General features: G+C 33.2%; 1 protein-coding gene across 1 annotated transcript; it reads left to right on the top strand.

Annotated features, from left to right (window-relative positions):
• The first annotated feature begins 775 nt into the window (after positions 1-775).
• On the top strand, positions 776-99511 carry LOC143236961 (uncharacterized). The gene is given in 42 exon segments (XM_076475699.1): positions 776-1521; positions 19230-19386; positions 23286-23313; positions 30590-30695; positions 31303-31332; positions 36338-36355; positions 37435-37527; positions 37809-37872; positions 39575-39673; positions 40144-40287; positions 41393-41607; positions 43962-44114; positions 45570-45740; positions 46081-46245; positions 48373-48487; positions 49786-49967; positions 50089-50210; positions 51712-51781; positions 52183-52343; positions 52738-52846; positions 53045-53176; positions 53617-53837; positions 54690-54804; positions 55733-55888; positions 56134-56282; positions 57432-57576; positions 58042-58254; positions 59052-59258; positions 61397-61501; positions 64518-64670; positions 65152-65319; positions 65910-66203; positions 67405-67617; positions 85867-86028; positions 86592-86809; positions 87426-87549; positions 88023-88106; positions 89611-89638; positions 89641-89734; positions 93001-93109; positions 93975-94147; positions 96766-99511. Coding segments are annotated over 42 exon segments (5967 nt in total). The 5' UTR covers positions 776-1161; the 3' UTR covers positions 96908-99511.
• Positions 99512-118953: the final 19442 nt, after the last annotated feature.

Below are 118953 nucleotides of genomic sequence, written 5' to 3' on the forward strand. Positions count from 1 at the left end.
CGGATCAGACAGCCAAACGATTTCATTAAACAGGTTGATTTAATTTATCGATAAAATATGTTGTACAAAGGTTCGTGTGTACCATGTAGAAATTTATCATCCATTCTGCTGTGAAACTGATGTAACAATTTGCAATGCATTCTATTTTGTCAGTTTTAATGTTTACAAGCTTAAATATACATAAAGTAAATTTTTTTTTATTAGATTCGGCTAGAAGAAAAAAGAATAATTACAGTAAGTATTTAAGACTTATGTACATATATATCAAGGTATATTTCAAGAGACGAGTGAACAAAGTTATAATTTTCTTTTTAATATAATATTAGCTAATCAATAACTTAAGTCTCCAGCAACTCAGTGGTAAGCCTGAAGGCTTATAACGCTAAAACGGAGTTTCGATACCCCTGATGGGCACGACAGCACCAATAATTTATTGTGTGGTGTAGCTTTGCGCTTAACAAGAGCAATTTAAAAATCTGCTCTTGAGAAGTGCCATGGACTCGTAATTGTAAATAAATTTAAGATTATGAGTGATTTAAATATTGAACATATAAAAACAAAAACATAATTCTATAAGTAAGCCCAAAGTTAATAAGTAAAAGCATACATACCCCTTTTTTTCTAAATGAGTAAGTACAACTCAGGTCTAACCTTTATTGTAATATGTGTGTAAATTACAGCGTGACTCATTCAAAGGGAGACGGGAAAAGCTTATGTCAGTGGAGCTTTCTTGTCACGTGACTACAGGAAAATAACAAGCTCGCAGAAAGCTGACAGAACAAGCGTTGGATGTTAGGCGAGGAGACTGCATCTTCGACCGGCTTTGGTTTTGTTCAGCTAGGTAACTGTTGTCGTTGTGGTTTCATTGTTCAAAGAAGATGGCAAGCGCTATTAAATTAGCTAGCAGATTTTAAAACTATTTTTTTCAGTACCGATGGCTTAAATTAATGTCTTTTTAAATACTTGAATTGTTAGTACCGGTGATTAGGCCTAATTTTTAACATCGCTGTGAATTTATAACACTGAACACCACTGACTGATCGAGGCGCATTTCTATTATAATACTACTACTACTTCTAGCAGTAATATAAATTACTTATCGTGTGCAAGGTTTATTATATTTTTTTCTAAGTTCACGCAAAATCTAAAAATTTTGACAAAATGACTGATCATCCTACCACAGACCTGAATAGTGACCCCGAGTTAAGATACTTGGTAGTAGATCGAAACATTGGCGTTAGTGACCCCGCAGCACACGCCCAGTGGTCAGCAAAGAAACTGTTATGGGTACCTCACGAACAACACGGGTTTGTGGCGGCTAGTGTCACGGTGGACCGTGGAGATGAATTGGAAGTAGAAATTATCGAAACGGGCAAAAGATATGTGGTAAACAAGGACGATGTACAAAGAATAAATCCCCCAAAATATAATAAAGTTGAGGACATGGCCGAACTGACATGCTTAAATGAAGCATCTGTCTTGCACAACTTAAAAGATCGATATTTTTCAGGGTTGATCTATGTAAGTATTTTAATTATTTAATATTAGTAGTGCCGTTAATTTGAAAACTTAATAACTTTGATCTGTTTCATGTTTTAATAGATAAGTTTTTATTTGAATAGTCAATTACTGCTTTATTGTAATTTTACATATTTTTCACAAAAAGTTAGACACATAATACACACTGATATTTTTACCTTGTAGTTGCTATAAATGCGGAGTGATTATAAAGAAATATCTGTGTTTAAAATTTCCATGTCTTTAAAACTACCGGTTCTAAGGAGACTAAAATTTGCTAGAGGAACGTTGTGAATCTTAACTTCAAAATAAATTTATTCAAAAAATTCTGCACATAATATAGTTTGCGTGCTTCATCTTCACAAACATATTGGGTTTTTGTTGGTTTTTTTTTAATTGCTGTGTGAAAATAATTCAATATTAAGTCCGGTGACGAGAACAAGTTTAATTAATTTCATCATTAAACGTCTTGAACGTTTGCACCCTGTCATAATGTGTTGCAGGCCTATGTTACAAATGATATTCAAATTTATCTGACAACATCAAAACTTGCGTAAAATCAACTGGTAAAAGTTAACTCAATAAGCGCAACAGCAAACACAGCTACAAATATTTTGTTGTAAAAATTTATAGGGCAAGGTAGAGAGAGATTTAGACATTTTGAAAATAAAGTTAGAAAAACACGACCTTTTCTTTAATACAAACAAGAGTCGCGTACTTTATGAATGCACACTAACTTAACTCTCTATCTTGAGGTTAACTACACTCTCTTAACTATATCCTCGATATCCTTTCAGCTCGCTCTATTCTTGAGACAACTATCCCATATTGATAATCTATCTTCGAATGTACAAGGACACTTGACATTAAATCTTGAGGACTTTCTAGGCCTATATTAACGTAATCATTAAAACTCTCAAGACCATATAGGTTTATGATACAGTTAGCAAATAATTTATAGAATTAGAAATATAGTTTACAACAGTATTTTAATGAATAGCAAAGTACATTACTAGTTTTTGATTTGACTTCTCTTCCCAATTTTTCTATACGGATGTCATGAGATTGATTATCTGAATGATATAAGTGTCAGTGTACAGGATATTGCACGGATTAATATCAGGCTGTCTGGAACAAATGATGCCTGAAACAGCTGCGTTTGGGAATAAATTTCACGTGCTTATTGAGAACAATGGAAATAATATTGAGCAATTTCAATAAGTTATTTGAAACACCCTGTTCAAACTTGTGGGGTGAAATTTATGTTTCTCGAAGTATTTATAGTTTATATACGGTCTATTAAAATTAATTTCCTTAGAGCAGGTAGTTTTTAAGGTATAATTATTTTGAATGTGGAGTTGTCTTTTAAAATCATTTAGTAGTAGTGTAAGTTAAATTGGAAAATGTCTAGAAAACAAAATGAATTTTTGGGAGAAAATATGTTAGTTACTTTTGATTTTTAAGATTAATTTATTCTTAGTAGCAGTATTTCAAATAATACAACATTAAAATAAAACGTAAATTACTGAAACATATGTATGCCATACATGATTGTTTAAATGTACATTGCTATAGATATTATGTAATAACGTTCCATAAGTAACAGTATACAATGGAACGACGTACCCGAAACGGCTGATGTAGTAAATTTATATCCTATGGTAAAAAATGGCAAAGTGGACAATTACCCCATACCATCTCAATAGAACGCTATTTTCACGGGATTGGAAGTTGTTATAACTTGATTTTGTTACTCATATTTATCTCGGTATAAGACATGTCTGATAGTACAAAACATTGTGGAGGGACAGCCTTAAGTGTATAAAACTTGTCTGACAACCAATAAAACCGCTTTAAAATATTATTCAAATATATATATATATATATATATATATATATATAGAGAGAGAGAGAGAGAGAGAATGAATATAAAAAATTGCTGTCGGCAAAATATTGGGTGTCCAATTATTCTTTGTCCCCCTGCTTGATTAATGGCGGGACACCTGCCCAAAGGTTACGTCTACGTGTATATCTGTTACTATAATTATATTTGTTTACGTTTCTGTGGATTCTTATTTTGTTTTCTGATTTTGTATTTGTCATCTGAGTTGCAGATTTTGCACAGTTTTGAAGTTCGAAAAGGACTATTTAAGAAGAATATTTCGAAAAGACGTGATTTTAATCATGATTATTAAGTGAAATTTAGTCAATAAATTGTTATATGAAAATTTCACGCTGTTCCTTTACATAAAAAAAGTTATTTATTATCTTGCCGTTTAAAACATAGATCAGTTTAATTTTGGTAATATACAAAAAAGGGGGTTTGGTTTGTTTTGAATTTCGCGCAAAGCTACACGAGGGCTATCTGTGCCAGCCGTCCCTAATTTAGCAGTGTAAGACTAGAGGGAAGGCAACTAGTTATCATCACCCACCGCCAACTCTTGGGCTACTCTTTTACCAACGAATAGTGGGATTGACCGTAACATTATAACGCCTCCACGGCTGAAAGGGTGAGCATGTTTAGTGTAACGAGGATTCAAACCTCGGATTACGAGTCGAGCGTCTTAATAGTTTGACCACACAAAAGGATGGGATTGGTGAACTTGGATTTCTGCTCATGTGAATGTGTTGTCAGATGTGGTACCAGTAATCCAGGAGATCTGTGTGAACTGGCTCACGAAGTAAATAACAATAACCACCATTAGTTTGTTTTTTTATTTGAAGGCTTTTCGTTGTTTTGTTGTTGTTTTATCAAAATAGCCTACTGAACTGAAATAACAATGATAAATTATTTCCTTGAAATTCATAACGGATCAAGCAGTCTATTGTTTTAATGAATAGTTGATGAAAAACTATGAAAAAGTATTACCGCCAAATCTTCATTAACTTGTGAATTTGAAAAATCTGTAATAAAAATAAAAAGACGGGGGGAGGGTACAAGTACGAAATAAACTACCACGTGAGAAGTTTCAGAACTTAAGTAAATATTCTTGTACTGTAGAAAGTAATTCGGTGAAAGTAGAGAAAACACACTCGGAAATTCGCTAGTTTTATGCAAAGTGTGTTTGTGTCAAGTGGGTATACCTGTCTTACGTTCTGTAGTACTGACTGGTTTTCTACATATCTTGTTCCATGTTTCAGTTTTACCTTATTCATACTTTACCTGTATTGTCTATTTCTTCTATTTTTATACAGTTTATTATATCGTCTCTTGTGGATGTATTTATTTATATATTATCCTTTTTACATTGTCATATTAGTTCAATGTAGCATTCTAGCAATCTAGGTTAGGATAGAACGTAAACAGAACGTAGGCTAATATTATAAATAAAGGCGCTTTAGGCATGGACAAAGTTTCTAGGTGTGTTTAAGTCAAGTTAAACATACTTTTGCATGAAAATCATTCTTACAAATATATTTTTAAATTAAAACTTAAACTGCAGTAAAACAAACAGCAAATAAAAACAAGAATGGCATTTTGAGAAAAAAAGTCAGTTTATTATGTTTCATGTCTTTAAACTGAATAGATAAAATATATGTAAATATTTTTTGCGATATGTTTTAATTTTCAACTATGCCAAATATGATTTTTAGAATTATCATCTATTATTTTAAAACCATACAACTTTTATTACAAAAGTTTACTTAGGTTGACGATAATGCGATGCAATTGGCACTAGCGTTTCGATGAGTTCAAAGGTCCGAGACCTATTTGTTTCGTATTTGGGTCAGTCGTCTTGAAGTCAGGCAAGTTCGAAAAAGTATTTTAATTTTTATCCAGTATTGTGATGAAACAAATACATTATTTGGAGGTCAAACACGTGTGATAACAAAGTCAAGTTAGCCGAAACGTAAGATAAGTTTTCTTGGTCGCATAATTTCATAATTATGTAAAATGTTTCTAATTAATTAAATAAAGGTGATTGACATTATGTCGCGTATGAAACCGCAGAAATCAGTTGATGTTCGCGCCATCTATTAAGCTTCATAAAGCTAAATGGTAATCTTGTGGCATTACGTCACTGAGGTAATCTAATTACTTAGATTAACACTACTATAGATAAAAATACATGATTTTAATCATAGAGGTATGTGAAAAAAATATGAAACTAACACTTCACCTCTAAAAAATAGTCAAATTTATTAAATGTTTCAAATGAAAGGAGTTTAGAATTATTAGACCCAAATTCTACATTGATGAAAACACTTCTGTGTGATATTTTTATGGATCATTTATATTGAAACTATCAATCGCTTACTTTTAAGCCTAGTATTTGTTTTTGGGGGTGGTGGCTAGGTTTACCAGTATATACATTAAATATATGAGCACGTGACAATATGAAACTTAGATTACAGTTTTGCTCCGATGTTTCTTCATTATATTTTTATTTTAACATTTATCGCAATTCTACATGAAATCATGTTGCGAATGTGAAAAAAAAACGTATTTGTTTATATTTTACGCCTTCCGGTAAGAATATGCAGTTGTTACGTCTTCATGGCCCATAGCATCTGTGAGCTACACACTTATAAAACAATTCGCTCGCCTGGACGTTTTCAGAGTTGTCGCATATTTTCACTTTGTACTGTAACACGTTTGAGTAAATTGATTTATTTGGTTTTGAATTAACTACTTATGTGACACTTTAGTTCTTTTTAACCCTCGCACATCAACTTGTTTGTAGACAGTTCACAACCTATATTGTATCATGTTGAGTAATTTTACTGTTTTCTTGTTACAATATTTGATGTGAAAAATATACCACAAAAATGGCAACTTTCTTATTTTCGGGTAGAATACACGGGGTAACCACAGGTTGTTATTAATAAGGTTAGCTGCCATGGTGATGGCAGTTTTGATTTTTTTTTATCACCCATGTTTCTTGGATTGCTTTACCTAACAAAATCGAGACCCACAAACAGTTTCGTGTAAAAATATTCAGAAATATTGTGGTTAAATTGCATTGCTAAAAGATTCTGAATTCTATCGATAATTTTAGGCTTAATGTTTCGCAGTTTGATAGTCTTTTACAGGTTCTGACCAGCGGCGATTAAGTTACCCAATGATGTAAACAAAATTAGCTTACCCTGTAACTTGTACACAAAGAATTCCTTTTTGTTTGTGAAAAATTAATATCTCTAAATAAAGTTTGACTTTCGAACTTGAACGTGTCGAGTTTTGTGAACACTGCTATAAAAATGTCACTGTTGTGTCAACTATTTAGAAAACTACTCACAAATGGATGTGATCAAATGCTGTGCCGACCGTCAGAGTATAAAACTGATTGAAGTAAAACAGAAAACTCTTAGTAAATTAATATATTCTAAATCCTACTGAACTGTTTGTTCTAAAAATACTGTAAGAAAATTAGAAGGAGACACGTTTCAAAAGATGTTGATACAATCACTGAATACACAAGGTTACGTATGTTTGTGTTACAATTTGTTAGAGAGAGAATAGTTTGATTCATTTTAATTGGGTATAACAAAACGAACGTGACCAGGCTACTGGTCATTAAAATGGAACTCTTGTCACAGTACCATTCAACTTACTTCTTTGGCGACATTTTGAGATTTATATTACAAATGTCCATCAGATAAAACAACTTATTTCGTCTAAGGCACTGGCTTCTGTATAAGTTAATTTTTACGTCCGACAAAAAACATGCGATTCTTTTTTACATCTAATTACACATTCTTTCGAAACGAATGTTTCAAAATGTTTATACTGGCGTTTTCTAATTACAAAGTCCACTTTTCACTTACGACTTTTTTTTTATAATAAGTTTGAATTCGGAAACCTCAAAGCATGGGCTTTAAAGAAATGAGCCATTTTTGTGGATGAACGAGCTTGATATAGTTTAGCGGTTAGTGTGTATGGACTGGGAATCCGAAAGTTGAAAACTCGCGTCCCGTTTTCACGAAAGTGCCATCCGCTCTCTGAGACTATGGGAATGAAAAGAGTTATTCAAACACGAGTAATTCAAGACCGACACTGAGTGATGTAGACTAGCTGGATTCCACTTTAGTATATCGTTTTAAAATCTGGAATGGCTATGTGTAGATACCTCTTCTAAAACAAACAAACAAGGATATATGCGGATACAAAATAGCTCACAAATAGCTTTTACGTTTGAAATGCACAGTTAAAGACCAAGTACATTGTTTTTGTTCTTACATGGAAGATATGTTAAGTTGCTTTGCTCATTTTCTAAACTACAACATATGTGTAGCTTGTTACAATATTATTTATATTTTTCAAATGGAATAACGTTTTCTAACACACAGCATCCAGCCTTTGTGTTCGGTCCTACTATAACGCTCGATGGCATAAACAGACCCCTCCAAAGAAAATAAAAAGTAACATGACTCTTTTTTTTTATGTAAGGTGTACAGGCGACCCTATTATTAATTATTGGAATTGGTTGCATTATTCATTATTTGTTGTTTACATGTGGGATTCGTATGCTATTGGGTACCCTGTAACCAACAAAGTTATGGATGAGCTATTTATACAGTCAGTTGTATAAATAGTTTAGATAAAAATCTGTTTAATAGACTGAGGGTTCTAGAGTTAATGTGTAACGCAGTATTTTGTGTAAAGTATTAAGATGATGTTCTAGCTACTTTTCTTGAGGATTTAATATCAGACGTAATAACCGAACCGCTTTGTTCCAAGGCATCATTGTCCCTCAGAAGAACGTTTAAGGTCTAGCTTTCTATATCTCGCTCATATGTCACTGACGAACGTAACAATTTAATAGTAATTAGCAAAATCGGATTTTGAATCCAAGGGTTCATGATTCGTGAACTATTTTCCGCTAAAACAGGCTCTGCGTTTTGGGCCTGTGATTGCGTCATAAGTGTGACTGTAAGATTCTACTATTCAGTAAGATAAGATAAACACGAGGATTGTTGTTTTCTGTCTAGTCTATCAATGCGTAATTAGGGACGACTTTGACCTTTGTGTCGCTTTGCGCGATATTCTAAAATAAACTACTGGCTACTTTTTACTATTAATTTATATTCGTATTAACAGTTGTGAATTGAATTTTGTGAGGGAGAATAAATGACTTTTATTTGCACTAGAAATTCTCGATCAACTACGAAATTAAATACGTTTGATTGTGGCTGTTCCTTTGTTTCGTTTAGATAATTTCGTTAGGTAACCAACAATAAAGTATAGTTTTAAATCAGTTTGTAAAGTAATCAGGTCTATCTGGTTTTAGCGCCTTAGGATTGCAAGATTTATTGTTGTTCAATAAAGTTTAAAAAGCACTTGCATTTCACCACTGCTTAAACTTACCATAGAGGGCCTCATAAAGTATAAAAAAAGAAATAAACAGTGTAATGTAAAATACATATGTATATTTATTTAATCTCAAGTAACGTACTTCTGAGTTGTTGTGTTGAAGGATTTGCAAACGAACGTAAACAACTACGTAAATTAGTTGAAATAGTTAGTAGTAAATTTAAACCAGAACTTGCACCGTGCAGGCCAAAATTGGGTGTAATTCGGAAGAAAATTGGTATTGAAACAAAGTAGAATAAAAGCACTCTTTTTTTTTTTTAATAATGTTTGTGTGTTCTAAAAAAAAAACATTGCCCAGTACTACTAGGATTATGGCATATCTGAATTAGAAAACTTTAAGCTGCATGCAAGGGCGAATAGTTAGAAATCTGTTTGAAAGAACTGGCTCTTTATTTGGAGAAAAAGAGCAATGAGTGGCATTTTCCCCGAGAAAACGTTGCATGCTGACCGCAGCTGAGGCTGTTTTGTTTTTTCATCTCTTAAATGTGGCCTTTGCATATATGGGTGCAGTCCAGAAATTCAGTGGTTTCAGCTGTATTCCCACGTCTGTGTGTGAACTAGGAAGAAAGTGCTGCAAAGTAATACCAGTCTAAAATAAGTGTAGCAAGGTAGCTGCTTTTTTTTTAATTGTTTAAGCGCAAAGTTATCCATTGCATAGGATATCTGAGCTGTGCCTTCCAAGGGAATGGACCCAAACTTTTAGCATTATAAGCCCTAAGGCTTACCTTTGAGCAAGTAGGTAACAAAGGTAATTGATTACGGCTGGTGTTTGATAGCTAGATGTATTTGTTTGTTTGATACATTTTGCACAAGAGATATGTGTTAGCTGTTTCTAATTTGAAGTAATAGACCAGAGGGAGGACAACTAGTTAAAGTAATCCATCTCCGACTCTGTAGTTTAGCTATTCTTGTCAGACCTCTTAGTTGGAATTTACTGTCACTCTTTTATGTTTCTATATATTTATATATGGGAGGGGGTAAAGGGATGCGAACCACAGACCATCGGATACATGTTTGACTTTTTCGAAAGTTTAGAATTAGCTTTATCTTTTATATGCAGTTTTTTAGAATAAAATACGAGAATGTCCATCCTTTTCGTGCGATTCTGTACTAAATGTCATAAAGACCAGAGTTTTATGGTAAACGTGTGTGAAGTTAACATTGTTTTATCTCTTCCTTTCCTCGTCCCAACATTTAAATGGACACAATCCTTACTGGTTCTACCGGAATAATTTTATCTGACTTAGAAGTTAAACCATGTTTTTTTTTTTTTTTTACTTTCCATTATGATAAAGAAAGAGAACCTAGTCTTACACTTGGGTGTTTTCATGTATTGTATATATATATCTTTTTCGTAAGATTAAATGTAAGTAATACCAATTATAGTTATTGTGTTTCTCGGCCATTAATTTCCGTAATTATTTCTTACGTTTAGAGTATTATGTATTAGCATATTGTATGTGCGTATCACCACGTATTTCTGTAATAATATTTAATCCTAGTGGCCAGCAGTGTTAGAATAACTCATTTTTCGTCCAGTGATAAGTTGTGTATAATATACTTAAGTGTTTCTAGTGGTAACAATACTATCACGGCAAACATTAATGTTAATTCACTACTGAACGAAAATACTCAAAAATACAGTGGTCAGTGATTATTTTTATTATACAGACTGTATATTCTATACGTATGAATAACCAACGTACTTGGTAGGCGTTATACAAATATGCACACTATAAAATATCAGTAACAGAGAGTTTTACTTTTAAAAGTTGATTGGCATTCACTTTCTTTTTTTCTTTACAAAACAAGCCTAAAAACAACGTCTTTGGTATCGCTAAGTTACCAAACCAGCAAACGACCAACCAACCACATTCTTCTTTTTTTGTTTGTTTCAGTCGACTTAACTCTACACCTACTTCGTCACTAATATCAGTTTAAACCTAAATCCGTTATGTGTGTTCTGGGCAGTGCAATATGTAATCGCTTAGTAGTATGTTTTGTTTTGTTTTAAATCGTAATTCTGGTGCAAACAATGTTATCATTACCCTTTGAAGTTAGCTTTCTTACAGAAACCCTGCGTTCCTTTAAAAAAAGAACCTGACGATGACCGAAGAAGGTCGAAACGTTGTTCGCTCTTCTATGTAAAATATTTTCTCAACCCAAACGAGCCGTTTTTGCATATATATTAGATGATTATAACGTGTTGAATACTCAATGCTTTGTACCCTATACAGGCGTCTTTAGGAGGCCGCCCCCTATATTATGTAGGAGGTGAAGGTGTGTGTGTGTGTGTGTGTGTAAAACAATACACATCTCACTATCTCACTATGGACGTAACATGTATATATGTATCTATGTACATGACCGAAATAATACAATGTGGCGCCATCTATAAAAATAAAAAATCTATAAAAAATTCATACTTTGGGTATTCAATATTCAAAGAGAAAATAACTACGATATGTGCAATACCATTTCTTTATCACAGAAGACAGTTTTAAATAAAAGTACTCTCATTACAGCAGCACGATTCGAACACTTTTCCCGTGATGTACTTTTCATAAAAAAAATCATTTTAGAAAGTGTTCATTCTGATTTTTTTAAATTGGATATGAATACTACGATTAGTAATTAGTAACACAAATAGCCACCAGAAGTGAAGCATTTCTGCTGGTATAATTAAATCTTATTACACATTCATTGAATAAATTAACTTTTAGTAAGGGGGTAAACATGTCAAAAAAAAGAAGTAATAAAAGCATTTTGTAAATGTGAAAATATCTAAAATGGCGGTGCTATAAGCAATACAAATGAGAAGGTAAGGATGAAACAGCTACACATATATCATCTCTACGTGGCTTTAAAAAATAAATCGACCGAAATGGTAGTAAGATTGTAAAGTCTGTTATAGTTGAAACATTTTTTTACTCGATTCTTCTTGTCGTAAGTCCTAGGCCTACTCTGTCACGACTATGATATTGTGATAAACTGTATACTAATAGTCAGGAATACTTAACTGTCAATTGCACCGATATTAAAATCAAGTATGCATTTTAATAGCTCAACATTAAATTTTAGTCTGAAAGTTATGTTGGGTTGACCTGTTTATAACTGTCATCCCATATTCTTGTTTACATTTTTTTTGACACTGACATCAGTGCATCATTTTACATTTACAAAATATTATTACTTTAAATATTACGGTAGGGCTTCCTATATTTTTTGCAGCAACATGTTTCTGGTTTTAAAACAAAATATTCTACAAGTATGGTATCGTCAGTTAGATATTAATAGTTCTATAAAGCATGTATAAAGAATATGACATTCGTAATAACATTTGTGTAACAGTTAGCTTCTGCAGAGCTATAAAATTATTTTCAAAATGGGTGTTTGTGTCTTTGAATCATAATAAATGTTATATTCGTATTCAAATATCAATTTGCTTATGAAAAAGAGCGATCCTATGGTCACAACCAGCCGATCTCTTACATCATTCGCATTGGGTTCGTTTCAAATGATCACACTTTGGTTCATTTGACTCGATGAATGTAGGGCTAGGCATGGACTGGTTGGGGTGTAGGGCGCTCGAATTTCTATATTATAGTTATTTGAGTTTGAATCCCGTCACTGAGCATTCCCGCGCTTTCAACCGTGACTGCGTTGTAATATGATAGTTAGTCCTACTTTTCCTTAGCAAAGCGTAGATCAAGAGTCGTCGATGTTGGCTAATTGCTCTACCTCTAACCTTTCACTTCTAAGTTAAGGACAGCTAGCGCAGATAGCCCTCGAGTAGCTTTGGACGATGTTCCAAAAACAAACGAGAAGAAAATCAATGAATGCGTTTATTTCTCACGCTTGCCATGTGTATAAACGTGCTAAATTCATTTAGATATGAACTGGAGTTTGTTTTCACGGTAACAACAACAACCTAGAGCTAATTTTAACGGTCCACTTCCTTATTTTGTCAATACTCACCGACATCTTCAAATGCTACAAGCGAACTAAACTCGGTTCTTTTAACAAACGGGCGAAGAATACTTCTTCTGGTGGACTTAGTTCAGTTCGTTTGCTAATCGAACTTGGTTGCTCAGACTGTTCTATGAACAAGCTGCACTAAATAGGGGTTAAAACACTGTGTGAATAGGCCGTTTATGTCTTTCAAATTTAACGATATATACCAATCCTAGCAGTAACGACATGCTCCCAGAAAGAAAATAACAAAGGCAATTGCTTAGTTGTAAGTAAACTCTTACTTTTTAAAGTACCTTTCATCAATGACGATTATGAAAACACAGAAGATGAACGAAAATACCACACGGTGATTCTCGTCCCCAGAATTCATCTGACATTTTTCAGCTGTGAACGATAGTGATATCTGGTGTCATTGTTGCTGCTGGCTCTTCCTATCACACCGTAACGGTTGTTACAACAGTGTTTCAATGACCTAGTCTGGCGAGTCTTAGTATCACGAAAAACCTAATCCGCACTGGAAGCAGATAATGCAGTTATGCATATTGTTCTGCTAAATATTTACTTTCACTCGTAAGATCTTTAGAATATTATCGAATCCAGTGTTATATAGTTGATAATATTTGTATTATTAGCAGTATGTTAAAAATAATGATTAAAACGTCATGCCATGGATTGATGTAATTAACACACAAATACGTGAATTCCATCCAGAAACGCATGAGCAAAAAGCTAAAACCAACAGCTCAAGCAGTAGATGATATATCATAAAGACAGCAAAAACTCCTTTGTTCAAAATGCTTTTTGTAACAATTTCCAAGGTAACAGTGTTAGTAAGCAGGCCCGACATAACCAGATGGTAAAGACGCTCGACTCGTAATCTGACGGTCGCGGGTTCAAACCTCGTCATATCAAACATGGTTGCCCTTTCAGCTGTGAGAACGTTATAATGTGACGGTCAACTCTACTATTCGTTGGTAAAAGGAATAGTGCTCAAGAGTTGTCGGTGAGTGGTGATGATTAGCTGCCTTCCCTCTAATTTTACACTGCTAAATTAGGGACGGCTAATACAAATACCCCTAGTGTAGCTTTGCGCGAAATTTTAAAAACAAAGAATACCACTAAGGAGGACAGTGCTTAGTATGTAAGGATGAGCTAAGAGATGAAATGGTTGCTGCATTAAATCTATTAAGTCTGTGATGCTTAAAAATAACTGCTAAGGTTGAGTTACAGCCTTGTTTAAGCACCTGTTATCGAGTATTTCACAGTTTGAGATCCAAATATCATTGAAAAGTATTGCTAAAGCAAATAACTGAGAACTAGCTAAAGAGTCAGTGTTTTTTTTTACACGATAGCCAAAAAATGTCAAGTTTTGTAATGGCTTTAATACGGCAGTAAAGCATTTTAAGAGTACTTGAGAATATGTTGTCACTAAGCAATGTAGTGCTTAATATAAGCTTTAAAACTCATAATTTTAATATAAACGACTTTATCATTACCCCTTGAAGTTAGCTTTACTTTGTGTTCCTTTAAAAATATTAAGTATAAGGTGAAAAATGAGTTACTAGCCAATAATAGATGAACATTACGTGACTGTATCATGTAGAACACTCAATGCTTTGTACACTAGACAATCGGTGTCTTTAGGGAGCCTATCCCTATATTATGTATGAAGTAAAAAAAATATCAGCAATATATTTCTATAATGCACTAATTTTCATTCTGCAGTAAAAACTTCACAAAACAAGTAATAAAAAAAATTAAACGTAAAATGATGTAGGAATGGCGGTACCGTAAAGAAAGCAAACATGAATATTGGAATGATACAGCTATATATTTTCCGTATATTCTTTCCTTACAGTTGGTTTCTCAACATTAAGTCCGAGTCACGATTATGACTACTGATGATTAATAATCTATTGTAGCCAAGTGTATGGTATAGTATCAATATCTAAGGTGATTCTACAAGTGTTATGAAGAAACTGACAAAACTGATATGATATTAATAATATATATTGTACCATTGAATTATAAGAAAAATTAAAACAAAATAAAATAAAACCATACAAAAATTCCTACGCAAGTAGCCAAATGTTTCCAAGAATAACTTTTATATCCAGTTAAATATTAAATTCCTGTCAGTTGCACGAATATATTTGAATAAAGGAATTTAAACTGAATAGTATTATATAGTCTTAAGGGCTAATAATCATAAGCTTGTTATGAGATTCAATATATACTGGCTACTTATCTGTGGATTTTTGTGTTTATCCTGACTTTGTTTCTATACTTATTACTTGTATCATAAAAGACCAAACGCTGTAATCTGGTCTTATGTCTTAGTCTATTTTTAACGTTTGAAAAGTCTTGTTAGATTTGCCGAGGTTTTTTTTTGTGGTTACGCTATCTACCTTGATATTTTATGATTCAATGACACCAAAAACTAGAGAAACATTCCCCCAATATATGACAAATAGTAGTCTCCAAAGGAGGATCAACTCCACAGCTTTCAACGCTAGTTTCGTATTTTCTATATAGCACTCGGAGAACGATTTGAGTGCATTATTTATTTATTTTATTTGTGGTTGAAACAGGAGTAACCTAGTATCATTTTTATTCAACGTGCAGGATTCTGGGCTTAATGTTTTTGCTGTGTTGTTTACAAATACTCCACCCACCCTTGTGTTGCATTCAAATATCGCCCATATTTCAAATTGTTTATACGTAACTTTAGCAAAGATTTATGATTTTTTTTTTTTTTGGCATTCAAATACATACACCAATAAATCCGATTTTACTCTAAACACATTTTGACCAAACTTGAAGCAGTCAGTGATCTATTAATCTATTGTTAACCTCGTGTATACTTCTCTATTTCACAGAAAATTCAACACGCTATGCTTTACAACTATTTAGAACATACATATCAGCAAATCACACAAAATTCGCAGCCGATAGAAATTCACGATTAAACGGAATTTATAATAACTACATCTTGACATTTGTTTGTTGTTCAAGGTTAGTGTGATATCACAAAGTTGTTCGCTCTTGAGAAGAGCACGTAACAACCCTTTCTAGCGCAAAATATTCATTCAGATCGTAATGCTGCGTTCTCGTCGGGGATTTAACATTTACAACGCGGGAATATCCCTAGTTCTCAGTAGTATTAAAAAATTATGAAGCATGGGTTAAATTTGGGGAACAAAGACCATTGAGAAAGATATCTGCAATCAATCGCATCTCAGCTATCGTAAGCAAAGTCTATGAACACAAATCTGTTAGTTCACGTGACCCAGGCAACAGTATGCAACATAATGAAAAATTATTTCTATGACACATTTCAGTAACAGTCGTATACATCAAGCAGATAGAGAATAAAACGGATATTCATGTCATTCCATACGAAGACATACCAGTCAAGTTACCGGATGTAGTCCCTATAGATTTTTGTGCATTTCAACTATTGAAATGGAGGCTGGATAGACGTCGTTCTCGTGCATTAAAAGCATTGCAGAAAGCAACAGGAAAGATGGGTGTGCTTTGAATGTGACAGCCTTACGACGGAGCATTTTGCAATTAAACTAAGCTCTAGGAATATTGTCACGATTCACGGTCGCCAGAGCATGACCAGGTGTGGCGACATAAAATGTAACAACATGGTGAAACTACAAAATTATTTAATATAATGTACGTAATCTTTATATTTGTTCACATGGTACGAAACCATTATTTCTCTGTTTTAAGCACGTCGTTTATTTGTGATATTAAATACTATAGTAATTTCCTAACATATACAGTGAGATAATAGATCTGTTATTTCACTCTGAGATACTTTACAGAAAAGATTAACATTTGATTCTATAATTTACTATCAATTTAACTCTATCCAGAATAACTTTTCCAGAGAGATACATCATTTAATTCGACAAACTGAATGCGAGGTATCTAGATAATTGATATTTTTATGTACCAAACCAGGACCACTGTTCTTGCAGGTATTATCTAGGAATTCTTCTTAGTACCTCTTAGCGCACTGTTTGTTAGCCGTTTGTTAACATCGGTAAAGTATGTCATTAACAAAAAAAAATGTGGATAGTATCAGAATACGTTACCATTAACAACTGTTAATAAATGTGGACATTTATAGGTCGAAACGTCGTTTGGGCTAGTATCATAGAAGGTACGTTTACCATTCAACAAGTGGGTTTCTCGTCATCACTGATTATTAATGTGGACATTATACCGTTCAGTGAGGTTTTTGCTACTGAACAAAAAGTTACTAATTCATCAGTGAGCAAAAATTGTAACTTAACTACAGGGTGTTCGGAAAGTCATTGTGCAGTTTTGTAATCATATTTTATTCAGTCTATTTCAAGCCAGCAATTGATAGCAGTATTCAGAAACAAAATAAGAAGGATCCAGGCCTGTATTGATGCCAACTTTCAACATTGTTTATAATTGTCATTCGTATTTGCCTCCTGTATTCTGTATTGAAACATTGTTAATAAATATATAAGTGCACAGTGACTTTCCGAACACCCTGTGGTATAAATGTAAATACCAAATACTTAAATTTCATGATATTTTAAAAGAAAAAACAAGTATCACTGAACATGTTTGATACTTTGCGTTTCGTTGCTAAGTGTAGTATATATTATTAAACAACTGTATAAACATTGAAACATTTTTAGTATTGGGTTGAGGAATAATTTGTGAGCGTTTTTTCAAGTTAAAAAAATATATTCATAAATGAAACGCTTTCGCAAAATATTTCATGTCATTTGGTAGATAATTTTTTGCTCTAATAGATGGTATGTTTGATTTTCATATGTCTTTAATTTTTGCTTTCATTTTCAGCTCATTAAATGGAATGTCAAGTGGACAAAATCGAGCATTTTCGACACCAGAAAATTTAATTTCTTGCATTTTCGTTTAAAACAATGCATACTATATACCTAGGTATTACATGAAATAAAGTATCATAATAAATGTTTTGGGTGTAATGTGTTCATGCATTGAAGTATTGTATAGTCTTGCATGTAATGCTTGAATGAAATTATTTAAAAACGCTCACGAATTATTCCTCAACCTAATATTTTGAGTTCATGTTGCAATAAACTGACATTTTTAAGCTGTAAATTTCTCCGAATGGGGGCCGAAGGCTGCATCGCTGGGTGACCTGTTTTAAGTACTTACACCCCTGTATAGTAATGTGTTGTTTGTCAGTCACTTAGTAGACACTAAAATAACGTCTTATAAGGGACGCTTAACGTTGCAATTTGTACTGTGACGTTAACAAAACTTGCGCATGCCGTGAATCACGAGAAGAATTATGCACGCTGTAGTCTTCAACATAATATATGAACTTCAAAACCAAGAAATAAAAATATTTACTAATCAAATGTTTTTTATTTGTTCTTGAAACAGAACACTTTCGAGGACCCTGCGGAAGTACATCTCGTTCAGTTGTTATGAGTGTCTGTTAAGCAGAAAATGTGATGCAAATTAGACAACTGGAATGAAAAAATGTGATTGAATTTTAATATATTCTATTTTAAGAAGGAAATACCCTCTAATTAAAAGAACGTGACGTTCGGTTCCCTTGATTGATTTATAACACCTTTACCGCACCTTATGTGTATATCATCTTGTTGAAAAGGTTTTAAACACTAGCAGCTGCTGATCATAATGGTATAGTAACATATCTTAGAAACTACACCCATAAATTAGCGCCTAACTGCAACAGACCAGTAGCCATGACTTGAAAGTGTTATCAACATAATAAAACAAAAACAGTACAATTTATTTTTTTCAGTACACCAGTACAAGTTTTAATCACTTAAATCTCGTAGCTGCTGTGTGTGTGTACACACACACACACACACACACACACACACACAGGGTGGCCCGTAAGTCTCTTCCCATCCATATATCTTATGTATCCAGTGTATCTGTGTGCTGTCCCTCATTCTCATTGCGCTCATGCACCTACGTACTTGTCACAATACGCTCTTCAAGTGTAAATATGCTTACATCGGCCATATTTCTCTGGAAAAAGAAATTTATAATGCATGCGCAATTGAATATAACTAACATATGGATGGGTAGGGCCTTACGGGCCACCCTGTATGTATGTATGTATGTACGTATATATATAGTAACATATCTTAGAAACTACACCCATAAATAACGTGTTTTTTATTCCTAATAAATATAATAATTTTAATTATTACAGAAGTGTAATAAGTAAACATATACGTTCATATGTATATAGACGCCTATATACATATATATATATATATATATATATATATGTATGTGTGTGTGTGTGTATATTAATCATTCGTTAGGCTTAGACTGTTTTTTTCAAAAGTTAACGTAAGAGTAAATGAATTAGTTACATAACATGTTTGATGTCGTTTTACAGACCTACTCGGGACTGTTCTGCGTTGTCATCAACCCCTACAAGAGACTTCCAATTTACACAGAGAAGGTTATCGAATTATACAAGGGAAAGAAACGCCATGAAGTCCCGCCTCATGTCTTTGCAGTCACAGACGTAGCGTATAGGAGCATGTTGCAAGGTAAAGAAAGCAGACGAGATCTTGGCTGGTCAGAAGTTTACAAAATTCTTCAAGTGTTTACATACGATCGCTTTACGTTTTACTCGTCGTGCACGTTATGTTCACTAATTATAATTTTCATGTCAGATACCGTGGTACAGGGTTCGTTCATAAATATTTTTGCATAAATAAATAATTATTGATCCTTCTTTAAACAACTGATAAGTTGTGACTTTTACAGCAATGACGCAACCGAAATGCGGTAGTATCCTTGTAACAGATATCGTGTTTTATTATTATTATTATTAAATTCATTCACGACCTAGTGTATACTGTATAGTACCTCACGTATAACCAATTTTGTATTTTGTGCTGTTAGAGAGCTATAAAAAAATTAATATAGATATCTATAAAGTACCGGAATTCTGTACAAGGGTTTTCAAATAGCCGTCCCTTTGAACTGAGGCTTACAGGGAGAGAGCAGCTACTCAATAGCACCCAACGTCAGTTGTTAGTCTACTCTCGTCTGCCTGAATAGTTGAATCTAACAGCCCCAGTTATAACGCATCCATGTTCCAATGTGCTGAATGTGTTTTCGCGGCAATAAGACGTGACCCCTAATATTCGGATTTACATTTCGGACACACTGATTACTCTGCCACACCCGGCCCATGTTATAAAGACAAAACGATTGGAGTGTTCGTTAGCCGTATTTTGTATAGAGTTGTTTATAAACACGACTTTACCATTTTGATAAGAAAGAAGGTTTGAGACTATTTTAGCTTTGCAGTTGGGTTGTAGCATTTAGAGTTTGATCGTGTTATGGTAGGTATAGTTTAAGATACAAACATTTTTTTTCATGTTGGACAACTGATCTAGTACTACGGCCAGCTCAGCTGAGAGCTGCAGTTTCGAGCTGTATCCGCTCCTATCAGAGCAGGTGGGTCGATATGAACCAGAATCTTATCCAGACGCTCAAGCCTTACGGGTTATTATGTAAGACAGTTTAAAGTTCATGACCGAACTGTGCATGACCAAAAGTTTAAAGTTGAGAAAAACATTACTTCTACTATAAAATTAACAAACCTGATCAGAGGTGTCCACAGACATTTCTCCAGGGGGGGGAAGCAGTGTGAAATTGTAAAGTGAATAACTTCATACACATTTGCTGAATGAATAAAGAAAGAAATATTTTTATTTTACAGGGAGGTGGGTGTCAATCTCCCTGCTGACCCCTGTATGCATTGTGTATGTCGTAGCACTACATACAGTACTGAGTAAAATAGCGTATTTTTTTAGACGTAATATGTGACTGTTGATTGGAATTCAAGTGAAATCTGTTCTCGACTAGTTGAAAAACTTGACTCATTTTTGAAGTTCAATATGGAACATAAGTAAAATTTACTTTGATTCACTGTGTTCTGTTAAACCTACATTCGTTTGTCTAGACTCGTAGTCCTTACGTGCGTGCCATTTTGCAAGCATTTTCCGTGAGTCATTGACGTTGTCATGGCAACATAACCGATAATCCACTACATAGTTAAGCCGATGCGTCAAAAAAAGTCATCAGAGTTTTAAAAACTATTTTCACTTTTGGACGCCATGAATTATGGACCTGTGAACTAAACTTCATTTTGATACACTAGTTTATTAGCATTTAAACTAATTTGCAATCTCGTGTTATTCCATTTCGTAAGTTTTAACATTTGTTACACTCAACATTCGCATAAGCTTTGTACCCAAACTCTCCTTAACTGATCCCATCGGATCTTCTTAATTCAGTCAGTTATTCTGAGGATAAATGAACAAATACTAATAGGATACGCTTCTCAGTTGTGCGATTCGACAAGTTCCGCTTATACGAAACAAGCTACAGAGCATGATATCAAATAATTTAGACAGGCATACAAAATCTGATGGAACCTCAACGTATTAGTCATGTGATTGTACAGAACTAACGCATGAACCAAAGCTGATATTTATGATACTTTTGAACACTTTTGTTTCACAGTTTACATTTAATTTCAAATATTATGATTTAATACGATGTCAACTAAATTCGTAACAGTACATGTATAACTGATCTTGCTAAATAATAGCGTAGCTGGTATAGAACAGTCGGGGTCTGCCAGCTGTGGGATATGAGAAATAGGGTTCCACAGCATATGGTGCATACGCTGTTAGCTACAGTTCTTAGTCGATCTCGTTTGTAGGTTGGACTAGCATAAAGGGAAGAAAAAAATATGTATTTACACACGTAATCATCAGCGACCTAATTATAATGCTGAACTTTAAAGGTTAACATATAAAATTACCTTTTAACTGGACTGTGATAGTCATTAAGAAATCCAACACAGAAAAATATATATACTAATTTTAACAATTTAAACAAAAACGTTTTTAACCCTAGTTTAATTTGGATGGGATACTTAAAACACACTAATTTCATTCCTCAGCCTTCCACAACAGCCTTTATTAATATTAAGTTATAGTCTACGCACGTCATCTACATCAATGAAAACTAAAAACAAATATCAAGTAATTAACATAGGTAATTAAATATAACAGTCGAACTGTATTACTTGCTGTATGTTGATTTGAAATACAGTTATATCATTGGAGTACCCTCGATGTTTACATCTTCAGAATTAAATACAATAATATCTCACGAAACTAAGTTATCGCTTGCACAATGCAAAAACAAAACATCAAGAAACTGTGTAGCATCAGTTATCGACAATTGTTGAACTATTACGAATTCTGATGTAGTTTGTTTAACGAGTCCCCCGGAGGAACAGCGATAAATTTTAGTGTTTACAACCCTAAAATTCTGGGTACAATTCCCCGCGGTGGGCATAGCAGATGGCCCAACATGACTTTGCTCTAAAACAATCAAGTAAATTATTTAATGATAAAATACGTTACACTTCTTAAAAATTTATCAAAGTTTCTCTTTAAAACAACAGAACTAATTTCTATAAATGTAACCACGTGTTCCCACTATTTCCCTGATTTTTAATGCAACTCTGTTCTTATGTAGAATACGTGCGTGTTTAGAATTTATCATAATCCAAAGTATATGTTGGAGTGATCAGAGTTGAAGGAAGATTTAGTTAAGTTGATCACTTAAAACTTAATATTTGTAATGTCTTCAAGGAAGTAACTTACAGCAGTTACTTAACCAATTAACAAGAGCTATAAAAAGTGCGTTAATTCTAAAGTTAAATGTGTATTTTCTTTCTAATAGTTGATTAAACAAATCAGCTAGTATTACTCTGTCAACGTCTCGGCGCTGCCAGGTGGTTCGAATCCCCGTCACACCAAACATATTCGCCCTTTTAGCCGTGGGGGCGTTATATGATAGTCAATCCCACTATTCGTTGGTAAAATAATTGGCGGTGAGTGGTGATGACTAGCTGCCTTCCCTCTAGTTTTACGCTGCTAAATTAGAAACGGCTAGCACAGATAGCCCTTGTGTAGCTTTGTGCGATATTCAAAACAAACAAACAAACAAAACATCACATTGTCATAATTAAAACATTTAGACCCAGTAAGATGTAAATGCAACACTATGCTGGACTTGTTTTAGATTTTTGCAAATTATGCATTATCTTTCTAAGAATAAATGAACGGGAAAACGAAATAACGTTGATCATTACATTATATTGAAGAAGACGAAGCACTTTAATTAGTACGGGGAAAGAAGGAGGTGGTATTTATTATAACCAATCGGCTTATTGTAAAAACTATTATAATTTATTTAATTTCTTCTTTCAAATTGAATTACTTTTTACATAACCGAAGTTCATTCAACAGTCGTCTGTAAGGACAGAATGTTTGTGGCACACACAAAAATATTTAACTTCAGGTTTATTGCATTACACAATGCTAATCCCTTCTTATTTGTTGTCTCCCTTTAGATCGAGAGGACCAGTCTATTCTTTGCACGTATGTATTCCATCGTATTCTAACAAAAAATTCTCAGTAGATAAGCATAATGGTGTTATTTTGGATAAAATTTTGTTTTAACTCTGTGTTATAGCGCAACAGTAAAAGAGTTTTATAAACAGTAATCAGAATTTAACGTTTAAGAACTTTTGTAATTGCACTGCAAAAATTTGGTATTCTTTTATCTTTACTTAGTTTTAAGTATTACATGTCATTGCAAAAAAAAAAATCAAAATTGCAACAACTTATCTCGTTTTATTTATATAGGGATAACAGAAAGCTACACATGAATCACAGAAGTAGACAAAAATTATAAGTTGTGTGTGTTTCAATAATGGTTCTTCTTTTATCAAGAGTGTATTGGGAAGTAATATATATATCAAGTGCATCTTAGCAAAGTTGTAATGTTATGTGCAACAATTTTCAGAGGATAATATTTTGTTTTAGTGTAACTCACGGTGCCGTAACATTATGTGTAAAAGTTGATCATAAGCAGTGTACAACACAATAGTCAGATGCATGTCTGTTTTAACAGCCTACCAAGGATTAAGTCTTTAAAAGAAATATACGTACCCCTAAATTCCAGTCTTTACAGAAATAAGTTTTATTAGATTGTGAAAATGAGTGGTACATTTACACTCGCAGCTTCTTATTTCCTTAAGACTCTCTTTGTAATCAAAATTTTAGTTTATTACGAAAAAATTCATCTTATTCCATTAAACATAATAATAATTTTACAATTTGCTGGCATAAATACAATTCATTGTTTTTCAAACTGTTTAAACGAGATTTAATCCCTTTAACGTGGATTTTATTTGCTAGTTATTCAAATGAGTTTATTCAATATAGTTTAATATTAAAAAGTTAACATTTGCTATCTTTGATAATATATTTCCAGTAGGTATTTCCTTACTCAAAATTATCTCGATTTTGGTCTGCTCTCTAAGCATTACAAAAACAAACTCTACAGCCACTAACCTTGGTAGCCCATCTGTTTTGAGCCATTTCAGAACATGTGTTGATCATATGATTAATCTGCACCAATCGTACTGCAGCTAGCTCGCTCTACTATTCAGAGTAAGAAAAGGTTAACTTCTCTCACTCAAAGCTATAATCCCACATTGCTAGCGTGGCACATAGTATAATATTAGCAAATGAACTAAAAAACGATACGTGGGTAGGGCTTACGGACCATGAAATGTATTTCAATAGGCCAAATGCAGCCTGTCCATAAAAAAAAAAAAAAAAAACCATCCAGGAGAAGCACCTTGGGTTACGTCAGATTATGCTGAGTGTAGTCCATCGAGGCAAAATCATCCAGTGAAAGCGTCTTGCACAAGAAATATATGATGAAAAAGACATACACGTAGGCGCCTTTGTTACTAAATATTATTGTAGTATTCGTTGTTTGATACTGTAATGATTATAACAACTGTAGCCCTTTTCTCACCAAGTGGATATATATGGATTAGAAAGCTATATTTTGTTTTTCAAACTCCACTCATAAGGAAAAAACTACAGTACACATCTTACCAAAAGTGGTAAGAACGTCTGTGCTCAACTAGAAGAGAGGGGAGAATACACATTGGAGAGTCCAGAGGAATGACACACAGGAGATGATGCAATGAGTGTCTGAAATTTCGTATTTTGAAAAGCAGAATGATCCCAGTTGTAGGAATTTCAAGCTAATATGGATGGACAGAAGTTCCCATCTACTTTACTGATGAGGTACATGAGTGATGGTCCTTTTATAAAATAAATGAAACTTGTAACTTTTAGTAAAAAATATATAGATACGCATACCACCATATAAGCTGCTGGTGTTCTTGTAGAAACATCCCATCTCAACTGTGAGTATCATATAGCTATCCACATCTAGTACAAATATAATACAAAGAATGTTTGACTGGGCAGCCGTCGTCACCAAGTAGGATCATGTAATACAATACGTATCAGCTAAAATATATGGGAAAAGTGATATGTCGACTTCAGTAAATAACAAACAGATGCGTATAGAATCGCCACTAGAGGAAGACGTTACCTACCTGAAGAAGACACTGCCAGGTCGTGCAGGTAATATGTAATGAATGTATAGGGAATTGGCCATATCTCAGCCTGAGTGATATATTCCAAAAGCCGGTAAAGGCGAGCATCTAAAAACGTGGATAATGAAATGAATACAAAAACCTGTGCAGATGGCAACCTTACATGGACAGGTCAGTCAGTCATATGAGTTGATGAACCCCACTAGTGAGTGCAATAGGGGAAAAATCATGGGACACAGTGAGAATCCTTTGAACACATTGTTGGTAACATGAACACGAAAGAAGCTATTATTAGCCACATAACATCTTGGTGAATAAACGGGACAAAGAAGTCTATTTGGAACTGAATATGAGTACAGGGGGAAAAGTAAATAGAAGGCCAAAACTCTTACCTTGGTAGCAGATATCAAGGAAATGAAGGCCTGATAATGATAGAGGATAACATAAGATAAATTGGAAAGGATCCAGGAAGCATCCATGACTCAAATATTGGAAAGACAACAACTGCACTGCAAGCAAAGATGAAGAGGACTTAAGGGAAAGATGATACAAGGATCACTTAGCAATAAGTTCAAATAGAAAACTGGAGAAACATAAAATACAAAATGAGATTTAATATAGCAAAACAAAGAGGTACGACGGATGGAGAAGACAAAAGGAATGGAAAAGGAGAGAAATAATAGGGGGGGGAAAAAAAGCTTTCCAGAAACGGGAAGAATTGGAAGATGTTGACAGGACAGTCTATAACTAGAAAAAGTTGATACAAACTCTGATCAAACAACCAAACAAAACTTGGAAATATGAAGTACCAAACAACAGGAGGAAGGAAGTTATAGTGAACAGACCAAAGTCGGAAGGTATGCCACTGCCTCTGGTGTGCACATAGGGAGGAATGCTGAATGGAACAGGAAATGAAGCACTACACTAGGCGTGAATCCCTGAACTGATACAAGGGACCAGACAAAAGCCATATGTGCAGATGGAATTTGGTGACATCAGAATAAACAATGACTGTTTCTTGACTGTTAGAAGAGAGATTGGGACAGAAGTGACGGAATGGAATGTTGTTCCAGTAAGGATCAAATCAGTGAGAACAATGAGGACACAACAAGAAGTGATATGAACAAGAGAAACAACTCTGAAGAAAGGAGTTTGATCAGTGAGTAGGCATATATATATATGCATTCATAACTGAATGCATTTAATCCAAAAGCTGAAGGGTGAGGAACCATAGGAAAAAAAAAAAAAGAATTTATGGCTGCCAAGTGAGTGACAAGCACATCTATATTGGTGTTTCCAGTTGAAAACATAGCTATTGAAACACCATGTTGGGTTGAAATGAAAGATCAGCCACCAGAGTTATAACGCCAAGAACGTGACACAGGAAGATCATTATGTAACTGCCGTAGGCCAAGTAAAGAAGATCCAGAATCTGAAAACACATAGGTTTGGATTTAGTTCCCCCTTGCTTGGTGATATAGCTGACAACAGGAGAATAGACAGAATGAACCATAACCATTGCTTCTTCAAAAGGATGGAGAAATAATAGAGCCCAATGAACTGCTAAAAGTTCCAGGATGTTGAGAACAGAAAGCATAACCTGTTCAATGGACCATCAACCATAAATCTCTCAAGAATCGAAGAAAGTTTTCAACCCACTAAGGAGGCATTGGTAAACAAATGAGACTATATAAGGTGGAGGAATGAAAACCCCCATCATTGTCAACTCCCTGTTGAGCCACCAAGCAAACTTGGCACTGACTCTGTGGGAGAGGGCAACAGGAGAGCCAAATGGGTTGTATGATAAATTCCTTTGATCAGAAAGGAAGGTAATGCATAGAAGTTCAACCCAAGGGAATGATAGCTATCAAAAAAGCCCATAACCCACACACACCCCAAAAAAAAGAGAACCCTCGTCAGTGAGAAAAGGAAATGGTAAGGCCATTGAGACTGCCAACTCCATATTCCTGAACCAAAGCGGAGAAAATAAGAAATTATGAAAAACTCCAGTTGAATAAGATAATGAGCGGGGTTAAGAATGGACTTCTCCATCTAATTAGAAAATTCTACCTGATTAGTTTCTTGAAGAAGTAAGCAGACCATGATTGACTTACTGAACACAAGAAGAGGCAAGCAGGAGCTAGTTGCCCATGAAAATGAGAGTCCAAAGACACAATGAGGGGCAAAAAAGCTTACTGCTTAACAAAACACACAGACCTAATTAGGGTCAAATGACAACATTTGAAACTAGTAGACATGCCCCTTGTTGATGAACTGGAGAAAATGATATGACAAGATTCCCACAAAAAATTAGAAGCAAGTCTCCATAGCAAAGCAAGGTGGCTACAGATAAGAGTTATGGAGCAGCACAACTTTGAGGCTTCTGGATGAGCTATCAATGAAGAGGCACCACTTGTTCGAGTTATAGGCAATTCCAGTTGCCTTGCACAGACCCGGTACATTGTGGCAGAAGCAGAGCCCATCTTGACGAGCTACGAAGCTTGAAAAATGTCAGTGACGCTTCCTCTGACTTGCAACTTGCATACTTTCATCTAACAAATCCCATTCCTTGAGCCTAGATGTCAAAAGCTTGGCATTTGGCACTGTTAGTCCAAGATCTCTGATCAAGTCATTGATGTCTCTTTGCTTGGGATAGTATGGGTTTCTCTCACCAGCTGCACCTCAGAAATTGTAATTTGGATCTTCAATGTCTACCTCCTCCTCTGATTTACTGCTCTTTTCTGAGGATGGCTGCTTTATCTATGGCATAGTGGATACAGGGAGTTCAGGACAGTGTGGCACTGGGGTGATGGATAATGGAAGGTCCAGATATGTGATTAGTAGATGCATTTTTGCCAGCCCAACGTTTGAAAGGGTCCACCATGCAGAAGAAGCAATTGCTTGAGTGATTAGTGGGTTCACACCAAATTCTTGGAATAGCGAACTTCATGACTCTTTGGAAAGTTCTGGAAAATGGGTAAATTTGAAAATTTCATTACCCAGGTCACAAAAACAAAGATTGAAGAGAAAAATAGGTCTTTTTCCATTTACTTTAGGCATAAGCAATTTGATAAATAACATTTTCTGCTCAGGAACGAGAAAAAATTAAACTTTTGTAACATAGTGTTATTAGAAAGCCTTTCATACATTTGATTTTTATAGACTTTCAGTTGACTTCAATCTGGAGTTAGCTATATGTTACAATTATTAGCAAATCAAATGAGGCTCTGAGCATACAATGAACATTAACAGAACTCACAGTATGGTTGTTACTGCTCTTCATTATATAAGCTACGACTTGGCATGTAAAAACTTTCAATAATATTAGCATAATTTTAAGAATGTTCAAAGTTGACCATAAGTAGGAGGTAGAACCAGGGTTTGCAGTCAGTACTGCTACAAGTTTATAATATATAATGAAAATAATATCTGTAAAAACATGTTCCATCTTTGAGTTTTAATCAAACGCCTCTTTTGGTATTTCATCTTCATTTTGACAGAATTATAAATGTTTGATATAGTAATTTTAAAATCAATACTTCAGTCGATAAGTGACCCTCATCGTGAAAATCAGCAATAGCAAGAAATATGGAAGCTGGTATGTCCTGGACGAGAACATGAATGCGACTACTTATATGTTCGGTAGGTGCATGGGTGATTAACACTTGGCATGCAAACAAGTTAAACTGTATATATTACGACATTTCAGTGAGTTACATTCAAAATGTATTTAAACTACTCATTTATCATATGTGAACAAACTTGACATCAAACTATAAATAATAAACCAAATTTTAGTATTATATAAACATTAAATTCTTACTTGCATTAGAAAATGTTTTTTTTTAACCCTTAAATTCCCTTAGTGTGAGAATTGTGATATTTGATCTTGAGCCCTCTCATCTTATGGATTTTATTACACCCGAAAAAACTATGAAATATAACATGAAATATTCTCTATAATTTGGCCATGGATATTTTGAAGCTATATTTTTATATTATTCAGAACCTTATGAGGCTAAAGAGTAGCGAATAAAAATTCAGAAACCACTTTTCACGTCTTACTTACATGCTAAAATTTACTATTTCCTAATGTATTTTTTCAGAAGAGACTCCCATTAATTTATAGCCAATAGGAAACATAGATTTCAACTGATTAATTGATAGTCGTCATACCACATGAACTGACAGATAATTGACAATCTAGGTTGATGTTTTTAAAAAAAAGTTCTTGCAAAAACACACTGGGAGGAATAATTGAATTTCTGACTGCTCAAGTCACATGCTTAGAAATGGTTGAGTAAAGGTTAATATTAGTTCTACCCACCTTTTGCAATAGTACCAGGTTGCTAGTAATGGTGCCGGTACTAGCAACGTGGTACCATTGCAATACATGGGTAGAACTAATATCTTATTTCTGAAACAATGCATCACCACACAGCTACCTATTTTTTAGATAACATTAACATATCTTTCAGGTATTCATTCGAAGTTTTTAAAGTTTATTTAAGTAAAGATTTGTTTTTAGTTTATGTATGGTAAAAGAATGTTTTGGGAGTTTGTGCGTTAACTGACGTTACTCTTATCGGTAATCACTTTTCTCAGTATGAAATTTCTATTATTTACGTTTCACTACTGATTTAAAAGTGAGGAACCAGTTGATCATTGCTTTTTTATTTCATATGCTGAAGTCTATTAGCGAATAATCAAATGCACATATCGCTCATTATTTGTATACATCATACACAAATCACTTAAATTCTTACCACCTGCCTTATGAGAAAACTTAGCTTCAAAAGCATCAGCCACTAGTACAAAACTCGACATTCAAGTTTTTTTGCTGATGATTAGCTTTATATTGTACAAGAAACAATGTTTGCTTTTGAGATAAATATGTAACACCTGCATATGCTGAAATGTAACGTAATTTTTTAACAACTGAAATATGAAGAAAAGGAGCAATGCCTTTAGGACATCTGTATCTATGTAACACTCTATAGACTTTATCATATAGCTCAACATTAATGGTGGAAGAACAAATCTGCAATAAATGCATTTTACAGGATTAAGATCAATATCCTTTGTCTATGACTGTTGAGTTACGACATCGTATTTTGACTTGTAGTAGTTGATTAGACCTAAGGTAAGTAGTAAGTGCTTATGAGATTTCTATTGTTTAACAGTCCACTAAGCAATAACAAAGTTTAACAAACTTCTCTGTGTTCTTGAAGTGGAGAATCTGGAGCTGGAAAGACGGAAAACACAAAAAAAGTAATCCAGTACTTGGCATACATTGCTTCTTACAAAACAAAAACTAGTACATCTTCTGGACATTCTGTAAGTAGCTTTTATTATATTAATGTTATCCATATTGATAAATCATGTTACATTTAATGTATGCTTTGTTTTATATTCATACTGATCATTTATTATCATAATCCTGAACAGTACAGTTTAATTACACTAATCCATTTCTTTTGATTTGGCTTGTAATTAAACGTGTTATCTAAACTCTCGATTTATGTGTAGTTCATATACGTTTCTGAAATATTTCTCTTATTTAACTTGCAGTATTATAATATTTTTAAGCATTTAAATCTCAATGATTTCATTCAGAAGGTAGAGCTTAATGATGGATAGCTTACAACTGGAAGTTGTTAAATTGTACAACTTTGGAAGTGAATAAAAATGTTTAATTGCTAGTTTGCCAGAAAAATTGGCCATTGTAAGAACTATCACTAACACACTGACCAATATTTAATTGGTAATGCTGATTGTACTTCACTATTGTAAAGTATATGTTCATGTACGACAGTGTTTTAAAAGTATAGTAAATATACGAAATACATTAGCTTTTTTGTTTTGTTTTTGTTTAATGATGCCAAATTGTGTCTTATGTAATAATTAACATGTATTTTTCACTGAGCTGGATATTTCTTTACAGGTCATTCCACCCTCTGAAGGATTTAAACAGGTAACATGAAAGGTTTTGGAACTTGAAGTTTTATGAAGAAAATTAAAAACTTTTATTAACGGTTTGGGGTCACCATTAAATATGAAATTTAAGTCGATAAAAAAAAAAATAGTCTTAACTTGAAAGAGAGTCAGAGAAGGTGATAAGTGTATGATTTTTCAAATTTAGCATGAAGGTGTTTAATAGGTATTTAGAGGAGAATGGTCTTTTGCATGAAAATGAAGATTTCTTTGCATTTTGTCACTTTTCAAGGTTGTATCTTGTTCTTATATTTGTGAAAAATAAGTTGACTGTAATACACTTCTTTTTTGGGGAGGTGGCAGAAGACAGATATGCTAATTTACTTGCTTAATATTGATCCAAGTTCTAATAAAGAAAAAAATAAGTGGTAACTGATAAGTGATATAAACTGCTTTGCACTTTTCTCCCCAGGTTGAAATCAATGATTAAAAAATACTGAATATTTCACACTATTTTTAAAGTAACACTGAATCGTGCTGTAATATTTTATTTAGAATATTTTTCATCTGCAGGTGTGTTTCGTTTTGTTTTACTTGTGTAAAAGCAGTTACTTAAAGGCATGAGCAAGTTCTTTGTTGACATCTTTGTTTGAGTTGTAATAATAAGTTTATTTAAAGAATGCTTATAACTGCTAAGAATTACACCAATGTAAGAGTGTGAAAATTATTATTAAACCTTATTAAATAGTGTAGCATCTTAACTTTATATCATATTGTAATTCACAATAAGTTATTACAATATGTATGAAACTGTGGTATCTGAAATATTCTGTCCCTAATAACATAGTTTTACTCAAACTATCATAACATTATTTTGGGGAAACTGAATGCACTGGTATTTTATTGTATGTTTTTTGTAATACACATTTATTTTTGGCTGTTTGCATGTTTTGTTTTTGCATGGTAACCACTGTTTTCCTGTATTATTCCTTGCACCTGGAAGCATTATCCTTCAACAACAAACCTCATAGTAAGTACAGTAATATTTTAAAACTGTTTTGATATCATATACACAGGAAAAGACACCTAATTTGGAAGATAGGCATTGTAGTGTACCAATCAAGGTCAGGATATACACTGGCAGTCAAGAGACACCAAACCTTGAAATCAGATAGTATATCGTGTTGTTCTTAAAAGTTATTAATTCTTGAAAAGTATAAAATCGTGTCAGAAGGTAAATGTTATTACTTCAAAAACAGCAGTATTGTTGCTATCTATTATTTTATGTACTGACAATGAAAACTTCTTAACAGATTGTAAAAATTACTATCAGTAACCATTTTACTTTTATTAGTTTTAGAAGGATATGTGTTTTTAAGAGAGCACACAATCATTTAAGGAAATTAATCAATGAGATGCCAAATGGACTAACTACAGCTGTAATTTTTAACCTGTTGGTTAGGTTTGAGGATGTAAATGTAAACAAAGCCATTGTTATGCTACTCACTTTTAATGTATGATGTTAGATTATTTGATATTAGGTTATAAAGATAACTCTGCTAAAAGGAAAAGTACTTCTTATACTTTACCCTCAGTATTTAAGATATATAAAAATTTCCACAACAATTTTAAAAATTTATATTGAAGTTACGAATATTGGAATGGTTATAAGGTGCATGTTGATGTTAATATAAGGTTTATGGAAAAACTATCTAGAATGTTCCATCCTCTAGACTAAGTTAAAACTATTAAATAACAAAAATATAGTAATAATAAAAGAATCTCAAAGCCAGCCTTTATCATTCATATAATTATCAAGCTTTCTCCTAATCTCACTTAGATTTACCAATCTTAAAAACCTGTTTGAAAAATAAAACTGGCTTAGCTGAAGATGACTCCTACCTTGCCATAATTTACATTTTTGTTGTTTAGTCCTACCACTCTTACTATTAAGTATGAAGATGATGTATCCCTACTCTCAATTCCCTTAACAATCTTAAACATTCGAGTCGTATCTCATCTAACTCTTCTTATTCAAGAGAAACAAAATTCAGAGATCTTAACCTCTTTTTATATGACAACCATTCCATTCCAGACACCATTCTAACTACCCTTCTGTTAACCCTCTCCAACATTTCAGTGTCCTTCCTAAGGTAAGGCCTCAAAATTGAACACAGTACATAACACAGTTGTAACCTTTTTCAAATTATATTCAGTATTTCTGTAGATGCAACTTAAAATCCTATTTGCCCAGCCACTAGCAACAGTAAACTGCTTGAATGGCTATTGTACTTTGGAGCACTTCACAAAATGCCCTAATAGCAGTGAGTAGAATATAAAAATCTCTTAATGCTATAGTGAATTTATGCAACAGTTGGAGGGTAATTTTTAGCTCAACCAAAACAATAGGAATTATATTTTAGTATAGCCTTAATAAATTTATTTAATAACTTAACTCAATTTAAATGGTACCAAAATGAAGTTATGCCCCACAGCTAAGTTTTGAGGCATAACCTTTACTAGTTACCTTACATGGGCTGAACATTTAAAGTATGTTCAGAAATCCATCAGCAAATATTTTGCACAGTTAAGGTTAATTGCACAAAGAAAAAAAATGTTGTGAAACACAAACAATAGTAATCTACTCAGCTTATATAAAGTATGGGTGCCAAGCCACCTTTATACTTTTATATGTTCAGCAGAATTAATAACAACTTCAATAGAACAGAGTTCTTAAACTAACCTTAAGCCTTTCAAAATTTACCACCATGAGTTACTTACACACAGGCAGTACACAAACAGTAAATAAAAGACTAACACCTCTAACATTGAAATACTCTAATGAAACAGAAAAAAATAAACCCAGTTAACTACCACTCTTCACACAATGACAAATGCATCATACAAAACAGTGTACACATACAACAAATTCTTAGCCACTAAACAAATTTGAAAACACCTCAAAGTTTCCCTATTACATCAAACATGCATGCCCTTTCAGCCATGGAGGTATTATAATGTAATGGTCAAACCCACTATTTGTTGGTAAGAGTAGCACAAGAGTTAATGGTGGGTGGTGATAACTAATTGTATTCCTTCTATCACAGGTAGTTTTTGTGTAACAAATGTTTTGTTTACACTTAATGTACTTAAATTCTGTTAATTCAGCCAACATTTCTTCAGACATCCTTTCTGATGTTCTAATTTCCTATTTGGTGAACTTCCTTTGTTTTCTATAATCTTCTAAATCTCCTGTATTACCAGTTCATTTAAATTTCTTAAATTTGTGATACTATTTTTAATTTTATCCCTTATACCCTTTGTGAGCCAACCTGGGTTTTTACTTGCAACCACCATTTTTTTTTCTGAAAAGAATAAGCTCATTTTGAATATTTAAAATTTTATCTTTAAATATTTTCTACATTTGATTATGGTTTCCAAATAACTGCCCAATTTGCAACAGATAATTCTTGTTACCTCACTTTTGTAGGTTTGTAAAAAAATCTACAAACCACAAAACTAAACACTTATGGAACTAATAAAAAATTATTATATAAACTCCAACTGTAGACTTAAAAAAATGAAGGAAGAAAATGTGGAATAAAAGTGCTTTTTCCTAGCCTTTCAAGCAATTTTTGTCTGAAACCACAAAGTATCTTTACATCAAAACTATAAATGTTTCTATAAAAGTTTTCTATTTTCATATTTCTCTTGCCATTTTTTGTTTTGTTTTTATATGCTAAAGTCAGTTTTGATGCAAGATTATTCTAATAATAATTTGAACTACAAGGAATCAAGTAATAGCTAACTGTATTTTGTAGGTTTGATTGTTCTTATGGGTACCTTGATAGCTCTTTTTTTTATGATTTCGTTTATTTATAACAGGAGGTGTAGAATTCTACAGATTTCATCTTCAGTAACTAAAGCAAAAATGTAAAGAATTGCATCATTCCTAAGTAAATAACTAAAATGCATTGCTATATTAACAATAATTTCTCCAAAAGGGGACTGCAAGTTTTCTGGAGAGTTACTTATTTAAACTACTTGCACTATTATATAGCAATGTGTTGTCTGCCAGTCAATCAGTAATCACTAAAAGGAAGTTACATTTGTATTGTCATATGTCAGTAAAGCACGCACATGCCATGAATCGTGAGGAGAATCTGCATATGTATATCTAGTTTAATCAAAATTAAAACATGAAGATAATAGACACATAACAACAGAAATTAAAGAATGTATGGGATAACTACCTGACTATCAACTGTACCTAAACTCATTGTATACTCTTATCTTCTATACATTGGTAAATGCAGCTTAATTTTAAAAAAGTCAAATTAAATGCATAATTCATCATTACTACTCCAAGTTAAATCCAGATTAGTTTTAAATCCATATCATTCATTTTGGACTTTTTCTGTACTAAAGACCTTCTCCCAATTTCTCTTTGTTAATGACTTGTATCTCTTTACATGTTTGGAGACTGTAAGGCTTCCTGTATTGGTAAAACCAAATGCTATTTAATAGTTAGAATTGATGAACATATGGGACTTTCTATGAAAATGAAAAAAAAAAAAAAAAAGTAACCCATGTACTTCTGCAACATGCCAACATAGTGAAGAAACAGGACAGGAAATCAACATATCAAATTTCAATATTCTTTGCAAGCCCACCAATGAACTGGAATTACTCATTAAAGAAAAACCCTTCACATCAAACAACATTATTCAACCCTGAATAACGTGCAATCTTCGTTTAAATTGCACATTCATTATTATGTACAGCATTTCTGTTGATAATCATATATTTTCTATGCGTTTTATTTTTGATTAAAGTACCACTGATGTAGCAATGTATTTTTACCTACTTACTTAGGAATGTTGTAATTCTTTATATCTTTGTTTAGATACTGAAGATGAAATGTGTAGAATTCTCAGCTTTATGTTTAATATACTTCTTCATTTTACATGCAGTTTTCTTATATATTCATTTATAATTTTCTCCTTAATAACAACCTATGAATGTTTTCCCCTTCATGCTTACAGGCTCATCTAGTTTGTGGGGTAGGTAAACTTGTGTTTTCAGAAAGTATAACATCATAAGTACTACTCTAGTATACCTTTTAAAACACGAGGTATCTTATGTAGCTGTAGTCGTATACATGTGTTTGATTTATAACCATGAGTGTTGATATTTCTATCTCCATATTTTGTTATATAAATTATGACTGTTAAAATCTCAGCATGCTCCCTTAAGTGCTTAACTGTTACCACATATTTTATAAGTTTTCATGACTATGAAACTGTAAGTATCATTGTTATTATGAATTGATTTTATTCTATAAAGTACAATAATTATTGAATTATGTATGGAGCTGGGTAATTAACTAATTTGATAATTAATTAATAGCCAGTTTCATTAATTAGTTGCTTTCACATGAGGCTTGGATAGTTGGAATAATCAAATATACTTATAAATGGAAACACTAATTTTCATTAATTCATTATTTTTATGAGTCATGACACTAACAGTTGAGCTAAAAACCTTGAATTAACAAAAAATAATAGTGAGAAATCATAATGACAATATTTTAATTACTTGGATGGTTTGAATAATAGAAATATTAATTATCAGAAACAAATTATACTCAATTACTTTTTTGGCATTATACTATTTAATAGTAATATTGATTAACTGATTATCTTGCATGGCACAAATGATAAATAGAGCATCTGTATATGAAGTCTGTAACACTTCAGTATATACTTAAAGGTATTACATTAAAACATATAAATAGCCATATTAACTTTTTTTTATTATTTTCTGTCATAATACCGTGACAACTTAGTTGCTTACAATAACTGTTGGTAACCACTGCTAAATATGTGTGAATACAAATGTTATGCTTTTTAGGTAGATATGAAATTAATTGTATTTGTGTCACTTAAATACAAACTTTGAGGTTACAGACTTAATAATTGCACTTGTTCTGTGTATGTGTATCCTAATAATTAAAGCCCTAATTAGGATTAAGCCTTATTTTTCTGAGTTGATAAACAAGTAACCTGTATAGGAAAATGTGTACCTGCTGTCTCTCTCTAGTATTTATAACTGTTTGCATGAATACTATTTTATTCATCAGGGGGAGTTGGAGAAACAACTTTTGCAAGCTAACCCTATTTTAGAAGCTTTTGGAAATGCCAAAACTGTGAAAAATGATAATTCTTCTCGTTTTGTAAGTATCACTTGTAAAACACATATAATGATTTAGTTTTCAAAATCCATATAAGCAAACCTAATGAGAAATAAAAGGTATTAGTTTAAACATTTTGACTGTTTTTACTGTTACATTGAAGAAAAATAACTTCCATTGCAAATGATGATATTCAACATAGATGCTAACTTGAAATAAAATTTTTGTTAATAATATAGAAAACATTTATTTTAAGATTATAAGCACTTGATAAAAAGTTGTTGTTTCTTGTCACTTTTAATGTGTGTATTTGATATTTTCAGGGAAAGTTTATTCGTATCAATTTTGATGCTTCAGGGTTTATTGCTGGTGCCAACATTGAAACCTGTATCCTTTGGGTTTACCCTATTTTTGTTCTTATCAATCATGTACACAAGCCTGCATTGCAATCAGAATTTTGCTTTAATCTGTGGCTAAAGTAATAATGTTCTGGTACTGTATTGTAAATAATTGCATCAAAACTATGGTACTTTTACAAATTCACTAGTCAGGTTACCCCTCTTATATGTCGGAGAGCATTTGGTCATATGGAATAAAATTATGTTCTAATGTATGGTTCTTGCTTATTATTTACTCCTTTTTCTTTCACATTTCTGATAGGGCTCAAAATTAATGATAACAAACAATAACACTGTTGGTTAGTTTTACAAAGCACTAGGTACAATTGCTGGTACACATTTCAAAAGGAAGATTTCCAGATTCTTACTGTTAACCATTTATATTGTAATATTATGAGCACATGGAAGGTTAATTGCTATAACTTGATTGATAATATTGTTTCATTTGCCGGTTCTTCAATTCCTACTTGAGATGGTTAAAATAGCCAGGCTGCTGCCTGGCTATTTTGATTTATTACGAAGGCAAATAACAAGTAAAACAGTCACCTAGACTCACACCATCTGGCCCATGTAATGCACGTTTGCCAGCAGTGTGGTTAAAAATACTGGTATAAGTGGTTACTTATTGTAGGTAATAATGAAATAGAAATTCTGTAAATTTAACTGCAAGTTTTATTTTTCACATTTCTCTTAATTTATTTTTGTTCAGTACAAACAAATTAGACATACTGACTTTAATTCTTTACCAGCTTTTAGTGTTTAAAGAACTTTGAATCGTAATGTACTTTTTTTACTATATGATGTCTGTAAGCATTAGAGTGCTTATAGAGTAGACTGTTGATTTAGACATTTGTGGCCTAGGTACACCAGTTTCTACACAAGCTGAGTAATTTTTTTATTAGTAAGACATGTTGTAAAAGTCACTTAAATATTCAATAGTATTTAAAAAGAAAATACAACACAGAAGATTTATATTTATAAATAGGATGTAGACATTTTTGTTAACATTTAATAATGAAATAATTATGACACAACTGTAGTTACATTTAGAAATAATAATTTTTGCTAGTATCAGTCCAAATTAGGAAAAAATATTAAGTAGTTTAACCATTTGCTAGTGCCTTAAACATTAATTTTGTGTTTCATTTACACTGCTTCTACTACAACTATATTTTGCACTCATTTGGAGTTCACAAGGCACTGGTTGTCATATTTTAAAAGCAGCACCTAAAACAGTTCTACCAGTCTGTGATGATTCGGGTCTGTATACATTCTTCTTTTATTAAGAAATTGAGCCATATTAAATTATGGTGATAATTTCCAGTTGAATTACAATAACTTTATATCTAATATATCTGTTCAACATATTGTAATAGTGCTAACAGATCACAAGAATTTGGATATCTTTTGAGTTTGAAACATGTTTGTTAGAAACATTTTTAAAATCCTAGTCTTCAGCAAAAGTGTATACTCTGCAATTATGAACGATCTGTGTATTAAGGTAATATTTCAAAAGCTGTCAGTTAGCTGTTTTTATTAAACATGGCTGTTCTAAAATAATTTTCAGCAGTACCTTTCTAAGAGTTTAATATCTTTTAACAAATGAGTGTTGTTTTTTTTGTAATTTATAAATATAATATATTTTAGGTAAAACTTGTTGTAAACAAAATTTCCCTAAATGAACTCAACAGATTTATTAGAAAAATCACGTGCAATTCGCCAGGCAACTAATGAACGCTCTTTCCATATTTTCTACCAGTTTGTAACTGGAGCTTCTACAGAACAAAGAAGTAAGCTTATTATAAGTTTTAATATCTTTAGTATTAAGCAACTCATTTTTCAGTGACCCTACCCTAGTGGCACAGCTGTGTGTCTGTGGACTTACAATACTAAAAATGAGGTTTCAATACCTGTTATGGGCAGGCAGAGCACATATAGCTCATTGTGCAGCTTTATATTTAACTTCAAAAATAAATACTCTTGAGTATCATTTAAATTTTAATTCTGAATCTTTGTTATTTTTCATTACTTTTTGTAGTTAACTCCTTTCTTATGGAAAAAAAATTCATTGTTTTGTTCATAAACTTGCAATTTTTTTAGCATATAATTAAATAGCCTGATACATGAATTTTTATAGAGGTTTCTGTATTAAAAAAACATATATATATATATATATATATATATATTTTTCAAAGTAAAATATAACTTTCTTTACCCTGTACATCATACATCCTTTTATGTAAACATTGTGCTTTTTCAGAAGAGTTTCTTCTTGAGGATTTAAAGAGTTACACATTCCTAACACAAGGGAATGTACCTGTAGCTGGTGTTGATGACTTGCAAGAATTTAAAAACACACTAGCAGCTATGGAGATCATGGGGTTCACTCCAGATGATGTCAGTGGTAAGTGTATAACCATTGATCTCTTTACTACGGCAGCTGTGTTTATTCTTTATGTGTAACATTTTCTTTGCAAGTTCTAATATAATGTTACAGTGTAATACCTGTGAAAGCTATTAGTAGTCAAATGGCTTTTGTCATGTGATTTACACAGCATATAACCGTATGAGAGCTTTGTGATACCCTTAGGATGAATTATATGCATAGTGAAGGCAAATACCTGTGCAAGGACATATAAAAATAAAGTTGGTATTTGCCAAATATTCTATGGCAAATTGCACACATAGGAGCTATGGCATAATACAGCAAAAGTTGAAACACAAACCAACAAAGTAAAATTTACATCTGCTTTAAGGGAATAACAAGTTTATATAGCATGTTTTGACCTTTCCTGTCTTCTTTGGTCTACCTTTTGTTTGAACAAAAATGGACAGAATAAGACCCATGCTAGTGTCAAGGGTCCTTGTATTGATCCATATAAACTTTTCTTATAGTGGATTTAAATTTTAGGTTACTTTGTACTCTTCAGTGTACTTGTCTACTGCTATAGTGTAGCTAGTTCTTCTAATGCTTATCTATTTAATGACCAGTGATCCCAAATGAGTGCATAAACATCAAGGAAGAATAAGGGTACTTGCTGTAATGTCTCAAGTGAACAATGTTTTCCTCAGCCTTGCATTCATTTCTTTAAAGTAATTAATTTTTGTTTATATTCTATTTTACTTGGGTCATTTTCTTGTCCCCTGGAGGAAAAGTTTACAAACTTGCAATGCTGAACTTTGGGATTTGATTCTCCTCAGTGGACACGAGAGATAGCTCAATGTGACCTTCAAAACAAACAGTTGGTAGCTTTTTTAAAATTAGTTTACCTTTAGAGTTATTTTCCAAGGCACCTTTAATCAGATAAGCCTCATAAAACATAACACGAAAGGTAAACTAATTTTTCATATAATTTTTGAAAATATATAGAACAAAAATGTCTACTATCATTCAACTAATAATGATCTTCAGAAGGATAAATATTTCTAAAAGTGAAAAAAATGCTACTGCTCCAGAGTTTATCTTTTGGTGTATGATTGATACTAACATTTTTTTGCTTGTACTATAGGCATCTTTCGGTTGGTATCTGCAGTGATGTTATTTGGCAACATGAATTTTCAGCAAGAAAGAAACTCTGATCAAGCCACTCTTCCAGATAATACTGTTGCACAAAAGATAAGTCATCTGCTTGGTCTCAACGTTACAGAAATGACCAAAGCTTTTCTCAAACCTCGTCTCAAGGTTGGAAGAGACTATGTTACCAAAGCTCAGACAAAAGAACAGGTGATTGTGTGTGTAGTTAAAACTCAGGCACACTGAACTGAATATAATAATATTTAAACTAATAAATAAAAGTTAATAGTAATAAAAACTCTCAAACATTTCACTTTTCACTCAACATAAGACAGTATCAAATTTCAAAATCACACAAAAGTCAGATTATTTATGCTTGTGAGAATCTTGATATATCAGATACACTTATCATAATTATGGAGTTCATCCCAGTTTTATACTTATGTCTTTTTTACACTTTGACAAAGTATGAATGAACTTTATGCATCAAAATAACATTAATGATAAGGATTACATTAAAATCATATTCATTCTTGAGAAGTTGTTTGATAAATGTAAATTTAGAGGCAGTTGAGTCTCATTATGAAAGTGATTATTAACATTAAAAATCCTTTACATTTGGTACCTGCAGCATTCATTATCTGCCTTATATCACTAGAGATACTTGAAAAATATCTATAGCATAGATGGCAGTTTTTATGTAGTCAAGCTGTTATCATTTAATGACTGCTTAAAATTTTTCTTGATTTTATGTCATAAAATTAAGAAAAATTTTATTATATAAATTTTTAATTTTAAAATTATTTCAAAATTAACTAGAAATCGACAAAATCACCTTTTTAAAGTATAAAATTGCACTTTTTTTCACCAATGACGTAAGCAAAATATCATATTAAACAACTAACCTCCCATCCTATAAAGAAATAATTTAAAGCTAGCACCTATAATTCAAATACTTATAAAGCTTTTCCCTAAATTAACAGCATCCACCACTTCCAAGGGAAACGCTTTCCATAAGCCAACCACTATATTAGAAAAATTAAGTTGTATTATCTGAAGATGACTTCTTCCCTGCCAAAATTTGTGTCCTTTAATATTACTGTTTTTACCAGACATTTGAAACACATTATGCACCAAAATATAAATTCATTTAATAGTATTAAACACATCAATCAGATTCCTTCTAATTCTTTTTCAAGAGAAAACAAGTTGAGATTTTTAACCTACCCTCATATGATAACATGTTTCTCGTAACCATCATCCAAACTGTTTCAAACAATTCAATGTCCTTTTAGGTAAGGAACCCATGACTGAACACAACACTCCAAATGAAGCCTAACCAATGATCTATAACCATTTTAAACTTGTATTTAGTATTTCTGTAAACAAATATTTCAAGGGAGACAAACTGACATAAGATAATGTAACAAACCTCTGGTGTGAAACAACATATTATCATTTGTAAGGTCTAGCTTTCTCCTCAGGAATAATTGAAGAATATGGGGTATTAAAATAGATATACCAACCATGAATTTAAGACAAAACAGAAACTCCATAATAAGGTGTAATATAAACCCGTGATACAAGAAAATATGTTGAAGAGACTGAAAAAGCAAAGAATAAACTTCTCTAATATAAGATAAGGCATATTTTATATAGTGTTTGGCTGAATAACTGAACCATCCACTATTTTCTGTGTTCTTTATTTTATCCATAACTTTTACACCTTCAAAATTTTGTTTATTCTCTGAAAAACTTAACAAAGAAAATTTCAGGTTACTTCTAAATTATAGATTACTTTATGTGCAAGAATAATCTTGTACCTTAATTCTTAATTTTGTATTTTGTAGAAATTTTATAATGGAGGTAATTTACATTATTTTCAAGATGGTTTTCTTTATTTATTTTCATTTGTATTACACCCAAAACTCTATTGTAGTATTAATTTCGGAAGAACTTAGATCTTCAATTTGACCTTTGGCCCAAACTTTGAATCATATTTTTGATTCATGATAGTTGACTCAAATTTTCTGAAAATATTTATTTACTGTTTGATATACATTAAACACAGATGTTTTTGTTTCTATATGAACTGATGACCAATATGTAATACAGTACAAACAAGTACATGAATTTCCAGTATACTTACAAGAATTGCATTCAACTAAATAGTTTAAAAAGCTTACAATATCTCGTACTTTACAGCACCTTTTTAATTGTTTAGTGACTCAAATAAAAACATGAAAGTTGGCTTTCTGCTTCTTCCTTTAACGTGGTAATAGATAATTTGTTTCTTTCTAATTTTGTTTCATATTTATTTACATGGCATAATAACTCAAAGTAGTGTAAAAACATTAAACTAAGCAACATGCATTAAGTTTTGAGAAAATGTATATGCACAGAGGGCAAATTACCTAATGTATTTTAATGAGTCATATTTTTGTTTCAATAATTAATACTCTTTAAAATGTATGAAAATAAAACCTAAACTAAATTATTTACTTATTTACTAAATTTACTAAATTATTTAATTATTTACAAATAAAACATGTTTTATTTGTAAGGTGGAGTTTGCTGTGGAAGCCATTGCCAAAGCTTGTTATGAAAGAATGTTTCGTTGGATAGTTCATCGTATCAACCGCTCCTTGGATCGATCGAAACGTCAGGGAGCTTCATTCATTGGGATCCTAGATATTGCTGGATTTGAAATCTTTCAGGTGAGCTTTTCTATTATTTTTCTTATTTATATAAACCAAGAGAGCAAATTTATCACCATTATTGTCTTTTCCCTCCAGGCTTCAAGTAGTCCATAGAGCAGCAGTGAAGTCTCTCCATTGTGTTTGGTCGTCTGCCCATTTTTCAACCTATGCTTTCTACATGCCTTTAGTTCTCGTATCCCTCATTATTTTCTGTGCCAAATATATTTCTATCTTTCATATGGCCTCCAGCTCATTGTTTGTCTTGGCAATCTGTTCTCCTTTATTCTTAGAACATGCCCATAGTATTTCCACCTAAACAACTTGAGCTTTTTTGTGAGTGACTGTTGTCTGTTTCTTTCCCTTAATATTCCTTCACTTATGATCAAGTCATATGATCTTTATTATGTTTCATAAACTGTTACTCTCAAAATATCTCCAATTTAGAATCAGTTCGTTCTAATCTTTTTTATGTCTCAAAAATTATATAACAAAACTGAAAAACACAAGATGTTAAACAACTTAAATATTATTTAATAGATAAACCCTCTGTAATTCAATATTCCGTTCTGTTTACTAAAACAACCTTATTTTTTTCCTGATCTTATCCTTACTTCCTTGTGTATATCTCCATCAACACTAACCATATTACTAAGATATGTAAATGTTTTCACATCATCAGTTACCCTTCCATCCACAATAACCTGATCCAATCATTTGTCTTTAACCTCATCAGTTTTCCATGACGACAAGAAAATCCACTTGGATAGAAAATTATATATTTAAAAATGGCTGGTATGGGGCCATACCAGCCATTTTTAAATATATAATCCTCATCATTTTATCTTACCATTGCTAATAGATAAACCAAATTCATGTGCATCAATCATTCTAACCACTGTTTACAAGTCAATGCACAAGTAGCATATATCATCAGCATATTCCAACACAATTCTACTCCAGTTGCTACAAATTAATAAATAATATATATTAATGGAGATTATTTTATTTATACTGAACTGTAATACTGTTTGTTTTAGAATTTTTTTGTGTATGTGTGCATATTCAGGTAAGGTATTTAAGATAAAGGACCTTAAGGTGGTAAATGTTTTATTGTAAAGACTTAATTTTTCTCAAAACAATAAAGAATATTTGTTGTCAGCATTTAAAAGAATTAGCATTTTAGCAAATTATGAAAAAGTGTACAAAGATTTTAATTTATATTAGCTTTTGATATTTTGAGAATAGCACATTAAACAATAAAGATGTCTCAAGTAATTTTTGTAATAACCATACAAAATTCTGTTTTGTCTTGTTGAAAAAACATTTACTCCCAGTTTAAAACATGGTTTTGTAGTTAACTACATAAATTTTTAAAATGTATGTTTAAAGAATTTGGATAATATGTATAAATGTATCTCTCTATAACTATTACTATAAAGTTTTCAAGATTTGAATGATACAATTTTTCAACAGCTTAATTCATTTGAGCAATTGTGTATCAACTTCACCAATGAGAAACTGCAGCAACTGTTTAACCACACCATGTTTATCTTGGAACAAGAAGAATACCAAAGAGAAGGGATTGAATGGAAGTTCATTGATTTTGGTTTGGATCTTCAACCCACAATTGACCTCATTGAAAAGGTAACCATAGAAATAGAATATATTCAGTCTGGGGACATAGCATAAATTTATACTAACAATTTGTGTTTGATAATTTAATGCACGTTTGATTCAGATATTAAGTTTTTAATCTTTTGGCATTTACGTTTTCAAATATCTACTTTTGTAATATTAGAAATATTTATTATAAACTGCCATGCAGTTTTTGAAGATTGGATTTTTATGCTGATATATTGTTACTTACATTTTCTTGGAATTAATATTTAATGTACTTTGGTTTTATTGAGTAATAATGAGTGTATATTGTCTTTAAGTGGTGGCTGTTGTCCTAATAAACCGATAACTTTATTATTCTTTACAGCCAATGGGTATTATAGCACTTCTAGATGAAGAGTGTCTATTTCCTAAAGCAACAGATAAAACCCTTGTGGAGAAACTAACCAATACCCACAATGAACACCCCAAGTTCATCAAATCTGACTTCAGAGAGTCATCAGATTTCAGTATTATACATTATGCTGGAAAGGTGTGAATATACTCGTTACATTTTCAGTATTTTGGTGTTTAGCACTTGGAATTTCTGAAACAAGGAATTGTATTTATTTTATCTTTTAGAAGATATCAATTTAGTTACTTGAAATTGAAACTTGTTAATCAGATAGTCCATTTTGTTTTATTTAACAATTATGTCGAGTTAAACTTCTATATGAATCCATTTAAACACTATGGTTTTATGTTATTTAGTCTTTTTTCTAAAACAAACTTGTATTGTAGGATACTAATCTCACCTTTAAAACTTCATCTGTTAAATTTTGAAATATTTTTACATGAAGCTTCTTTGACAGAATATGTACAGATACAAATTAAATTCTTAAAGTTAAATGTCTTTCCCAAAACAGGCAAAGATACCACTATGCACATTGTATAATTGTTTGTTTTTTTAATTTAATCAGACTAATCATATAACATGCTTCAATAAACGACTGAACAAAGCTCCTTCCTTCATCTCTACTATGTGCAGTTGAGCCTGTGTGAAACATGTTAGACTGCCTGTTCTTAACATTTTCTGTAGCCTGGTTATCATGAAAATATAGATTCTTCACTTCATTTCTTCTGAATTCTTCATATGAATAACTACATATTACACTTTCAACATCACTAGTATTACACTCCTTTATCTAATCATTTTGCACTTAATATTTCTGTGTTGTTCAGTGGCTTTGGTTTTGTGTTTCATTTCTGTAGTAGTAGTAGTTTTCAATTATGTTTATTCCTGAACCATCTGTCCAACTTTAATTGGTGGTTTTAAAGTTCTCATGTTTGTTTTCTTACCAAACTGGGGTAATATTGTTTTGCAAGTGCATTACTTGTTTCTGATACGTTATCAGTGCTACTCACTTCACTAAATCTAGATTCAAAAGAAAGTGTGATTGAGGCAGGTAATGAATATTTGAACCAAAAGAACTTCTTTATAAATGAGCTGCTGATGTCGACCTTAGTTTGTGACTGTGTTTATGAACTTGTGAGGTCATATCAGAAACTGAGGTAGGGGATTATGTATGAATATAATATTTTCATGTTGTATGAATACTTCTTAAGGCTGCTTGATTTAATTTAAGAATCAAACAAATAATGTCTCCAGCAGTTATTTGCTTGATTCTTACATTAAAGTTTCAATAGTTATGGTATTGCATAGATGCTGAAAACATGCAGCTTTAGAATGTAAGAAGGTGAAAAAATAGAATATTTATTCCCATTGCAAGCTATGTTACTTTCATGTTACTACAAGTTTTTTTATTCTTTGATTAACTCATTGAATCTGAGATTTTCAATCTTTTTCACAAATTCTGATCCCATTGTTGATCATGGTGTAAAGTTAGATACATTTCAGACAACATGTTCCACACTTTTCTATTATTTGTTTAATGCATAAAGTTCAAGATTCTTTGATATCTCACAATGTGCAAATTGAGTGTTGACCATTAACAAAGAGAATGTGGCATAAAGTTCACTTTCATACAAGATATCACATTTTTAAGAAATTTAACAATTAGTGATACCTTTTCTGCTAGGAAATTTCTGGGTCTAATAAATGTAATTTTATGGTTGAAGTATTACTACTTGCTTTTATCTCTGAAATAAAATACTAAATGAATAATCAATCTACTAGCATCAAGTGCCAATGCAGTGATCTAGTTAAATCATTTTAATTCCACCTGAAAAAAACTTTGCTTTGTGGAATAACAGAGAGCTCGCATAATTACTGGATTACAATTTCATGATTTTGTTTATAGTAAGTTTCTTGAATTTTAAATTGATCTTTTAGGATGTGTCGATGCATGTTAGTAATTACGTTTTTATCCTCAAACATACTTTTATACAGAAGTGTATGTATTTTTTAAATGAAAGTATAGGAATCAAAAATAACCTCAAATACAATTTTGAGAAAAATTTGCTGAAATAATTTTTTTTAATAAAAAATAAATTCTTTAGTGCAAAAAAAATTTTTTGATTCTTTCTGTCCAGGTTGAATTGCTCTTGTCATGCATGATGTATCATTTTAAAAAATAAGTAATGTATTTTTCTCTGTTGAATTATATGTGTATTATACTTATAAGCTTTATAATTGTGTGTTGTTTCCCTGTACAACCAGGTGGACTACCTTGCTGATCAGTGGCTCATGAAAAACATGGACCCCCTCAATGAAAATGTTGTTTCTTTACTGCAGAGTTCTCAAGACACATTCACCATCCAAATTTGGAAAGATGGTAGGTGAATAAAACTTAGTCATAAATAAATTGGTAATACAAGAAAGATAATTAAACTCGTGTGTCATTAGATAACTTAAAAGTTTTCTGAAATTGTAAGTTTAGTGTGTGATGTAGTTTGGATTTTTAGTAGTTTACAAAATGGGGTATGTCAACTTGTCTGGTAAGTACTTTAACTTAGAATGGTTTTAGTCTGTAGTTTTAAAAATTGTGATTCTATCTAATGTTACTTAAATATAATATATAACACTTCATTATAACTGTAGTGTACAAGAATAAATCAGTTATTGTTGTTTCATGGAGAGTAAGGGTATTATTACTAATTAGATTTATAAGCATGCAGTAATTCACATGAACTTTTAACGAGTGTAAGTAGTATTAGAGAAAATTATGTATTAAAACATCATTTCCATCTAGAGACTTCTTGTCCAAAGTTATCTTTTTCTGTGCTATCTATAGTCTATGTAAGTTTAGAAAATGAGTTATTTAATCTGTTCTGAAGTTTGATTAATTATGTGGTGTGTATGTGAATTCTACATCCTCACTGAAAAGTAAGTTTGGTTGTTAGTAAATGATAAATTGTTTGTTCAATCAATTTGTTTTGTAATCTGTAGTCAAAATCATGTTGTAATTAACACTAGTATAATGTATAATTAGATCTCTCACTGCAGTAAGGCATAATGTCCTATACTATTTTGCTAATTTTATTAAGTAATTTTAACTTTTTACTTGAGTTTTGCACATAAATATTATAAATGTACAAAACTAAAGTCTGCTAAAGGTAATCAAACAATACAGAATCCAGTCATTATCATAACAATAACTGGACTGACTTTCACATCACCATTTCATTTTACATAATATAGTTTATTATGTACATAAATATATAGAGATGAAATACTTCACTGGTGAAGTTGCATTAAACCAGTGTTTTAATATCAGACAAAAACATCAGTTCAGGAAAAGTACTTGTACACTCAGTAATGTATATCACTTGTATCAAAATATACTTCATCTCATAAAATTAGTGATGTTAATGTCTTGATCAAAATTAACCTGTTCTTAACTTTAGTCTTATACATGATGCTTTAATTTCCTATGTGCGAAAGTATGAGTTATCATCCACGTACAAAGAAGAATGTTTGGTTTCACTGTTAGTATTGTCTTTTATTTTGATGAAATTAAATCAGTAGATGAATTTTTTATTGTGTCACTGTGAACATCTGGTACATACTTCATCATGTTACAGAAGTTTATTTCTAGCTTATTAAAAAAACAAAAACTTTGTTTTATTGCAGCCGAGATTGTGGGACTGGGAGCTACTACAATGTGTGATACAGTTTTTGGAGCACGCACAAGAAAGGGAATGTTTCGAACAGTGGGGCAGCTTTACAAGGATCAGTTATCAAAGCTAATGGAGACTTTAAGAAACACTAATCCAAATTTTGTCCGATGTATCATTCCTAATCATGAGAAGAGAGTAAATGTCACCTTTTTTATGAAATTAACAAAATACCTGCATATAACTTTTAAATGTTACAGTATGTGTTATAATAGTAAAATGTTTGTTTTAATGAGTTGCTACTTGTCTTCTTATTTAGGCTGGGAAAATAGATTCACACCTTGTGCTTGATCAGTTACGATGTAATGGAGTACTTGAAGGTATTAGAATCTGTCGGCAAGGTTTTCCTAACAGAATCCCCTTTCAAGAATTTCGCCAAAGGTAAGACTAAACCTAATTTTATGACACTGCTTTTTCTGGTTGTAATATATTTTAAATTTAACACACAATAAACATAAAACTAACACAAGCACCATACTTAACAAAGAAATGCAATATTAAGTTCCACACATGATGTTACCTGCTGATGGTTAATAGCATAATAATTATATTTCTCAAATATGACAAAAACAATGAAAGTGTTTTCATTTATTGTTGTTAGCATTAAGCAGACTGAAATATCAGTTTCAAACAGTGAAACTTCATAGTATTCATATTTTGAAGGACATTTAGAAAGTGTATTCAAGTTGAATTCATTATGATATTATTTCAAGTAAAACAACTTTCATCTGTTTTTTAAATATTTTTATAAAAGATAATTCCTGATTCATTCCATTATTTGTGAAATAATTTATAGTTTAGTTGGAGCATATATATCTCAGTAATTATTTAATTTATATTTTTTTCATAAAGCACTTGTTTGTGTTTATTTTAAAATGAACTGCCAAAATTAAGATTTTTCTTAGCCTTTTATGTAAATTTAAGTACTATGTATAATTAGTGTTTATATTCTAGTATTGTATGAGTGATGTATAATCAATAATGAATGTTGTCATGTAGGATTTTGGTGCATTGTTTATCATTAAACTCCTTCCATGTACTCTTAAGAAAAAAAAAAAAAAACTCAAAGCACTGAAATTAATGTACATAATGTTTAACATGACTTTTATATATATTTTGGTACTGTTTTATATTTTACTATGCTGCATAGTTTTAGAGGGAAAGCATCACTATAGTATTACTATAAGTGCTACATAAATTCTGTGTAAATGAGATTCATTTTAAATAAGGCCATCTAATAAATTCCGTTTTTATCCTTATTTCCAAAAGATAATTTAAACTGTTAATTTATTATCAAATTGAATACTGTAAAAATTAACTATTTTAAACACAGTCTCAAAATGGGCTATGTGCATGCTGCCCACTGCATGAATTAAACCCATATTTGTAGTTATAAGCCCTCATGCTGACTTTTGATCCACCATGAGGTGCAAAAATTAAGATTTTGAAGTAATAGAATTTGTGTATCAGGTATTATGGAAAATAATGCCTGAGATGACACGAATAATGCATCAGTAGATGATGCTGTAAATCTATATTGGTCCTGTATAAAATCATTTAATCAACTTGAATTATGCTTAATTATTTTTCATATATTGTATACTAATTGATAATTTCTAGTAACAAAGGAATCCTGCTGTGTAAGACTTGATGTCTCTTAAACAATTGATATCAAAAGAATTTTATATAAAATTATGTATACAGCATAACCAAATAAACTTAGAGAGTTCTGGTATTCACCAAAAGACCTGATTAGTAATGCCATATAAAAATTAAAAAGAAGTTGTAATACTGGTATACATTTTTCTTTATTGAAACTGCTAGTTGGTCAATAAAGGATGTGTGTGTTGTGGTTGAATCACTATTTCTGTATAACCTCTAGGTATGAACTATTAACACCAAATGTTATTCCAAAAGGCTTTATGGATGGCAAACTAGCATCTGAAAAAATGGTAAGATACCCTTTCTTGGTATGGAATACAAGTGATAAAGTAATAGTGAGGATGGCTTATGAATTTAAGTTTATATGGAAAAATAAAATTTATTTCAATATGAAAAGTATAGTGAATTAAATTTACAAATTAAGATAAACACTTTTGTAATGCATTTTTATTGTAGTTTTGTAAATCTGAGATTTAGATCTTTCATCACTAATCTGCACATTTGAACTTGTTTCATTATTTAGTGTTCCTTCTTTTAAAATTGGCACATTAGTGTAAATAAATTCTTGCATCTTTAAATGTAAAACCTTAATCTCATAGTTTATTTTGCTTCTTAACTACAGATAATTTTGGTTTTCTTTTATACTGAATAAAACATATACTGCCCAGTTATACTCTTTTTCTATTTTTAGATTCATGCACTTGACCTTGACCCAAACCTTTACAGAATTGGTCAAGGTAAGATTTTCTTTCGAGCGGGTGTTCTGGCACATTTAGAAGAAGAACGAGACATGAAGATATCTGATCTTCTGATTCAGTTCCAGTCCTTTTGTCGAGGATACTTAGCAAGAATGTAATTGTGCTTTGTCTTAATTCAAACATTGTTGCATTACTTTCAAGATATTCTTGCATTAAAGAAAAATGGTTTTGCAAAATATATGTTAATTTTTGTGCATTGATTAAATTTAACACCTAATAAAAAAAAATTGATAAAGATAGTATATTTCAGAGCAACATAAAGTTAGAAATAATCTATAAATAAAAGTTTTGTTTGCTTGTTTTTAAAAACTGAGTTTTTGTACAACATTTCATAAAATGTTTAATGGCCACTATGATTATGAAGCATATATTGTGAAACACAATAAATCATGAGAAGCTTCCTACTATTGCAAATATTAAACATTTTGACAACAAAGTTTCTACAAAAATTGATGGTAATGTTTTGATTTTATCTAAAAACTTATCAGAAATTATCAAAAACGATTGCAACAGCTGAATGCTATCAGGATCTTGCAGAGAAATTGTAATTCCTACTTGAAACTGAGGGACTGGTCCTGGTGGAGGTTGTACATCAAGGTTTGTTTTGTTTGCATTATACTTATTACTAACTGGTTAATAAAAAACAAAATGGTCATAGTTTTCGTACCTAATGTAAACTGTTATATCTTCTAAAAGTGAAGCTTAGCCTCACCCATTTTCAGTTCAATTCTAAAGTAATGTTTTTAATCAAGACCTACTTACTCATTCATATTGTTAATTTATTTTATAAATAAGGTAAAACCTCTCCTGCAAGTCACTAAACAAGAAGAAAAGTTAAGTGCAAAGGAAGAGGAACTTCGAACTGTCAAAGAGAGGATGCATAGAGCCGAGCAGCAGGTCGCAGAGCTTGATCAGAAGTTTCAACAAGTGAGTAGCGAGACAGTGTGTAGCCCTTTTGAGATGATTGATTTAAAAACATTTAAAAAAAGGCATGAAACTAATGACTTATAAATGATGTTAGAAAAGTATGGTATTCTAATAAGTGCTAATTTTAATGATTGCACTTCGTTAATGCTAGATTTGAACCTGTGATTGCTGGTATTCAAATGAATGTTCTACAAATCGGCTAAAAGGTTAACCCATACTTTCTTGTAACACTTTGTAACAACTCAAAATGCAACATTCTTCTTGTACACAAGACCCAATCCTTGAGCTACAATATTACCACAGTAATAAACATAAATGCTTAAATATTGCGTGTTTTTACATTTTCCTTATGCAAGTAATTTGTATAATAATTTTTATGTAGAAGAAAGATTTACATAACTTGTACCAGAATCAGTATTAATAACGAGATTATTTTAAAGCTGGTAGTTGATAAGAATATGCTGACTGAGCAACTACAGGCAGAAATTGAACTCTGTGCCGAGGCTGAGGAGAGTCGACTTCGTCTCATGGAAAGGAAACAAGAACTAGAAGAAATTCTACATGAACTTGAAGCACGTATTGAAGAAGAGGAGAATAACAACTTAAACCTAACAGCTGATAAAAAGAAAATGCAGATACTCATTCAAGATCTAGAAGAACAGTAAGATTTTGTGTTTTCTTGAAAATGTTTTATTTTAATTCATTTTATGTGGCTTTCCAAATGTTAGAAATTTTTATCTAATAATACAATTATGTTATGGAACCTGAGTATTTTGAAAAATTTTGATTTTATCACTTCTAAAAGAGATGAATACAAGCCTGAAAAAAGGTAGGGTTTATTTTAAGAACCATGATTAATGTTTTAACATGTTACTTTATAATATCATGTGTAATTTTGGGATCACTGAAAACTGCATAACTAAGCAACAAAAACTAGAAAATAGAAGATACTGAAAAATATTACTTGTTGAATGGGTAGATCTTTTTCATATGTAAGTTATGGTAGACTATTTTCAAACTTTTATGCTACATTTACAAATTTTTTTTGTTTTGTTTTGTTTTCTTTAGTGGTGCTGTTTGTAAACTAACGTAATTTCTTAAAAACCTAGAAAATTAACTTGACAATTATTACAAACCTTAAAGAGGGTAAAAGTTGTGTTTTAAAGAATGTGATACATTGAGGGAAACAAAATATGAAAATCAGTATTAAAGGACCATTACTCAAACACTTAAAAAGAAGCAAAATGATACTCATTACATGTCATAGTTTTGAACTTGTATTAGATACAAATCTAAGGTTACAAATTGCATACAGACCCGTGAAGTTTGCTGATTTAGTTATCTGAATGTTCACTGTTTCTGCTACATGGTTTCTTAGTGGGTGAGCATTGTTCCAGTATTTTTGTTATCAATTAAAAAAAAAAAAACTTTTTTATGTAATTTCTTTCTTCATGAATTATCAAACTTTGTTTTGTAAAATATTGATTTCTTTGTGCATTGCTACAAAAACTAGGTTAGAAGAGGAAGAAGGTGCTCGCCAGAAGATACAACTAGAAAAATCTAGTCTTGAAACCAAGTTAAAGAAGCTTGAAGAAGACTATGCTGTAATGGAGGACACAAACCAGAAGGTTTGTTTCATGTGTTTTTGTATTTATCATGCAGTAAATGAATAATGTAAATTAAGTAATTTAATACCAGAACATGAGAACTGGGGTTCCATCCACATCTCTAGGGAGAAGTGCTGTACCATTGTGACTCATCATTCTTATTAAATTTTTTTTATTATTATTAATATTTTTTTGACAAAATTAATAATGTTGCTTAAATTTATTTATTTCATTTCACGATGTTTTTATTTATAAAACTTGCTTGACTTAGTCTGTGTATATGAATATGAAATATTACAAAAAGTTCACTTTTATATCTGAAAATCATTTTTGATTATATATATCCATAGTTTGAATTCATTCCACTTTCTTTCATTAGAAAGTTTAAGAGTCAATATTGACAGATTGTTCAAACACTTTTTGTACATTGATTTCCAGTGGCACAGCAGTACGTCTGTCAACTTATAACACTGAAAAATGGGTTTCAACACCAGTGGTTGGCACAGCACAGATATACTATTTGCATAGCTTCGTGCTTAACTATAAAGAAATATATATATCCAAATCAGTTTTCTTTCAAGGTAGTTGAACAATTTCATTTTTAGAAAACCATGCCAATTAATCATATCCATATCAGTTCTTTAAATGAATGTTAAAGAAATTCTTATATGAACATACAGTGTAACATATAAATACAATGTCTTTCACAAGTGATAACACATAAAATTAATTGGAATGGGAAAAAGTAAAAAATACAGGGTGTTTAGAAAGTCACTGTGTGCTTGTATGTTTATTAACAGACAAAACTGCACAGTGATTTTCCAAACACCCTGTATAACTTATGATAAACATCATCAGTGATAAAATAAACAATGAATAGTTCATTAAATCCACTCCATTAATAATGTTTTCAGAATTATTTTTTAAACATTTTTGTTGGATATTTCAGCTTGTCAAAGAGAAGAAAATTCTTGAGGAACATAAGGCAGATTTAGCTCAAGTTCTAGTTGAAGAAGAAGAAAAATGTAAACATTTAGGGAAACTGAAAACCAAGTATGAATCCAGCATCTCTGAACTTGAACAACGTCTTCACAAAGAACAACATGTGAGACATCTATTTTTAATAATGTATCTCACATTTATTACACATATACATTCATAGATTGGTACTTGTGTTTGTTTCGTAAGTTTTATTTAAACTGAAGGTGGTTCATATTACATTGATGCTTTAGCTTCTGTATCTTCTTAATTATATATTTAGTTATTTTAAATTTTTGTTTTCCTTTAACAGAATATATACACATCAATTAAATGTTCTTACAAAGCACATACAACTGAAACTTTTATTAGGTAAAACAAGAAATGGAACGAGTTAAAAGAAGATTGGACACAGAGCTCTCTGATGTCAAGGAACAACTGAATGAAAAAAAAATTGAGGTTGAAGAAATACTGAATCAACTTGCCAAGAGAGAGGATGAACTGAATCAGTCTCTTGTTCGGTGTGAAAAATTTAAATTACATACTTTGTTATAAACATAAATTAAAATTTGGTTTATAACTTTCAAAGTAGAAAAACACAAGCTGTGTAATAGTTATTCACTACTACAATCAAAACTAAACAAATTGTCAGTGTTGTAAAACTAGCTTATAATAACAAACAAATCCAGACAATTATTATTATATTAATTCTCCACTACAACAGTCAAAACTAACAATTTGTGCTTAAGCTAAGATTGTAACAAGTAGGTATCAACTTCTTTTATAATTAGTACCTAGTGAGATCATATAGCCTATTAACTATGACAACAAAGACTAACAACTGTCATGGCTCTAGTGCTGATCTATTTCAACAAACAAAGTTGAGTTGAAGAGTTACAATTGCCATTGTGATAATACACAACAATGAACAAACCAGTTACTACAATTGTTAAATTTATCCAAGTAAATAAACCTAAACAATTGTTACTGTTTTGACACTTATCTGTTACAACAAGTATAGCCAATGATCACTGTTCTAGTTCTTTCTTGGCAAGATAATGTAGTCATTTATCACTGTTCTAACACTAAACTCCTACAGCAAGAAATCCTAAATATTTATCACTCTTCCAATTTTATGCATTACAAAACAACTCTATATAGTTTTTACTGTTCAAATAACTACACGACAACAAACAAATTTAAAACCGTTACCATTGTTCAAGTACCTAACCACTATAACAAATAAGGCTAAGCAACTAGATGTACATCACCAAAGTGTTTTTTTTTTTTGGGGGGGGGGTAAATAAAGCCAAAATTAAGAGTAACAAATATTTTTATTTATTGCTTTTGAGGTTCATATTTCATGCTATGTTGTAGCCTACAGAACGCATAATTTTTTTACCTATACCTTTTTTAGGTGATGTATTTTAAAGCTTAATAGTTTAATGGATTTCAGATGTTAAGCATATTTTATATTTAGATGTAACTAATTTACATACATGCAAGGTAGGTTTTGCAGTGTCTAATTTTATACTGTATTGCATATATTGTATCTCTAACTTTTGTTTATTTTTCTGTTAAGTGGGTCTAGCATATGCAAGTTTATATGTTTGTCAATTATGATGAAACATATCATGCATTTAGATATGACATACATTGTTTGTGTGTAGGTGTGATGAAGAAGCCGCAGCCAAGGCTCAATCACAAAAGACTCTTCGTGAGGTTGAGAATCAACTGTTAGAAGTGCAAGAAGATCTGGAAGTTGAGAAGGGAACAAGAGCAAAAGCAGAAAAAGAGAAGAGAGATCTGAATGAGGTATTCATTTTGGTTAACATTTTTTGAAATATTCTTGCTAAATTTTGAAGGGTTATTGAATGAATTTCAAGTATTTTAATTGAAAAACGTTTTTGCAACTACCACATACAATTCTTTCAATTGTATTTATTTAGTACTTAAAATATATGTAATTATCTGTATTCTAAGGATTTCTGTGGTCATAGTAATGGCTGTTCATTGAGTCTTTCATTGTAAAGTGTTTTGATAAATGTTGTAGTAAACTTAACATTGTACAACTTGTAGCTGGTTAAAACAGAATTTATATATTCCATGTTACTATGAACAATAAGTAAAATACAATCCAGGCTTTCAGCAGTAATATTTTCTTGATAAGAGATCACTGCTGTAATAACTACTGCCTAAACAGTTTAACATGTGTTTTTTAACCTTTTGTGTAACATAGCCTTATTCTTACGTTTTGTTTCATTTTCTGTAATTTTTAAGGAACTAGAAGCTTTGAAGAATGAACTGCTAGATTCTCTTGATACAACTGCTGCTCAGCAAGAGCTTCAAACTAAGAGAGATCAAGAGCTAGTAATGCTGAAGAAAACCCTTGAAGAAGAGGGAATTTCTCATGCCAATCAAATTGCTGAACTTCGTCAAAAACATAGCCAAGTGATCCAGGAACTTAGTGACCAGCTAGAGATGGCCAAAAAGGTAAAATATCTGTTATATTGGAACATATCTATCTTGAATGTGTGTGTGTGTTTGTCGTGCACACACACACACACACACACACACACACACAAAATGATAGTCATTCATAGCATTTTGGATCTTCTGCTGTGTAATTTACTTCTAATTAAAGTTTAACAAGTAATCATTATGGGTCTTATCATTTATTAATTATTAGTTTACTCACCTTGAATCATTTTATATGTAATTTACTGTAAGCCATTAGATTTTCTAATATGTACAATGCAACTAACTGTCACCTGAAGCAATGAGTATTTTTTTGAGTTATTGATAATGATCTTGTATGATATAAGAACCTCCTGAATTTTACAGTACAATTATTTACATCAGTAATAAATGTGATCATCCTTGTGTATTTTGTCTTACTAATCATTTGGCATGGATCTTCTGATGTGTAACATACTTGTGACTACACCAGAATAATTCTTGGTCGTCTCATCTTCCTGCATCCTCTGGGGGGTGAGATAGGTCTTATCAAATGTTTTGTGTTAAGAGCCATTTTGGCCTGTGTTATATGAGCCTTTATGGTTCATACAAAAGGTTGCATTTTGATCTTTTCATAGGCTGATATATTTTTGTAGACAACCAGTGATAATTTGTTGTCCTTTAATTTGTTCTCTTTGTGTCTATATGAAGGTGATGTAATTAAGAAAATTGTTTAAAATTTACAATTTACCTCTGAATTATTTATAAGAGAAAGATTAGATAATATATAAAACATTGAAAGCTGAGTATAATTTAACCTGTATTTTTTGTAGACAAAATCTGGTCTGGAAAAGATAAAAGCTAACTTAGAAGTAGAGAACTCAAATATTACTAGTGAGTTAAAAACTTTATCAGCTGCTCGACAAGATTCAGAACGAAAGAAGAAACAACTGGAAAACCATTTGCAAGAAATGATAATGACACTAGCAGATATGGATCAAAGCAAAGCTGATGCTATTGAGCGTGTTCAAAAACTTCAAGTAAGACCACTCCTTAAATCAGTAGCAAAATGGTGTTATTGAAGTACATTCATAAACATCTTAAGACAGTAAAGGTGGCTAAACACAGATTTTAATATTTGTAGGATTGAATTTTATTGAAAATTGCAAGGGTATAAAAACTGCTGCTTTAGAGAATATTGAAAATTATTATTTTTTTCACAATAGTACTAAATTGTGTTTGGTAAAGTTCTACATAAACGAGCTATTTTAATGTGACCTTTTAAAACTATGAAACTTAGTTTTCTTTGCTTATTTATAGAACTGTATCTTTATTTATCTATTAGACATTAGTCCCCCCCATTTTACAACTTATCCATGTAAAAATGTATCAAAATTAAGAAAAATTACTCTCAGGAAAAACAGGAGAATGCATAAAATTTAATCCAAAACTAGGGTTTAAGGTTAACTCTAGACCCTGGCCATAATGGGTGATTTGTGATGCACATATCCTCACTTTGATTCTTGAAATAAACCATGTCCTTTCCAATATTAATTCACCTTCTACATCTCTGAATCTAGAAAGAGAGCTACAAGTTGAAGTCTGTAGTATTTGAGATGTGTTGTGAGATTTGCAGATTACTTTACCTTTATACTTGTTTTTTTTCATGGAATCAAAATTTTAGTTGTTCAAAACAAACAACACGAGCACATGTAAATTTGTCACAAAATCACTTTAGAGTTTATGAGTAAAGGTCAAGCTTTGTTGAACTTGTACATAAAGATCTGAAAAGTTATATATTTATCAGTGTTATTGACAAATTTAAGATATTAAGTTTATAAAGATAAATTCTAAGCATCATTACATCAGCTACTTTATTTGGGTGTGGGTTTATAGAAAACAAACCCAGCATGGTTAGTTATAATTACTGAAGGCTATATTTTATCAAGTAGCATTCATTTATTTGTTAATTCAAAAACCATTGCTGTAGAGTGTCATATGAATAATGTAACCTAGAATCATTGTGGTTATCTAGTAATACATATTCCAATGTGGTACTTCCCTCATCTCACAAGATTAACTTTCCCTGTTTTATGCTGTCCTCTATATGTAAACTTCTTTTACATTGCATGCCACAAGCCTTCTGCACTCTCCTGTTGGAATCAAAGATTCCAGCATGTCTTTCATACATCACCTTTCCACCAGCAAAAGAGCTGTACTATCACATAATGCATGTGATTCCATCCATCCATGCAATAGACTTCCCTCAGTTACAAGCTAGCACATTCCCAGGTCTCTGGCTCAGTGTTAATCCTGTGTCATGCCCCATGATTTTAGAGCTTGAATTGGACCAAGTATAATCCTATTGCTACTCTTTCACTGATGTCTGTACTCAGTGAAGAGGTTTTTGGATTAATTGATTTACCAAGGAAAGTCTGCTGCACCCCAGCTGTTCTGCATCATAGGACACATCTTCCATTACCCACTTCTGTGGGATTGAATTTCCATTTTTATCTGGCTGGAATCATTTTCTAACTTATGTGCTCTCTTCATTTTCTGTCAAGTTTGTTCCTAGGTGGTCATGGTGAGGAGATACCTAGTTCAGAGGTTGTGCAGTGATCCTCTTTCCAATTAACTCATCTGTTTCTTTCCTCTACAGAAGTATCCTTCAGAGGCTTTCTTGGGGTATATATGTTCTTCCCTCATGCTGGTTCCTCCTCCTTTTCAATGTGAGTTTTTAGCTAATCTTATGAGTAAATGGAAGTACTGTATTGGATGTTAGAATTTTTCTATACTGAAAATGTATTTTTAATAGGTACTTCCCTCCACTTGCACTTCTCACCCTGCTCCCTACAGTCTTCCAGTGCTTAGGTCTTCTGCTCGACTTTGAAATGATGGTTCAGTAGTGGCACATAGAGAAAGCAGCATGCATCATGTGATTGTAGTGCTGTCCTATTGATAATGCAGGATGATATGCATGAGAGATAATATTTGAATCTTTGATTCTAATTGGAGGTAACAAAAGGTTCATGGCATGAATTATAAAAAAAAAAATGCATATATAGGGTAGTACAAAATGGGAGAAAATACCTATTTGAAATATATTTTCATACAGGAAAATTAACTTTTATTGTTCATAGTGGCAACATTACTCAAGTAGCATTAAAATGTTTTTCAGTCTGAGCTTGAAGTTTCTAACAGCCAGCTAGAAGAAGTAGAAGCACAAGCTACACAAGCAACCAAAAATACTAGGGCTCTTGAAAATCAGTTGTCTGAAACTCAGGTATCTGAATTTTTTATTTTTATGCTCATGATGTAGAAACTTGAATATTTTCATTCACGTTTCTGAAAAGTAATTTTACAATATAATACTGGCAGTGAACAGTAACTTATCAAATGTTGACAAGTAGTAAAGTTATAACTAATATAATAAATTGAAAAAAAATCTGCATTCACTTGATTTTACCACAAGTGTTGCTAATCCATATCTCAACATAAAGCACAACATATTTCTTTAATTTCAGTCAGGCACAAAAAACGTTTTGATATTTTTATAACAAAATTTTAAAATTTATTAACATGATGTTGAATGAACATTTTAAATCCAATGTCCTCAGTATGTAATTCATATTTGAATACTGTGTTCATATAAATGAAGGTTTGAAAAGCTGTAGAAAAACACAGTAAAAAAACTTAAATTTAATTTTTTAAAGATTTTAGTATTAGCTTTTTTCGAAGGACAAGAGTCATAGTATAAATTAATGAGCAAACTATATTAAATGTGTATCGGATCTATAAAAAATTAAATATGAAATGAATACTTTTTAACAATAAAAGCTTTGTCATTCAATAGTGCTGCTATGTGATTAACCATTTGGATTACACATATATGATACACGTCTTATATATAAACATGCACACATTTTAACTTGTAAAAGAGAAAAAAATGTATATTAAGATTTTGTGAAACATTTGGAACATATTTTATCAGATGTGTAAACAATTATATCAAGTTAATGGGTGATATTTAATATGGATTAATATTTATATTAAGCTTATAACATTTATCTGGCTCTTTTGGATTTGAGTCTAGCAAACTGAGAATGGAGAATTAAACTTGGAATATGCTGTTAGCTTCAGCTTGTTGGAAATCTTTATTAAAGTTAAATATAAGAGTTATGAGGATTAATCACAGGTAATTAAAATATTTAGAATTTTCATGAGCAAAACTAATTCTTTAACTAATATTTTGATTAAATGCCTTTCATTGCTGTATAGGTTTATGTAAGTATATGAAAATTATTTGTTCTTGGTTAGCCAACTATAAAGTAGAGTTGGGTAACAATATATATTACTTAGTACAGATAGTTATTTGGTATTTATATACTAGTTAACTTTAATAGTTGTGTACTTTTGACAGAGTTGAGGTTTTAATTTTGACTTATACTTTCTAATTACTCGTTAGCCTTACATTACTTATATACATACACTACTGACCAAAATCTTAAGGCCAATGAACATAAAGAAAAAATATGCGTTTTGCATTGTTAGACTCAACCACTTACTTGAGTAGAGCTTCAAAAGATAAAAATAAGAAAAGGGAATATAAAAATAAAAATCTTTTTTAGCATTTCATAGGGAAAATGTGAACACTATGAAATTAGTTTAAATACTAGCTGGTCAAAAGTTTTTAAGACCATACTGAAACGAAGCGTTAATTGGTAAACATGTAACGAAATTTAGTCATTTGTGTTCAAGCATTAGCATTGTCAACATCTCCCACTGACATCTGTGTTACATTGGGTAAAAACATGGTAAAGGCTAAAAAGTTGACAGAGTTTGAATGGGGCAGAATTGTCGAGCTGCAAAAGCAAGGTCTCTCTCAACGTGCCATCGCTGGTGAGATTATGTGAAGCAGAACTGCTGTTACAAATTTCTTAAAAGATCCTGAGGGATGCAGAATAAGAATTTCAAGTGGTTAGCCCAAGAAAATTTCCCCAGCTTTGAGCAGGAGGATTCGACGGGTTGTCCAGCAAGACACCAGCTGATCGTTAAACCAGATTAAGGCTCTTACGGACACAGAATGCAGCTCAAAAACAATAAGATGGCATCTATGAGACAAAAGCTTTAAAAACCATAAACATCTTCAAAAGCCATGCCGCCTTCCATTCCTCGAAGCAGCTCAGTTAAACTTTACTGAGAAGCACCAAACATGGGATGTAGAAAAGTAGAAGGTTTTGTTCTCTGAGAAAAAGTTAACCTGGATGGTCCGGATGGCTTCCAATGTTACTGGCACGATATGGATATCCCACTGGAGACATTTTCTACACGACAGTGGAAGAGATTCTACCATGATCTGGGGTGCTTTCTCCTTCCATGGAACAATGGTGCTTCAGATTATACAGGGGCGTCAAACAGCAGCTGGCTACATTGGCATATTGGAAAGAGAATCCTTATTGACTGAAGGCCCTCGCTTATGTGGAAATGACTGGATCTTTTAGCAGAACAATGCTGGAAGGACAAAGGACTTTTTTCATCCCAAATAACATGTTCACTCAAACTGAACCTCGAAAATGTTTAGAAGTGGAAGGCAAGGGAAGTCTATAGAAATGGACGTCAATTCCAAACAGTGCATGATCTTCGTGAAACCATCTTCACCACTTGGAATAACATTCCAACCAGCCTTCTGCAAATGCCTATATTGACCATGCCAAAGTGAATGTTTGCAGTTATTCGCAATGACGGCCATGCAACTCACTACTGAGACCTCTTGTTGAGCATTTCCTAACCTGTTTAGGACTTTTTTTTGGTATGGTCTTAAACTTTTGACCAGCTAGTATTTAGGCTAATTTCATAGTGTTCATATTTTCCCTATTAAATGCTAAAATAGTTTTAATTTTATTTTCCCTTTTCTTATTTTCATCTTTCGAAGCTCTACTCAAATAAGTGGTTGAGTCTAACAATGCAAAATGCATATTTTTGTCTTTATGTTCATTGGCCGTAAGATTTTGGCCAACAGTGTGCATGTGTGTGTGTGTGTTGATCATCAAGTAGTATAGACTACCTACTTGGAAAAATTTGAATAAGCAACAAAATATCAGTTTAATTTCACATTTCATCAGAAGCAACTACTTGCAGAAATTTCACAGACCTGCTGAAAATCTTAGAAAATGAATCCAAATGTTGTTACTTTCCCACATAAGTTAGGCAGTCCATAATACTCATCATCAGTTGAATTCCACATGTACACTTTGTCTCCAAACTGAACTTTTGTACGTTTTAAATGACTTTTGCTTCAGGAAATTCTCCAAGAAGAAACCAGACAAAAGCTGGCCTTTAGTTCAAAACTTCGACAGTTGGAGAATGACTGTGAAAACCTACGTGAGCAACTAGAAAATGAAGAAGAAACCAAAAAGAACTTGGAGAAGCATGTTTTATATTTAACTACTCAAGTATGCTTTCTTTGCTTTTATACATTCTAAAAATGAAATAAATATCAACTTAATTGACTAATATATATGAACTGAAATAAGGGTAAGTATTTAAAGATACTGAATGATAATTCTTAACAATATAGCTGGTAAACAAGAAAGGATGTATTTCCCTGCTTATAAAATATGTTAATTTAAGTAATATTTCAGGGTTACAAAAACTTACGCTTGTAGATAAAACCCATTAGTCAGTGTTATTAAAAAAACAAAATATACAAACATGAAGAGTTAGTTGTAATAAGTTACAAAATTCCATCCACTACAACACACAAATTAGGTGATTATTGACTATAGTATAATTCATGACAACCATTATTTATATCAATGTTTGTTTTATGTCTTCAAGTCATAGCTTTTTTATGGTAAAAAACCAAATGTGTTTAAATTGGTTTATCAAAATAATGGAAGATATCAATGTTTTTTAATTGATCAATCACAATAGATACATGAGTTAAAAAAGAAAGTTGATGAAAGTGATGAACAAAGTGGTGTTTTAGAAGAACAGAAGAAAAAGTTAGTGAGAGATTTGGAATCATTACATCATCAGTTAGAAGAGGTCCAAGCATCTAATGATAAACTCGAGAAATCAAAGAAAAATCTCCAGTCAGAGGTGAGAGCATATTGACTTTCATATATGAAATCTATTATTAATAAATTGAATTTTGAAGATTCTTTCATACAAGCATTTATGCAAAGGCGTATACAAAAATAAAAAGGCTCCATACCCAGAGATATATATATAGTTATAAATTTAATAATGTACACACTAATGACTCGGACAATTTTTTACTTCTGTCAACCGAAACAGTATCTTTTAAGTAATCTAAATTTAAACTAAGAATTGATTTTGCACATTGTTTCAAAATGATAAGTGAAAATAAGTAACTAGAGTAACTTTTAACCACCTATAAATTACAATAATATATTTTTAATAAATTCATTAACCATTAGATATCTTAAAGATGAATAATAAATAAACAAAATATTTAAGAAATCACTTTTAATTGAGAAATGCTGAAAGATATTTAGTTAAATTATTGTAGATATGCTCAGAGCTGTGTAATTTAAACCATCCATAATTTTAAAAAATATATTTCTGAACTTTATGATCTGAAAATTAATCAAATAATGTTCTTGTCTTTATCTTATTGGCAAATAAAACATTTTTTTTTTTTTTGCTCCGTGTTTTACCCTGTTTAGTTGGAAGATTTAAATGTTGAAACAGAAGGTTATCGAGGGAAGGTAGCTGAACTTGAGAAAAAGCAACGCAAGTTTGATCAGTTGCTTGCTGAAGAAAAAGCAGTATCTGAAAGGATGAATCAGGAAAAAGAAAATGCTGAACGTGAAATCAGAGAAAAGGAAACTAAAATTTTGTCTCTCATTCGAGAGCTGGATGACAAAAATGATCAGCTGGAAGAGCTTGAGCGAGTTCGCCGGGCACTCCAGTCAGAACTGGATGAACTGATCAACACACAGGGAACAGCAGACAAAAATGTAACTTTTTATTCTGTTAAAGTAATAAGAACATATCTTGACAGAGCATAAAGATACATTTTTCTATTAACCTTATTTGGATAGAATATAATACCAGACAAAACAAAATGAGAAAATATTTAACCTTTTGAGAGATTATTTTTGTCATAATACCTTATCAGGACTTAAACTGATTTTGGAATTTAAAAAAAAATTGAAATTAAATCCCTATTTCAAGGTGCTCAAAATAAGATTCTTAAAGATAGTCCTTAAGCATATGATAGGAATAACATTTGGACTATGACATCCTGCTTTTTTATTAAACTGAAAATATTAAGCTCTGAAGACTGACACAAAGTTTTTGTATAATTGTTTGTTACTTAAATTTTCACAAAGCTGCAAAAGGGCTATCTGCTTTATCCATCTATAATTTTGAACTGATAGACTAGAAGAAAGGTAGCTAGAGAAGAGCACCTACCACCAACTCCTTGAGCATCACAGTTATATTGAACATAATGGCCTAAAATGCGCGTTGTGATATATTTATGCAACTGTACACAAACTATTGACCTTCAGATTCAAAGTCCATCATACTAACCATCAAACTATGCTCAACATCACAAGGTCTTTGAAAATTAGTTCTTTTAATTTAAGAAGAACAAAATTAAGAGATTATTACAATTTCACATCTAAAACTTTTACAAGAAAATTCATAAACAACAATAAAAACAAAACACAGTAATCTTAATGCCAAATCATTTTGAGTACTAATTCCATGTCATACAGCTCAACTGAAATCTCTTCCAGCAAAATATTTTGTCTTTGGCATGCATAATACTATCTACTATGTAAACATTTTCCAAAATAAACTAAAAACATTAGAATAATTGTTTACTATGTTTACCTACTTTATTTCTTTTCATTTCTGATTTAGAATTTATTATCTCAAAATTACATTTATAGTGAGAAAACTCAGTAGTGTTTAATTTGTATTGTTACTAAGACAAACATTGTAACTATATATTGAATGTGAATAACAATGCATTAGAGCCAAAAAGTTGTTTCTTTAATAAAAGGATGAAAGCTAACATTTAATCAGTACATACTGATTCTTTACTGTGGTTATTACTTGGTGAACATTTGCATCTATTATTTGTGTTATTACTACAACTAGTTAATAGCATACAAAATAAGTCTGGCCTGTTGAAATTTACTTTCTAAGGTGCATGAACTTGAGTGGGCAAAGAAAACTTTAGAAAGTCAGCTAATTGAACAGAAAACACAGATTGAAGAGCTGGAGGATGAACTACAACTCACAGAAGATGCTAAACTGCGACTAGAAGTGAACATGCAAGCACTGAAGTCTCAGTCTGAACGAGAATTTCAATTAAAGGAAGAACAGGCAGAAGAAAAGAAGCGAGCCTTAGTCAAACAGGTAACAAAAAATTAATTTGAAGCAGATCTATTCGTTAATGAAATAATGGATATGTATTTATATTCCGACATGGTACATTAGCTCAGATCACATAAATACCTATTGTCATTCATTGATATTGCATCTACCACAAACCTTTTTAACTTCCTTTCATTGGAATTGACTGATTTCAGTGCATTTGATGCAAATCATCATATGCCAACACTCTACCAATAAGAGTGTGACATATTCTCATGACACATGAGACTCCTCCTATTCACTTCTTGTTTGGCAGTACTCATGTTCAGGCATGTTTGTTTTTTTTAGGCCTTTTTTTGTGTGAATTGTTTTCATGATTTTAATAGCTTAGTTCTGGAAGTGAGGTTTCTTCATTATTTTTTTCTTTACATTGAAGAAAGTTTGAACTGAACTTAATTTCAGTCTTTATTTTTTTATCATAATTACATATTTTACATCAAACACCTTTAACTGATCTGTGTATTTCAACAGTGCATTTTCAGGTTCATGTTCCCATGCGAAGTGTTATATCTCTAACACTATTTACCAAGGCTGCAGGTGGGGGAGATTTGTCATTGGATTTCTCTGCTATTATCCATCATGAAAGTGGTCATTATAGGGCTCAGCCTTATTCTCCTGAAGTTGCCCCACTAATTTTCCTGAACCATCTGAACTTGTTTGGCCTGATGAAGATTTAATACCTTTATTTATATCATTAGATTTTGCAATGATTTACCCTATCCCTCCTGGAGAATCAGGTAGGTTTAATATGGTATTTTTGGATATGATTTCTTAGATATGTGATGTTTTTTCCAGTTCCTCATTTTTCTGTGATTCCTTATTACATTGATGTTCACTCATTTGTCGTCTACTGCTCTCTCCCTTACGTACATGGTTTTACTGTTGTTGGATTTTCTGGGTCATGATATGACCTTGTCTTGGGTATGTTTACCACCTCTTTCTTTTTGGAATTGCCATATTTTTTGTGATATGTTATCAATAATATATGTGAGACTTTGGAACCTTGTGTGTAATCTATGTTGATGGACATGTTACTAATAGTACCAGAGACTAATAAGAGTTTTGGTCCAGTGTGAACTTGACTGTATGAGTTTGCTACTCTTTAGTAATCTCTCACTACAGATCCATGAGTTCTTTGGGTTTTGTCAGAGGGACTTGTTTTTCTATTTCTTTCCTCACCTTCTTTGTCTCTGGTACCCATTTTCTTCCCCAGGACTTGGGATTCTGCCACCAGCCAGAGTCAATATCAGGTAGTAAACAGTTTTCTTTGTCAATGGGCCATTTAACCTGTTCATCATCTTTCTCCAGGCTGTTTGTTTTTTTTCTCTTGCTAAATCAGAGACTGATAGCTTGTGCTTGGTTTGTCCCACCCAGTCTAATTTTCAATCTGTTGTTTTACTATGAAGCCAGTTCTCACTCTCAACTGGGCTTTTTTTCCAAATTTATAGATGATCAAAAGGAGTTTTGAGAATGCTTATTTGTATATCTTTGTCATCATTTTTGACCCTCTCTTTAGTGTATTCTCTATGGGGTGGTTTAAGTTTCTTGTACTTGCCTTTAATCCTGTTTATTTTGTCAGGCATTCAAATATTTGTTTTTCTATTTTTGGATGACCAGCTATTGTTAGCTCATTCCAAATGGGAATTTGGCTGTTACTCTTATCAGTTGCTTCTGGAGGTGGCTGTAAAGTGCTTGTTATTCAATTTGAAGTCCTTACTGCAACATATCCAATGTTGTGTCTTTTGGGTGTTTTTCTCCACCCATCTCAGTCGAACCTGCCCTTCTCATCTTTGATTTTGTTTGATGGGTTTTTAGCTCAATTACAGCTTGCAAAGTTTTATCTTATTTGAGAATGTGATTTTTCCATGGTCAGGCTGACATGAAGCTCCTTCTTGGACTCTTCATGACACGTTAAATCTCACAAGGGATCTTTTGTCAGCTCTTATTATTTTTCCTACCCTTGTTGACAGTCCGCATTGATGGTTAGATACAAGTTGTATGTTGATGGGTGATCTGTAAATCCAGATAAGGAGGAGAAAGCATTTCCAAAGGGGTGGCTTGGGTTTATTAACAGGAAGGTTCATGATTTTGTTGGCCAAGAGGTCTTATCATATTAACATCCTGGAACGTCTTACTATAAGTCATGCTTTGGTTCAGTTTCTCCATCTGGGCAGAAATTGTCTGGTGATGATTCATTCTGACTTTTTTTAATTTAATGCTTATCTCAATCACCAGGGCAACACCCATTTTTCATTTCTTTGTATTGATACATTGGATATTCTTTTATGGCTCACATGCTCGATATTTGTATTATTTCATATCATGTTTTGGGTGCTTTCTTTTTGTCTTGGGACAGATTCCTGTCCAGGCAACAACTTTCCAACGAAATGGTCTCTCAATCCTTTTGTTCTCTATTGGCTTTGACCTCAGTGGGGGAACTCCCCACATCAAAGCTTTTGCTAACTCCATTAACCATAACTTGCATTGGGTTTGTTCTCTGGTTCCTCATCTTCTTGCTCTGGCTATTGATGTTTTCAGCCAGGATTTATAAACACATGTGTCTGTCCTCACATTCTCCTTTTCTCTGGGAGTTTTGATCATCCTTGACACTGTGTTCAGTCCTTTTGAAAGCTCCTTCCTAGCCATCTCAGCTGTGACTTACAGGAATTCTCCAGTTCCAAGTTTTGACTCCATCCTAGGATTTCTTGTGGACCTTCCTGTCCATCATTTCCATGCGTGGTTTTTCTTCTGGTCCTTGATGAGGTGCACCAGCTTCTTCTGACAGTCAGCTTCTTTTCTGACTTGTTTCATTCACCATTCTTACAGGTTAATTTCTCGGTGTAAATGGAAAATTTTCCATCATTGGTTCATGCACTCAGGGCTTTCTCCTGATCAACCCACTGTTCTTCATCAAACAAATTTCTTCACTTGACTTTTGAATCAAAGGTCTTCTGTGTCCTCAGTCTTGGACTTTCAAGCATCTTTGTCCTACACCATATCCTTTTTTTCTGCAGGTATTTGCCTTTCCTAAACTTAACCTGTGAATGTATTTCTTTCAGATTTGTTATCCACCACAATGCATAGTCTCACATTGCATACATTTGAACCACTCTTCCAGTGCTCCTTGTTTCACCTTTCTTAATGTTATGCTTCCTTCTTCTGTTTATTTGTAGACATCAGTGGTTTTTTTATTTGCCATAAGGGTTTCACATACTCATCATATCTATTTCCTCACTCTTCAAGTGTTTGTGAGGATAGCTCTGCCATTTAGTTTCTTTTCTTTTCTCACCTTTATTCTTGTCCTCATCCCCCTCGGTATGAATTCCTGTACATGGTGAGGGGACCTCCCAGGGAAGGTTCTGTACTTTCAATTTACCTCATCTGGGATCAAAACATCCACCCATGTGTTTGCCAAGTATGGTGACCCATGAAGGGGAGAAAAGGATTCTGGTGTTTGAAGGGTCCAACCCAAACACACCACTTTGGCCTTGAATTCCTGCAGTTGAGCAGCTTTGGGATGGTCCTTTTGGGTCAATTGGCTGGTCCACTTGGGCTAGGGTCAATCAAGTACTAGTGTTGGATGTTCTCAACAGGTGTTGTGGACAATGTATGTGATGCTGATGTTTGGGAATAGTGCTCACGAAACTTTGACGTTGCTGCAGTGTCCTTGTTTGGCATTGCACTGCATCCTCTCATAGGGCTTCATGGTGGGTGGGGGTCAGTTGGCATCAAAATATTCCTTTTTTATGGATCCTCCAAATACAAACTCAACTAAAATAATGAAACAACAGTCCATGGGTAAATGACCATGTCTTGAAGATTCTGAGCAGCGATGTTTGTTTAAGATCTGTAACACCTGTACCTCGTTTTCTTGTACTGCATTTTCTTTCAGACAAACCTATAGGGCAAATGTCTCCCTTTTTCATTCAGAAGGGACTAGAGGGACTTGATGGCTCTCCAAAGTCAGTAAAGAAGCTTTGCTCTGGTGACATATTGGTGGAAACATTCTCATCTCAAGACAGTGAACTCCTTCTGCATTCAAAGCTGATTGGGATATACTTATTGAGGTTACATCTCATTCTACTTTGAATTCATCACAAGGAGTTATTGTTGTGAGGGATTTGAAAATGTTTGAAAGTTGAAGATTTTCGCAGGTTTCTCCACTCAAGGAGTTTCTGCAGTGAGGCATATCTCCACTTGCAAAGATGGAAATAGGATGCCGACCAATGTTCTCATTCTGACATTTACATCACTACGTCTAACTGCCACCATCAAGGAAAGTTATCTTAATTGCATGGTACTGCCATACATTCCAAACCCTCTCAGATGTTTCCAGTGTCAGCAGTTTCATCATTCAAAGATGTCATATCGTGGTTCCTTGACGTGTGCTCGTTGTGGTGGCAAGGACCACTATGCCTATGAGTGTTAAAATGGGCACTCATTGCATCAATTACAAAGGCTCTCACCTGTTCTACTTTCATTCATTCCCTAAATGACTGGAAGAAAAAGAGGTACATAATTTGAAAACGATTCAAAACATTATTTACCATGAGACTTGAAGGTTGCTGTCCACCAATTCATCTCAGATGTATGCTGCTGCACTTCATTCCACTACTACAGTGGGAGTGCAGACAGATCTCTGTGCCTCCAAAAAAATCGTTCTCCAAACAAATGAAAAGTCTTTTGACCTCCATGGTTAAAAAAGTTGATGAATCCACTTCAACACCCATCTCTGTCCATCACATACATTCCAGCAAGTTCCAAGATCCACTTTTTTTGGTTCCAGGTATGAGCATTTCCTTGTGTACATTTTCTCCTCCTATTATTAAGGTGCAAAACAATCTCTCGTTCACGTCCGCAGTCACTGGAATCCTCTTCCAACAGCAAAGACCTGCCCAATCGAACCAGGGCAGAATTCGTGGAGCTCAATAGACCCTCTCAAATAAAGACAGTAACGAAAAAAGACGTGGGCATAAACAGAAGCTTTTTCCACCCAGTTTGCCTACACATAAATAAAAATGGCCACCTTGATACAATGGAACTGTTGAAGTTAACATTCTAATCTGGATTACATCAAAACACTGATTGCTTCCTACCATCTTGTGTGTCTTTTCTTACAAAAAACATTTCTGAAACCTGCATGGAAGGGTGGAACTGTTGGTTGATCAGCATGTGCCCACCCTGTCTTTGCCACTTGACACACCCTTGGAGGTTACAGCCATCCATATTTTATGGGATCGTACCATCGCTGTTTGTTCTCTCTTCCTGTCGCCTGGAGAGACCTATGATCAGTCAGACCTTGGTGCTCTCATTGAACAGCTGCCATCTCCCTTTTTAATCCTGGAGAACTTTAATGGACATCATCCCCTATGGGGAAGTGCTGATATTGATAGGAGGAGTTGCTCCATAGAGTGTATGCTTCTGATCACAACCTCTCTCTTTTCAATAGCAGTTCTTCTACTTGTTTTCATGCACCAGGTCAGTCCTTTACTGCTATTGATCTCTCAACTTCCTCACTTTCACTATTCTCTCATTTTTCATGGAGGCTTGACAGTAATCCACGAGGCAGTGATCATTTTCCTATAATTTTGAGAGACTAGCTGTGGTTGATGCTACCTGACTTGCATGCCCCAGTGGAAGCTGGATCAAGCAAACTGGCCCTCTTTCACTGCTCTCACAGAACTTGATCCTGCCATCGTCTGTAAGCCATCAATAAATAACTGTGTGGCAGCAGTGACTGACTGTATTATACAAGCAACTGCTCAATGTATTCCTAAAACCTCAACACGTTTTCCATGATATCCTCATCTGTAGTTGAATCCTGTCTGCCATTGGCATGGAAGGCTCAAAAACTGGCCTGGGGTACTTTTCGTAGGTATCCCACATTCTCTCACCACATCACTTTCCAGCATACCAGTGCATAAGACATCAAAACCAGAAGGAATCTTGGATTAAGTTTACAGCCAGCATATCTTCTATCACAAATTCCAAAGTCATATAGGACAATATTCGAAAGGTTAGTGGGCAATATAATTCTATCCCCCTCTCGATCTTGCTCTCTGATGGCCAAGAAGTAGCTGATACCTGGCACATTGCTGATACCCTAGGTGAAAGCTTTTGCCAGCTATCTAGCACTTCTGCCTCTTCCTCCACCATCTTGGCCATCAAGACTTGGGCAGAGCAATCACCTCTTTCCTTTTGAGCTGATTGTCTCTATGACTATAATCATCCCTTTACAGTGGTGGAACTCAAACTGGCCCTTCATCAGTCTGGCAGTACATCAGTTGGACCTGATGATGTACACTACGAGATCCTGCAACATCTACCTCCTGCTTCTCTTGCAGTTCTACTGAATTGTTTTTAACTGGATCTGACAGGAGAATGTTTATTCTGATGCCTGGCATCAGGTTATTGTCCTACCTTTCTCTAAGCCTGGGAAGGATCCCAAGATTCCTTCAAACTACCGTCCAATTGCTTTGACGATCTGTCTCTGTAAGACCTTAGAGAGGATAGTTAATGCTCGTCTTGTTTGGTACCTCGAATCAAACAACCCTCTCTCGCCCACCCAGTGTGGGTTCCGATGACACAGCTCCACACTGGACCACCTGATTTGACTTGAACCATCAATCAGAGAAGCTTTTCTCAAATGACAACATGGAGGTATGGCATTTTGAAAGATATGGGTTATGTTGCCATTTGCCCATTTTTATTAATTTTTAATGTACAGGAGATTCTAAGTTCGTGTGGGTTCAACACCTTTCTGTTCTTTTCTACAGGAACTTGGATACCCTCAGGTCTGTTTAGGAATGTCACACATTTCAATGTAAAGATTAATGCCATCACTGAACTCTTACTCTTGCGAATGGACTTTAAAATCAACAACTTTCACATCTCATGTCAGTTGTCACACTTGAGGTATATTGTGCAGCAGCTACAGACTGCCTTCACATGTTTACTCAAGTGGACTATAGTAAAGGGTTTTAACGTCTCTCTCTCTAAAACCATTTGCATGCACATCTGCTGCCAATGGGGTATTCACCCTGATCATGAACTCTGTATCAGTGAAGTTGTGTTGCTTGTAATCCATGAAACAAATTTCATGGGGCTTAACTTTGAACATAAGCTGATCTTTATACCACACATCAAGTAGCTACAGGTCAAATGTACAAGAGCACTGAACATCCTCTATGCCCTCACTTCCACCACTTGGGGAGTGGATCGATGTTCTACGCTTTAGATATGTCGAGCTCTTATTCAGTCGAAACTTGACTATGGATCACTGGTCTATGGCTCTGCCAGGACCTTGGCCTTAAAAGATGCTGGACCCCATTCATCATCAAGGACTTTGGTTCTGGCTTTCCACATTTCCCATGTTCAGAGCTTATACATAGTTTCATGAACCTTCTTTGCATCTCTGTCATTTGCAACTTACCAAAGCATCCCACCTGGGGTTGTGTTTTCCTTCCTCGGTGGGCCATACTTTTTTAGAACAAACAATCTGCCATTGCTCCTTTCAGCCTTTGTATCCAGGTGCAGTTTGATGTATTGGGTCTCTTCTTGGATAACATTACATGTATTCACTGATCAGCTCATTCCACCGTGGCTTTTTAGTCCCCAAATGTGACCTATCTTTAAATCATTAGAGAAAATTGGACACTCCTGATTGGAAATACTGTCTGTTATTTGCTGAACGTCTTTAAAACTATCCTTCCATTCCATGGTTCTGCCATAGTTTGTTGTTTGGTGGTTGTGCACAGAATTCCATCTACAGCTTCTATGTTCCCTGCTGAACTGTATGCCATTTCTCTTGCTCTGGATTACATAGAAGCTAAGCACTATTTAAACTGCACTATTCATACTGACTCTTTTAGTTCTCTACTGGCCCTGGAATCACTTCACATTAATTCACTTCCTGTTCCCACAGATATTTAAAACCGACTGGCCTATTTCTCTTCAATGTCTACTTCTATCCAGTTTTACTGAATAGTGGGCCACGTTGGTATTCACGGGAATGAGCTTACCAACACTGTAGCTAAATCTATTTGCTATGGCAATATCACTGCACTGCCTATTCCATACATGGGACATAGTCCTATATTCAAGGCTCAGCTCCATGCCAGCTGGCAGTCGACATGGAGTGAGCAACATGAAAACAAGCTTTTCCAAATAAAACCCTATATTGGACTTTGGCCATCTTGATTCTGTAAGGATTGGAAAGAGGAAGTTGTTCTAACTAGACTATGCATTGGCCACAGTTTTTTAACTCATTGTTTTCTTTTATTTAGAACTGAAGCACCAATGTGTTGTCTGTATAACACTTAGGTTACAATAACCCACATTTTACTTTCTTGCCATCGTTATGACTCAATGATGGCACCATTTTAAACATGTTATGTCCCAAGGTTTGTCCACAACATTAGACAGTGTTATTGGTGATGGTGACATTGTTCACCTTGGAAATGTTTTTAGTTTTTTAATCTTTTCAGTGCTATTAAAGTTTCTTAATTTATACATTAGACATTTTTTAATGTGATTCCTTTTAAGAATCACAGTCCATCTTGTTCAGTTTGAAATTAGAAAATAGCCATAACGTCAAATAACTCGAAACCAGGATGGGAAAGGCCAACTTCAGGTGACTAATGCTGCTGTTTGAACTACCTATAAGTCATCCATGTGAGTTATTAAAATTTTGCTACAAGTTTTTTAAAACTTTTATTACTTTACTTTTTGAAAATGGCCATAATATCAAATAACTCAGAACCAGAACTGGAAAGGCCAACTTCAGGTGACTGATGGTGTTTTTTGTACCTTACCTGTTTGTCTGTCTTCCTGGTGAGTTATGATAATTGCAGTTATGCAATAGAAAGTCCTTTACAATTTGTATTACTGTAATTCTGTTAATGCTCTAGACTAGATGTAAACATTGGTTTTATGCTATTTATGTTTTAAACTTTTTGTTTTACCTTAATTTCTTTTTATGAATTTTACTAAATTTTCTTTAAATTTAACTTTTTACCAGATGTTTGGCGCAGATAGCCTAGCTCCTTTGTGCCATAAAACACCAACCAACCAACCTTGTCCTTATCTGGATATACTTCTATGCTCTGTATGTGCTCTCCTCTGTTATATTGCTTGTACAGAATCCTTCTGTGGTATTCGTTCCCACCTTTTTTTCCCTCTTTGGAGCTATCTTCTGTTCATTATCTTTCTCCTCTCACCTTCACCAATTAGATTTGGCTATCAGTTGGCTTCATCCTTTTTATTGTCTACATCTTGTACTTCATCCTGAGTGTCTTCTCATCTAATTCGACACCTTAACTTTGTCATCCCGTGAAGGTACATCTTCAATCTAGGTACATACGTAGACTACCAATGATACATTCACCTCTTACTATGTGCATCAAATCATGGTTAATTTCCTTTTCAAGTAATCTTCTGCCTGTAACTATCCAAATGCAGTGAGACTGAGTGGGTAATTTTTTTCTATTTTTTTCATTTTCAGGAGCACTTTTTCCTTTTTATTATTGCTTGTTATACAAGTACTATGGCCTAATGCCATTTAGGTGCTGCTGTGTGATGAGTGGTACCTGACCAAGTATTCTTTAACAGGTCAGATATTCACTGTAAGGTCATACAATGCACCCTGCAGAAATGGGGTGTTCCACAAGATTGCTTATGGATTTGTCCTCACAATGGAATTTTAACAAAATGTGCTCATCCCAGACCATACTCATCCATGGTGTACTTGAGTAAAACAGAAGGAAAAAGCTGCTCATCTTTGCCATGATTCATACTGAATAAATTGGTATTGTCTTCTTTTAAAAACAGATAGGGTTTTGTAGTCATCCATTGCACTGTATTGGATGTTATCATTCTTCGAGCATCTCCACCATGTTTTTCCACCTTTTCTTCTATTGCACTTTGGAAGTCATTACCACTTTACAGTTCCAAGCCATTGGGACAGTGGGCCATGGGTACATCCTCCTGAATGGGTTAATGTAACACAAATACAAGCAAAATATGAAATTGATTATACAACTATTCATTTGAGAATATGGTGGTGATATTCTGCTGGTGTAAATGACATGATATCCTCCATTATGAAATGTACATAAATTTGAGTGAGCTGTCAAAATTGAAGTTCACCCAATGGCTGGGTTTTGGATTTAGAGTTGAACCAATCAACATAAGTCCTCACACATACAGTCATGTGAAAAAATTAGGACACCCTATGAAAGCCTGTGTATTTTTGTAACATTTCTGGATATATAGATATTTAATCTCAATTTTAACAATACTCAGAGATTTATAGGAATAAAACTAAACAATTAAAACTGAAGAAAGGACTTTTCAAGATCTTCTATAAAATGTAATTTGACAAAATTGCATATTCTAACTGAGGAAATAGTTAGGACACCCCCACATTTATTCCCACATAAAATGGCTCAACTCACACACAGGTGTATCACACCAGGTGCATGTGATTAGAAGATCGTTACTCAACATTTTGAATGAGGCTTGCCCTATTTAAACCTCAGACATTTAGTTTGGTGTGCTCTTGACTGTTCAAGTGAGAGTGAGCACCATGATGAGAGAAAAAGAGGTGTCTGAGGCCTTCAGAAAGAAAATTGTAGCAGCTTATGAGTCTGGTAAGGGATTTAAAAAGATCCCAAAAGATTTTGAAATCTGCTATTTCACTGTTTGGAAAATAGTCAACAAGTGGAGGACTTTTGAAACAACTGCCAACATGCCCAGGTCTGGTCGTCCAAGCAAGTTCACCCCAAGAGCAGACTGCAAGATGCTAAAAAGAGGTCTCCAAAACCCCTAACATATCATTACGGGACTTACAGCATGTTCTGGCTACTGTTGATGTGAACGTGCATGCCTCTGCAATCAGAAAGAGACTGCACAAGTGTAACTTGCATGGGAGGTGTGCAAGGAGGAAATATTTGATCTCTAAAAGAAACATCAAGGCCAGACTGAAGTTTGCCAGAGAGAATGTAGACAAAGACCAGGACTTCTGGAATAATGTTCTTTGGACAGAAGAGTCAAAAATTGAATTATTTGGATACAAGAACATAGGACATGTTTGGCATAAACCAAATACAGCATTCCAGGAAAAGAACCTCATACCAACTGTGAAGCATGGAGGTGGAAGTGTCACGGTTTGGGGCTGCTTTGCTGCAGGAGGACCTGGACAGCTCACAATCATAGAATCCACCTGGAATTCTACTGTGTATCAAAGGGTGCTTGAGGATCATGTGAGACCATCTGTACGAAAATTAAAGCTGAAGCAGAACTGGACCCTGCAACATAACAATGACCCAAATCATACCAGTAAATCCACCAAGGACTGGCTGAAAACTAAGAAATGGAGAGTCTTGGGATGGCAGAGTCAAAGCCCAGATCTTAATCCCATTGAGATGATGTGGGGTGACTTGAAATGAGCTGTACATACAAGAAACCCCTCAAACATCTCACAGCTGACAGAATTCTGCATTGAGGAGTGGAGCAAACTTTCTTCAGACTGATGTCAGAGACTGCTAGATGGCTACAAGTGTCTCACTGCAGTTATTTCATCCAAAGGGAGTAACACTAGCTATTAGGGGGTAGGGTGTCCCAACTTTTTCCTCAGTTTGAATATGCATTTTTGTTGCATGACATTTACAAAAGATCTGTCTTTTTGTCAGTTTTAATTGTTTAGTTATATTCCTATAATCTTTCAGTATTGTTAAAATTAAGATTAAATATCTATATGTCCAAAAATGTTACAAGAATACACAGGCTTTCATAGGGTGTCCTAATTTTTTCACATGACTGTATATGACAAATTTCGATATTCTTCCTTCAGTTATACTCTTGTTACTTCATTAATATTGTATGTTGGAGGCAATGGAGGTAATTGCAGATTATTAAGTTCTTCCCATTCCATTATCCCTCAATGTTTTATTCTGAAGATGTTATTGTGCTTGAGGTAGTTCTGGTCAATTACACTTTTGAGAGTGATGGTTAACATTAAACAGACATCTTTACTATACCCAGTGTTGGGTTTTCAGATTAATCTGTCATTATGTTTTTTTATATTAACATGTGCCACGTTCTTGGGTGTGGGGGGGGGGTTCTTAATTCACTCCAGTCTTGTGAACTTGAGGTGAGATGGTGCAAGCCTTTTTACTACTGCCACCAGATGGGTGGGTTTTAGACTGTAGTTGACTTTCTGGTGGTATGGTACTATTATTTACTTCACCCACATGTTTCTAGATGCTGGGTTCTGGTTTGTAGTTGACTTATTGACAGTAAGATCCTCATCTTAGGCCTGTGCTATTGGTTGATCAGTGTGTGCCCACCCTGTCTTTATCACTCAACACACCCTTGGAGGCCGTACCCATCCGTGTTTCCTTGGGTCATACCATCACTGTTTTTTCTTTTTACCTGTTCCCTGGAGAGACATATGATCAATCAGACCTTGATGCTCTCGTTGAACAGTTTCTGTCTTCCTTTCTAATCCTGGGGGACTTTAATGGACATCATCCCCTCTGGGGAAGTGCTGTTATTGATAGGAGGGGTCGCTTTGTAGAGCATATGCTCTCTGATCACAATCTTTCTATTTTCAATACTGGTTCTTCCACTTATTTTCATGCACTTAGTCAGTCCTTTACTGCTATTGATCTTTCAGTGTGCTCCCCTTCATTAATTTCTCATTTTTCTTGGAGGGTTGACAATAATCCACCAGACAGTGATAATTTTCCTATACTTTTGAGAGAGACTGGCCGTTGTCGATGCCATTTTACCCGCGTGCCCCGGTGGAAGCTGGATCAGGCAGACTGGTCCACTTTCACTGCTCTCGCAGAACTTGATCCTGCCATCATGAATCAGCCATCAATAGACGACTGTGTGGTAGCTGTAACTGACTGTATTATACAAGCAGCTGCTCAATGTATTCCTAAAACCTCGACACATTTTCCATGATATCCTCATCCATGGTGGAATCCTGCTTGCCACTTGGCATGGAAGGCTCAAAAACGGGCCTGGGATACTTTCCGTAGAACTGCATCACTTTCCAACAGGCCCATGCACATGTTAGGTGGGTAAGGTATCAAAGCCAGAAGGAATCTTGGATAAAGTTCACAACTAGCATATCTTCTATCACCAGTTCCAAAATCATATAGGACACAATTCAAAAGGTCAGTGGGCACTACAATTCTGTCCCCCTCTCGATCTTACTCTCCGATGGCCAAGAGGTAGCTGATGTCTAGAGCATCACTGATACTCCAGATGAAAGCTTTTGCTGGGTTCTGCTTCTTTTCCATCTTCTTTGCCATCAAGACTCATGCTGAGCATTCACCTCTTTTCTTTCAAACTGGCTGTTTCTTTGACTATAATTGTTCCTTTACACTGGTGGAACTGAAAATGGCCCTTCATTGGTCTGGCAGTACATCTGTTGGACCTGATGATGAACACTATGACATGCTGTGCTATCTTTCTCCTGCTTCTCTTGATATTCTTCTAATTGTTTTTAACCAGATCTGGCAGAAGAATGTTTTTTCCTGATGCCTGGCACCAGGCTATTATCTTACCTTTCTCTAAACCTGGGAAAGATTCCAAGATTCCTTCAAACTACTGTCCAATTGCTTTGACAAGCTGTCTCTGTAAGACCTTAGAGAGGATGGTTAATGCTTGTCTTGTTTGGTTCCTCGAATCAAACAACCTCCTTTCGCTCACCCAGTGTGGGTTCCGACAACAGCACTCCATCACAGACCACCTAATTCAACTTGAAACATCAATCAGAGAAGCCTTTCTCAAATGCTAACATCTTGTATCAATATTCTTTGACATTGAGAAAGCTTATGACACAACATAGAGGTATGGCATTTTGTGAGACCTCCATATATATGGGTTACGTGGCCATTTACCCATGTTTATTAAAATATTTTTAATGGACAGGAGATTCCAAGTTTGTGTGGGTTCGACACTTTCCCGTTCTTTTGTACAGGAACCTGGGGTCCCTTAGGGCTGTGTTTTGAGTGTCACACTTTTCAGCATAAAGATAAATGCCATCACTGAACAACTCCCTCTCACTGTTGCAAATGGGCTCTATGTTGATGACTTTCACATCTCGTGTCAGTCGTCGAACATGAGATATATTTAGCGGCAACTACAAACTGCCCATAATTGTGTACTGAAGTAGACTACGGTGAACGACTTTAATTTTTCTCTCTCTAAAACCATTTGCATGCACTTTTGCTGCCAACAAGGTATTCACCCTGATCCTGAACTCCGTATCGGTGAAGTTTTGCTGCCAGTGGTCCCTGAGACCAAGTTCTTGGGGCTTATCTTTGACCGTAAGCTGACCTTTATACCACACTTAAAGCAGCTTTGGGTCAAATGCACAAGAACACTGAACATCCTTCGTGTCCTCTCTACTACCAGTTGGGGACCAGATCGATGTTCTATGTTAAAGATATATTGTGCTCTTGTTCGTTTGAAACTCGACTATGGATCAATGGTCTATGGCTCTGCCAGACCCTCAGCCTTAAAGATGCTGGACCCCATTCATCATCAAGTACTTCGACTCTGCACTGGGACTTTCTGCATCTCCCCAGTTCAGACCTTATACATGGAATCTCACGAACCTTCTCTGCACCTTTGCCATTTGCAACTGTCTTTACTGTATTCTTCAAAACTTTGTTCCTTACCAAAGCATCCCACCTGGGGATGTGTTTTCCTTCCTCAGTGGGCCTTACTTTTTTCAAAATAGATGATCTGCTATTGCTTCTTTTGGCCTTCACATCCAGGCACAATTGGATGAATTGGGTCTGTCCTTGGATAACATTGCAGAATCCAGTGGTCAGCCCATCCCCCCGCAGCTTATTACAGCCCCCAAATGTGACCTTTCTTTAAGCCATCTCAAAAAAGGCAAATACTCCCGATTGGAAGTACCATCTTTTATTTACTGAATATTTTTCAAACAATCATTCCATTCCAATTTATATGGATGATTCCAAATCAGGTAATTCTGTGGGCTCATCCATGGTTTGTTGAGGTTCGGTGGTTGCACACAGAATCACCTCTGCAGCTTCTGTGTTCACTGCTAAACTGTACGCCATATCTCTTGTCCTGAATCATATTGAAGCTAAGCAGTACCCCAACTGCAGTATTTATACTGACTTGCTTAATTCTCTACTGGCCTTGGAATCACTTCATGTTGGCTCACATCCTGTTCTTGCCGATATTCAAAACTGACTGGCCTATTTCTCATTAACATCTACTTCTATCCAGTTTTTCTGGATACCAGGCCACGTCGGTATTCACAGGAATGTGCTTGCAGACACTGCAGCTAAATCTTCTGCTCTGGCACTATCACCACTGTGCCTATTCCATACATGGACTATGGTCCTGTATTCAAGGCTCGGCTCTGTGCCAGTTGGCAGTCCACTTGGAGTGAGCAACGTGACACCAAGCTTTTTCAAATAAAACCCTATATTGGGCTTTAGCCCCCTAGCTTCTGTAAGGTTCAGAAGGAGGAAGTTGTTCTAAGTAGACTACGCGTTGGTCATAGTATTTTAACTCATCGTTTTCTTTTATCTGGAACTGATGCATCAGTGTGTAATTTGTATAACACTCAAATCACTGTAAGCCACATTTTACTTTCTTGCCATCATTACGACTCTCAACGACGGCACTATTTTAAACATATTCTGTCCCAGGGTTTGTCTGTAACATTGGACAGTGTTATTGGTGATGGTGACACTGTCCACCTTGATAAAGTTTTTAATTTTTTAATGGTCATTAATCTTTTCAATCTCATTTAAGTGTTGGATATTTATTCATTACACCTTTTTAATTGTGGTTCCCTTTTAAGAGTCTCAATCTCTCTAGTTCAATTTGAAATTGGAAAATGGCCAGAACATTAAATAACTCAACACCTGGACTGGAAAGGCCAACTTCAGGTGATTAACACTGCTGTTTGAACTACCCGTTAGTCGTCTTGGCGAGTTGTTATTACAGTTTTGCTGCATGTCTTGTAACACTTTTATTACTTTACTTTTTGGTACTGGCTATAATGACACAACCTGGAACCAGGACTGGAAAGACCAACTTCAGGTGACTGGCGGTGGTTCTTGTACTTACCTGTTAGTCTTCCTGGCTGGTTATGATCATTACCATTCTGCTACAGAAAGTCTTTTAGAACTTTGTAGCCTGGATGTGAACATTGGTTTTATGCCATTTTATGTTTTTAATAGCTGTTTTGTTTTTACCTTCATTTCCTATTATGTGTTTTACTTCATTTATTTTACTTTTACCTTTTTACTGGACATTTGGTTAATTATTATTACGATTTTGCTACATGTCTTTTGAAACTTTTATTACTTTACCTTTTGATAATGGCTGTTATGACACATAACTCGGAACCAGGACTGGAAAGGCCAACTTCAGGTGACTAATGCTGCTGTTTGAACTATCCGTTTGCACTACCCATTAGTCGTCCTGGCGAGTTGTTATTACAGTTTTGCTGCATGTCCTTTAACACTTTTATTACTTTACCTTTTAGTACTGGCCATAATGACACATAACTCAAAACCAGGAGTGGAAATACCAACTTCAGGTGACTGGCAGTGGTTCTTGTACTTACTTGTTAGTCTTCCTGGTGGGTTATGATCATTACCATTATGCTACAGAACGTCCTTTACAACTTTGTAGACTGGATGTCAACATTGGTTTTATGCTACTTCTGTTTTTCAATTATGTTTGTTTTACCTTCATTTCCTTTTATGTATTTTACTACATTTAATTTATTTTTATCTTTTTACTGGATGTTTGCAGATGGCATAGCTGCTTTGTGCCATAAAACACTAAATCAATCAATCTTATCCCTGTGCAGATTTTGGTTCTCAGCAGCAAGAGTTTTGAAGATAGTTGACTTGCCATGTAATGTCCAATTTACCTTAGCCACTCTACAACTAGGACACATCATTTTCAATTTACCTGCTTTTATAATTCAGGGAAAGAGCTGCATAAATAGCACATGATTTGGATAAATATCAGATATTAATTCTCTCACATTTGTATGTGCTCCTCCATTTTTTTGCCTGTATCTGTAGCATCTTTTTTACAATAGTTAAAGTGTACAGCTATTTTAGAAATGGTGCAGTCCTCTCATATCTGATCTTTGAATCTGACTACCTTCTCTTAAGTAGTTTCCTTCAGAAGCTTTCAAAGGATGCTTTCTTTCCTTAGCTAAAATCCCACAAAAAATAAATGGAGAGAATGCTGCTATTTATGCAAATTGAGGTAATGTATTGGAAGTTATAATTTTCCTACACTGAAAATCTAATTCTGGTAGGTACTTACTTTTGCACACACTTCCCACTCAAAACTAGTGTTTTAATCTTCTATCAACTCTCAAAGTGATAGTTTGTCAAAAGTGAAGAGGAGTTTTGTGCATCATGATTGTATGTTGCATACCAATTGGTGGAAAGTTCATGCATGATAATTTTCATAAGAAATATATTGGAATCAGTCAATTCCAACAGAGGGAGATAAAGTGCTTGCACCATGCATAAACTTTTTATATAGAGGGAAGCACTGAACAATAATAGTTATTTATGTTAGAGGAGATTAGCACAAATTGAAAATATATATTCAGTATAGGAAAATTTACAATGTTTTTAATAATTATTACAAAGTTTAATTATTAAATGGAGGCCTAAAGAAAATGTGCAACTGTAAAATTATTTATATTATATCTACACAGAGGACAGGTTTATTTGTGTGTTATAACTTAAGAGAACATATTCATAGTTTTAACAAATAGAGAAGCAACATATGCATTTGTAATTTGCCTATGGGAGAAAATGACTGCTTTGTGTTTGTAACATGAGAGACCTAGAAACAAGAAATGTGTTGAAATGTAGGGTTTATAAACTAAAGAAATGAAATATGGGATTGTTATGTTAGTAAGTACAAGTGTACACAGCTTGTATTTCTGGAAATATTATATACTTATATTATCACTCTGAAAAAAATGAAATCAAAGAAAATATTAATGTTATCAGTGGAAAGGAATATAATGGTATTTTCTTCATGAGGGAAGAATCCAAATCTATTTTTGCCCAAGAAATAAGTAATTTGTTGATAGTCCTTTTCATGGAAATATTTTTGTTTCAACTTTTAAGATGAATATATTGATAATGTATATTTTTTGAATGCTTTTGCTGTAATTCTATCAAGATTCGTGATCTTGAGACAGAATTGGAGGAGGAAAGGAAACAACGAACTACTTCCATGAATGTGAGAAAAAAGATGGAAGGAGATTTCAAGGACTTGGAACAACAGTTTGAAATGGCTACAAGAACAAAAGAGGATACTCTTAGACAACTCAAGAAACTTCAGGTACTGATTGTGGTATTATATTAGAAATAATTCTGAGTGTAGAAAAACTTTTTTTAGATTATTAAATCGTCTTATTTAAAAGAAATTACATTAGAAATTTAACAATTATATTATTCAAAAACGTATTTTTATAATATCTCATTTATAAACTGTCAAAAACTATATCCAAAATAGCAAAGTAAGATTTGCCGATGAATATCACTCCAGTGAATTATTGTAAATGTTTTACGTGTTTTTCACAAATTACTTTAGAAAAACTGCTCTGTTATAATTGATACTTTCTGATAAATATATTTATAATGTATCTTTTGAGTAGGTGATTGATGCTTCTAAACATGTTGACTAAAATACATGATTATGGTCTTGTTCAAATATCCTGGACTATGTGGTCCTGATGTATGTGTGTAATATGTATTTTTAGTAATTACAGTATGTCTCAATAGTTTGCATATCTTTTTATCAATGTTATAGCTTAGTTTTTAATAAATTTATTGGGTTGTGTGTTTATTTGGATACTTTCTTGTTTTAAAATTTTATATAAATTTAAGATATTTGTCTTTCAGGCTCAAGTGAAAGACTGTCAAAAAGATGCAGAAGAAGCAAGAAGCTCCCAAGAGGAGCTAGCTATTCAGTGCAAAGATGCAGATAAGAAAGTAAAGTTAATGGAAGCAGAAATGATTCAGCTTCAAGAAGATTTGTCCAACTCGGAACGAGCCCGTCGCTCAGCAGAGGCTGATAGAGATGTTTTACAGGAAGAAGTCAATAGTAATATGTCAAAAGGGTGAGAAAACTCAACTACTACAACTTGTAAATATGTCAAAAATTAATTTGAAATATATTGTCATAATATGGAAGTTATTTAATAAATTTTTCACATGTTCATATAAAATTTCTTACAGTTAGTGTTACTTATCAGCAAGTAAATATTGTTGCAAGTTTTTTGTTGTTTTTTTTACCATTTTCTTTTGCTTGACAAGAACTAATTTTAATGACACCTGTAATTTTTCATTTTCACTGTCAGTAGTTTTATATCACAATTCATATCTTTTCCCTGTGAACATAAGCATTTAAAACATTAATGTTTTATTCATTATATTAGCCAGTGTTTTCTTTTCTACCACCTTATCAAGTTTTTCATTTCTTTACATCTTTTCTTACACATGTAGTTGTGTTGTTTCCACATCCACTTGGTTAAAAACTTTGTCATAGTGTTTCTTGATGGCATCTTGAAATATTAATATCTGCTTTTTTATATCATATGAAATACACACTACAAGTTTCCATCTTCACATAATCCTTCCTGTTCTCATTTTTCTTGTATATTTCTCTGTTTATATTTATTTGCTGTTATAACTGCTAGATAAATATTACACTGAAAACAAACTTCTTTTAAATAGATCTCTTTTCCAAGATGAAAAACGACGCTTGGAAGTCAAAATCCAACAACTGGAGGAAGAACTTGAGGAGGAACAAAGCAGTTCAGAAATAATGAGAGAGAAAGCTCGGAAAGCTCAAGCACAGGCAAGAAAATGTTTTTTTTCATTTATAGTTGAGCATCTTGAAATGATGGGAGCTTCAAAAGAGACATTATATTAGGTATAAACTTTGGTAAAATTTGGAGATCTACCTTTAAAAAACTGTAATAAAATGTCAAAAGTACAGTAACATAATTTCAAGATAAATGATTCTAGAGTATATTAAGTAAAGTTATTAATGGAGAAATTTTAGCTGTCATAGATACAGAACAATAAAAAATGAAATACCTATAATTTAAGAAGAGGATATACTGAATTTTGATAATTTATAGTTTGCAACATACATGATTATCACAGATCCTTATTTGCTGTTAATTTCCAAATGTACTAACAAAATTATCAGCTGTGATGAGATAATAACTAGTTAGGGTAGAGGAATAAGCGAAATTTATTTATCCACAATTGATTCATACTAGTATGTTGTCTATGCATGATAAAGATGCATGTTTCACTTTACAGATTGAACAATTAACAGTAGATCTGACAAGTGAACGATCTGCAAGTCAGAGCCTAGAGAATAGTCGGATGGTTCTTGAGAGACAGGTAAGAAAATTGTCTGTGTGTTTTTCAATACAGTTTATATTTATAATAAATAAATATTGTCATTATACACTAAAAAGTGTCCTGAGAAGTAATACAAACAAGAACTAATGTAAATCAAATTCAGAATGGTGAAGGGCTTTCTTAACACTTGCCAGATAAACCATCCCAGCATCTTGATGTGGGTCCAAACAAAGGAATTATTCTGAAAATTTTTGGATTATATTCATTAGACAAAAAGAAGACACTTGGCACTATCTTTGAGGTTTAAGTTACTGAACCAAACCACAAGAGCTAACATAGAAAAGTTAACTTGTTAATGTAAAATAAAATGATCTATGAATTAAGTAAAACTGTGCTTCCAGACCAGATAAGGAAACAACGTATTCAAAGCTATCCCAATCGAGTTGATATACCAACTAAATTGGAGCTTTGTCAACTAATTACTGTATTAACTAAAAAACAAAACATTGTACAGAATGGTATCATTATCTTCAAAAAAGAGGGATTAGAATCCTATATCAGGGTATCATTATCTTCAAAAAGAGGGATTAGAATCCTATATCAGAAATCATTAGTATATTTGTGAAATTATAATGGTACAGTAAAACCCAAAGATGCAGTGTTGGAGTTTAAGTAGATGCACAACTGATTGTAAGATGATCTCCCTAGCAGTTCTCAAACTAAAAATGTCATTTCTGCAGTGATTTAATATATGAAGGATGGCATAATGCCCAGTATGGTACCACCATAGTATTATCCATATTGATTTCATCATGTGTCATATTCTCATTACTATTTAGTTTGTTTTTTTTAAAGTTGTGCTCAGCTTCATTCTTCAAACTCTATTGAAATAACCATAAATCACTGGTTTCCAAAATGACCCCCACCTTTTGACCATTCTAGACTCAGTATAAGTACTAAAAGATCCTGGGCTGGTTTGTGTGGTAGGTGTTAAACAAGAAAATTCAACTTCCTCTCTCCCAGTTATTTCATCTATTAATACTAATTTTTGAAAATATTGGAAAACTAATCAAAATGGAGAACTTCCTTTTTCAAATTCCTGAAATTTGACCACAAGTCAAAATTTGTTTTAATTATGGATGCATATTCAAGAACATAAATCAGTATGAATGATATATATTTGACTAAGACATAGTGTTTGTAAAACAAGATTTTATAATTCATTTATTTAATTATAGTATTTTCACTTGCTAACTACCCTGTGTCTGTAGGTTGTTGTATGATATTCAAAGAAATGTTTTGTCCTTATAACTATATAGCACATAAAAATAGAGAGAGAGAGAGAGAGAGATTAACCATGATACAATTTTTGAAACCTGTACAAAAAAAAAGATATCAAATACAGAAGGACTTGTATGTGCACCTTGGACATGTCATACCTAACACCAGCTAGTATCAAAAACAGGAATGCAATTACTTCATAGAGCTCAATGTGACAGGAGTTGTTGGACAAAATACAATTGTGTTTGTTATGGCTTTTTAGAATAAAGAATTACGTGCCAAATTAGAAGATTTGAAACATCCCATCGTGCCAAGGCTAAAGTAACTATCTCAACTCTAGAATCCAAGGTTAGTCAGCTAGAGGAACAACTTGAAATGGAATCCAGGTAAATAGACACAGAAAAACTGCATGCTTATAACTGTAAAAGTTGGAAAGAAGTACAACTGGTGAAAATAATTATGATCATGTAAAGGTGACATGGGTCTTTTTGAGGAATTAAAATGAACATGTTGAAATTAATTACATCTAAAATTTAAAAATAGATGATCATCAAAAGAAACTAGAAATTTTAATTAATTTTAAGTAGAATAAGAGTTGGATGTAGGAATAACAAAAGCATTTAAAATTGAGTCAGAATAAACTCTAACCAGTTACAGTAACACTTGAGTCCAGGTGACTTAAACATTAACAGTTGGATTCAAGTAACTTTCAAGCAATTAAAGTAATTTAGCAAACTCTTAAGTATTTTGGCTTAAGTAGAGAATTTAAGTAAAGGTCTAAAAATTGCTGAAAACAGGATTTGCATAAATTTCTGTAAATACTTAAGATCTAGGTATAATTTAGCTTATTGCATCACAGTTTACCCCTATCACAAATGATTAGTATCTTTTAGGAATCAAATGCACACCTCTGTTTCACATTTCAAAATGTAAGTAATGATAATAATTCATATCGTATTTCAACATTTTTAACTCAAAAATATTTTTAAGTTATTATTTTGTAATTTTATAACATTTATATATTGTACTTGACAAACTAAAATGTTAAACTTTCATTCCTACACATCTTCAAGAAATTTATCCTATAAACAATGTGCTTGTCAGGTTTTATAAGTTCTTCTTCCCATACCAAAATATAGGTTTATAAACACTAAGAAACTATGATTTCTTAAGGATAATGGCCCAGCATGGACAGGTGGTTAAGGCACTCTACTTATAATCTGAGGGTTACAGGTTCGAATCTCCATCATGCCAAACATGCTCGCCCTTTCGGCCATGGGGGTGTGATAATGTTATGGTCAATCCCACTATTCGTTGGTAAGATAGTAGCCCAAGAGCTGGCAGTAGATGTTGATGACTAGCTGCCTTCTCTCTAGTCTTAGATAGCCCTCATGTAGCTTTGTGCAAAATTCAAATCAAACCTCCTTGAGGATATAATTATCCATGTTTTGTATCTTTCTTGATTATACTTTGTTAATGCTACAGTATATAGTCTAAAAATTAGTATAATGAATCACAGTTTTGAAAATAACTAAAGGCAAAGTTTTAAAATCCTTACATAGAACAGGCTTTATACTATTTAGGTTGCTACAGAGTAAATTAATTGGTGAGTAACTATTTATAGTTTTCTTGAGAAAGCAAGTAGACAGAACTCTTGGAAAAGTAAACAATGGAATCTAATGAATGTTTTTGAAGATTCAGGGACAAACCTTGTATTTGTGAATTTTTATAGTAACTTTGGATGATGTTTGTTTCTGAAAATATTTTCATTGTAAATTATATCTGTCTGAAAAGATTATAGAATTTTTATTTTTTTATCTGACAAGAAGTTATGTAAACTTAGTTTGAGCAGATACATTAGACAACAGTAAAATATTCTGATGCCTCAAATCTTTATATATTGACTATTATTGTACTTAAATAATGTAAATAACTGAAATAACTTTTATTATTTGTAAAAACAAACTATACTAGTCATAAGTTTATCTTTACCAGGAATATTGGTAAAGATAAAAATACAAATATTTTTATTTAATCTAAGAAAGGAAATCATAGCACCACTGTGAAAAAATGCCACAAGTCATTAATAAAATTGTCAGTTTTCTTCATTTTTTGTTTGTTACTATCTAACGTGATAACTACTGTAATGGGCAAAATGAAGTTTCAAAATATATATGTTAATGCTTATCAGTAAAGTTGAAACTTACTGGTTATATAAAATGGAACATTTTCATCAACAGTAAAACAACTTCACTTCTAAGGTGAAAGTAAGTATTTTAGAAAAATCGCATCATAACAAAACCTGTAAAAAGTAAATCACATTATGGAAATTTGTTTAATGTAAGTAGTTCATTTTTGATAATTTTGTATTAAATTGTATGCAATTGGGTTAAGTACTTCCACTCTGAGAAGGGGAAAAAATGTCAAGAATTAAAGTCAAAAGTTAAGAATTAAAGTTCAGAAAGGGATAAAGGTTCTGATAAGTATAAATAATTGAAATTTTATTTTTAGCAATCTTTTGTTTCATCTAGGTTGTTCTGTCCCATAAATTAAACACTAAAACATTCAAAGCTGACCCTTGTGATTCAAATATTTCTCAAACTTTCCATTAAACACTCTGAAGATAACTTCATCTACCACCACATCAGAAGGCCAATCAATCTGTTAGAAAGATAACTCCCACCCAACCAAAATTTATATTTGTGTTCCCTAGTCTTACTGTTCTCACTATTAAAAACGAAAATGATGATACATTAACCCTATTAGTAATATTAATAATAACTAACTCATCTCTTTTTCAAGAGAAAATCATTTCAGAAATCTTAACTTATCCTTGTATTAAAAACCTTTCCATCCTGGGTATCATCTTATCAGCCCTCCTCTGAGCACAGCTGGAATTCCAAATGAGGCATAACCAGTGACCTATAAAATTAAATTATAATATCTTTAGACTTGTATTTAGTGAATCTTAGGTATAGCCTAAAATACTATTTGCCCTACAACTAGCAACAGAACATTTCTTGGATGGCTTAGCGAGACTGATCAACCAGAATGCCATGATCTTTTTCTTCCACAACTTTTAAAATTATTCTCATCAAACTTTTTCTTGTAATTAAAATTGTGATATTCCACATGTATTACTTTGTATTTATTATTATTAAAGCCATCTTCCACTTATTTGCCAAACTCGCAAATATTTAATACAAATCCTTTTTTAAAGTGGTAGCATCCTTGTCACAGCCAGCAACACCCAAAACTTAAATAATCTATTTCCCATTCCTTCAACTACATCATGGATGTAAACCAAAATGAGCAAAGGTCCTAACATTGAGCTCTGTGGGATTTTCTATTTAATAACTAACTTAACCTCACACCTATGGACACAACAGTGTAAGTTTTTTTATAAACATTTTTAAGTGATTTATTAGCAACAGCGTTTTATTTTAGCATTAACTGATGAACTTGTGTAATCAAAAATCACAGAACTGTTTCTAGTTGTATAATATTTTTGACTGATATTTCCTTTCTGGTTAGAAACTTATATATCCTAATATGTATATACAGAAAGATATTTATAAATCAAATGAGCTTTAATTTAAATAGAAGAAAATTGTTCATGTAGTATTAGTGATATTTATTCAATTTCCAACAGAGAAAGACAAACAGCAACAAAAATTTCTCGTAAGATGGACAAGAGAGTAAAAGAAGCACTGTTACAATTAGAAGATGAAAGACATCATACTGAACAGTACAAAGAACAAGTAAGTTACAGTACAGAGTTTTGTAACTTTTTGAAATGAAGAATGTTCCTGTGATCCTTATTAGTACCTAATGTATGATTAAATTATTCATATTACTAGCAGATGTATTGATGTGATGCACTATGAGAGGTTTATGAAAATGAATCGTATCATTCATCATCAATTATATAGAAGTTGTAAATTTTAATTTTCTACCAGATATAAATATAAAGTGTTCCTGTTTTTGTCTTAAATACGCTAGTAACAAATGAAAGTACATAGACTTTATGTATACCCTGTGTGGTAAAAAAAAAAAAAAAATATTGGAGAAATCTCAACTGTACCACACTAAATTTTTTATATTTAACCATCACTGGAGTTTTGAAATCTATTTATTTGAAAAGAACAACTTCTTGAAACATCTCAAATTATTTCTAGTTGCTTAAATTGTATTTGGCATGTCCAAATGCAAAAGCCCAGAAGAAGTTAGAGGGCAAACAAACACACAAACGAAATTCTCCCAAATTATAGTTAAATCATTACTGTGTTTTTTAAGCTGATCATCGTATAACAGATTTTTTTTCATGAACTTAAGTTCTATGTCATTCTGTGTATGGTTAACAATATTTTATGATTATTTTTTTATATTGCAGTTAGTATAAAATAATCACTGTAGACAACACATACATCTGCTGTAAATGGTTTCAGTTGAACTAAAATGTATGCTAAATCATATTGGTGTTTTGAAATAATGGTGCATATTTCAATTGTAACTAAATTAAATAAAACTCTTTGTATGCTGAAAAGTTATTTTTGGATATCTTAAAAGTGTTTATTACAACGTAACTTTCCTATAAATATTTAAAACCATTTGCCTCTCTCACAGATAGAAAAAGTGAACAGCCGATTACAAGCTTTGAAACGGCAGTTAGATGAAGCAGAAGAAGAGTGCTCTCGTGAAAAAGCTCAGAGACGTAAAGTTCAGCGGGAACTTGAAGATGCTTTGGAATCTAATGAATCTATGTCTCGTGAGCTGATTAATTTGAAAAACAAAATAAGGTAAACGAATAAAATTTTGTGCCTCTTTCTCTCTGTAGAACAATAATAGTAAATATTAATTTTTTAAAGTCGAAAATACATTGATCACTTCCATATTAACTTCTACTAACTCACATTTATGAAAAATATTGTAAGTGGCTTCACTTAATTTATATCTTGAATAAAAAAGTCCTCTACAATACAGAGTAGGGTACTGGCTGCTACTATATTTATTTTGTAAACTTTCAAATATTAGTAAAGGATGAAAGAGGTAGAATCTTGGATTTGTTTCACTACAGTCTTATTTCACATACTTGAACACTGAATTCCTATTAATGATAGATAAAAGCAAATACCTTTCTACTCTTGACTTCAAGCACCAAAAGCCTGATAAGTAATATAACTTAAGTTAGAAAGCTCAATAAGAAGGTATATAATGGTCATAATTTAATTGTCAAAGCTGCATAATAGCAATAAATGTTTTTATATCTACATATGTGTCAACCAATTTTGGAATTTACCTGTAGTTATTACTGTAAAAACACGTAATACTTCTTAATTTAACCATATGGTTGCATAACTTACCTTGTTTGTAGGGAGCCTCCATTTTGAAAGAAGGAAACTATGTGCTGATACACTCGCTCCTTTGCAATAATACAGTGATATGTTATTGGAAGGAACTGAAAAGGAGCACAAATTACAATAATGATGCTGTATTTTACAAAAAAAAAAAAAAAAAATCCAGAACACAAGTGTGACGTTAAGTTCATGTAGACAGCAGTATGGCTGTAGACTTTCTGAATTAATAATAATAATAAAAAAAGTTATTATGCCCACCCTGTAATATTTGACAGGTATGCATCTAATACATCTAAATGAATTTTTAATTACAGCAAATAACAGAATAACATATTTTAGTAACTATTTGATCTGGAACTATGACAGTACAAAATGGTGAAGCTTTACACTGATGTTAAACAGATTTAACTTAAGATAAATGAATTAAAAACATTACAAATCCAGCACTGTGTAGATATGTGATCAAAACATCACTCAGAATCTTAACGTGAAAAACTCATCACCCACCATATTAAAACAATTAGCTATGTGTTAGAACATAAAACATTAAATTAAAGAAGGAACAGCAATTTAAAGCTTTTCAACATTTTGTCTATTTTTGAAAGTTTACGTGTTTTGAAATACTTTCGAAAGAAGAATATTCTTTTTGTTGGATTTTCTGCTTTTAAAGTATTTGGCTTTAACTGCTGTGAATAATATTAAATATTTGTTTTAATAAATTGATACCTTATCAAATAATCATCACAGTAATATTTAATACATCTAATGATTATTACTAGTACTGATGCAATATAGTAGTATTCGATATAAGTATCTAGATACTGAGTTTTACCAATGGTTTGTTACAAAGTTTGTTACTCTTGACTGTAAAATTTAATTAGAAACTATGTATAATATTAATTGTTGTAATATACTTAGTGTAAGCAAATGTGGTTTCTGCTACAATTTGAAGTAATTGTAGAACAAGAGAATTTTGATTTATTTTGCATCTTTTGTAATGATTACAAGGCTGGTCAAACTGACTGACTTTATGTAAAATTGGGATAGTGAATATAGCACATAAAATATGAAGATTTATTGAAACAAGGGCTGGAAATTTATTTTATAGGTTTTAGAGATGGCACTGAAGAAATTTCTTAATATTTAGATGGAGAAAAGTATTTTTAAACTCAACATTAAAATCGCTTTGCATATCAGAACAGTGACTACTTTGACCACATGTTTAAAATGTTAATTTTTATCAAAAATACTTTAGAATTTTTTTTTCTGTACCAAAGACTTAACATTTACTGAAAATCTGCCAAAGTTTGAGAAGATACATAAATTGTATCATACTGACTGATGTACTGATACAACTGTATCACGGTTTCACGATATGATAGTTTTATCAAATTGCTGAATCTTCATAAACTAAATTAGTATTTACTGGATATAGATTACAAAATTGTTTAAGGAATCTCATAGAAAAATGTCATTGTCGTTACTTTTTCATTTCTGAAATAATTTGAAAAAAATGTCTTGACTGACAGGCCAAGCACTATTATTACTATCATTAGTGAGATATAATACTTAAAATTGATGTTTCTGGTATTGCAAAAAAAAAGTTTTCGCATCTTTCAGTATCATTAGGGTTTTTAATTGAGACATTAGGTTTCAAATTCCTTGTTATAGATATTGGGTAAAGTCTTTACTATCTATAAATGCAAACATGTTTAAACTATAAAATTTTATTTCAAATTACAAGATCCAAAATACTCAATATACATATGTAAGGATTTTTTGTCTAAACAAAAAGGAAAATAATACTAAAATAAAATGTTCACCATATTTATTTATATGTGTAAACTAATAAGAGTTTTAACACTTGTGTTAGAATGTTTCCGTATTATATAATTATAGTTATTGCATGATTTGTTTTCTAAACTTATAAAATAGCACATTTTCTTTTTGATTAGTTTTAAAATATATCATAAAGATGGAAATAACCAAAGATTTTCACTTACTGTTTTTATTATATCTTACTTATATGAAAGTTTCTTAGAATCAATTTTTATCACTAGAAGAGGTGGAGCCTCAGCTATTTCATCATCTCGCTTTTCTGGGATGAAACGAGGATCCATAACCACTACTGAAAGTGGTAGTGGAGATGAGGGAACAGCAAATTTACTTGAAGACTCAATGGATGATGAAAGCCAGGCTTGATATTTGAAATATTAGATTTGGGATTACAGTAAAACTGAAACATTTCCATATGGAAATGTGAAGTGAAGATTTTTTGTTATTTAGGAATTGAATATTGCAGTAAAATAGCCTGTGCTCTGTATAATAAAGAAAATTTATTACTTCCTTATATTCAAGGCTTTATTATGTGACCACCAAGTTCTAGTTAACAAAAATCAGCTTCGCAAGCGAGTCGTGTAAGATTAACTGTTTGATATTATGTTTATCAGATTAAAAGTTTCAACATCTTTAACCTTTTGAATCCATTTACACATTAGTGATATTGTCTTTATTGCTTATAACATAAAGTGGAGACTAAACGTGCAAATTCAGTTGTTGGTATAATTACACAAATTCTGATAAACTCTAGATTCTGTCTTCAAACTTTCCAATGTATGGTGCTGTTCTTGTGCAAATAAATTAAGTATAAAAAAAATGCATTATATTAGAAATACATATCCTTTGGTGGTTAAGGAAAATTACTTCCATATTTGTTTCTTTGTTGTTGTTTTTTTGGTTGTTTTTTTTTTACAGATCTGTGTGTTTCTTAATTGTATGCATCAAATGTAGTTTGTTTTTCAAAACAGTGTTTCTAAATCTTTTCAAGTTATGATATTTGTTTAGTTTTATAGATATTGTGATCCACGAGGATCAAAATATTTATTTCCACCCTAGTTTTTTATATGTAAATATAGATAGGTAGTATATATATATAATTTTTATATTGTTTAAAGAAATTAAAAATGCACCATGTTGCTAATTTAAAACTGTCAGTCTAATCTGTTTCATCATGCCAAATGGATCTTTATTTTTGTAAGACTGCTCCTAAAAATGACCACCAAAAATAAAAGAATTAATAAAACTTGATCAGTTTTAAAGTGGTTTGCAAGTTTTTATTTACAGTTCTGTAAATTAAGAAAAAAGAATATTAAATAGTCAATACTTACTTAAATTTGCTTGTGTGTTGATAGCTGTGAAGAAGCTGCTACTTCTTTTTGAAATAATTTAGTTCATTTAGTGAACTGGGCAAATAAATGGTAAATGTGTTAATTATAATAAATACAAGATAATGCATGTGGGTTATCATAGTTTAAATTATAAATTTAACCTTAACATTGTCACAAAAGAAAGGGATTTTGATGTGATGTTTGATCAGTTCTTCAAGTCATCCAAACATTGGTCTTTTTTTAATGGTATAGCAAATAGTATTTTAGGTTGTATCTATATAAAATTGAATAATGCAAGTCTAAAAAGGTTATAATTTTATTGTGTAGGTCACTGGTTAGGTCCAATTTGGAATGTTGTGTTCAGTCTTGGGCTCCTCACCTTTGGAAGGACATTGCATTGTTGTAAAGATGTTCAGAACTAAGTTTACTAGAATGGTGCCTTTTATGGAGGGGGCTGTCATACAAGGATACATTAAAATCTCTGAAGTTGTTTTCTAATGAATAAGAAGAGGTTGAAGTGTTTAAGATTGTTAAGGGAACTGAGAGTGGTGATGCATCTTTTTCATATTTAATAGTACGAATTATAGGAACAGGTGACACAAATATAACTTTTGATAAGGTAAGAGTCATCTTCAGCTAAAACAGTTTTATTTTTCTAACAGGGTAGTTAGCCTCTTGAATGGGGTTGCTTTTGGATTCTGTGAAGGCATTAAATTTAAGTGAGTTTAAGAGAGAACTTTGCAATTATATGAATGATAAGTACTGGCTTTAAGTATTTTATTTTTATTTTTTTTAATTTACTTATTTGATATCTTTAGTTTATAGGATAAAATGGCTGAGATGGACCAATAGGTCCCTTCTTGTCTGTAAACATTGTTATGCTGAACACAAATGTTAAATGATTATTATTCACCACAAGTCTACTTATAGAAATTCTTGGGCATTTTTAACTTGAATTGCTTTTTACTTGTAAAATTCTAGTATGTATGTATCAAAAATTATAAACATAAAGCAGTCTTAGTAATTTTGCATTTTATGATATTTTCTTAGTCATTTAAAATTTGTATTTAGTAAAATATCATAGATAACACTGGCCTGACATGGAAAAGGAATCTTTACCATTTAAATTTTATTGTTTGCAAATCTCTTTATTACTAACTATTCTCTTCTCTTACATATATCTGAAAATAGAAGAGATGTCATAGCAAGAGGGAATAAAGAGTTAACTTCTCTGAACCTTGGTTTCAACACTACTTTATCAATGATCTTTGGTTTCACCATATATAAAATATACAAAATCATTGTAAACATTGCGTTTTATCATCTCCTTTGTTATTTTAATCAGAATACTTAGTATTTTCTAAACATTTTCATGTTTTGTAACTTGAGTTAAATTTAAACTCTTTATAAAATATTAATTTGTTTTAAATTGTACTAATATGTAGTATTCACTAGAGTGTAAAATTATTTGTATTCAAGCTTGATGCTATAATGGGTTAAACTTTTGAAGGAGGGAGATGTAAAGCTTTCCATGTATGGTTTAGAGTAGATTTTACAATTATTCTAACATTACACACACAAGTTTCTTAGAGAAATATAATTGTTTCTTAACATTTGAATAAAACATGGAACGTTTTTAGAGATTGGAATTATACATTAATTTTGTTTTCTGACTGCTATTATTAGTAGTAAGTTACATCTGTTGATTTCATATAATTGTGTATGAGTAGACCCAAAGCTCTGCTTGTAAGGACAACAATAACAGTTTTCTTTCTAAAGTACTATATGAAAAATTACCTGGATTGATAACCAACTCAAATGGCATATTCTCAAATATTTAAATATTTTACCCAATATTTCAAACCAACTTTGATTTAAAATAAAAGGCCTACTTTTACTCTACATTGCTTTTGATATTCTTTGAAGATGTTACTGCTTATATAAGTGTGGGGTACAGATAGCCTACTGCTTTGCACCATAAATTGCCAAACCAACTAACCAATATAAGTGTGTTAAAGGGTGTGGGTTTGTCATATCTGGATTTTCCCAAGCATTTTAAAAAAATTATCACAATATTTTTGTTAAAGAACAATCTCTTTAGATGTGGGGGATAAGCTGGCTAATTGGATAGAAAAGTGGCTGGATAAAAAGGTGTAAAAGGTTGTTACAAATGGAGTTAACCCAAACTGGATTAATGTGATGAGTCAAGTACCTCAGGGCTCAGTATTAGGACCTTTGTTCTTTTATATTTCCATTAATGAAACAGAGGAAGGAATAGTCAATAAGTTACTACAATTTGCTTATGATATTAAAGTCTTAGGTGTTGCTGATTGTGAGAAGGATGCTACTGGTTTACAAAGGACTTAGATCATTTAGTAAGTTGGATCAATAAATTGCAGATGGTTTTTAATTATAATAGCATCAAGGAAATGCATGTGGATTATCATAAATTATAAATATAATTTGAATGGGAATAATCTTAACTGTTGTGAAGGAAAAGGGTCTTTTTGTTTTAGTTGATCCATCTCTTAAGCTATCCAGACAGCAGCTCTTGTTAGTGGTAGGGCAATTAAGACTCAATTTGTATAAATATCAATATTTAAAACAAGTCTAAAGAGGTTGTCATTTCGTGAATAAGTCACTGGTTAGGTCACATTTAGAGAAGGGTTAGTACAATAATACCTGGCATGGAAAGGTTATCATATGAGGACAAGTTAAGATTTCTGATATTGTTTTCTCTTGAAAAAAGAAAAATGAGAGGGGAACTGACTGAAGTGTTTGATTGTTTAGAGATTTGATAGTGTTGATGCATTGTCTTCTTTTTGTACTTGGTTGTGAGAATAAGACTAGGAGACTCGATCACAAATTTTGGCATGGTAGAAGTCGGTTTTATTTTCTCACATGGTAGCTGTCCTTTAGATTGAATTATCTTAAGAGATAGTGAAAGCAATAAATTTAATTTGGTTTAAGAGAAGGCTTGTATATATTTGAATTAATAGGGTTAGCTTTGACTTGATTTTTTTTTAATAGTTTTATTTATTGAAGGATGGCATAACATGGCCAAGTTTGTTGAGGCGTTCGACTCGTAATCTGAAGGTCACGGGTTCGAATCCCGGTTGCACCAAACATGCTCGCCCTTTCAGCCGTAGAGCGTTAAAATTGTACGTTCAATCCTGCTATTTGCTGGTAAAAGAGTAGCCCAAGAGTTGGCAGTGGGAAGACTAGCTGTCTTCCCTCTAGTCTTACACTGCTAAATTAGGAACGGCTAGTGCAGATAGCCCTCGAGTAGCTTTGCGCGAAATTAAAAAACAAAATTTATCGAAGGGGTCAGCCTACATGTATGAATAGGTCCTTAAATATTATAATAAACAAATGAAATTTTAATCACATTATCTGACATATGATGCTTATCCACAAGTATTTATATAGCTTGTGTTTTTTGTTTTTTTTGTTTACATTATTACTGTTTCACAGTTGTGTTCTTTAGGTTTATAAATCGTAATTACATTCTCATTTCAGATAGTAACTTTATTCTAATTTAATTTTTTATTGATGTTAGTTAAGCTAATCATCAAATGGTAGCATGTATTTCTAAGAATGAAGTTCATTTATAGGTAAAAACGAGGTTTAAATGCTAATGAAGCTAAATGTTGTTTAATACAATTTTATATCATATTCCGGTAAGATCCTATTTGACTGTGACGTAATCATACAAGTTAATTAATCCTTTACAGGTTTAAGATCTGGGCTGTAGGTGGCCTTTCTATAAAGCCAAAAATAAACAAACGTCAGTCTTTTCAATAGTTTATTAGGAATATTTGAAATCACTTCCATCTTAAAAACCCATACTTTTAGAATATTCTTACTTCAGGACAATTTCAAATACTGTACTTACATTTATAAAATTGTATTAATGTAATATGAATATATAATTTGATATATTTATTACTAGATGGTGCTAGTTTACACAATTTTTCCAAATATTTCATAATCGAATTATTTGATACATACACAATGTTAGATACTTACTTGAATTAACTAATAAATAAATATATACTATTATATTTTCAGAAATGAAAACTGGTATACTGTGAAATATTAATCAATGAATAAATATCACTGTCCCCACTATACTGTAATTTAGTCGTCAGTAAGTATGAGTATGCAATCAGCTATTTGTCGGTCAATACTTATATTAGTGACTTAGTCATCCCTGAAAATGGTATAATGTAACCTATTCTTCAGTGAATACTATTATACTGCAATTTATTCACAAGTGAATATTGGTATATACTGATTTATTCATCAATAAATATTGATGTAATGCAACTTGATCATCAGTGAATACTGGTATACTGTGCCTTATTCATCAGTGACCTGTGGTTTATTACGAGTTATTCATCAGTGAATACTGGTATACTATGTGTTGCTCATCAGAGGATATAACTTTGTTATGAGTTATTCATCAGAGAACAATGGTATACTGTGATCTATTTGTCAAGAAATGCTGTTATTGTGTGGTTTAATCATCAGTGAATACAGTTATACAGTATTTATATCCGTGAATATTAGGTACTGTGCTTTAATGGGCGGTTCGTTCATAAATGATAAATAAATCTGGTTCAGCCTTCTAAAATTAATTACAGGATATGGATGACGTTGGACAAACCTCAGTTCGCATGGTGACTCATCAGAAAGGTCTGATGCGTTCTTAAGTATAATGAGTAGGAATATGGAAAACAGGCTACAACAACGAGCACACGAGATGAGTTATGCACATGTTTCGAAGTTATGACACGAGAGAAGAAAAGGAAATAGTGTGGGTTTGAAATGGATAATACATTTATCAGAATAATAGTAATATATAGGGCAACAAGTAATTATTCCCTTATAAAAACAATAATATTTGGAGTAACACATATCCTGTCGTTATTGGTGTTCCCAATGGAAGCATAAGTTACTTCTATTGACATTGCAAGGTTGGTTAGAGTGCTTGACTTGCGTTATAATGTTACGGTCAATTCCGCTATTCGTTGATAAAAGAGTAGCCCAAGAGTTAGTGATGGGTGGTAGTGACTAGCTGTCTTCCCTTTATAGTCTTTTGCTCATAAATTAGGGACTACTAGCGTAGCTCAACGTTGTTTTTTGTAAGATTTCTTCCTTGATAGCTAATGATGTGAAAAGACCATTAACGACATTCGACACACAGCTTAGTTTGGTAAAGCTTTTTTCTGATTACTAGAGTTGCAGGTTTAAATCCTATTTGATCTCAGTTTTCACATTTTAATAAATTTATAAATATATAGACTTAAGTAAATTTTCATTATGCATATACATCTAAACAAATGGATTTAATTCATTCCTTTAATTTTTTAATGTTATACATATACTTGTAAAATGCATAAGTATATGTAAATATGATTAAAATCATGCACGTGTAATATGGAAAAATTGAATGTCTGGTACATTTCTATCTATATTAAGTACGTCGTGTGAAAAACTAGTCTGAAGATACATATCGTGAATATCATAACGTTATCAATTTATATAGAAATAACGAGTATCGGTAATAAGCTGCGTTGCTATATTACGGAGACAGGCGTGGCCTAATGTTTAGCATGCTTTGACTGTGAATCCGAGGATTGGTGATTTGCGGGTAAAACGTGCGCCGCACTTTGGGTACGAAATAAGTGATAAGATTGTCATTCAAATTCCACTATTCAATCAGACAAGATTAACCCTAGCGCTAATAATTTCTTTCCTGTAATCTAGCAGTTAAACATCTGTGATGCCAGTGCACAGATAGCCTTTTGAACGACTGTGGGAACCAAACAAAAAAAGAATCTATAAATGAAGTAGAGGTATAAGCTATTCTTTTATTTGCCTTAGTCTATGGTTTGTTTACAGGTATTTATGCAAAGCAATTCAAGGGATAACTGCGCTGACGTTCCAAATTTTGAACTGCCAACGATGGCCCCAAAGTAGAGCTATGATTATTTTTTCAGTAACGGGATGCGAACATTGAACCCGCAGATCCACAATCCGGTACGCTGTAACCTGGTGACTAAAGTCTATAAATTAAAAAAATAAAGAGTGAGAGAAAAAAAACAAGAAAATCGTTTACAAATGAGGGTGGAAACTTATCTGTAATTTACAAATAGATTTTGAATAGATTTCGCAAAATATGATCACATACGAGAGATATAAAGAGAACAACAATGCACAAATGTATTATGGAGCTATTTAAACAGTATCGCATTAAGTTCCCTGATTTATATATTTTTGTTGTTCTGTTTATACTGTATCTTTCGTATGATGTGAGCATATTTTGTGAAATCTATTCAAACTGCTTATACAAAATCAAGCAATTTTTTTATATCTTGCCTCATCAGTCAAACAGGAAGTACTTGCATAGTGTTTAGACTACATAACAGCAGTGAAATTAATTAAATGCAATTATTAGACTTTTACGTAATTGTACTATAATCAGCATAACAAAACACACGATAGTATAAAATATGAGAAATATGAAACTTTAGGAATTGTACAGATGTGATATCCACCGAGAATAGAAAAATAACAGTAAAAATCTTCAATACGAAACATCAGAAAAAATCCTGACAATACAGAACTTCTGTGTATTATATAATAACTTAAGTACTCGTTTAACCTCCAACATATTTTTTGCGCAGTTGCTAAGAGAGCGTTTTTTTTATTAAAATCATATCAGTTCAGTTGTTAGTGTTTGTTTAAAAATAGTTAAGAATAATGACGAACTTTCGTAGCAGACACTTTCACTTGCGTTAATTTTTTTATTGTACATTGTTATTGTTGCTTTATTTTGAAATAAAATTTCGTTGGATAATTTTTATACTAGGTAAAGATGAATATTCGTTTATGAACTTTAAAACTCGTAACTTCTAAAGTAATTTTGTGTTCGTAAACGAACTCGCTTGTTACACTTTAAGTAATTGTTGATTTTTCAATTCCATAACTAGCTTATAATATAAGTAATTAATATCCAAATGTTTCTTTCTCATTGTAACGGATATCTTAATTTCTTCTTCTATTTCTCTATTTAGAATGTGTAGTTTTATTCAAGTAACATTCTTATAAACACAATGACAAAAGTTACAGACATGCACTAATTTTCTTGTTTAAAGGTTACATAGTATAAAGAATATTCCATAGTTGTTGGTAGAAATTTAACTTTTCGTCTGTGTCTTCCTTAAGGAAGACCAAGTTCATTTCGAGGAGTGTCATAGATACTCGTACAAATTTGTGTGAGTTGAAAATTATCCCCTTATATATGTTATTAGGAATAATCTTGACTTGTGTAATTTAAGTACTGTGAGATACTGCACCATGCCTCGATCTGAATTAAGTGTGTGTTACTACACAATTCTTTGCTTTGTCCTTTACGTAAGTAATTGGAAGCCTTCCTTCTGATTCGATGGCCCAGCATGGCCTTAAAGCGTGTTAAGGCGTGCGACTCGTAATCTGAGGGTCGCGGGTTCGCATCCCGGTCGCGCCAAACATGCTTGCCCTTTCAGCCGTGGGGGCGTTATAATGTGACGGTCAATCTCACTATTCGTTAGTAAAAGAGTAGCCCAAGAGTTTGCGGTGGGTGGTGATCACTAGCTGCCTTCCCTCTAGTCTTACACTGCAAAATTAGGAACGGCTAGCACAGATAGCCCTCGAATAGCTTTGTGCGAAATTCCAAAACAAACCTTCTGATTCGGCATCCAGGTAAAAATCATTATACGAAACGCGAAGCCGGCAGTAGGTAAAAGATTCCAACATCTTAGCGTGGATAAAGATGCTATTTTCTTAGTTCTGTCATTTGCACTTCCTTGCTGTCCTGTTTGTTACAACTCTGCGTAGCATCCATGGAACTTTGTTTTCTATTACTGGCAAAATAATCAGGAAAGAGAAAAATGTATCACCGCTACTGATGTTAGAACCAAAATATATAATAGGCTGATTTCAGAATCTAGTTAACTTTTTTAAACAAGCTTTGAACATTTGTAGCATGGCTTAAAAGTTAAAGTACTTATCGGGTGGCAGTTCGGCATGGCGAGGTGGTTAAGAAGTTTGACTAATAATCTAAGGGTCACGGGTTCGAATCCTCGTCATATCAAACATGCTCGTTGTTTTAGCCGTGAGGCCTTATAATGTGACGGTCAATCTCGCTTTTCGTTGGTAAAAGGTATTCCTGGTGTTTCCAATGGCTAATGTTGATTAGTTGTCTTCCCTCTAGTCTATCACTCCAAAAGTAGGGAGGACCATCTGCGCTAGAACTCGAATTTCTTTTCGTAAAATTTAACGAAGAATCAAACAAACATTTTTATATTAAAGACCACGTGTAAAATTCCACAGTGATGAACCAGTTATTTATTAAAACCTAACAAAACAAGTTTAAAAGTTAGCCTCAATGCAGGATGAATCATCTTTTTACACTTGCACAAGTACCAACAACATGCAAGTACTTGATTTAAAACTTGTCTTTTGTATTAGATATGAAAACCACATTTGTAAGACGTTGAATCATCAAATATTCGATGCAATAAATTTACACACCATACTTTACTAATATGAAATTAAAACAAGTTTCACTGATGATTAGTTCTTTATGTTGAGAAGAGTCTCTCCGCTGAGACAGAGATAAGTCTACAGATTTATATCGTTAAAATTAGGGGTTCGATTCCCCTTGGTGAACACAACAGATAACCTGATTCGGCTTTGCTTTGAAAAAAATAAACACACAAACTTTGTTTTGAGAAGAATGCTTTCGGGCAATGTTAAAGATCATAAGCCAAAACTGTTTGTTTGTTTTGGAATTTCGCACAAAGTTACTCGAGGGCTATCTGTGCTAGCCGTCCCTAATTTAGCAGTGTAAGACTAGAGGGAAGGCAGCTAGTCATCACCACCCACCGCCAACTCTTGGGCTACTCTTTTACCAACGAATAGTGAGATTGATCGTAACATTATAACGCCCCCACGGCTGAAAGGGCAAGCATGTTTGGCGCGACTGGGATGCGAACTCGCGACCCTCAGATTACGAGTCGCACGCCTTACGCGCTTGGCCATGCCAGGCCCTAAGTCAAAACTGTATTTAGAACAATTAATAAATCAAGTGTTGTATATATTATCAACAAAACAGTTATCATCAACTGGTGTGGTTCTATTTAATATCTTAAGTTTATAAAAGTTCATCAATAATTATAGTAAATTAAATTAACACGTCAAAACCATAACTAAGATCGATTAATTTCACTTGGGTGACCAATAATTAAGACAATTTTACAAAAAAATAACTAATATAATTTCCTAGATGTAAACAATAATTAAAGAAATTTTAATGTTTATAGACAATCACTAAGACAATTTTACGCTGAAAAATAATTAAGATAACTTCCTGGGATAAACAGTCACTAATAAAGGGTTATTTTCTTAGCTGAACGATAATAAAATAAATTAGTTGTACGGGTATAAATGATAACTGAGACAAGAATAATTTCCAAAAGGAAACTACATATTTCACAGAGATGAGCATTGATCTTACAAAATTAGTTTCACACGCAACGAAGTATACAAATCTGAAATTATGATATACGAATTTCAGCATGTCTATTTTGAGAAATCTTTTTCTAATTATTTTGTTGCTGTTGTTTAACATTCAAGTTAAATTTTTTCTTGGCTTATTTCCTTTATCTTATGTTTCACAGAGCTGTGAATTATTTTGTCTGTATTTTATACATTTATATTTAGAAAGTATTTACTGTCACTTTTAATTCTATTCTTATAAAGCGAGGTTAGATAAGTTAGGTTTCTTCTCACGTATATAAGGCACCTAGGCCAGTTTCCGAGTCGTTCAGAGACAGGCACGACAGACTTAATCCTAGTGGCGTTTGCCTGTATTACTTTAGTCGTTAGAAACGTTAAACAATACCCTGCTTCTAAAGAAAAAATAATAATTTAGAGCGTAGTTTTCGTGATATATTGAAATGTTATCTTAAACATTTATGGCATCTGCTATTTAATATTATTTTTCCATTACTTTAAGCCATCTTGTTTGAAAAAGACGCTATTTTTCAAAAGGTATTCAGGTTTTTGTTGAAGTCAAATTGTACTATCAATATCTGACAGTTAGTGGGTAAGATTAACAGCTTATAACATAAAAAATCGGGTTTCTTTACCAGTGGTGGGTATTGTGTAGATATGAGCTTAGATAAAACAGAAGTACGGATATAAAGTCTACAATAAAGCTATGTATTACATATAATTGTTTTATTTTCTTGTTAATTTTATAAACTTAAAAAGAGATTAAACCTACTTACTAAAATATCTCATATTTTTTATTCCCTACAGAAACTATGCAAAACTTGATATTTCTTGAGTAGCACAAATGCAAATAATTTATATCATCTTAGAATACTGTCACAAAATACAGTAGACTTAGCAATAACACAGAAACGACGTTATTCCAAAACTTTAATAGTTTCTCTAACTGTTGATTAACCTAGTTCGTGCAAAACTTGAAGTATAGGGCTGCTTAGTGTTTGTCTCTGATTGACTCAGAGCTTTAGCAGAATATTGATCCATTATGTACATGTTTTTTTTGTGTGTGATTTTTTTCTCTGATTCATATACAAAACTGAATTTTCAATCTCTGAAAGAAATCGTTGGTAAAGGATTAAAGTGATGCTTAGGTTTTTTATCATTGAAAGAAACACCTTTGTAAGAAATCGTTGGAGTAAGAATGGCCTTGTGGCTAGCTTTTAGTCAAAAAGGTCCAAGGTTTGCTCCGCATTGCTGCTGAACATGCTCCACGTTTTCAGCCATGGTTGTGTTATGATAATGGCAGCAATCCTATTTAATTGGTTCAAACCCTTTATTATGGCAGTACTGCCTTGTTATTAGGTAGTAGTTCTAAGTTAAGAATGATTATAACTGAATCATAGAGATCTATAACCTAGCCATTTATATCATGAGTGCATTTAGTATCACTAAGCGAAAGGGATTGTAATTCAACGGTTCCCAAACTGTAGGTCGCGATCCACTGGTGGGTTGCATCACAAGACACGGGAAACCATATTTTTATTTTAAATTATCTATAGAACAGTGATTCAAAAACTTTTAACAAACAGAACACAAGAAGAACATATGAGAGAACTGGAATTTACTGAAATAGTAAATTCTCCTTTTCCTTATTGAACACTGGTCTCAGAACTTGTCTTCATTCTCAGATAGGTTGTAGGTTGGAAAAGTTCAAAATCCCCTGTCTTGATACACCAATGGTTTTCTCTTGAGGGAAGCCTGGCATGACCAGGCAGTTATGGCGCTTGACTCACAATCTGAAGGTCGCGGGTTCAAATCCCCGTCCTATCAAACACTCTTTCACCCGTGGGGGCATTATAATGTTACGGTCAATCCCACTATTCGTTGGTAAAAGAGTAGCCCAAGAATTGGCGGTGGGTGGCAAGAACTAGTTGCTTTTCCTCTAATCTTTCACTACTAAATTAGGGGCTGCTAGCACAGATAGAATAGACCTCGTGTATCTTTGCGCGAAATTCAAAACAAAAAAAGCCTCTTCAGCGATATTGAAATACTCTAGTAAGGCTTCAGTCTTTCACTGCTAGGGCCCGGCATGGCCAGGTAGGTTAAGGCGTTCGACTCGTAATCTGAGGTCGCGGGTTCGAATCCCCTAGCATCAAACAATATCGCCCTTTCAGCCGTGAGGGTGTTATAATGTGACGGTCAATCCCACTATTCGTTGGTAAAAGAGTAGCCCAAGAGTTGGCGGTGGGTGGCAATGACTGGTTGCTTTTCCTCTAGTCTTACACTGCTAAATTAGGGACGGCTAGCTCAGATAGCCCTCGAGTAGTTTTTCGCGAAATTAAAAAACAAACAAACTTTCACCGCTAGTAGTAAAAAGTAAAATTGTTTACCACTTTAAAACTACAATCCTGATAGGTGGTGAAAAGGATAATAGATTTCTTCTCGAATTGTCAATATTGAAACCGAATCTTATGAACATGTGAGTGTTACTCAAATATAACAAACAAACGCCTATTTTGAACTAAAAATACAGCCGAATTGTTTAGGCTAAACATGTGTAATTGATATCATTATAAGAATTGTTTTAGTTATGTGACTTGACACTTTTGCATAAACAAATTTTAGGAGCGGGTGGAGAACAAGCTCAACACGATTTTAAAGCACGTGAGACCACCATAAATCAGGTTTCACACGAAACAAGATATAGACAAACAAAGTTAGTATCATAAATCACTGTTATTGGTTTATATCCTTTAATGTTTTTTCGGATACATCATATTAAGAGTGTTATTTAAACAAAGATAAGTTTGAAAGCAGATAGGATATTGAAGAGTCATTACCATTTAAGAGAAGTTGATAGCATTTGTATTTAATAATGGAATAAGTCGGTACCCATACGCTGGATTCAATAAATATTACATTTAAATTGTGTTTCATGGACTGAACTTAAATGTTACCTTTAACTACTCCATCATACTGAGACTCGTCGTAAGGTATTATAATTTAATGAAGTTAAACAGTAAAATTATAAGGAAGGACTGGAAGGTAAAAATAGCAAATCCAAACCTCTGACTAATTATGTAATTTGCTATTTTAACTCAACAAATTATATATATATATTAGAAGAAAATTAACATTACGACATAGCTAATCTGTACAACTTGGGATTAGTTTGGGATTCTTAAGTGCGAATAGAAAACATAAGTTAAGGAGAAATACAAATGTCAAATATTCTATCGCATTTCAAGCAAAAATTCTGAAGTGATCATGTGCACTTTTGATTTTCTAAAACAAGGAAGATGAAGGCTTATATTATTCACCAGACTCTTTTTTTTTTTTACATTCAGAACCAAGTGATATTACAGTAGTTAGTGATAAGTAAGAGCAGACACTGTCGACTTTTCTCGATTTACGGTATATAATATCATCTCGTGCCATGTGACTGTAGATACCTTACTGTCTTTACCAAACAGATGATATGTGATATGACATCGGCTTGCTACATGCAACAATAGATAATCTGCCATCTTCATTTGACAGACCATATTTAATCAGCCAGTGTCATGTAAGAGTAATCATTCTGTCGGCTTTTACTGGCATACAGTATATGATACATCAGCTTGTGAAGATAATAGTAGGCATTTTACCGACTTATCCTGACACATAGTTAGTGATATATCATCACATACTGTGTGAGGTAAGAGCAGACATTTTGCCAACTTATTTTAACACATACTATATGATATGACAGCAGCTTGTTTGATGTGATAATAGACATTCTACCAATTTTCCTGACACAGAGCACATGATATGACATAGGCTTATATCATGTTATAATAATACCTCCGCCGACTTATCCTAAATATAATATATGATATAGCGTCTGTTCGTGTCTTGAAAGCAGACACTCTGGACTTATCTTAACACATAGTATATGAAAAGAAATCTGCTTGTGTAATATGACAATAGGCACTATGTCGACTGTTCCTGACACACAATATATACTCTTCAAAAAAAAGAAACGCAAAAGGAAAAATTTGAGACATATTGTTAACAAGTTTATTCCGGGTAGTTCTGTATGACATGTGTGAAACTTTGCACATTCACTGCTGAACATCCATAGTCTGCAAAGGCGAAGTCCACGCTCACTAGTTGACGTTTAACGTCAATAACGAGTATGCCCCCCCGTAAGCATCAATAACTGCTTCGCATCTCCTGCCCATGGAAGCGATGAGATGACGAATCACATCTTGTGGAATGGCTGTCCACTCAGCCTGCAAGCTGAGATAGAGTCTGCGGTTGAGGTTGTCGCCGTCGCAGACGTCGGTCCAACTCGTCCCAAAGATGTTCGATGGGGTTTAAATCTGGTGATCTGGAGGGCCAGATTCCATAGCCTTGTGATGGTGCTTGGGTGAACATTCACAGCTCTGGCAACATCTGATCGAGATTCGCCTGCTTCCAAGCGACCAATGGCGTTGTTCCGTTGTGCTTCAGTCAGTCTTGGCGTAACTGTATTGCGTGTCGGTGGCTTAACACTGAGCTATGGAAACCGAAAACCCGTCATTTTTATAGGGAGTTTGCACATGTTGCACTTGCAGAACATGCAGATCTCTCAAACAAATTTATTGGACACGAATGCGTTTTGGCGAAAAATCCGATGTTTTCCTCCGTTTTCAAAGTGCACACTTTTATTGTCATTTTGGTCTGACAATCAGTGCCTTAACACGTGTAACATCACATACTCTGAGCTTGTAACGTTATTACATATATTTCTCTTTAAAATAACAAAAATATCCCTTTTGCGTTTCTTTTTTTGAAGAGTATATGATATGCAGAAGCATCCCCGCTGCTACAGTGGTAAGTCTACGGATTTACAACACTAAAATCAGGTTTCAATTTCCTTCGGCAAACTCAGCAGATATCACGATGTGGCTTTGCTATAAGAAAACACAACACATATGCTTGTGTAATGTGACGCCTCACATTGTGTTCTATATAATGTATGGTTCACTGGTGTTGGCTTTATGGCGCAGAGCATCAACAGTATTTGCGCCAAATACCTGCTAGAAAATTTTTAAAAGTGAAAAGAGGGCAAAAGTAAAATATTGTAAAAAGTGAATAACATAAACCAAAAATTGAACGTAATCTGTATCCATGAAAATTTAAAAAATATTACAAAGACCAATGACTCGTAAACTGCTAAAAACATGATCAATCTGAAGTCTATCATCATCACGAATGACATTGTTTATCATCAAGAATGAACCATACGATAAAAAACATAAAATGATGCCTTCGCTGGCAGTCGTAGAGACGGCACGAAATTAAAATGAGAGCTCATTTTAGTTTTCGTGTCAAAAAGTCCTCACATTGGCAAATCTGTTTAATATAGAAGCAAATGACGAGTTACGAAGTTGTGGCTAATGTGTAGCCTGGACAAGACGACGTCCTCCCTCTGATCCTTATGGAAACTAGACAGCCAAACTACAACAGTAAACTTTATCTGGAAATACTTGACATAATGCTGCTCAATCGAAATCGACTGTTTGGTTTGGTTTGTTTAAATTTCGCACAAAGCTATTCGAGGGCTATCTGCGCGAGCCTTCACTGATTTAGCAGTGTAAGACTAGAGGGAAGGCATTTAGTCATCACCTCCCACCGCCAACTCTTTGGTCCCTCTTTTACCAACGATTAATCGTCACATTATAACGTCCCCACGACTGAAAGGGTGAGCATGTTTTGTGCAATGGGGATTCGAAATCCGCCACCTTCAAATTACGAGTCGAGCGCCCTAATCATCTGAGTATGCTGGGCCGCACAATCAACTGTGAAGCTGTGCCTTGATGATGTATTTGTAATCCACAAAAGAGACAAGCATAGCTATTATAACATTGGAGAAAAAGGATTTAAATGCAGTGTCGACAAGCTCATTCCAACCACTACCGACAAGGCCATGAATCCAGGAAACCTAAATATAAATAGATAATAAAAAAAAATGGGCCAGTCGTTTTTGAATATGTAAGAGAACTGGTTAAGAACTCACATTATGTAATTACAAGGTCAACAAAGAGCTAAGAGAGTCCATATATATAGTACAGTTAGTGTACTGTTTCGCTTCTATATTATTCAGGGCAAGCGAAATTGCATATAGCTCGGTAGTGAATACAGAATCTGTAGAAGGGATCCTGTTAGCAATGACTGATCTGCAACAAACCGTAGCAGGGTCTAGAGACTCAACGACTTCGAAGCATTCGTAGAAATTAGGAGACGAATGATTCAAAGATGTTCAGCAAAAGTAAAACGGTACTTCCAATCAGGAGTATCCATCCTCCTCAGATGACTCAAAGAAAGGTGATAAGTAAGAATGGTAATGAGCCATTGCAGGATGGTATGATTATCACACTCAACAACATCATTCAATATCGGATCCAATTGAGTCAACTGTGCTCGTATACGAAAACCAAAAAACTCAGCCCAGAAAAGCACGATGACACAAATCCGTATGAGATGTTGTGGCAAAAAGCGAAGCTTTATAGTATATAGCCAGCAAAATTCCAAACGTCTGATGTTATAAAGAGATCCGTATGGCTCAGTGTTCAGACTATGGACTGGAAAAGTGTGGACAGCCCTGTACATAGCCGAAGCCACTGATGCTGCCCAACACCTTCAAGACAGATTCTCTGGTTGAACTGTAAACAATAGGTTCTGTTCATAGTCTAACTTTGATTGAACGGAAGCATAACATACCTTCAGCTTAGAATATCTATCTGCTTCCCAAGAAATGAGAAAGAAAGCTCAGATCATGTTTAATATGTAGAATAAATGTTGGCTTACAACCAACAGAAATTCTAAGAACTTTGTCTCAGCTACCATAATAAAATAGCACTACTCAGGTGGAACTCCAGAACATGGTGCAAATTCCTTTCGTGGCAAAATCGCACGCAAACAGTGTTAGAATATAAGTTGGGAGAAGTCTGAAGATGCCATCCAATAAACTTTACATTTGAAGATGGACAAAAAATGTGAAAGTCGTCGATATAGATGCTGTGTGCAACAGTACTTGGAAATTAATCAGTGAGAGCGCTGATCTTAATACTAAAAAATTTAGCATTCAAGGCACAGCCGTTAGAGATTCCAAGTTCTTACTTGAAGGATCGAGACAACTTTGAACCAATATGGACTTATGAAACGCCAGTCAAGGAAAAGTTGCGAATAAAAAATGGGTAAATGGCTATGTAACATGTAGCCCACAGGAACAGAGGTCCCGTAAAATGCTAAACCTCCATGTAGCCTTTTGAAGATCAATACAAAATGCTCCTTCTTGAAGAAGTCTTTCCTGATTGAGGTTTCAAGACAAATCAGGTAATTCCCATGGAACATCATGTACAAGCCCATGTTTGGTGGGTGAGAAAAGACGAGCATTAACTATCCTCTTCAAAGCTTAACAGAGACAACTAATTGAAGAAATATGATGATAATTTTTAGGAGTCTTGAGATCCTTTCCAGTCTTTGAAAAAAGGATGACAATAGCCTATGCTGTGCATCTGGAAAAACATCCTCTTGCCATATATGGTTGAAAAACAGCCAGAAGAAGAGCAAGAGAAGCAAGAAATATATGGTGCAGCATATCATAATGAATATCATCAAGCTTAACTGATTTACTGATGGGCCAATGTATAATAATTTTAAGTTTCATCAGCACAAATAATTGATTATAATCATAGAGACTATCTACTTGAAAAGATAATGGCGATTTTTCAGTCTGTGACTTGGTGGCTGAAATGTAAGGAAAGACATGGAAGTGCTGGAAAGTTGAGAAAAGTATTTCCAAAGGGTATCAGCAATGCCCTGTATATCAACGACTTCATGGCCATTGAAGAACAACATCAAAATAGGCTACAAAGCACACTTTCCATTCACCCTCTAAATCCTATTCCAAAATTACCTTGGAACTAGTGGTCGAAGAAATAATGGTGGTGAACTTAATTCAAGATTTTTTTCTGACTTATATGTCTGACCTGGCAGGTAAGAGCACAAACCTGCTAAAATATAATGTGGGTGGTTGTCAAGAGTGGGATAACTGGGAAAGATATTCTAGGCCTGTTTCTGAGCCATCTGTGCCAATTTGGAAATCAAAAGTATACCGTGGGAAAAAGTCGAAGTTTGGGAGATCATACAAACAGCTGCTTTGACAGTATAATCAGTTACTGTCTTCATGTAGTCATTAATAGCGGGAAGACTAATTACAGCAGGATCAAGTCTGAGGGAATTGTAAAGGAGAGTGGCACACAAGTTAAGTGACATTAACGACGGCCAATATTTCTCAGAATGATGAGAAAATTATTATTTTCCACCTTCCAAGAAAAACAAGGAAAATGGAAACAAACTGGCGTATCAATAGCGGTAAAAGATTGACTAGGTGCATGAAACTATTATATAAACCATTACTAAAGAGAGAGAGATGTGACCCGAGAGTATTTACACCACAGAATGACACCTCCTATCAATAACAGCACCACCACAGAGAGGATCGTGCCCATTGAAGTATCCTACGATAACGAAAGGAGATAACCACTGTTTAATAAAACCATCAAGGCCTACTGGAATATGATTTTTCTTCTAATGGCAGGCAAGAAGAACACATTATGATGGTACAACCAATGGAGACACAAATGGCAACAGTCTCTAGAGGCATGGTGATTGGCACAGACATGGTAGGTGCATGCTGGTCAACCAGTAGCATCACACCCCCATGAACTTTTCCATCAAACAACCTGTCATTTCTGTACAAGGAAATCCCTGAAACATGAATGTATTGACAAGTCCGAGGAATGTTACCTGTAAGGAGAGACAAAAGAACACTAAAAGTCAATCAGTGCCCGAATTTCATCTAAATTATAATGGAAATCTCAACATTTCCACTGTTTCAAAGTGGCCACTTTTATTTAATAGTAGGAGCACTGGGTGGAGAGCGTATGTTGTTTTGGCACGATGTTTTTGTTTATTATCTATCGACATCTACAGATAATGCCATGAGTCGATTGGGCTGGTCTCCGTCAAACAAAGGAGCTTCCATTGATTTACTGTGCAACTGAAGAATGATCCTGTACCTTAGGACCAATGGAGAAAAGCACGAGCACTCACTGGATTATGTGATGGAGACAGAAAAAGGAGGAGATATGGACTTCTTAAAATTTGTATCCATGAAGTGTAGAAGATTCCTATCATGATAAGGGAAATACTCTGTGGGAAAAATAGAGAGATCTCTGCACCCTCACTGTGACAGCAGAATGAAGTGGCATATGAAAATAAATAAATAAATCTGGGAATGTTTCACGAAGGTAACACCTCATTTCCCTGACCATATGAGAAGTAGTCCCCTCCTGCTGGAACCAATGTGTTTTCATGTGAATATCCCCATTTCTTTGCCGAGATTGTTTGTATAAATCAGGAAGGTAACCTGATTACCAGTGACTGATTTCTCTTTATGAGGATACATAATAGCCTCCATATTTACCTGATTTATCAACTCCAGACTTCTTTTTATGGGTATACTTAAAAGACAGGATTTATGCTAACCCCAAGCCTTGGACTATTAACGAGTTCAAGGACAATATCTGGAGGGGAATTTGGAATATCCTCTGCAAGCATTCTCTGAAGTGAGGAACAATGTGACATTTTGAATGCAAGCTGTTACCGGTAAACATGGAACATACATTGAACATGTGGTGCAAAAAGAAATTATAGGAGTATAGACTTTGATCATTAATCTTCAAATAAATATATTTATTATTTGATAATCACTAGTTTTCTACTTTTTGTGATAGCAGACATACCTTACACACAACAACATGTAAAGGTACATCAACTCATTATATATAAATAATTATGCAAGATTAAACACTAACTATTGTTATGTGTAAATAAGATATAGCCTAAAAACCTGTTATCTTAATGACAAGTGTCCAAATGGTATGCTTAAATAAAAAAATCATTTTTTTATAATTGATAGAGTTAATATTATATAGTGTTACATACGTATTGATTCTGCCTCATCTGTACGCCCTTGTATGATGAACGCATCGGTTTTGCACATTATAATAAAATTATTTTGGAGCCTCACCACGCCATTGTAATCCATGCATATACGACCAATTCACGCTCTATATGATACCTGTGCATCTTGTCAATCGCCTTGCAACATACTTTCTATACCAAAAAGCTCCTTCATAAGGCTGTCATGTTAACAGTGCAGCAATCCTCTGTTAATACCTTATATAATCGCATTCCAGTTGTTCAAACATCCATTAGCTCTGCATCCAGCGACTTCACTGCTTGTTTGCTCATGCTCATGTGGAATAGCATAAATACCAGTTTAATCCTCCAGCTGCTTGAAGTATGCGATGGTTTAATAGGTATGTTGTATGCAACATGAACACACGTGAAGTTTATCGCTTTTTCAAACAGCGTTCCAACTTCATTATGTTGTCTTGAACGCGTGGACATCTTTTGCTATTGAACCTTTGGATATTGGGATACAGCTTGCTGCGAGCCTCTTTCTCAATAATTCAGATTTCCCTAAGTTTATATTTATTTCTTTATTTTCCAATGCCATCAAGAACAAGATATGTCCTCGTATTGTAAATCCTAAATTCTCGTATGAACACGTCTTGGCCTGGCATGGCTAGGTGACGGTCAATCCCATTATTCGATGGTAAAAGAGTAACCCAAAGGATAGTGGTGTTTTCTCTCTAGCTTAGCTCTTAAATTAGTGACGGCTAGCACTGATAGTCCTCGCGTAGCTTTGCGCAAAAATTCAAAAACAAACAAACTGAACGCATATTTATGACCTGGGTGTTTGAAGAGTTTGTCTTGGAATGGGTTTTTACATATCATTATAAAAAACGATGACGTTTCGTTGGAATCACACTGTTTACAAAACATATCTGATGTGGCTGTTAAGCACTTTATTTATTTGTATATTCAAAATCGTTTCAATACAATGTGTTCAACTATCTTATATCACGAATAGAATTAGCTGACAAATGTACGGTGCCCTAACATAAAAACGTAAAAGTTGCCCTTCAAAATCCACCAATGTGATATCATAGGGTGGATGAGGAACAGTCTCATCACATTACTGCACCGTGAAAGTATACTTGGGAGTACTTGGTCACTATATGCATCATGATATCAACATTGAAATTAATGCGTTACAATACCAATAATGGAAATAACTAATGAATAGACAGCTTTACGACATCGAAGTTACAAATGTCTGACGAAAGTAAATCTTTGAATCAGCAAGAAGTATCTGTTACGGCGTAAAACTTGTATAATGAATATAATTGTTTCAAAAATAACAAAATTACAAAATAAAACAATGAAAGTGTCCCCCACCCCCAAATGTTACATACTATCAGGAAATAATAATAAATATAATTGACAATATTCAGTTGAAGGACTCTCTCTTCTATGAATTGTTTAATTATATGGTTTATCTAAGCTTATTTCATTAAA

The sequence above is a fragment of the Tachypleus tridentatus genome, chromosome 13 (genome assembly GCF_004210375.1).
Source record: "Tachypleus tridentatus isolate NWPU-2018 chromosome 13, ASM421037v1, whole genome shotgun sequence".
NCBI classification, from domain to species: Eukaryota; Metazoa; Arthropoda; class Merostomata; order Xiphosura; family Limulidae; genus Tachypleus; species Tachypleus tridentatus.